Genomic DNA, 144179 nt, shown 5'->3' with positions numbered 1-144179 from the left:
TCTTCGTTTCCACTGTTCTTCCTGCATTAACATATGCCTCAGAGACCTGGGCCCTACACAAACAGGATGAGAACACTATTCGGGTTTCCCAAAGAGGAATCAAAAGAGCTATGCTTGGAGTATCACGCTTCACTCAAATGAGAGAAAGAATTCGGAGTTCTGACCTCTGTTGATGGTCAAGAATCACGGGTACTGTCTTTTTTGCCAAGGTGTCGAAAATCAGATGGGCTGGACACATAATGAGATTTGGAAACGATCTCTGGACTAGAGCCGTTACCAACTGGATTCCACGGGACGTCCAAAGATTGCGTGGCCACCCACCTACGAGATGATCAGACTTCTTTGTCAAGACCCTGAATAATCGGTTTGAGGCTCTTCATGTTCCTAGAAAGAGCAGACACCATTGGGCTACACTAGCACGCAGAGTGATGAATGGAGACATTACTGGCATCCGCTTGAGCAAATCGATGAGTAACGGGACATCAAGTGATCAAAAACTGCAAACGTCTTAGCAAACTGGGAATAAAGACTTTTTTTTTTAATCTAGTGGAGGGCAGCCATCTGCTCCGTGAGTGAACATCATATTCATTGGCAAAGTGCTGAGAAATGTTTTGTCTTTTAAAGAATCTCCCTTATGATTCTTGTTAAACTGGCTTCAAGGCAATGAATTCCCTACGTTTTGGCCTTCCGTGAATCTTTGAACTATTCCTTCAAATTTAAATGATAATCTAGGTGGATAGGCAATTCCTGGTAAGGTGTTCATTTCTCTTTAAATCTGTATCCCTTCATGCCCTTCCGGCTCTGAGTTTCTAATTTGATAGATCTGTGCACTTTATCGACTTTCCTTTGTATGTAAATTCCTGAGGGTGGCGTGGGGTATGACTGGACCATATCCTGTGCTCAGAGCTTAGTTCTGACTCTGCACTCAGGGATCCCTCCTGAAAGGGCCAAGTGAACCATATGTGTTGCCAAGGATCAAACCCAGCTTGGCTGCTTGCAAGCCAAGCACCTGACTGTCCTCTCTCTCTAGTCCTTGGAAATTCCTGTTTGGATCTTGTGGCTTTCAGTATTCTGTCTCCATCTTTGTTACTCTGATTATAATGTGTCTTCGAGTTTTTCTCTTTGGGCTTACTTTTGCCCTCAAGTCCCTGTATGTCGACTCTGAGAAATTTTTGTTTTGTTCTTGAGCCACTCCCAGCAGTGCACAGGGCTTACTCCCTCTCTGTGCTCAGGGCTCACTCCTTGGGGAGGCAGGGCAACCCTATGGGGTGCTGGGAATGGAACCCAGCTGCCAGGTTGACCACCTGCCAGACCACCTACCCACAGTATTATCGTTTGAGTCCCAATTCTGGGAAAGGCTTCTCTGTGATTTCAACTAGCTGTTCTTCGTCAAATGTGCCTTTCTGTTCTTCAGGAACTCCCATATTCTTACCTTGTTGCTCTTGAACTCATCCCCCGGTTCTCTGATATGCTGCTCATTTCCTTTCTACCTATTCTCCACCTTCTGTCATTTTCTAGAGGTTTCCTCCACCTCGTCTTAGAGCTCCTCATTATTTTTCTCAGCTGCGGTTGTTCTGCTGCTCAGATCTATGGAGGTTTTTATATCACACCATATTCTTCATATCTTTGCTTACAGTTTTCTCATTTCTGCTCCCCTAATTTCTTATGCCTTCCTGACTACCTGTGGCGCCATGTCTTTGAGTTCACTAACTCAAAGAGCTTTCTATGCTACTTGCAGTCACTGAGCTTGGTGGGCTTCTGTGTATCTTCCCCTTGTGTTTGCTGTGTCCTGCTAGGCTGAGGGTGAAGCCTTATACGTATTCCCCCTGGGAGTCTCTGAGGGATTAGGCTAGGTGCTCTTCTCCCTTCCTGTCTGTCTTCCCGCAGTGACGGGAAGTACAACTGTGAGCTGGTTTAGAAAATGTGGAGGTTGGGGTTGGAGCCACAGCACAGCGGGTAGGGCGTTTGCCTTTACACGGCTGACCCGGGTTTGATTCCCAGCATCCCATATGGTACCCCCAGCCCCCAGCACTGCCAGGAGTAATTCTTGAGTGCAGAGCCAGGAGTAAGCCCTGTGCATCGCTGGGTGTGACCAAAAAGCAAAAAAAAAAAAAGAAAGAAAGAAAAGAAAGAAAGAAAGAAAGAAAGAAAGAAAGAAAGAAAGAAAGAAAGAAAGAAAGAAAGAAAAAGTGGAGGTGGTCTGCCAAGAAGATAGTAGTGGAGGCTGCCAGGACCCAGCTAGAAGGGATGGGAATCTGCTTCCAGTCCCCAAAAGGCCCCTGGACATCAGACTGGAGGTTAATCTCACCTCAGGAGCTGGAGGAACAAGCAGAGGTCAGGCTATATGAGATCCTGCGGAAATGGGAGAGGGCAGGCATGAAGACTGATATTTTATTTTCTGAGTGTATTCTATGTATGAATTATAGGTCCTTCATCACTTTAAACATGAGGTATAAAAGATAAGATAACTGCCAGACTAAACCATATAGATGGGAAAAATCAACATTCTTTTATTGTCTCTGAAAAACATGGAGCATTTTGATAGTTTTTCCTGCTCTCAGATACATTACGGAATCAAATCTTTATTAAAAACATATTATAAATACACCAGGTTATAAACTACATTATAAAGCCTAAGCTATAAGAGACAAAATGTTCTCATTCATTAAAAATATCATACATTGGGGCTGGAGCGATAGCACAGCAGAAAGGGCGTTTGCCTTGAACGCAGCCGACCAGGGTTTGATCCTCAGCATCCCATATGATCTCCTGAGCACCGCCAGGACTAACCCCTGAGCATGGCCGGGTGTAACCCGAAAAGAAAAAAATATATATATCATACATCAACAAATATTATACATCATGGTTCTTTTTATTTTCTTTATCATAAATATGAAGGACTAGAGAATGATATTTTAATTGTATCAGTAGTAAGTACATCTTCTCCTTTTAAACATAATAGTCAGAATATGAAAGCTAGTCTCCCAGTCTGATAAGGTGAAATGTCATTAGATAACTCTTAAGCCCTGCTCATTCATTCAGTTCAGTTGATTGGTCAAACACAGAATGTAAAACCTGGATGTTATCACACATGTTAGTGACAGGAACTTTGGACTGAGTTGAAATATTTTCTGGCTTCTCCGGTAAGGATCTGTAAGATTTCGCTTTGATTTCTTCATCAGGAAACATAGGTTCAGAGAGCACAGGCTCAGAAAAGGCTTTTCTAGGCTTTTCACTCTCTCTGTTTTGCCTTATGGACTCTTCTTCTTGGAATATTTTCTTTACTTTCACCAGCACGGCGTTGACACAAACTGTCTAATAAAAAATATTTTTTTGGTAAAGTTTCTTCTTAAGCCACAAAATTTATAGATTAAAAAAGACCAACAGAATGTTTACCATTTCATCTATGGACTTCAGCATTTCCTAATGAAGCACTTCCTTTCAGGACTACCCAGCACATGACAGGTTATCAAGTGAGAGCTTTTGTATTCTAAATATATCACCATAATCTACAAAGAAATCTGGAGTCTAGCACGCTTCAGTAAAGATATGTGTTACATTTGTTCTGATGCCTTGTTTTACATCTTTTGATTTGATCGAAATATTTTCTTTATTCCCCTAATTTAGTCAAATGAAGCATTTTATGAATTTTTCCTGAAATAAGTTAATATAGTAAAGTAGGCTTTTTTGGTTTATACTCCTCCCAAATTTATTCATAGCTATGTGTAGAGCATATATGTCTTAGTAAAATTTGAGTACACTAATAGACGAACCTGATGATTCATGACAAACTGATGATTTCTAAGCAAACATGACTTTTTTTTTCAAGAATGCCATTAAGGGCCAGAGAGATAGGACTGCAGATAGGGTGCTTGCTTTGTATGCACCTGACTCAGGTTCAGTACCCAGTACCACATATGGTGGCCTGAGCACTGGTGTGCCACCGCTCCCTGTCTCAAAAAGAAAAAAAATGCTATCCAGTGTCCTAAGCAGTACTAAAACAAAACAGAGAAAAAATAATAGGAAATTTGAAAATCACTAAGAACTGTATACTTTAAAGTTATTCTGAAAGTTTACTAAATATGAACATGATTGTAATACCAAATTCTTAAGGCAAGCAACAAGAATAATCCATGAAATATGAGAACACTGAAACTAATTTATTTTTCCAAAGTAATATGGAAAAATTATTATTTTCTCAAGGAAATATGATAGACTTATATGGGGTGCTGGGGATGGAACCCTGGCCAGCGGCATGCAAAGCAAGCAACCTACCTGCTGTACTATTGCTCTAGGTCTAATGAACACTTTTGAATGACAGTACTTGTGCTTCAAAAAATGTATTTGTATTCTCCAAGCCATACACCTGAATTATGGGATACTGAATTAACCATGATACAATGATACAATGATTGGAACAAAAGGATAGCTTAACAAAAACTAAACTAAAATGTACTATCCAAAATCCTCAGGTTGTAATAAGCTTTATAAAAACAAAAATGACATTAGATAAGCAAAGTTGGCTTCGGTGTGTTGACTTGGCTTGTCCTCAGAAAAATACATTCTGAGATAAAATTATCTTGTGCAGTAAGAGCATAGCACCATGATTTGTGGATTTACAATACATCCTATTACTGTAGCACTGTAGCACTGTCCTCCCGTTGTTCATCAAATTGCTCGAGCAGGCCCAGTAACATCTCCATTGTGAGACTTGTTGTTACTGTGTTTGGCATATCGAATACGTCACAGGTAGCTTGCCAGGCTTTGCCCTGCGGGCAAGATACTCTCGGTAGCTTGCCGGCTCTTCGAGAGGGGCAGAGGAATCGAACTCCGGTCGGCCGGGTCGGCCACTTGCAAGGCAAACGCCCTACCCACTGTGCTATCACATCCTATTACATAAAATAAATATATTTATTTCTACATTTAAGTATTTTAGTACTTACCAAGTAAATTAGCACCGCATATGAAACACACATTATACTAGTTAAGGCCGTCTTTGCTGGAAAGGAGATTATTTCCAACAAAGAACCTTTTCTGACCTGAAAAAAAACAGAAAACAGTTTTCTTACAGAAAAGTTTTTTTCTGTCAAAACGTAAGATTTTATAATGCTGTAAAATGAAAAATATTTCTAAATAAAATTATCTACCTTAGATCTGTTTGTTTTTTAATCTGAAACATCTACAAACGCAAAAAGAAAATTTGCGTTTTCAAAATTTAAATTACATTTTTGCATTTCCAAGTGTCCTCAGTAGGGGGTGCTGCCGTGCACAGGAGAAAAACAAGCTTTGAATTCGTTCATTATTCTTTACAAAATTATTCACCTCCTTCAATTAAGCAAACAGTAATCAGAATCCTGAGCATTTCCTGGAGATTAATGACCTGCTTGGAAATATTAATCATGAGACTGCTTAAAGCCAGCATTACCCGTAGATAATCATTAAGCTTTGGGAAATGCTGTGTTCATAGCACGATTTTTCAAAAGCTAGAGTTTTACATGAATAATCTATCTTTCAGAGGGCTCTAATATTTCTGGTAATTGAGGGGTTCTGACCTCAAGCACATTAATAAAATGGATTCTGTTTAAGAGAATCTTCCTTTTTTTTTTTTTTAAGGTAACAAAGGAGGCCTGAAACAAACCACCTTTGTTGCCTTAAGCAGGAAAGGAAATGAGGGCATTAAGAAAAACATTCCCTTCTCTTCCAGCAGGGAAGAAGCCCTTAGCTATGCTGCTTGCAAGTGAGCACCCTGATGGCTTCAGAGAGCGCTCCAAAGGAAGACTGTAGCTAATAAAACCACGTCTATGCACAATTAGCATGCACAAAAACTACAGTGTGCTGTGTTCACTGAAGAGTTAAAACAAAGGAAACCAAATCAATGATCACAACGTGGGATAGTATTGCATAGTATGTTGCAGTGTCTTCTAAGGTGCTTCCGCAGAAAGTATGGTAACCTTTTATTGAACATTGATTGGCACTGTGTCACTGTCCTGCTGTATGTACTTGTAGGATACTGCATTGTTGGGTGCTGTCACTAGAAAGAACAAATCTGTTCATCATAATTTCCTTTTCTCAGGAGAATTCTGAAACCAAAAAATACTAATGTAGCCTAATAAAGAGGGCCTGGGAAATGGGGAAGTGCCTCCTTAGTCCTTACTTTTGAGGCCATACCAACTCCGACATACAGGGACATGTAGGTCCAGTTGTGCCTGATTCTCTTCATAACTTAGCCTGGAAAATTTCCCAGAGCCCTGGCTTCTGGAAAGAGTTTCCAGGAAATGAAGCAGCTGTTGCTTTTTCCCTCTTGCTAGAGGAACAAAAATGATAGTGTTTGATTGCAGTGAATCTTACGATTAGACGACAAGGCAACAAACACGCAGAACAGATGTTAGAAAAAAAAAAAAGCAGATACACTCCAACAAAACTTCTCCTGGCAGAATGGGGGATTCATGACTCTGGGGGTGTATGAATGCACACTGGGAGGTCCATATTGAGGAACTGGCAGCCACATCTGATAAAAATAAGCTACGTCTGCACGAATGCAGAATTACCCTCTTTCCTTACATCTTTCTTTTTCAGATTTTCCCTTTCATGTAAAAGTCACTATGACAGATTCATTTTGAAGTAAATTATGTATTTGATATACTGACTTCTAAAAATAATTTTATATGTTGCCTTATTAAGAAAACATTAATAAATCCCTACTATTCCTGTAGCAAAGCATCTCTGTAGAAAGCGTATTTCCCCCAACGTTTACGTGGCCACTGGCAAGTCACCGTTTTTCAATTTTATAACTCACTTGCAATGCATGTTTTTCACATTATAAGCCAGTTTGTTTAACTTCTGGCTTGCTATGAACAGAACTAGTGTATGGTTGAAAACTAAGGCATATAAACAGAAATTTGATAAATTAGAGGATTTATTTCAATTATTCCTCCGTCCCTCTCAGAGAGCCCTGCAAGCTACCGAGAGTATCCCGCCTGCATGGCCAAGCCTGACAAGCTTCCTGTGATGTATTGGATATGCCAAAAACAGTAACAACAAGTCTCACAATGGAGACGGTACTGGGCCTGCTCGAGCTAATCAATGAGAAATGGGAGCACAGTGCTACAGTGCTATTTTGGTGCATTTTAAAAAATTAGCTTAATTTATTGTTACATTAATTCTATTTTATTCATCTATTTAAATTTAAAGAATCCTGTATTCAATATTTGGCTCATTTATTTTTTTTTAAACTTTGGTATCATTAATATATAATGATATAACATGAAGGGCCTCAAACCGATCGTTCATGATCTTGACGAAGAAGTCTGACCATCTCATTTCCTCGCAGGAGGAAGAGAGCGGCTTGGAACGCCTTCAAGAACGTCGAAGAAATAGCTAAGAGGACGGAGAACCTCCGGCTCCGGGCACATCTCTTTGATTCCACTGTTCTTCCTGCATTAACATATGCCTCAGAGACCTGGGCCGTACGCAAACAGGATAAGAATGCTATTCAGGTCTCCCAAAGAAGAATAGAAAGAGCTATGCTTGGAATATCACGTTTCACTCAAATGAGAGAAAGAATCCGGAGTTCCGACATCCGTCGACGATCAAAAATCAGGGACGCTGTCTTGTTTGCCAAGGCGTCAAAAATCAGATTGACTGGTCACATAATGAGATTTAAAGACGACCGTTGGACTAGAGCTGTTACTGACTGGATTCCACGGGATGTCAAAAGACCGCGTGGCCGCCCACCTACCAGATGGTCAGACTTCTTCGTCAAGATCATGAACGATCGGTTTGAGGCCCTTCATGTTCCCAGAGCGAACAGATGCCATTGGGCTACACTAGCACGTGACAGGGACAAATGGAGACGTTACTGGCGCCCGATCGAGCAAATCGACGACTAACGGGAAGTTAAGTGATTTAAGTGATTAAGATATTTGGAAAGTAAAAGATATTTTAGTTTTTAAACTTCCACTTATTTTGACTGCCGCACCTCATTAAAATACCTTTTTATCTTATTTTCATTAATAATTCGTTCACCAAAAAGGCAAAGTCTAATGAGTTTAGAAAATCAAGACCCGCTGAGAGATGAGTAACTGCAGAGGAGATAGAAATCTGCGACTCCAGAAGGATGCAGAATCACCTGCTCAGCCTAGCTCACGTCACTCAAGGTCAAGTCACTGATGGAAACCAGGGAGGGACAGGGGAAGTAGTTTCTTTGAATAGACCCAGAAACTGTGTAGGTACAGGGCCATGTCCTGTGCTTGGCAACCCTCCATACTCACGAGCAAAGGAAAGAGTGTCCAGAGTCAAGAGAGCTATTTGGCTCTGTTTGTTCCAGTGATAAATCTTGTGGGACTTGTTCGTGAATAAGCTCTCTGTCACGTGGGCCTGGAAACGCTTAGGGGCCCCAGACTCTTGGCCAGCCTGGAGAAGTATGTCTTTAAGAGTCTGGTGGCTCAACTTTCTAGAAATTGTCCCTTTTCCCTAAGCTCTAAACTTAGACCACCCAAAATAGCCTCACAGCAGGCCTGACAAGGACCTGATATATTACTTCCTGGTATCTGTAAGGTTTCCTGTGCGAACCCCAAGCCGGAGTCCAGCTGGAAAACTTAGAGGGGTGGGAGGCAAGGAGAAAATTCGTTTCAGTCCCAGACCTTGATCCTGAAATAAGGAACACAAGTTTGCAGCGCTCTGCCTAATGGCACAGGCGTTTCAAAGGTGAATCTTTTCTTCATTCTTGCCCATGTTTTGCCTCTAGCACTCCAACAGTACACATATAAAGTACAAACAGTCCTCTCTCAGGCCATTATAAGGAGGATCCTGTCACAGAAGAACTCTAGGTCCCCTGCTCTGCCTGCCAAAGTCAACAACTCTGTCTGGGGCTTGATGCATCTTGGCTGAAGTCAGCACGAAGCTGATTATCTAGGTCACTGCCGCCCGCCCGGGGCAGCTTAGAGGCTCACCATTCTGTAAATCCTGCTGCTGGGGATGCTAGAATGCCCAGCACAAACGTTTTTCATTCCTCAGGCCCCTTGTTTATAAAGCTTGCAATATATCACTGTAGTCCCAGCAGTGCTGAACTAGAATATAAGCAGCACTAGACTTAGGATAGGTGCAAAGAAGGTCTCTCGTCCCACCCTCTCTCCCCCTCTCTCGTCTTCCTCTCTCCCACTTTCCCTCTCTCCTTCTTCCCCTCTCTCCCTTTCTTTCCCTCCCACTCTCTCACTCCCTCACTCTTGTCCTTTCTCCCTCTCAACTCCCCACCTCTAATTTTCACCACACCTTCCATGGTGCTTAAGGGCCATTTTTTGGTTCTGTTCTCTTGGATCACGCCTGGCAGTACTTAGGGGACCATAAGAGATTGCCGTGGATTCTAACTAGATCAGCTTTATGCACGTGCCTTTAACCCCTGTACTCACTCTCTTCAGCCCAAGGACGACTCTTTTAATAAGATGGCCAATTGGAAGGGCCTGAACCCAGATATCCCTGTTCACAGCAAAATCATTGAAATCTACTTAGGTCCCTTACATCAGTTGGGTCTTCAATATACTTGTGCTTGGCACAATATCTCAATGCGTTAAGATATACAGGACATGCACTACAGCTAGGCATCCAATCAGAAAGGCTGGCTAGAATGTTAACTCCTGTGTACATAGCACATTCCCTAACTCCCAAGAGAAGCCCATTCTTTTACGCTTCGTTCAGATCACGTCAGAGAACTGAAACTGCCATAGTCCAGTGTGTCTAATGAATCTGCTTCTATCTATGTTTTTGAAATGGGTGATCATAGATACAGAATAGCTGAAGAATCTTGCTAGAAATATGTAATCTCCTCATCAGCCACCCTCCAGAACTCACGGCTGCTTCTCCCGGAAGGGAGCATAAAACGAGGCCCCCATATCCATGCCACTGGACTCTGCACCAGGCTGTTTTCTCTCAGGGTGCCCCAGATGGGGGGAGGGAGAGAGCACTTCCCTCCCCAAGGGACCCAGCCCCGGCAGCTGACCTCCACTACCCAACCACTGCCCTGCCATGCTCCAGGCCGCTTTCCACACGCTCGGACCGAGACTCACATATGAGTGAACATATTCCTGGACACATCATAAGACACTCCCTACCCATTTTTCATAATTACTACACCATATTTGAATATTTGATGGGGTTCAGACAGTAGGCAACAAATCAGAGAGGGAAATATATATATATACATATATATATATATATATGTATACCTCTCAGAGAGCCCAGCAAGCTATCAAGAGTAGAGTATCCTGACCGCACTGCAGAGCCTGGCAAGCTACCCATGGCATATTCGATATGCCTAAAACAGTAACAATAATGAATCTCATTCCCCTGACCCTGAAAGACCCTCCAATACAGCAGCGTTGGGAAAGACGAGTACAGAGAGCCTGCTAAAATCTCAGGACTGGGATGAATGGAGATGTTACTGGCTTCTGCAGAAGTAAATCGATGAACAATGGAATGAGAATGATACAGTGATACAATAATATAAGGCTCTAGATAACGATGCCTCTTTCCATTCTTCATCATAATCAGAGCAGTGATGAAACACAGCACATGAAGATCTTCGACACTTGCCTTCCGATGACTAAGCAGGCCGCTCACTTTCCTAGGGCCAAGTCTCCCCAGTGATATCCTCCTGGCATCCATGGAGCACGTCCCTGACAGCTCCCCCCTTTCACATCTGCACATTGGCTGACAGGCAGCCTGATGATGTTGGATGAAGGCAGGCTGAATCCCACTCGGCAAAAGCATGTTGTCCGTTTGGAAAGGCGCAGTCCAGGAGCGCAGCTGCTCCATGCCGACAGATCTCAGCACTCTAGTACCATGCAACTCCCCTGTCTTCCGTCCCCACCCAACATCATACCTCGTACCCTGCTCTGTTCCTTTCATTGGCCAGGTCATTGCCTTCACTCATACTTCCATATTGGTTGCCACAGAGTCTGTGGGTATTAGACATTCTCTTTTTTTCCTCGCTGCAACTTAGTTTCTTCTACCTGGCAGTTTTTTTGGGGGGAGGGAGGGCACATTTAGGGGTGCTCAGAGCTTAGTCCTAGCTCTATACTCGGGGGTCACTCTTGGTGGGGTTTGAGCGACTGTAAGTTCACAAAGTAAATCACGACGGGTAGTGGAGGAGTTGCTGCTGCAACGTGTATGTGTGTTCGGTGGCCCAGAGCTGCCTCCCCACATCCCCAGGGCTCCCCAACAGAGAGACAGAGAGATGGGGAGACAGGGGACCACAGTCTGATGGTGAAAATAGCCCGTTCAATGCAGAGTCACTAGCATACTCATAGAACATCTGAAGGGGGGTTGAAGTAAGGACCTAGGTGTGATTGGTCATTTACATAGATAAACACTTGGCAGAGGAAATTCTGTTGGGGAGATCAACTCTAGAAGACACTGTGTCTCCCAGGGACATCTGCATAGCTTTTACCTTTCCCTCTAGTTGTATTAGTTACCAATCTTTGCAGTTGTTTAGATAAACACAGTAAGAGACAAAGACCCCAACACTTAGTTCTCTGGGCCGAGAGCAAGCAAGACCTTTGCCGTAAATCTCAGACTAAGCCTTCAGACCAGTTCAGCTTGTCCTTCCCATGGGGGTTCTGACTCTTAAGTTGTAACAGTTTGCATCAAGACCATGCATTTATGTTTTCTTTAATGTTCTATTTCGATGCCGGGTAGCTTTGCCACTCACCCTGGGGTCCATCCCAGTCCCACGGTGAGTCCTCCCTTTTGGGGTGTTAGGAACTACAGCAACTGAAACCTGAGTCAAGTAATTATAACCAAGTAATTATGCCCAGAGCAGATATATTTCAGAGTCAATCAACTCCCAAATATTAGGAGCATAGGATGAATGGTCTTTCTGTGTTTAATCAAAGAACATTGTTCTGTAGTAAGTAAAGGCCCTCCCATTGATCATCGATTTGCTCGAGCGGGCCCAGTAACGTCTCCATTGGAGGCTTTGTTGTTACTGTGTCTGGCATATCGAATACGTCACAGGGAGCTTGCCAGGCTCTGCCCTGCTGGCGAGATACTCTCGGTAGCTTGCCGGACTCTCCGAGAGGGGCGGAGGAATCGAACTCGGGTCAGCCATGTTGGCTGCGTGCAAGGCAAACGCCCTACCGCTGTGCTATCGCTCCAGCCCATTGCTCTGTAGTAAAATATAAAAAGGTTATAGGGGAAATAGAAAAGCGGGTACAAATATACAGCATTTCAAATACAAAGCAGTATAAATACAAATTCAGAATTACCAGAAAGTTTTGGCTTACAAGTAATCAAGACTGACTTGGGGAACTGTGACAATGAGAGGTAAAAGACAAGGGAAAGGTTAAAGATAAACTTTAACTAAGTTAGGGATGCTAGCAAGAGCCTGTCAAACTTCTCAGAGGGCTATTCACTGATGATGCCTAAAGCACTGAGGGTCAATATCCAACATAAAGGAAAGGTTGAAGATAGACTTTAACCAAATTAGGGATGTTAGCAAGGGCATGATAAGCTTCTCTAGGAGGAGGAAAGGGGTAATTCACTGGTGAAGGCTAAAACAGTTAGGGTTGATACCCAACACCTTAGGGACCATATATGGTACTGGAGATCAAACATGGGTTGGCTGCAAAAGAGGCAGGAACCCTACTGGCTGGACTATTGTTCCTGTCCTACTCGGCAATTCTGATTGGCCACTTGGTACTGTGCATTAGCTCTTGGTAGTTCTTGGTACTGGATATTAGCTTTTGAAGCCTGTTCTGAAACTGTTCCCACTAGTCTCATTCCAGCCACGTGGAGCGACAAATATTCCCTAAGTAAGAAAGGCTCTCTCTTGCCTCCACATCTCAGTAGACATTGTTCTGTTCCTGGTCTGAGATCTCCTGTTTCTTCATCTGAAAATTTCTTCCTCTTACTGTTCTGGGATTCAGTGTTGTCCCTCAAACTTATGCCAACACTCTGGAACCCCGTGTCCCTTTCTGATGCCTTCACATTGCCCCTACACACTTTGATCTTGTGCTTACTACACTCGACTGCCATTGTTCTCTTGCCAATCATTCTCCACAGTCCAAAAGGCAAGGGGAGAACACTTATGAATCACTTATAATTAAATGGTAGTTTTCTATGTCAGCTTTTCAATAAATATTCATTGAATGAATGAACAATTAAAATTATTCTTCACTTAAGGACTATGCGTTAATCCAGGCAATCATTTCTGCCCAGAGGGGAAAGGGTGTTGCTCCCTTCCGCCCTCCTCCCTCTGGAAAGAAAGATGGCGGCCACATGGGAGCTTGTGGACAGCAGGTATGAGCCGGGGGTGTGGGGGCGACTAAAACCTCATGGGAAGGGGGGCGTTCTGGTCCGTCCTTCACGCCCTACCGAGGTCACCAGTTGCCCCCCGCGAGCGGCTCTCCAGCACGGCCACGGCCCCAGAAGCACAAGGACTTAATGCAGAACCCAGCAGCTTGGAGCAGAAAAGTGAACGGACTATGCGTTGATCCAGCCCATCAAGTCTGCCGGAGGGGAAAGGGTGTTGCCCCATTCGCCCTCTCCTCTCTGGAAAGAAAGATGGCGGCCACATGGGAGCCTTGTGGACAGCAGGTATGAGCCGGGAGTGTGGGGGCGACTAAAACCTCATGGGAAGGGGGGCGTTTCGCTCCGCCCTTCACGCCCTACCGAGGCCACCGGTTGCCCCCCGCGAGCGGCTCTCCAGCACGGCCAGGACTCCAGAACACAGAAACCAATTTCTTAACTATCTGACTTTCAGTAGAAATACTTCCAGGGTCAATAGGTAAAAGAGCAGAAATCCAAAACCAACATTTAATTCTTGAACCCAGCCGTAGAAAGCAAATCACTTCACAATGCTTTTTCAACATGTCTGATTTGGGGGGGGGGGTAAACTCTAAATAATAGTGGTGAATCTTTTATTGAAACAATGAATCTAATCAAAGCAAATAGAGTGTTAACTAGAATTCATCTGCCTCACAGGGACGGGGAGGGGTGGGGGGTGGGGTTTTATTGGGGTTCTTCATGGTAAAAAATAAGTATTGGTAAAGGGAAATGTGTTTGATATTTGCATGACTGAGACATAAACCTGAAAGCTTTGTAACCTTTCCCACAGTGATTCAATAAATAAATAAAAAAAATTTATTCTTCACTTGCTTCCAAACATAGCCATACTATATTAAAAGTTATTAAGAAGTAAACAGGGCTGGAGCGATAGCACAGCCGGTAGGGCTTACACGCCAACCCGAGTTCGATTCCTCCGCCCCTCTCCGAGAGCCCGGCAAGCTACCGAGAGTATTCGATATGCCAGACACAGTAACAACAAAGTCTCCAATGGAGACGTTACTGGGCCCGCTCGAGCAAATCGACGATCAACGGGAGGGCCTTTACCTTTACCTTTACCTTAAGAAGTAAACTTGAACCATAGAGAGTGTGCTGGAGATAAGGCATTTGCCTTGCGTGCACCTGACACTGTTTTGATCACCAGCAATATACATGGTCCCCTGAGTCCCACCAGGAGTGATCCCTGAGCACAGAACCCTGAGCATCACTGGGTGTGATCCCCAAAAGATACAAAATGTAGTAAACTTGAGGGACATTTGGTATAGGATTAGGGCAGGGGAACTAGTGTTGAGTCTACTTACATACAAAACCCTAGAAATTTTATATAACATTAAGCTCCAAATTTAATCAGAGTGAATTTATACCAAATGAAGAATGAAGGAAGGGAGGAAGGAAGGGAGGAAGGGAGGGAGGGAGGGAGGGAGGAAGGAAGGAAGGAAGGAAGGAAGGAAGGAAGGAAGGAAGGAAGGAAGAGGGAGGGAGGGAGGGAGGGAGGGAGGGAGGAAGGAAGGAAGGAAGGAGTCCTCTGTTCTCCTAAGACTGAAAGGAGAGAAGGAAGGGAAGGAAGGAAGGAGGGAAGGGAGGGAGGGAGGGAGGGAGGGAAAGAAGGACGGCACACTGGGTCCAGTAAAAGGCAAGAAGTGAGTTTCACGTGGGACTGGAATTCCCTCTGGAGAAACCAAGCCCTACACTGGCACCACATAAAAGGGGCCTGGATTTTCCCTACAAGTGTAGTGCAGAAATATCCACGTTGAACAATGAACTAACATAAAGATGTTTATTTTTAAAAATCCCCCTTGAGTAGCAGCTTTCTGTTCAACCCTCCCCACCCAAATAAGAAAGGAAATGATCTACTAAAAACGAGACATTCTAGTTCAAAAGAGAAAGGTGGAATTCTATAAATATATTTAAAAATCACTTTCAAAAAAACTCTAAATATATGCGTTCAAAATGACTAAAGAGTTTGTCTTTCATTTTTAAAGAAACAAATCTGAAAAAATAAACCAACAAACGAAAAAAAAAAAACTCAAGCTTGGGGAACGTAGAAGTTGGGAGGAAGGGTGAGGGTGGGAGTGGGGGATGAAAAACACCAGAATGCAGAATGATAGACCCCTCTTAGGGATGTGTGTGTGGGGAGGGGGTGCACACCAAACTTTCCAGGAGTGGTAAATAGTTTGTCTGAAATTTTAAAATACGTAGAGTTCAGTAAAGAGCATATTATGTACAGATGGAAATAACTGGTTGATGAGAAAACAGATTGGAGAAAATGATTCACGATGCATCAGAAAGATTAAGGAAGGGTCTAGGGTTGGCTCAGTGCCAAACGCACCGACCACGGGAATCTGAGGTTGGAGTCTGATCTCTCTCTCTCTCTCTCTCTCTCTCTCTCTCTCTCTCTCTCTCTCTCTCTCTCTCTCCCTTCCCCTCCCCTCTCCCCTCTCTTTTTTTCTGGGCATTATGGTTTTTAATATTGTAATGAAAGGGTATCATGATTACTTTGTCCAGAGTGACCATTTCCAGGTCTCATTGATATAATGGTTCCTTCTCTGTCTTAACCACACTACCCTCTCCCCGCCACCCTCCCCCCGCCCCATTTGTGTGGCAAGCTTCCTACCATGGATTGGAATTTTGGGCCCTCATTTCTACTGTCTTTGGGTAGTACATCAAGGTATGTATAACAAGAAAACAGACTGGAAAAAAATAATAAAGAGGTGACACTTGAAGAAATAACAGGTAAGAATTTTCCATATTCAGGCAGCACAGTAATTCCCAAGAAAATGAAATTGTTCTGAGGAGTCTGACAAGAGCAAACAGAACTCCAGGTATGCATCTCTCATGGCCAGCAAGCCCTGGCCTTGATGTGTACTGGGAAATGTCTCAGGCACACAGAGAAATGTACAAGAGAGCTCACACATTTGAAAGAAAATAGTTCTTCTTTCCAGTCACAGATAAAATGCGAATTATTTTTTCTTATAATATAACACCACACAGAAGTTCAAATAACAAATCATAGCCTCATGTATCAATAATAATTGAATGAAAGGGGAAGTTTCATAAGGATAAGTACAGTATACTATCATATTATATGTTTAAAATGCACATGACTTAATAAAAGTAAACTTATAATGAAAATATAAAAGTATGCATGAAAATTCTGGCATTGGGACAGAGTATGTGGGGGGGGGGGGGGGCTGGGTGCTTGTCTTACATAGGGTTGAGCTGGGTTCAATTCCCAGAATCCCTTATGGTTGCCTGAACACCACCAGTAATGGTTCCTGAGCGTAGAGCCAGAAATAAGTGCTATGTACCACCAGGTGTGGACCAAAATAAAAAAAAAAAAAAAGGAAAATTCTGGCATCAAATTATGGCGAATGACCGCTGGAGGGAAGAAAAGGAAATGGATTAGGCCATGATTCCTTGTTCTTCTTTTGTTTGTTAGTTCTTGGACCCCACCTGGCCAAGCTAAGGGCTTACTCCTGACTCTGCTCAGGGATCATTCCTGGTGGGATTTGGGAGACCAGAAGAAATGCCACGGATCAAAACCTGGGTTGGCAGTGGACAAGCAAGCCCCCTTCCCACACTATGTCTCCGGCACCACCTGTCTTTCTTTTTAGAGAGGAGATACCTGAAGGTAATGTGACAAATATTACTACCATTATGACTCTGGGTACGGTTTCTGAAAACATTTTAAATGTTTAAATATCTCACTGGTAAGAGCTTTGAAAACTAAAGCCATTAGGAGAGCAAAGGAGAAGAGATTTCACGACTGCTTTTGTGTTGATGTCAGAAGCTAAGGCCAGTCAGCACCAGATCTTTTTTTTTTTTTTACTCTTCTCTATGTGTTTTTATTTTAACAATAGGGAGCACCAGGTCTTAATCCCCAACCTGTTTCTTCCATCCCAGATTCCTGGAATGAGTGATGACAAGTCAACTCAGTGCTTCCCAGCGAATCTTAATGTTATGGGAAGAAGGACAAACAGTGTATTTTATTCTCATTCCAAATCAAATGGAAAAATAGACTGCTTTTCTGCCACTGAATATTTTTTCCCCCTTTATTTTATTTTTTTTTACAGTTGTAGATTTACAATTTTTTGTGCTTGGGTTTCAATTATACAATGATCAGATACCCATCCCTCCACCAGTGCCCATTTTCCACCACCATGGATAATATCCCTCCCACCCCCATCCCCCCATCCCCCCTGTCTCTGTGGCAGGGCAATCCCCTGTGTTCTCTCTCTCCTTTTGGGTGTTGTGGTCTGCAAAAGAGGCATTGGCCACTGAATATTTTTGGAAGACAGTTCTCCATACACACAGGACTCTTATTTGCATATGGATTAATAAGCAAGAGGCATGGTGAGCATCCAGCACGGCTGGGGAGCTAGACAAGTGCCCCTCTAGACCCTCTAGAGATGGGCCTCAAATATGGCAGTGCATGAGGATGAAGTTCCCTCCTTCCCCCTTCAGAGACTCCGAGTCCAGTATTCCAGCGTAATAATGCTTCTCTCTCTGTTTCTCTGTTTCTCAAGGACTCTGTGTCTCTTTCTGTCTCTCCTGATCTTGTATCTCTTGGTTTCTATCTCTGTCTCTGTCTTTTATCTCTCTGTGTCTCTGTCTCTCTCAGCCTCTTTCATTCTGTTTTTTCTGTCACTCCAGTAAGCAAGTGCACCAGAAACCTTACAAAAAGCTGAGTCTCCAGATCCCAGTCAGGACACAGCCCGTCTGGCACATCACGGGACTCTATGGGACCTGAGGCACCAGCTACTGACACAGCAGTTGCTGTTTTTGTTGTGAATAACAAAGAGTGTGCTAGATTCAATGATCTTGTGCCATGTGTGAAAGAGAGAGAGAGAGAGCGAGAGAGAGAAAGAGAGAGAGAAAGCATAACTTTGGACAACTGGTTTTTAAATGCTACAAAAGTCTCATTTCCTTCCCAGATTTCAGAGGGGGAGCAAAAAGATTCTGAATAACAAAACAGACTAGTCTTTCAGTATGGTTTCATGAAAGATACAGAAATTGTCAGAGAGGGAAAATTTTTATATTAACTTCTATAAAATGTAAGGGCCTAATATACAGAGAATAAAAGTAGGCAAAATGCTAAGATCCAGAGAGATGTTTTAATGGGAACTTCAGATTATGCCATTCATCTATATATTTTTTTTCTTTTTTTGGTCACTCCCGGCGATGCTCAGAGGTTATTTCTGGCTCTGCACTCAGGAATCACTTCTGGCGGTGCTCAGAGGACCACATGGGATGCTGGGAATCGAACCCCGGTCGGCCTATCGCTCCAGCCCCTCATCTGTATTTCTGATTATTTAAAATATAAGAACAAGTTGAGAGAATATAGCATTCACAGATTAATCTAAAAATAGTCTCAGTCACCAGGTGTTATCAGGGAGAATTCATTGAATGATGTTCTCAGGCAACTAGAAATTGAAATAGCTTTCATTGGAGGTACAGGCTTGCTTCTGGCCTTCTGTACTCTGGCACAGAAAACAGAACTGAGCCTTGGAGTTTCAGACTAGTAGCAGCCAGACAGGTTCTGTGTCATCCTGCTCCACTAGGGACTATACAGAGGCAGAGATTGTGCAGCTGCTAAGGGTAGGACTAGGGGACTAGAGATGTCACTGAGACCAAGGACAGGCATGGATTTATCCCTCTGTCTGCCTGTGAACCCCATGGAGCAACTCTGGAATCAGTGCAGTTCCTGATCTCATTGTCATTGTCACCCCATCTGCTCCTAGCTACACCAAAGGAAAATTCCAACACTAAAGCCACAGAGCCACCTAAGGAATTTTTTAAAGAAGCTAACCCAGGTGCATAAGCACAAAAATTCTGCAAGCAAATGCTGTAGAAATTAATATGAAATTCTTTAAAGAAAACAGGTTTCCAGAGGGCAAACAAGGACACAGATTTGGAGGATGAATGAAGAAAAAGTAACATAACAAAACTTAATGAACGTAGAAAGTCTCAATGAATAAAGAACGTCTAAGATATCAGGAAATTGCTACACGAGCACAAGGACTACTTAACCAAGGACACTGAAAATATCTAAAAATTTCAAAATTTCTAAAGATTCTGAGTATGAAGAGTCAAAAGAAAATTTATTCTAATATGGAAAGCATAACAAGTAGTTAATGCAGAGAAATGTTAGAAATTAAATATAAAGTAGGGCGTTTGCCTTGCGCGCAGCCAGCCCAGCCAAGCCGGGTTCGATTCCTCTGCCCCTCTCAGAGAGTCGGGCAAGTTACTGAAAGTATCTTGCCCACACAGCAAAGCCTGGCAAGCTACCCGTGACGTATATTTGATACAAGACTTGTTGTTACAAGTCTCAAAATGGAGATGTTACTGGGCCCGCTCGAGCAAATTGAGTGTTTCATATAGAAGAATTAAGACTGAAGGAGGGAAATGGAAGTCTACAAAAAGCTTTATATACATTAGAAAGTTAAACATCAGGTTACAGAAGAGACAGAAGGTAGAGAGAAGAGGGTGGAAGTAATATTCAAAAAAATAATGGCTGGGAAGTTCCCAAACTTAAGGGTAGAACTAACCATAGATACTCAGGAACCTGAGAGAAAACTCAATATTTTCATCAGAAACAATCTACACCAAGATATACTGTCACTAAATTATAAGTCAATAATGAAGAAAACTTTACCTTTTACCTTAATGAAGAAAACATCAAAGACTTACAGAGAAAAAGAGAAAAAGTAACACGTACGGGCATCTATACCGAGTTTTCATCAGGCTTCTCAGGAAAATAAATCTACAGGTTTAAAGAGAGTCTGTTATACTACTGAAAATCAAAAACTTACCAGCCAGATAAAACTACTTTACTTGGGAAAGCTGTCCAGCTAAAACCAACAATCGACCTGCTCTATAGGGAATGTTGAAAGGAGTTCTACATAAAAATAAAAAACAAAACATGATAGAATCTTGAGTAAGAGAAGAAACAATAAAATAGAACAAACACCAAAACAATAATTGGAGACAACAATGAAAAGAAAAAAGGGGGAGGAGGAAAGGACAGAACTGTTACAGAAAAATGATAAGCTGATAGCAGAAAAAAATTCCCTTTTTAGATATAGATGTATGATATAACCCTGATCCCTAATGTTAACTACAAAACAGAAAATTCAAGCAAACACATTTATAAGGAAAAATAGGGGTTGGGGTAGAGAGGAATACCAAGATAAATCATTCACATTAAAAATAAATGGGGCCAGAGTGATAGTACAATGGGTAGGGCTCTTGCCTTGCACACAGCTGACCAGGTTTTGATCCTCCGCATCCCATATGGTCCTCTGAGTACTGCCAGGAGTAACTCCTGAATGCAGAGCTAGGAGTCACTCCCTGAGCATCGCCCAGTATAACCCAAAAAGAAAAAAAAATCACAGAGTAACTCCTGAATGCAGAGCTAGGAGTCACTCCCTGAGCATCGCCCAGTATAACCCAAAAAGAAAAAAAAATCACAAATACATGAGAAAAATAGAAAACAAAAATATAAACAAAACCAAAGATAAAATAATAAGTTAATGTGCACAATACGTCAATAAGCACTCGAAACACAAATAGTCTATACTCTATGATAAAAAGACACAGAATGATTAGGTGGATAAAAAGAGCAGGATCTGAGGCTGGGGAAATGGCTCAAAAAGGCTGAAGCCCACACTTTGCATAAGTGAGGCCCTGGATTAATCCCCACAGCACAGAGTCCCCTGAATAGCCAGGAGTGATCCCTAAGCATGGAGCTCAAGGGTTATTCCTTGAAAACATGAACTCCTCCTGCAAATTTCAGGATCCATCTACACCTATTTTATATTCTATGCCGATAATTATCTCACTAAAGCATAAGGTCTAATGCAAGCTAATAGTGAAAGGCTAGAGAAGGTGTTCATAGCCAGTAATGAGAAAAAAAAAAGATGGAAAAATTACTATTCTCATATATGGTAAAAAGACTAAAGAGACTTTCAACGTAAAATAGATATTAAGAGATAAAGATGGGTAGTGTATATTGATCAAAGGGTCAATCCAGCAATAAGATAAATTGTTCACCAATATATATGACCCAGGAGGCGGGCTCTCAAATTATTAACACTCTTCATGGGCTACACTGACAGTAACATGGTTATAAGGAATCTCAACACACACATATACCAACATCATCCAGACAAAAAAAATGTTAATAAAGAATTAATGGAATTAAGTGAAACTTCTAAAGAGATGGCTTATTACTTAGCAATTTCAATTTTAAAAGAAATGAAATCACCTCCTCAAGTGCTTATGTAATTTTCTCAAGGATAGACCACATGTTGGTTGGAACACAAAAAAAGCTTTAATAAATATGTGAATATTAAACTAATACCAAGCAACTTTCCTGAATGTTATTATATGAGAAATCAACAACAAAATCAAAAAGACTGTCATGTACTTCTGAATTAATTCTTGTATCAATGAGGAAAAAAATTAAAGGAGAAATTTTAAAATTACCTAAATAATAATGAAAACAGACTGGTGAGTTTTCTGTCTTTATGGCACACAGAAAAAGCAGTATTAAAATGACATAATTATATTATTGAAAATCTTTCATTCACCACATTACATCAAACAAGAAAATCTTATGTAAACAATTTAATTTTAAATATGAAGGAACTAGAAAAGGAGAATGAAGTCAAAAGTCAACAGAAAGAAAAACATAGTAGGAATAAAATAACTGTAAAACAAAATACAGTGCAAAAATCAATGAAACCAAGAGTTGGTTCTCTGAAGGGATAAATAAAATTGATAACCTCCTTGCTAGACCGCGTGTGTGTGTGTGTGTGTGTGTGTGTGTGAGAGAGAGAGAGAGAGACAGAGACAGAGACAGAGACAGAGACAGAGACAGAGACAGAGAGAGACAGAGAGAAAGCTAGAGAGAAAAGGGATAAAGTTATAACTGATATTATAGCTATATAAAGTATCATGAGACGACTATGAATAGTTACGTGAAACTGGACAACCTAGAAGAAATGAACACATTTTTTTTAGTAACAAAGCCTTCCCATACTGAGCCAGAAGAAATAAAAAACTTAAATAGACTATAAACAAGTACAGAAAAAAAATGTTTAAATATAGGGGCCGGAGCAATAGTACAGTGTGTGGGGCATTTGTCTTGTGTGCTGTCAGCCTGGGTTTAATCCCCAAACCCCATATGGTCCCCTTAGCACTTCCAGTAATAATCAATCCCTGAGTGCAGAGCCAAGAGTAACCCCTGGGCACTACTGGAGTGACCTCCAAATCAAAGAAAAAATTGTAACCAAAAGTCTCCCTAAGAACAAAGGGCTTTATCTGCAAGTTCCACAAGATTTTCAAAGAAAAATGACTAAACATCTGAACATCCTGATCATACTCTTCAATAAAATTGAAGAGGAGTTAACACTCTCAAACATATTTTATGAAGCAAATATCCAGACAAAAGTATACACAAAAAATAAAATTATAGACACAGGGATGAATGGAGACATTACTGGGCCCGCTCGAACAAATCAATGAACAACAGGGTGATAATGATAGTGATAGTGATTAACATAGCGCAAAGCCCTCAACAATATTTTGGTATATCAAATTAAACAATATGTCTAGAAAATAATTTGCCATGACCTTTTTAACTCTTAAGAATTTTACCTTTGTAAATTGGGGGGGGGGGTTGTTTTTTGGTTTTTTGGCCACACTTGGTTTTGCTCAGGGCTTACTCCCGGTTCTACACTAAAAATTTTTAAATATTTAGAGGAATTTATATCAGGAATGCAAGAATGGTTCAACATATGCAACTCAATTAATGTAATACGCCGCATCAATAAAAGGAAAGATACAAATGACATGACCATATCAATAAACGCTGAAAAAGCCCTTGACAATATTCAGCAACCATTCATGTTTCTCAGTAAATTGAGAGAGACCTTATGTTGGAACATACTTAAACAAAATAGCACCCATATATGGGGACTGGGCAGATAGCTCAAATACAGAGCCACTACTAGCATGTGTGGGCCCTAACACCATGGTGGCCCTTATTATTTGAAAAAAATAAAGTCTATATAAGTCAAATATTGTATTCAATGTTAAACATGGAAAATATTTACTTTAAGATCTAGAGTTAAACAAGGCTGTCTTTTCTCACCACTAGTCTTCAATATGGTTTTTAGAAGTCTTCGCCAGAGCAATTAGACCAAAAAATGATATGAAAGGAATACAAGCTGGAAAGAATTAAAACTATTTCCAGAAGATATGATAATATTATATAGAAAACCCTAAAGATTACACACACACACACAAAACCCTACAAGAAATATATAATGAATTCAGTAAAGTAGGAGATACTAAATCAATACATCAAAATATAATGCATTTCTATATGCAAATAATTAGTTGATAGAAAGGGAACTTAAGAATACAATCTCAATTTAAAAAAAGAATGTAACTGGGGTTACACCTGCATCAAATCAAAGATAAAATTCTGGAGTAAGATTAATAAAGGGAGTAAAAACTAAAATAAATAAGATTGAAAAATTAAAAGAATTTTGTGCTCATGGGTTGGAAAAATAAACATAATTCAAATGGTCATCTCACCTAAACAATATGTAAATTTAATTCAATCCCTATAAAAATATCAGTAGTTTTATTTTTCAAGACAATCTATTAAAAAACTCTAAAAATTATAATTAACCAAAAAAATAAAACCCAAATAATCCCCAAAAAACTCTGAGAATAAAGAGAAAAATAGAGGCATTACACTCTCTTGACTTCAAATTGTAATTAAAAATAATAGTGATATTGTTAGTATTATATATTATGTAATAGTAATTATTCCCCTGTCTGTGACTATTTTTGTTAGAGTTATATTTTATTTATATTATTATTTTGTATTATAGTCACGCAGATCAGTGGAATAAAAGAAAGTCCAGCAATAAACCGATACATATATGTATGTGTGTGTATATTTATATATATATATGTACATACACACACATACATATATATGTGCTGTAGCATATAACCAGTGGAATACTATTCTGCCATTACAAAGATCCAGTCATACCTTTGGGGACAAAATAGTGTTTGAAATAAGTGAAATAAAGACATCAAGGACAATTATATGGCTTCACTCATACGAAATATGAATTACTGAAGCAAATTAACTGACAGGAAACAACAAAACGAGTTCTTATATTTAGTGAAAACTATGGTGGTTACGTGAGAGAAAGAGAAGAGGAAATGGGTAGAAGAGGCAGAGGGGCAGAATGGTGGTGTCATTGGGGGTGGGAGTGGTGTCAGTAACACACATGAAGAGGTGTGAAGCTAAAATCCTGAATTCTGTAGTATCAATGATGAATCAATGGAAAAATTTTAAAAGCAACCAAAAAGTCAATATACTAAATATATGATAGTTAAATATACCTAATAATGTTTATATATAAACTGGGTTATAGCACTGTCCTCCCGTTGTTCATCAATTTGCTTGAGCGGGCACCAGTAACGTCTCCATTGTGAGACTTGTTACTGTTTTTGGCGTATCAAACACACCACGGGGAGCTTGCTTGCTCTGCTGTGCGGGCAGGATACTCTCGGTAGCTTGCCGGCTCTCCGAGAGGGACGGAGGAACCGAACCCTGGTCGGCTGCGTGCACTAGAAAAACTTAACAAGCCTTAAAAGTCAATGTTTTTCTCTCCCCCAAATCTTGTATGCAAGGCAATCTTTGTCAAATACACCTTTGTGTATTTAACACAAATACTGTAACACTGTCCTCCCATTGTTCATCAAGTTGCTCTAGCAGGCCCAGTAACATCTCCATTGTGAGACTTGTTGTTACTGTGTTTGTCATATGGAATATGTCAGGGGTAGTTGCCAGGCTTTGCTGTGCAGGTGAGATACTCTCGGTAGCTTGCCAGATATAGCCCTCTCCGAGGGGGATGGAGGAATCGAACCCGGGTTGCCCAGGTCAGCCACGTGCAAGGCAAACGCCTTACCACTATGCTATCCCGGCCTTTTAGCTACAATCAAGTGTAATAACACAAATACAATCTTTGTTAAATAAAAGGGACCAGAGTAATGATAGTACAGCAGGGAGGGCCTTTGCCTTGCATGCGGACAGCTGGATTCCAGCCCTGGCATCCCATAAGTTTCCCCCAGCACTGCCAGGAGTAATTTTTGAGTGCAGAGCCAGGAATAAGCCCTCAGCATCACCGGGTGTGACCCAAAAAGAAAAAAAAAAAACTTACTCAACTATTTTTATTCAGCACAGAGGATAAGCAAAGTGCTACATTTTCATATTTTAAATCTTGCAGTTTCAAAAATAGGGTTCATATTTTGTCTGAATGCAATATTCACTTACGTTGACATTATATAAGGGTTGTTTTGGTGCATTAACTTCCCTGAGCAGACGACGAGATAATTCCATTAACTCGGAAACTCTGCAGGCAAGTTGAGGCTTCAGAAGTTTGGCCACTGATTTGGAAGATCTGGATATGCTGCTCAACCCTTGAATTAAGGTTCCTCTGTTGATCTTGGCTAATACGACGGACATTTTTACATTTGGTGGTTGTTGGATGGTGTCTCTTCTCTGGAAAATAAATCTTTGAAAAGTGACTGATATATTGATTCTCCAGGGCACTATTGTTACTGCTCTTCAGAGTACCTTGTAACTGTCATGCCTGATTCCACACATATAATCAGTCAGTGCCCAATAATTTTTTTCCCACTGCACAGACACTTAAATATTTATATAAATATTTTATTTTTCCTGAGAACAAATATTCAGAATCTATAGTGCAATCTTAAGGAGATATATTTTTTCATTTTTACCCCTGGGTGGCTTTTTGGCATTTATTTTAAGGAGCTCTTTCCAAAGTAAACAATTCTTGTTCACAAATAATTTGTGTCAGTTGGGGATATAGCTCATTGTTAAGAGTATTTTCCTCACATGTATGAGGTCTTGGTATTTGATCCTTGGCATACACACACATACACAGACACACAAAATCCCATAAATATTATTTAATGTTAGATTTATCCAAACAGTAATTTTTAAAAATTATAGATATTGTTTTACCTCAAAAAATTAAATAATAAAACATAGAAGGCATGCATAATATATACAAAATGCATTGTACAATTAAAAAATATCAGAAGATTAGTTGACAAGTTTAAGCAATTATTAATCTAAAAACTTCAAAATTTCAAAGAAGGGGCCCAGAGTGACAGTACAGAGGGTACAGGACTTGCAATGCCTGGCAGCTCAGATAGTCCCAAGTAGGGCAGAAGTAATCCCTGACTACAGAGCCAGGAATAAGCCTGAGCACCACCTACTATGGCCTTAAAACCAAAAGCCAAAACCAAAACCCCCCTTAAATTTTAAAGAAGCATTTTGGTAGGAAAAAATCATAGCATTACCCAAACACACAGGAGTGATGAATTTCTTTCTCTGCTCTGTTATAAAGTGAACCCCAGGGAAATAAATCACTTGTAATGTGGTTGGACTAATTGCATTCCATGGAACAGAAAAGCACAGTTCCTGCTATTCATTTAAGTAATTTTAGGTAATATTTTACATTTTTAGTGTATAGCATAAGGGAAAATATTGGTTAAGAACACCAATAATCAGTTTTGAATCTCCAAATATTTCTTCATTGACTTCTTTTGGGATTCTGATGACTAACTCTTCCTTCCATCCCTTTTTTCCCCTCTATCCTTTGCTTTACAAATTACCTCTACTTTGATACTGAACCTTTAAACACTGAAATTAGAGGCAGGTTGATTTTATCCTATGCCTTCATATTACTACAGTCTCATATACTATTTGATCACTTGATACCCCGTTATTCATCGATTTACTTGAGCGGGTGCCAGTAACATCTCCATTCATCCCTGTTGCGTGCTAGCATAGCCCAATGGCATCTGCTTGTTCTAGGAATGTGCAGAGCCTCAAACTGATTATTCAGGGTCTTGACGAAGAAGTCTGAACATCTTGTAGGTGGGCGTCCACGCGATCTTTTGACGTCCTGTGGAATCCAGTCAGCAATGGCTCTAGTCCAGCGGTCATCTGTAAACCTTATTACGTGTCCAGCCCATCTGATTTTTGATGCCTTGGCAAATGAGACAGCATCCCTGATTCTTGAGCGTTGACGGAGATCGGAACTCCGGATTCTATCTCTCATTTGAGTGAAGCATGATACTCCAAGCATAGTTCTTTCGATTCCTCTTTGAGAGACCCGAATAGCGTTCTCATCCTGTTTTCATAAGATCCAGGTCTCTGAGGCATATGTTAATGCAGGAAGAACAGTGGAATCGAAGAGATGTGCTCGTAGCTGGAGGTTCTTTGTCCTCTTAGCTATTTCTTCAACACTCTTGAAGGCATTCCAATCCGCTCTCTTCCTTCTGCATAACTCAGGTGCCAGGTCATTCATCATGTTGATTTCTTGACCTAGGTATATATAACTGTTGCATTCGGAGATGGTGGTTCCGTTGAGAGTGAATGGAGCATCAGGAACAAGACTGTTTCTCATGAACATTGTCTTTTTGAGATTCAGATGTAGTCCGACCTTTCCACACTCACGGTCAAAGTCGGTCAGCATTTGTGCTGCTTGGTTGATGTTTGGTGTTATTAGAACGACGTCATCAGCAAAGCGGAGGTGGTGTAGTTGCCGAACATCTATCATCACTCCCATTCCTTCCCATTCCAGTTGTCGCATGATGTTCTCGAGGGTGGCACTGAAGAGTTTTGGTGAAATGGTATTACCCTGCCGAACCCCTCTCTTGACATGGATGATTACTTCTTTGTAGAATGGTGAGATCCTGGTAGTGAATCCGCAATACAGCTCACAGAGGATCCTGATGTATTGGGCTTGAACGCCCTGATTGGGTAGGGCTTTGATGACCGCTTCCGTCTCAACAGAATCAAAGGCCTTCTTTAAATCAATGAACGTTAGACAGAGCGGCATCTTGAACTCCTGAGAAACCTCAATGAGCTTAGTAATCGTGTGGATATTATCGATGGTACTGAATCCTTTTCGGAACCCGGCTTGTTCACATGGTTGTCCTTCATCTAGTGTTCTGCTAATCCTATTCAGGATGACTCAAGAGAACAGTTTGTAGATGACAGACAATAGGCAGATTGGGCGATAGTTGCCAATGTCGTGGTTGTCTCCCTTCTTGTATAGTAGTACAGTCTTGCTGGTTTTCCATTGGGATGGAACCTTGCATACCTTGCAGGTAGCGTGTGAAGAGCCGAGCCAGTGTATTGATGAGTATTGATGGTAAATTCTTCAGGTGTTCAGGTCTGACCTTGTCTGGGTCAGGTGCTCTTTGTTTTTTTACCGACAAGATGGCGTGTTGAATTTCGAAAGGGAGAACATTGGTAAGGACATATCCATCCTGCAGAATTTGGTATGTGGGCAAGTGGATGTGGCTATTAAAGAGATCCGAATAGAAGTCATGAATAATCTTCTCCATTGCCCTTCTGGAAGATGTGATAGATCCATCAGGATGTCGGAGGGCAGTCATCTTGGTCTTGTAGTTGGTGAAGGACAGGCGGGCATTACGAATGCTTTTCCCGGCTTCTGCTGCGTCTACCAGCACCGCTGCTCTCCTGTCTTTGAGGTCATCCTTGATCGCCTCTCTGCATTGTTTTGCCAGCTCGGACGTTCGCTTGCAGTTGTCTGAGGCATGTGCCAAGCCACGTTGGCGAATAAGTTCAAGAGTGTTTGAAGAAAGGCGTTTTTTTGTGGTTATCTCTCTCTCGGCATTCCTCGCACAATCATGGAGGTGCTGAATCATTCGATTGTATTCCTCATCATGCACTACAACTTTTTAATATATCTATATATTAGATATAGTATCTAGATATATAATAATAATAATAATTTAGATATATAGATATATAATACTGAAAGATATATAAATATATGAGTATATTTTTATATAAAATATATGCTCACATATATTTATATAATTATATCAATATTTAATTAAGAGATAATTTTATTAATAATTACTTTGTTTATAATCATAAAATATTTAAAAAAAAAAAAACTTCCCTCCCGTTGATCGTCGATTTGCTCGAGCGGGCCCAGTAACGTCTCCATTGGAGACTTTGTTGTTACTGTGTCCGGCATATCGAATACTCTCGGTAGCTTGCCGGGCTCTCCGAGAGGGGCAGAAACTATAGTTATATATATATAGCATTATACATATCTAGCACAAACTTCTCTTGGACTTCAAACCTCTTTATCAAATTTACAACTCAACACTATGGTTTTGAGAAAATGTGGCATACTCATGAAACTGTGGGAAATTAAAATTAATTATCTTCATCTCCAAATTACTTCATCTAATCTATCTCAGTTAATAGGATCACTATTCTTTCAGTTACCCAAGGAATCCAGTCTTTCTTAAGTCCTACTTAATTTTGCTTTCTTCTTTTTTTTGTAATCTGTTCATTATCCTCCCACTGTGCATCGATTTTGCTCGAGCGGGCCCAGTAACGTCTCCATTTTGAGACTTCTTGTTACTGTGTTTGGCATATCGAATACTCTCTGTAGCTTGCCGGGCTCTCCGAGAGGGGCGGAGGAATCGAACCCGGCTCGGCTGGGCTGGCTTGTGCAGGGCAATCACCCTACCACTGTGCTATCGCTCCAGCCCTAATTATTTATTATCCATAATTTTAAAAAAATTTTTATTTAAAAAATTTATTTATTGAATCACATTGACCTACAGTTACAAAGCTTTCATGTTTGAGTTTCAGTAATCGAACACTCATCCTTCCACCAGTGCACATTTTCCTCCACCAAAAACCCCCAAATAAGAAATCTGGCTTCAAAATATGCTAAATATCTTTTCTATCCAGCCCTTCCTTTCCATTCTCAATGTTGATATCCTTGTTCTTAACTGGTAGTTACCATAAAAATCTTACCAGGAGCTCAGTCCACATTCAGACTTCATTACCACTCTTCATTAAATACAAACTGAGCCAGGCACAAGCATGAGCACTGTCGGGTGGGGCCCCCAACTCCCCATACCCCAAAATTTAAAAAAAAAAATTAAATAAAAACAAACTGAACATTATTTCCATGTTAAAATCTTCCTGGTGACAAAAATCTAGCTTTGCTTGAAGGGTGGTTGGGAAAATTGGAGACAATGGTAGAGAGAAGCTGATAATGGTGCTGGGATTGGTGTTGGAAAATATTGCCTATAACAAATATTGCCTATAACAAAACTCAATAATGCCTATAACAAATCATCGTGAAAAGTTTGCAAACCACAGTGTTTACATAAAGTGTGGGGGGAAATTTACACAAGTAGGCCTTACCTAATATATGTAAACTCCAAAATATATTAGTACATAATTTCTTTAAAAGTTGGGGGCTGGAGCAATAGCACAGCAGGTAGGGCATTTGTCTTGCAGATAGCTGACCCGGGTTTAATTCCCAGCATCCCTTATGGTCCCCTGAGCACTGCCAGGAGTAATTCTTGAGTGCAGAGTGAAGAGTAACCCAAAAAGCAAAAGCAAAGTAAAAAACCCGTTTAATTAATATCAGGTAAGGCATGATTATTACCATAATGAGATCCAAATAGAAAATAAAATTTAATGAAATACAGTTTAGATTCCAGAGTTGAATGTAGCAATAATAAACATTCTATTATGTTGTATTGAAGGGTTTTATTTTTCTTATTTACATAGGTTAAAATCATATAGCAATCACAAATTGGCTCTTACTGATGTGTTTTCTGATCATTTTATTTGTCATTTCTTAAAGTTTTGTTGGAACAAGTAAAAGCAAAGTAAATTCGTTAAGTACCTAAAGGGACTTTGGTGGAGGGAAAGTCATACTTGTGGTGTTGGAACACCAAATGCCCCAAACAACTGTATAACGAACAACTTTGTAAGTCATGGTGTTTTTAATAAAAATACATTTTTTAAAATTTTACCTTGGGGGTGGGGGAAGGGGTGGGACAGGACCAGGGATCTTACCCAGGTCTCTTATACGTAAGGCATGTAATTTACCACTGAACGATATCAAATGAGCTATACAAAGATATCCATACTGTAACTTGTGCCTACATTTTCCAATCTTCAGTTAATTCCTGCCTCAACTCTTTCATGCTATTCATTCAAATTTACTTAATAGTCCGGGAACACACTCGGCTATTTAGTACTACTTTGGCCTGATACTCTTTCTCTTGGAATATTCGTTGCTGTTCCTATCAACTTGATTTATTTGTTCTTTTTTCATCTCGAAAACTACCATTCACCCTTTTAGACCCAAGTTAATCAACCTTCCATCATTCGTGAAGCCCTTTCTGATCATCCTAGGTAGAACCACTCATTCTTCAATATTGGATATAGCTCTGATCATATTCCAATGCAGTTACTGCTTACAACTCTGTTTTCATTGAGTGAGTGTTTAGACGAAAGGGATCCTGTTTGCTCCTCTCTGTATTCACTCTCTCCAGCACAGGGCAATAGGAAAGCACTGACGACGCCTCATATGACTAGATGTCTGAACACATCGTTAAGGGTAACTATAGACTTTGTGATTACTATGCTATGCAGAGTGCTTTTTTGTTTACCGACAGGTTTTAGTTCACATTTGGCATTGTCAGAAGTCTGTTTTCTGGGTAGTAGATTGTTACTCTTCTATGTAATTTTACAACCTCACAACACAACTCTTAGCTGTAGTCAAAAAGCCTGAAATGTTTTTTCATTAACAGCTGTATATTTCTTTTTTTTTCTTTTTTTTTTTATTAGTGAAACACCATGAGGTACAGTTGTAGATTTACAATTTTTTGTGCTTGGGTTTCAATTATACAATGATCAGATACCCATCCCTCCACCAGTGCCCATTTTTCACCACCATGGATAATGTCCCCCCCCACCCCCATCCCCCCATCCCCCCCGCCTCTGTGGCAGGGCAATCCCCTGTGTTCTCTCTCTCCTTTTGGGTGTTGTGGTCTGCAAAAGAGGCATTGAGTGGCAAACATGTTCAGTCCATAGTCCACTTTCAACATGCATCTCCCCTCCCTCCTGGGAGGGACCTCCAAACACCCTTTATTTGGTGTTCCCTTCTCTATCTGAGCTGCCCTTTCCTCTAGAATGCCCGACTGGCACTAAACTATGGAGTAATCCTCCTGGTGCTGATCTCAGCTATTCTTGGGTATTAATCTCCTATTTTGTTACTTTATATCCCCCAGATGAATGCAATCTTTCTATGTCTATCCCTCTCTTTCTGACTCATTTCGCTTAGCATGATACTTTCCATGTTGTACCACTTGTATATAAATTTCATGACTTCATCTTTTCTAAGAGCTACATAGTACTACATTGTGTAGATGTACCAAAGTTTCTTTAACCAGTCATCTGTTCTTGGGCACTCAGGTTTCTTCCAGTTTCTGGCTATGGTAAAGAGTACAGCTGTATATTTCTGAGTAAGATAGGTTCCATGACTGACACAACAAAGTCGTTATTTTTTTTCCTGGAAATATATTGTTTCAAAATTTTCTATCGATCCTCTCTTTAACCCTCAAGATTTTATCTGTCAAGCCCTTTTAGGATCTGAGTTTTAATATACATACATGTACACCGTGCTTAAGGTGATATCATTATTTCCTTCCACCAGTAAAACAGAGACCCATACACTTTTTATCTTTATACTTGTATAATTTACATCATTTATATTTTAGCACATACTTCAAATTATGCTTGTATGATTTTTCAGATTTAACATCATACAAACCTTAATATGCTATATAGTAATTATGCCCATAAAAGAGTTCCAGATTTCTAATGACATGGTGATTATCCTTAAAATTCATCTATCCATTCTCCTTCCTTGTCCATAATCTCTGCTTTTCATAGAGTCCTTCCCAATGAGTATTATTTGAAATTAGTCTGAGACGAAATGAATATTTTCCTAAGATTCAAATCCTGATCTCAAAATTTTAACATAGTTGGTATATTAAAAATATACTTGTGGCAATTATTTTCAAAGGTATGAAATCACTTCTTACCTTATTACTCTGCGATACTCTTAGAATGGTAGGGAATTCATCTTTAAACTCATCTATAAGGTCGATGATGACTCTCTGGATCCCTTTGACTAAAACAAACATAGAAGTTAGTAGGGGAGGGAAATGCTTAACTTAAAACATCCCTTCACCAAAATTCAGAAGATAGAACTCTAGGTCTGACATCTAGATTTTAGTCCGAGTAATCCCCCACAATAATATGCCCTTTAAAACAAGATGATGTATACTTCTTCCAGAAACGTTCATCAACACCTGCCCACATATCCACCCAATAGGCCTGGCTGACATGAAGAAATGATGCCTGGGTTCCTAGTGCTAGGCAAGCTTGCAATGCTTATCCTACTCTGCCATTAGTGAGAGATGAGAGCAGTCTTCCACCCAAGAAAGCAGACAAGCAGAGAACCTGCTGCTCCAGCTGGAATCCTTTGTTACTGCACAATGGGCCTCTGAGAACTTGTCACAGAATCTTCTGAAATCATTCCGGCAATGGCGACAAGAAGAGGAAGTGTGAGTTTAGGGGCATAGGAAAGGAAAAATATTTTTAAATGAATCACAATATGAAATTCTGCAATATAAACTGGATTATGTTGCATTTTCTGTAGTGATAAATTAATGGGCCACCTGAGAATAAAACTCCCCTTGCAATGGATTAGTATATGTTCTAATGCTTCTTCACATTGATGCCAAGTGAAAAAGAAACATGAGGTATTAGAAACTTATGAACAGACTGATTTTCCTTCATGAATCAGTAGTCAAACCCAGGCCAAAAATGTGCATTTTTTGGGGTCTTTTTCCATATTTTCTTAGTAGTACGGGAGATCAAGGCAGACACTACCACTGAACCTCATTGTGTGTGTGGGGGTGGGGGGGCGGAGGCTGGTGTATAAGCATTGTTTGTGATGTTGGCGATGAAACCTATGGTATTACTTCTTTGAATTTTGAGTTTTGGAGCCAGAGAAAGAGTACAGGGGTCTCGAGCTTGGCTTGCATGGTGCAAACCCAAGGTCAGTAGTTGGCACCACAGACAGCCCTAAGGCCCACCAGGAATGATCCCTGAGCACAGAGCCAGGATTAAAAGGCCTGAATATTGCTAGGTACTGCTCAAAGATTAAAAAAAAAATTAAAGAAATTAATGTTTTCCTGTTTTATCTTTCATTCCCTTCCCTTTCTCCAAGTACCCAGGTACTATTCGTCTTCAGATGACTATTATTTCCCCCTTAGGGAAGGGAAGAATTTCACAGACGTGATTCATTGCCTGGTTCTAGTCTAGTATGAATGAATTAAGCATTGACTTATGTAAAACTTTAATTTGAAACTTTTACATATAACTGTAGTTAGGTAATTTCTTCTTCTTTTTAAAATTTTGGCCCACACCTGAAGATGTTCCAGGGTTACTCCTGGCTCTATGCTCAGGAGTCACTTCCGGTGGTGCTCAGGGGACCATATGGAATGCCAGGGACTGAACCTGGGTCAGCCACATGCAAGGCAGGAGACTTACTCACTATCCCATCTCTCCAGCCCCGATATCATTTTCTTCAACAATCATAGAGTTCTATCCATGAACATTGTTTGGGAAAGAATTTGCTCGAACCTTTCACCTGAAGCCTATCTTAATTAGACATAGATGAACAGACAATCTATAAGATGGTGAAGTCTGTATCTCTCAATAAGTCACTAAGTTATTAGAATTATGCATTCTCAGGGGAAAAACTGATAATACAGTCTCTGTTGTTATTCTCTGTTCTCTCCCATTTTATTCCCTGATTCTTATTAACAAAATGCTCATCCCAGCATCTCAGTGTCCTAGTTCCCAATTGGTTTCACCCACTTTTCTTCTCTTTCATCACTCTTCTAACCCTTGTAGGCATCCTATGAAATGAACAGAGCTCTAAGAAGAATGTAACTAAGGCTAATATTTTCCACAATATTGCATAACCAACTTCATGTGTTATGCTTTGAAAAGTTATTTTTTCTTTCATCCTCATCCTAGAAAAAAATATTTCCCATTCAGACTTCATGAAAAACAGTAAGGAAGTCTCTCAAAAAATTAAAAACTGAGTTTCTGAGACTGAGTTTCCGAGATCTCCAAGCCTACTCGGATTGGAGTCGAGCATCCTCCACCCAGATCCTCCAAATTCCAGTAGGCGGGGGTCACACCCACCAACTGGCCCCCTGGCGCCGTGTAATCCCATCAGCGGCCAAGACTCTGAGACTATAAAAACCAGCTCCCGGAACCGCGCGGCCACATTCGCGGCCGTGCGACATCTTATTATGACACCTCATTCCTACTTTGACAAACTGGCAGGCTACCGAATGTAGCCTGCCCACATGGCAGAGTCTGGCAAACTCCCCGTGGCGTACCCAATATGCCAAATACCAGTAACAATGATGGGTCTCATTCTCCTAAAGAGCCTTGAATATAATCTCAGGGCTAGGATGAAGGAGACGTTACTGGGGCCTGCTCGAGGCAATCGACGAATAACAGGATGATCTGTGATCTGTGATCTGAGTTTCCATATGCACAGATTTCACTTCATGGGTCTATATAAGAGTCAAAAAATAATATGAAAAGCTAGTTGTACTCCATATTGACCAACATCACTGGAAGGGGCCCCCAGGTTCCTTAGTCCCAGCTGCAAGTCCTCCCCCTCACCCCACAAAAATAGATATTTTCACTCCTATGTTCAATGCAGCGCTATTGACAATAGCCAAGATAGAAACAACCCAGGTGTTCAAAAACCAGATAAGCATTAGAATTATATGCGATGTATATATGCACAGTGGAATACTAAGAAATAATATTAAGAATATTAAGGAAGGATGAAGTGCTACAGTTTTCTGCCATGTGGATAGAACTAGAAGTAATGGAATTAGAAGGCAAAATGAGCTTAAGAGAAAAAAAGAGAATGACAAATACTGAATGACCTCAGGTGGAAAATAAAGTTAGTGCGAGAACGTAAAAAATGCTAGTGAAAAATCATCATTAAAGGCTATTCCAGTAATAATAGAGAGAGGACATTTTCATATATTTAGCATTTATTGAGCTCTACTAGTTGTCACTGATTCCAGTCCTGAGGGTAAGTTGGTGAAGAAAACAGATACAACTTTTTGCTCTACAGGAACTTCCAGTGGAATATCCAGCAGGAGATAATCCAACTATTTGCTATTTTCTCTGAACCTAGAAGATCCATTTAAAAACCCATTTGCATTAGAAGCTGGTTAAGATTTTGAGGTGAATGTTTTATACCCATATTTTCCATAACACTAGAAAAAATAATTCTACATTTATAAACTTATCCTCTGATAAAAAGGTGTATGTTATTTTAGCAGTAGAAAGATGTATGGTTTATGAATGTTTTAAGATAAGAATTTTTTTTATCTCATTCATCACCTCTGTCATCACTGTATAATAAACACTTTAAGCACTGATAGATTTTTCTGATAGATTCCAACTTGAAAAGAGGTAATATATAATGGAAACATTTCCAAAAAAAGCAAGTAAATGCATGTTAAATGCATTTAAATATGTGTAGCCACTTCCCACCCCACCCCATATATGTGTATTTGGGATAAGGGGGCGGGGGGCCTCCTAAGTGGTTCTTAGGAGGTCCAGGGCCTCTAGGAGTGATTCTTGGCCAAACAGGCTGGAGCATCCATGGCATGCACCTTACCTGCTGTACTATCTAATGCTTCCAATCTCGATGTTTGGTTAAAAGTCTTGGATTTATCTACTTCTGCTATGATCTCTACATTCTTAGTATGATTGAAAATAGAGATTTTCTGGTTTTGGTCCCTTCACTCAACTTCATCGCCTCGACCGGTGGTCTCCAAAGTGGGCAATATCTGATGCCATATATGCTCACTAATGGCCATGATCCAAAGTCTCTGAAATAAATCAACAACAACATAGGACAATACACTGTAGAGATGCCTCTGGACCCAAGGTCACCATCCAGTTAAAAAACAAAAACAAAACCTAAATTAACAACAACAACAACAGAAAAGTGGGCAATATACAAAGTGGACAGTACATACCGTGAGCAGTATATACAGACAGTGGGCAATATAGAGGGCACAGGTGGCACAGGAGTAATCTGGGAGAGCGGTTGTGGTGTCTTGTATGGTTAGAGGTGGTTTCTATGTGTTTGTTTAAAGGAGGTAGATTTCTGGGGAGGGCCTTCTGACTTGTTTTTTCTGTTGTTGTTGTTGTTTTTGTTTTTTCTTCGAAAGAGGCGATAGGTCAGTTTGGAAACTCTGACCTAGATATTTAAGCAGATGTCCCTGGTCAGATCAATCATAATCAAATATAGTGTAAAAGAAAGTTGGTTAATCCTTGTGATCCCTCTTAATTATAAAAAATGAAATGTTTACTAAGCAGCACTAAAACCGAAAACATGAAAGGATTTTTGGTTTATTTTTGTTTTGTTATTGACCGCTCCTTTTTTTGACCTAACATGTTGAAAGTAAACTGATGAAACCTCACTTTCAAGTGGAACTTACTGGGGCTGAGGCAACAGGACAGTGGAGAGGTCGATTGTCTTGCCTGTGCTTGGCCCAGGTTTGATGCATAGCATATGGTCCTCTGAACCTGCCAGGAGTGATCTCTGAGAACAGAGCCAGAAGTAAGCCCTGTATACAACCAGGTGTGGCCCCAAAACCAAATAAATAAAGTGGAATTCATGAAGACACAATGCATCATGCACTAATCTATAAGGTGTGATTGTATTTCTTTTCAGGCAATAAAAACCTCCTCGGTACTTCTAAGTTACTTTGTATAAAAATAATTCTTAGATTGGAGCTAGAGAGACAGTACCGGAGCTAGGTCACTTGCCTTGCATGCGACTGACCCGTTATGGTCCACATCGCCAGGAGTAGTCCCAGAGCACAGAGATATGACTACATGCTCATGCTGTGTACCACTGGGTGTGGCCCAAGAAGGCATGAATAAGTCAATAATTCTTAAAGTAACAGTAATTTTTACATGATAAAAGTCTAATGAATTGCTTAGTCACAAATTGTCTTCAAGTAACTGTTCTATGTAATAAAACACTCATTTTAAGAAAATTATATTTTCCTGATCAACAGTTTGTTGGGGTTTAGTTTTCCTTCCTAGTACTATATGCCTTTCTTCTGAGATCAACTTGATTTATAACACTCAATTTTAGTACAGTTGCATGCCTCTTCAAATGTATCTGATCAACAATTTTAAATTGTAACTGCCTAATTTGGGTTTTTTCGTATTTTTCCAATACTGCAGACATCTTATAAGGGTTATCTAAGAGACTTGGGAAAGCAAAAGCTTGTTTTCCTTGAAAGGGGTGGTAGTAAAACCGTTCGTCTCATTTCCTCACCCTCTGTTCTATTTAAAGGCAGGAAGCCCTGGGGAGATAGTACAGTGGTTAAGGCACTTGCCTAGCAAGTGGCTGCTCCCTGGGCACTGGTTTGAATCCAACAACACATATAGCCCAGCCAGGTGTAGCTCTTGCATACAGAGCCAGATGTGGATCCCCCAAAGCATGTAAAACAACAGTTATGTTGGCCATACAGGTTAGTATCTCTAAGTATAAAAGAGGAACCAGGATCTGAGGGATTTAGAATGTGATTCTCCCCCAGCACTTATCCCAACCATCTGCCAGAACAAGGTCTCTTGTCTAGATGCTCTTTTCATAAACCTTTCAAAAAAAACATCTGATGACATCACTTTTGACAGCGATAGTGCAGGGTTAGGGTGCTTGCCTTGCCCAAGGCTGACTGGGGTCTGATCCCTGGCATCCCATATGGTCTCCTGAGCACCACCAAGAGCGGTCCCTGAGTGCAGAGCCAGGAGTAACCCCTGAGCATTGTCGGGTATGGCCCCCAAATCAAAAACTGAAAAATAAATAAATGAAAAGCCTCTCAAATCGCCTCTCGTGGTTGGTGTGAGTGGTTTTTAAGATCACATAGAAAAATGAAACAATAGGATACACACGATTTGAACTCCCCTAAAATTTTAGAATAAGATACAAATTAGCAGAAAAACTGCTATGACTCACCTTTACCCTTTTCATCAAAATCTGAATATACATTTTATGTCAAGCTTTGGGGAACAAAAATTAACAAAAATTTCTAGACCTAAATAAAGGTTCATAAGTCAGGATTACAGCCCATTGCAGTAAAAAAAAAATACAAGACATGCATAGGATGTCACCTAGGCAACCAAGAGAAGAAGTGCCAAGGTGGCAGAGGAGTGAGAAACAAAACCAGAACATGTCAGACACTGCAGGAGAAACTGCTTTCGTGGAACCTGCCTTAGACGGAGAGAGCAAATTAACGGGGTCATTCTATGCAATAGTCAATGCAATAATAGAACCGAAAAAGAACGATGCATGGATGCACCGGAGCAATAGTACAGCGGGTAAGGCGCTTGTCTTGAACACGGCCAACCCAGGATCAATTTCTGGCATCCCAGATGGTGCCCTGAGCCTTCCAGGAGTGGTTCCTGAGTGCAGTCAGGAGTAGGTCCTGAGCATCGAGGGGCACCTCATTGTTAGGACTCAGAGCACGATCAGTACATTCTTTTTTATTTTATTTTTTTAAAGCATCCTCTCCCGGCCATGCTCAGGGGTTCCTCCTGGCTCTGCACCCAGGGATCACTCCCTGCGGTCCTCCGGGAATCCTATGGGATGACGAGGATGGAACTCTGGTCTAGGGCATGCAAGGCAAGCATCCGGCCCGCTGTACTATCTCTCCAGCCCTCAATAAATTATAAAGCCAAATACGGTGTTTCCTGCATAGAATGGGTTTCAGGCTTGCAGTGCACTTTCACCCTAGCTCAAAATGTCAGATGCAGTCTCTTGCCCCAGTTTCAACATAAACAAAGACAAAATGTTTGAGTCCCTTTCTATTCAATAGACAGCTGTTAGGGTTAGGGCTAGGGATGTAGAGGGTTTGGGTGGAAAGTCAGGTGAATTTTCCAACATAAAATGGGAAGTGAAGCATTTTGCGATTGTTAGGTTGGGGCTGGTGGGTAGGACACTGTGCCTGTTCTAGGGTCGTTATGTTTAAAATATGGCAAGATTAGTGATGTGTCCCTCTCCTCTCGACCAGGCCCCACGCAGTGGGGCTCAGGTGAGGCTGCAGGCCTGCTGGCAGGTGCAGGAGCAAGTGGCAGGGCAAGGAGCCAGGGCACTGCGACGTGGTGACGTGGGCATCGCCTGGGGGCGGCAGGGAGGGGGGAGGGACAGGCCGGGGCTGACGCTGTCCCAGCCAGGGGAAGCACCAGAATTGCTGCAGCTGGACCGGGAGTTGGTCCTGGCTTGGGGGTCGGGGTGCTGTCCTGGTTTCTCGCCAACTCATCTTACCTACTTTAGATGCCTCTAGCCCTTGTCCTTGCATTTCGTTTCTTCGGGTTTTTGTTATTGTTACGGTTGTTTGTCTTTGGGGGGGCCACACCTGGCAGTACTCGGGACTCACTCCTGACAGTGCTCATTCCTGAGAGTGCTCACGGATCACTCTTGGTGGCCTCGCCTCTGTCCTTCAGCGCTGCCCAGGGAGCTGCTTTCCTGTCTGAGACCGGAGCCTGCCTGCTCACAGGCTTTGCCCATGAGCAGAAAGGTGCGGAAAGCGTTGGTTCACCGGGGCTGCAACAAGCCCTGCACCACTTTCAAGACTTTAGTAAAGGTTTTACAAGACACGCCCAGTGGTGCCAGAGCGCAGATTTAATTAGAAAAGTTGTACCTGTTTTCTCTTTTATTATTGGGAGGCTCACCCTGTGGTATACTGGGTTGACTCCTGGCTCTGTGCTCAGGGGTCATTTCTGGCAGGGAGCAGGGGACTATATGGGGTGACCGGGGTCAAGATCAGGTCAAGGCTATGCAAGGCAAACGTCCTACCCACTGCACTATCACTCTCGCCCATCTTCTGGTTCATTTTTTTTTTTTTTGCCAACCCAGTTTATCTTCTATGTTTCAGAGGTATCTTCAGCCCCAGCCCCAGAATTGTGTTTCTCCTACATCACACCACTGATAATTTGGGGAAATTACTTAACAGTTAAGTAATGGGGGACTGGGGGTGGGGGGAAGGTAGAAGGAAAAAGGAACCCTGGAGATCTTTTTTTTTAGTCCTTGGTTTGGCACTGAGATATCACTGCTAGAATTAACTACCAAATAAATTCCTTGGCTCAGTTTATTCATTAGTGAGGTGATGGAATTAAGAGATCCCTAAAAGTTTTTCTGACCTTAGCAACTGTCCTACATTACGGCAGATGGTCATTGCACATTTCTATCACTGCACCTTTCCCAGATCAGCTGCATGCTAGGCCAGTACCCTATCTTCTGCACATCTTTTCAGCCGCTATTATCCTGTACCTTGAATGGGTCTTACATTACTGATTTCCTATCATCATGCATAGTACAAGATCTCGGATTAGGCGGTTCTTCTCTGATATATTGCATTATATATCTGCCACCTCTTCCCTTCTCCCCCAACCTCCCAACCCCATCCTTTATTAGTATGATCATAAAAGGCCTTAAATTTTAATAAGCTGCTATATCTGTGCCTGGCTGTTCCTTGCCGTGGCCCCTTGGAGGGAGCGGGTTGAGCTTTCCTCCCCGCCTCGACCAGGTCTCCGGCAGCCGGAGACCTCCAGGACCAGCCACCACCATGCTGAGACCACTCTCCGCACACCTGAAGGTACTGGCAGAGGGACAAAGCCACGTGAGTTCCGGGGCCGAGATCTCCAAGCCTACTCGGGTTGGAGTCGAGCATCCTCCTCCCAGATCCTCCAAACTCCAGTAGGCGGGGGTCACACCCACCAACTGGCCCCCTGGCGCCGTGTAATCCCATCAGCGGCCAAGACTCAGAGACCATAAAAACCAGAGCCCGGAGGGAGAACAGTGCAGTCTCATTTTATTATGACATCTCATTCCTACTTTGACAATCTGGCAGGCTACCGAATGTAGCCTGCCCACACGGCAGAGTCTGGCAAACTCCCCGTGTCGTACCCAATATGCCAAATACCAGTAACAATGATGGGTCTCATTCTCCTAAAGAGCCTTGAATATAATCTCAGGGCTAGGATGAAGGACACGTTACTGGGGCCTGCTCGAGGCAATCGACGAATAACAGGATGATCTGTGATCTGTGATCTGTTATATCTGTTACTGCTTAACAAATTACCTCAAAGATAGCAACTTAAAACTAGACTTTATTATAATGCTCTGTAGGTCAGGAAGCCAGGAGAGGTTTAGCTGGGTCATTCTAGCTCAGTCTTTCAAGAGGCTGCAGTCAAGCGGTGGCCCTGGCTAGTCATCTTAAGGCTCAACTGAGAGAAAGAGGCCACAGTAACTTTATAAACCTAATCTGAATAGAACACTATTATTGCTACCAGTTTCTTTCTTATTCTTTCTTTCTTTCTTTCTTTCTTTCTTTCTTTCTTTCTTTCTTTCTTTCTTTCTTTCTTTTTATTTTTGGGTCACACCCAGCCATACACAGTGGTTACTCCTGGCTCTGCACTCAGGAATTACTCCTGGCTGTGCTCCAGGGACCATATTGGATGCTGGGGATTGAACCTGGGTTGGCTGAGTGCAAGGCAAACGCCCTACCCACTGTGCTATTGCTCCAGTCCCACTACCAATTTCTAATCACTTGAAATGGAACAGCTCATACTCAAGGGCCGGGGAACTAAGCCCCAGCTTTTAAGGAAACTTATGCCAAAGGATGTGAGCTCATCATATCTGTAAAACAGTCCAAGTGGTTAAGCTCATGATGCTGGATGAAAGTTATGCCAAACTCCGATTTCTTCTTTCAGGCTCAAATTTGTCACTGAAAATGAGAACTGTCAGTCATCTTTTTTGAAATGGCAGATTACTTCTTTCATTTTTGAAAAATTGTCTGCTAAACACTCAGCTCTGCTAAACTGTATTCTCTCTCTGGCAGTCATTTTCTCACATGTAAGTGCTATTCCTTGGAAAGAAGAAACTAATTTAAGCTCATAGCTCATACAAGGATACTGTTAATTTTTTTTTAGACAATCAAGTATTTCAGTATGTGGGAGAGGGCTCTTTGGCCATCTCCTAAGAAATCACAGAGGGGGTATGGTGCTGCCAGCAGGTAAATCTGTACCTTTGAGGTGAGTATATCAGCAGCCTGATGGTGCCTTCAGACTTTCAGATATCCCAAAATTGCTGCTGTGCCTCTGGCCAGACCCCAAAAACTTGGGGCAAAGTTTACCAAGAAAGTAAATGGCCAAAAGTTAGTTATGTGGGAGACACACCCACAACCACCTCTGGCTCAGCTATATAATTGGAGGCAAGGCCTCTCTTGTTCCCGATCAAACTACTTAACAGCCATGATCCCAGAGACCCAGAGACAAATCTTGGAACCCAGTGACTTTTGGCAGAGATGCGCCCGGTTCCCGCAATGGCACCAGTTACTGACACCAGACCACTCCAGGGAGAAAGGGTGTTGTCCCTCTGCCTGCTCCCCCTTGGTGGCTCGGTGGCCGCCATCTTCCAGAGGCCATTGGACAGTCAGGTTTGGGCCCGTGGTGATGAGACACGTGGGGCCTCACAGGATTGGGATGGAGCCAACCCTTTCCTCCCAGCTCCAATGAGACCCCCGAGTCACTGCCCATGAATGGCCTCTCTGGTTCCTGATCAACCTGCTTAACAGCCATGATCCCAGAGACTCAGAAATAAATCTTGGAACCCAGTGGCATTTGGCAGAAATGCGTCTGGACCCTGTAGTAGGTTACTGTCGCCCGGCCACCCCAGGGGGGAAAGGGTGCTGTCCCTCCACCTGCTCCCCTTTGGCAGCTCGGTGGACGCCATCCTTCAGAGGCCATTGGAGAGTCAGGTTTGGGCCCGCAGTGACAAGACACGCTGGTCCTCATGGGATGGGGGTTAAGCCGGCCCTTTCTTCCTCTCCCCAAGGAGACCCGGAGTTGCTGCTCACCAACGGCCTCTCTGGCTCCTGATCAAGCTGCTTAATGGCCATGATCTAAGAGACTCAGGAACAGATCTTGGAACCCAGCAGGGTTTGGCAGAAATCCCTCCAGATTTAAGTCTTAAAATTTCAGAATTCCAAAATCGCGCGGCCACTACTGCGGCTGCACACATCATATGTTATTTAAAACCAGAAATAGAAAACAAATTGTCTACTGTTACCTTTTCGGCAGATCTGCGTGTTGGGGTAAAAAATCTCAAATAATAATGGTGGATCTGATGTCAAAATATTGAATGTAATCAAAGTAGAGAGAGAGTAATGTGGAAATCATCTGCCCCACAGGTAGGGGGAGGGTGTGGGATGGGGGTATACTGGGGTTGTTTGGGGTGGAGAATGGGCACTGGTGAAGGTGTTTCATTGTATGACTGAGACTTAAACCCGAAAGTTTTGTAACTGCTCTCACGGTGATTCAATAAATAAAATTATAAAAAAGACAAAAAAAAGTAAGGTGGAGTTCATGCCCAATTCAATCCAGCCTAATCAATGGCTGAATAAATAGCAATACTCCTACATTTAAAAAAAAAAAGAAATCACATAGAACATGGCAAGCACCTTACCTGTTTTACGGAAATGTGAAGCATGACCTGCAGCCCTTTGAGCCTCTCCCCAGACCTATTTTATAACTATTTTATAAAGAGGCCACACGCAGCAGTGCTCTGGATCCACGTGCTGCCCAGCATCAAACACAGGGTCTTGTAGATGCTTCACCACTTGAGTTCTCTTTGTGAATATTTTTACAATAAATTCTAATCACTTACAGTTTATAAATAGTCATTTCAATAAAGCCATTTCATAGTAAATGTCTCTTTTAAAACACTGTTTTTAATAATTATAAATGCATATGAAGTTGCAAAAATAGTGAAGAGGCAACATTTACTTTGCCCAATTTCCCCCAATAACTACAGTTTACATAAGTAGAGGAGTAGAGAAAACCAACATATGAAAATCAGAACGTTGACATTGGTATAATCTACTGACTTTATCCTTATTTCACCAGTTTTCTAATTTTGTTTTGTTTCGTTTTTGGTTTTGTTTTGTTTGGGGGGGCTCAGAGTTTACTCCTGGCTTTGCATTCAGGAATCATTCCCGGTAGTGCTCGGGGTATCATATGGGGTGCTGGGGATTGAACTTAGGTTGGCCACATGCAAGGCAAACCCTACCCGATGTACTATTGCTCTGGTTCCTTACTAGTTTTATAGGCACTCATTCTTGTATATAATTCTAGCTATATACACGTGATTATTTAATCACATGGGTTAATATTATCTCTAATCCTTAACTTTTGTTTTAATTTTTCTGCATCATGTGAAGAAGCAATATCACAGATTTTTAAAGTCTTTTTCGGAGCTGGAGGGGGATAAATATATAAATAAATATATATATATGTATATATAAATATTATTAGGCCACTTGCCAAGAAAATTAGTAGTATGAATGGGATCCCATCACGACCAAAGATACATAATTTAATTCAATGAAAACAGTAAAAGTTTTTGTGCTTGGAAAAAGTGTTAGTAAAAATTTCTTGTAATATCACCATTTAAGTAAATATTTGAAGAATCCACGAAATGTAGACTTCATGTAATATTCACATTTCAGAGCTGGACAAACTTCCTATGTTCATATATTGAAAACAATACACACCAACATGTAAAGTTAGATTTCTAGCTTGGTAATGTTTTGTGGCGAAAGACTCAGAGACTATAAAAACCAGATCCTGGAGGGAGAACAGTGCAGTCTCCTGCCCCCGCGCCTGGCTGTTCCTCGCCGTGGCCCCTTGGAGGGAGCGGGTTGAGCTTTCCCCCCCACCCCGACCAGGTCTCCGGCAGCCGAAGACCTCCAGGACCAGCCACCACCATGCTGAGACCACTCTCCGCACACCTGAAGGTACCGGCAGAGGGACAAAGCCACGTGGTCTCCGGGGTCCGAGATCTCCAAGCCTACTTGGATTGGAGTCGAGCATCCTCCACCCAGATCCTCCAAATTCCAGTAGGCGGGGGTCACACCCACCACCTGGCCCCCTGGCGCCGTGTAATCCCATATGACATCTCATTCCTACTTTGACAAACTGGCAGGCTCCCGAATGTAACCTGCCCACACGGCAGAGTCTGGTAAACTTCCTGTGTCGTACCCAATATGCCAAATACCAGTAATATGATGGGTCTCATTCTCCTAAAGAGCCTTGAATATAATCTCAGGGCTAGGATGAAGGAGACGTTACTGGGGCCTGCTCAAGGCAATCGACGAATAACAGGATGATCTGTGATCTGTGATCTGTGATATATGTATACATGTATATGTATACATATATATGAAATACGTTGAATAGAACTTTGTTAATGTTAAGTGGAATATTTAAAATGTTAAATATGTTAAATAGAACTTAAAATAGAGCTTTACTCGTTCACCATTGTCTAATTTCTGTATCATTCACTGCTATCTAACTTCTGTGCCAGTAGAATATGATTTATGATTTCTAAAATTCGATTAATCTTGCACTGCTGTAATTCTAGAATTCATAGTCCTAAGTCACTTGTTCTTTCAATATTAAGCAGAAACTTGTAGTTACTGCCTTAGTTTTTTTGAGTCAGAGTCAGTCTCTTGCCTTGTCAAGCCAATAGGGTACAATTAATCACTGTCTTATCATAGTAAACAACACCCTGAAAGCTTGAAAGTTTTGACATAGCTTTCACAAGGGGCTGAGGCCTCAACAGGGCTTGTCCAGCTTATGTAATGGGAGAATAATAATTGTTCTAGCAAAACTTCTTTACTTTTAATGAAAAGATCTGTTATCTTAAATAACAGTGTAACTAAAACATTATAGTTATTTCTGTTCTAGCATCATACAGCATGTTAACATTGAACTTCAGTCCTCTTTAGTGAAATCAAAATTTGTGTAACTCTAACCTGAACTAGACAAGGAAGAAGCTTCTTTATACTTAGAGAGAAAATATTATTAGGCCACTTGCCAAGAAAATTAGTAGTATGAATGGGATCCCATCACGACCAAAGATACGTAATTTAATTCAATGAAAACAGTAAAAGTTTTTGTGCTTGGAAAAAGTGTTAGTAAAAATTTCTTGTAATATCACCATTTAAGTAAATATTTGAAGAATCCACGAAATGTAGACTTCACGTAATATTCACATTTCAGAGCTGGACAAACTTCCTATGTTCATATACTGAAAACAATACACACCAACATGTAAAGTTAGATTTCTAACTTGGTAATGCTTTGTGGGGAAAGTACATTTTGATGTCACTTTTACTGAACTAAAGTTTCTGGAATGTCTTTGAACCCTAAAGGACTGTTCAGTAGTTTATTTCAAACTGTACAAGTCGTTCCTTTTTCATGAATCAATGATTCTCTCAAGGGAAAACTTAAGAACACAATGCACTTGGTCTCAGTCCATAAACTTGATAGAGGAGGGAAAAAAAACATTCTAATCATTAGAAAACATAACATAATAATACCCAGGTGTTTAAAACTAATTATGCTTCAGTTGAGAGATAGTACTTGAGTTAAGACATTTACCTTACATGCTGTATACAGGTCCTGACAATTCAATGAATTAAATAAGTCAGAACTTAAGTACATTTTCCTGATTTTTTTCCGTTGAGTCAGTTAGAAAACAAAGAATAGTAGTTATAGATTAGAACATGTCAAAGAGCTGATAATAAAGAACAGTTGGGAGTTAAGTGCTGAAGTCATGGGAGAAGAAAGAGGAAATAGAATTCCTCCAAAATCAGAAGCAAAAGCACATGTAGAACTAACAAAGTGATCAGCCTTTCAAAAAGATTGCCTCGAGCAGGCCCCAGTAACATCTCCTTCATCCTAGCCCTGAGATTATATTCAAGGCTCTTTAGGAGAATGAGACCCATCATTGTTACTGGTATTTGGCATATTGGGTATGCCACAGGGAGTTTGCCAGACTCTGCCATGTGGGCAGGCTACATTCGGTAGCCTGCCAGTTTGTCCAAAGTAGGAATGAGATAATAAGATGTCATAATAAGATGTCGCACGGCCGCAAATGTGGCCGCGCAGTTCCGGGTTCAAAAAGATGAGGAATATTTATTTCCCTGCATGAAGGGATGCAGTGGGAAAGGCTGTATAAGACTGCATAAAAATGTGTCAGCTTGGTAGTGGGGCAAAAGGGGGAATTCCTATCTGATGCCTCCTTTTATTTTTTTATTTTATTTTTTTCTTTTTGAGTCATACCTGGCGATGCATAGAGGTTACTCCAGGCTCGTGCACTCAGGAATTACTCCTGGCGGTGCTTGGGGGACCATATGGGATGCCTGGGATCAGTCACGTGCAAGGCAAATGCCCTACCCGCTGTGCTATTGCTCCAGTCCCTGTCTCCTTTTAATTCTGTGACAGATACCAAGAGACTTGAGGAAGAAAAGCCAGCATCAGAGATGGAGGATAGTGACAGACTTGTTACACTTGGGAGAAAAACATTGGCTAAGTTTACCAGGCAGCCTCAAATGCCCAGTTGAAGGTAGAGACCATGAGTTTGTAGTGATTGTGATTTTCTGCCATAAAATGAGCAGGTTAGCCACAGGAATAGAAAAATCAGACACTGGGATTGATCCAAAATTGGGGTTTGGGGCTCAAGTGTTATAGCAGATAATGGTAACTCCAGGGTACTGGGGATCAAAGTATAAGAATAGCATGTCAACCACTGATGTCTCCAGAGTTACAGCACTTCGATTTTACAAATTTTTTTACGATTTTTTTGCATTTTATTTTCATAAAGTAGGTCACAGTATTTCATTACAAATAATATTCAAACACCCATCCAACCATCGATTATCTTCCCACCACAATAAGAGGGAAGTGTGTAAAGGCTGTTGTATTCCATTCTGGGGCCATTTAAGCCCGTATATAAGAGAATACAAGCAAGTATGTTAAAACCAAACACATGTGTGCTGCTTTAGGTACACCAGTGGGCTAGACTATCCTGCGTCAATTCCTTTGGGAGTTTTGCTTTATAGTCTCTGGATCTTGGCCATTGGTGGAATTTCATGGTGCCAGGGACAGTTTGTGGGTGTGACTGCCTAGCTACTGGAAAATGTGGATCTGGGTGGAGGAGGCCCAGTCTTGATCCGAGCAGGCTTGGAGAACTCAGCTACAGGTCCCACATACCTGGATTCCTCTGCCGGTTTCTTCATGCGTGAGACTCATCTGAACATGTGGAGAGTGGGCTTAAGCATAGCTGTGGCTGGGTTCTGAAGGTTTTTGGCTGCCAGGGTTCTGCCTGGGGTGGGGAGGAAAACTCAACCCGGCCCCTCTGAGGGGCCCGCATGAAGACAGCCTGGCGCCGGGGCAGGGAGTTCTACTGACTTTACAAATCTTAATTTTTTAAATTTAAGTTTATTTTGGGTTTCCGTCATACCCGGAAGTTCTCAGAGCTTAGTCCTGGTTCTGTGCTCAGGGATTACTCCTGGCAGTGCTCCACAGGCGACTCTGCAGTGCTGGCCATCAAAGTAGGAGCCATGTGCAAGAGAAGTACCTTATCAACTGTACTATTTCCATAGCTCCAAACATTTATTTTTGGCACAAGTATCTCTGCAGACTGAAGCAGCCCCATAAGGAAGAACCTGTACAACCAGGTCAGCAAACCAATTCTCATTTCACTTCTCTGCCTTGAGCTTTTCCACTCCCTGCTCTGCTGTTCTGCTGCTCACCTCTGGCTTTGGTTTCTGGTCACTGATGTTTGTTGGCCTGTGCTGTTGACTTCCTCTTCTCCACATCCCAGTTGTTCACCGATCTGTATTCTTACCTATCCACTCCCTATTTCTGCTATCTGATTGGTTAGACTCCATTGAAGCGAGAATGGAAACAACCAATTAGATCACCTTGATTATCTGGCCCTCCTTTCCTCTCTTCTTCCTTAAAAAAAAAAAAGGACCAAAAAAAGTAAGCGATATGGAATGAGACAAAAGAGGCATGAGGTACTCAGATAAAAATGCTTGTAGAGGGGTTGGAGTGATAGTACAGCAGATAGGGTGTTTGCCTTGCCAGCGGCCAACTTGGGTTTGATCCCGGCCATCCCATATGGTCCCCCAAGCACTACCAGGAGTGACTCCTGAGTACAGAGCTAGGAGTAACCCCTGAGCATAGCTGGGTGTGTCCGAAAAAGAAAAAAAATGCTTGTAGATAGAAAGAGAGTGGAAATTTGAATGTTCTACAGGTTGCATAAACATGCAGCAATGAAATGGTTGAAACAGAAGGACTGAAGCTTGTGCATAGAAACAGAAGGTATTTGAATGTCTGTTTCTGGTGTGAAGCATTGCAGGTAGTAATATGCCTTCAGTCTGTCTTGCCAAGAGAAAGGACAGATGAAGTGAATGGAGCGAAATGTTCTCAAAGAAGAGGCTAAATCACTGAAAGCGTAATTCAAATGGACATTGACATCATGGAGGACTGGTAAATATATGGAGGAAAGAGAAAATAAAACAATTTTTTGTGGCAAAGGGGGTAGAAATTGGGGGGCAGTGATTTAGAATGTCAGCAATAGGCAAGATAGAGGGCTTTAGAACAACTCTCTTTGTTGAATCAGAATATTTTTTTAAGACAGAGCAGTAGCAGTGATTTGGCTTTCCCTTAGAACCCAATTATAAGGTAATATAAAAAGGCAAAATAGGAAGCAAAACATGAATAAACCAAGATGACCCAAATGAGTTAAAACTGGATCCCTAATAAGTGTATCAATAATGGGTCATGTTAGGTTAGGCTGGCTATATATTTTCAAAAAGAATTCATCCTAGATATACCTACCATCAGCAGTGGGTCATATATCCCAGATTGGCATTGGATTACAAATTTTCCTGTCACTCCCTGATATAAGAATCTACAGGTAAAAGACATGTGCACCACACACTATTATTCGTATACCTTTTAGAGAACTATTATACTACTTTGAAGCTACAGGTTAAAAAAGTTCTGTTTAGAAGATGACTTTAAATGCAGAGCCCGGCAGCTTGCAGCAGAAAAGTGAATGGACTATGCGTTAATCCACACCACCATGCCTGCCCGGAGGGGAAAGGGTGTTGTTCCCTTCCGCCTTTTTCCCTCTGGAAAGAAAGATGGCAGCCACTTCGGAGCTTTATGGAAAGCCAGGTATGAGCCGGTCGTGATGGGGCGACTGAAACCTCATGGGAAGGGCGGCGTTCCCGGCTCGTCCTTCACACCCTACCTAGGTCAGGAGTTGCCCCCACGAGCAGCTCTCCGGCACGGCCATGGCTCCCGAGCACAGAAAGCAATCTCATAATTATCTGACTCTCAGCAGAAATACTTCCAGGCTTAATAAGTAAAATACCAGAAATCCAAAATTGTGCGGCCGCAATAGTGACTGCGTGACATCATTTGATTCTTGTGACCAGCTGTAGAAAACAAATTATTTCACAATTCCTTTTCAGCAGGTCTCATTTGGGGGTATAAACTCTAAATAATAGTGGTGCATCTTTTGTTGAAACAATGAATCTAATCAAAGTAGACAGAGTGTTAACTAGAATTCATCTGCCTCACAGGCATTGGGAGGGTTGGGAGGGGGGTTTATTGGGGTTCTTCGTGGTGAAAAATAAGTATTGATAAAGGGAAATGTGTTTGATATTTGCATGACTGAGACTTAAACCTGAAACCTTTGTAACTTTTCCCACAGTGATTCAATAAATAAATAAATTAATTTAAAAAAAAGAAGGTGGCTTTATAAGTGTGACCAAGAATAGTTGATCTTCAAAGATCATGTCATCATGCAAAGCTAAACTTACCAATCAGGAAACTTCAGAAAATCAGTCAAGGAATGAATTGGGTTAATGTAGTTTGTTCTGAAAAATATGTCTCTATGACAGTTCAACATTTTCATAGTTCCAATTAAAGTATCTGATATGCAAAAACATCCTTAGGATAAAAATTGCCTATACCTTAGGTGTTAATGAATGTTTGTTGAACTGAAAAGATAATAACAGGGTTTCTATGTATATTTTTCTACAGGGAAAAGAAGGTGTTAGCCACACTTCATAGGTCTCTGGTCCCTTTGATAGTTCCCCTTCTCATTATAAATGAGAAAATTGGTTTTCTGCTTTACACGCTGACCTCTATGCATTAGGTTCACAGGAGCAGAGTCATCCCCTGGGTGTAATCAGCTTGAGATACCCTGACAAAATTAAGATTCTGTACTTGCAAAACTGAGGAAGGAGCCCTGGAAAGATGACTTGACTGAGGCAATGTCATCCCGAGGCTAGATGAGCAACTCCACTGGCCTCTCCCTCAGGCCTGGCTAGCTGGGCTGTGTAGAGCCCTGGCTCTATTCCGAATCAATTTGACCTACAATAAAAATCTTTCAGGCCATGACAGTGTCATTAGCAAAACACTGTTGTAACCGTAGTTACTGCAAGAGGACTGAGTAATTTGATAGAAATCATAGTGTGTTAATAAAACACACGGGCTGAAAGTGCCTCCTAATTCTAGACTCTAGCATGAGGGGGTACTAATAGCATACAATTTGTGATGTTTATGAGCAACAATCTAGTAACAGGCAGTTCCATTTTTGAGCCATAGCTAGTGACTGCTAAAATGCTTATACTGAAATAAAACTGAGCCAAGGAAACTTGCTTGTGAGAGTAAGTTTTGTTTTGGTGCCAGTATTTTACACTCTACTGACTGCACATGATTCCTTTTGTTCCTAGACTTTTCCCGAATTCTGTTTTTGTTGTGTTTTGTTTTGTATTGTGGCCACACATGGTGGTGCCCGGGGCTTCCTCCTGACTCTGTTCAGGGATTGCTCCCAGAGGTCTCCAAAGACGATATGGGGTGCCAGGGATTGAACTGAGGCTGAACATAGCAAGGCAAGCTATTACTCCAACCTTCCGTTCTGAAGAGTTAAATAGAATGACCAATAAAAACAAGATGTCCCTACACATACAATTGGCAAACATTCTTGTAACAATTAGATTATTTTTGTGTGTGAGTTGATTCAACTCCAAAGAATCGTTTTGAGCTAACCGGTCCAACAAAGTGTTACTTCTTTCCAGATTTCTCTAAAAGAAAACAATTTTGTTATCCTTCAGGAATTCTTAAATTCTCCTTACGATTTGCCAGTTTCCATAGTAGTAAACCGAGATATGTGAGAGTAAAATCACAGCGTAAACATGTCACATCCTTTCATGTCTCCTTGGATCAAAAATATAATACTTTCTTTTAATAAACTATTTTACCATTTCTATAATTCCTATAAAATAATACTGTATTATTTAAAAATAAAATAAAGTACCCTGTTCATTCCATTCTAGGCCATGGGTCCCGATGTGAAGTTCTTCGGCTGATCTTCTGGATCCTATCTTGGCATTAAAATCACCCACGATGATCTTGTAGAAGGTGTGGTCTTCTTTATAGAACTTCTCCAGCTCCACGTAGAACTTCTCAATTTCTCCTTCATCATAGTTAGATGTTGGTGCATAGACAACGAAGATAGAAACTGCCGGCAGTGAGCCACGTCTATTCAAATGTAAACATCTGATTCGGGTTGTTAAGCATTCGAATGAATCAATGCTCATGGCCAAGTTTGTGTTGACAAGGACACGGACACCTCCGACACCTCTTATCGCATGTTCCGAGGAATAATTCTTCTCCAGTGTCGAAAACGGCATGGTGAGATTCGTCCCTTCTTGTCTCGGTCAGACCAATGATGTCGTACTTGATCATTCGCAGTTGTACCATCAGGTCCTCGATGGATGCATCTGATGCTAGCATACATGCATTGAAAGTACAGACGATCATTCCTCTAATAGCCCTTGTAGGTGTTACCATATTTGAACCCTATCAAATATGGTATGGCAATTCTGGAGGTCGGGTATTTAGTGTCTTATAATGTGTCGCGCGGCTGCTTTGTGGCCACGCGGATCCGGAAAGCATCCTGGAGTGTGGCGGCAGCTGGGTAGTGGAGGTAGTGGGGTAGTGGAGGTCTGCCAGTGAGGTATTTATCTGGTCCCCATAGGGGTAGGGTGGGTCTTCTGTGCGCAATCCAATCCCTGGGTCTCTGGTGGTTGGTGGAAGCAGACAGAGCAGGGTAGGGTGGGGCTCCTGATTTTAATCCCTTTGTCACCTGTGGTTGGTGGGAGCAAGCCGAGAATCTCTGTCCCTGGGTCCGTTGAGCCTGGAGTCCAAGGTCTCAGAATTTCACTTATCTTGTTCTGTGGGGCTTCAGTTGTGCGTGGGTCTTGGCTGGAGTGGCCGCGCGGGTCCGGAAAGTGTCCTGAAGTGTGGCGGCGGCTGGGTAGTGGAGGTAGTGGGGTAGTGGAGGTCTGCCAGTGAGGTATTTCTCTGGCATGTATTTAAAGTACATTTTACTTTAGTATTTGAATATTTTCATGTGAAATCAACAAGGATAGATGTACCTAAAGACAAGACTCAAGCAAAGCTGCAGCCAGGGCTCGCAACTGGCAATACACGTAGCAACAAGGGTAGGAGACAGAATTATCTGGAAGAGGGAGTGTTCAGATACATCTCTTTGCATATACTATTTCACTGGAAAGTTCAAGAAGCTGTTTGGCACTGGGATTTCCAGAGGCACTTTTGCTTTCCCTTCCCTAGCCTTTGCTTCACTGAGAAAGGCCCACATGCTTTGTAAGGTTGTGTGCATTGTCCAATGCACTAGCACTAAAACTGTAAGGAGCTTGTACACTAGAATATCCTGACAGAGAAAAATTGAACCCACCTCCTTCTTGAACAGAAAGAATATTAAGCAGCTGGAGAGAGATTTCAGAGGTCTGGAGTCCTTGAGGCTGGGGCTGAGTCCCAACAAATGCCTTGGACCTCAGAACTGCCAGTGTGGGCACAAACAGAAAAACACAATAAAACAGAAAAACAAGAACAATATTGTTACAGTTTGGAGGAATGCTTGGATCTGGCCAGAGCTGGGAAGGAAACTGGTAGTCTACCGAGAGATGGTAATAATTACACAATTTCAGATGTTTTGGTTTGATGAGGCAGAGGTGAGAATATCAACTGAAAATAATATTGTCATGCCAGATTAAAAATTCTTCATTTTAACGAGCTCTAAAAAGGAACATAAAGATCAGTGTCAGTAAGAATGTGTCCAAAGGGATCTCTTAAAGAAGGGAAGGAGGGAGAGAAAAGAAAGAGCAAAAAAAAATCCATAAAATAAGCTGAAAAAAATTTTAATGCTTCAACCAGCCAAAGTGGTTCTTCACTTTGAAGACTGAAATTGACAACTTAATACTCAACAGTACCAGCAGGCTTTCTGCATATATTTGCCAAAGAAAATTTTAATTGCCATTCACTAAAAAAATACATATATTTTAAACTGGGCAGGAATAGAGATTCAGAAGTGAAAATTTTAAAGAGAAGTGGAGAAAAATCAGGGTCAGAAGTATTGTGCGAGGGCAGAAAAAGTGGGAGGAAATCTTTCAAAGCGTGTTTGTGAAATGCTGCAGTTGGAACACTGCCCAGTAGCAAAGAAGCACAGATCCAAACATGGCAAGAAAGGAGCCCAGGAGTTGAGGAAGACATCAGAGGAATTTATCCTTGTAAATACCACAACGTTTGGTACTGATAAAACTGAAGTCAGACTACAGACTACATTATATCATTAGAAGAGCTCTGGTTTGGTTTTGTTTGCTTTTTTTTTTTTTTCCCTTTATTTTATTTTTTTTTTAAAGTTGTAGATTTACAATTTTTTGTGCTTTGGTTTCAATTATACAATGATCAGATACCCATCCCTCCACCAGTGCCCATTTTCCACCACCATGGATAATATCCCTCCCACCCCCATCCCCCCATCCCCCCTGTCTCTGTGGCAGGGCAATCCCCTGTGTTCTCTCTCTCCTTTTGGGTGTTGTGGTCAAATTTTTTTTTATTAGTGAAACACCATGAGGTACAGTTGTAGATTTACAATTTTTTGTGCTTGGGTTTGATTATACAATGATCAGATATGCTTTTTCTTTTTTAAGGAAGAAGAATAAATACAGGATGGACTCAGTCATCTGTGATATATATACATATATGTAAATAAATAAATAAGCATATAAAAAGATCTATGCTCACACAGACACATACACACACATATATGCTACGCTATCAAATAATAATAAATCTTAGAAACTAGAATACAGATCTAACAATGACAGCATTTCTTTTTCCAGTTGGGGTGGGAGGCAGAGATAAAGGGAATGAATTGGTTAACTGGTTAACTGTGCTTGATAATTACATATGTGCATCCATTTAGCTCATCAAATAGCAGAGCAGGCATATTAAAAGTTCCAGCCACCAGATTTCTTTGAAGTTCTCTCCTTTGAAAATGCTGGAAGTAGGCAATTCTAGTTCAAAGGAACATATGTTCGTGTATTTTTAAGTAACATTTAAACTGGAAAACAGCAGTTGTTGGAAAAACACAATCAGGCACAATGAGGGAGGAGGTGTAGATAATATAAAGGCAAACAAGCTCGTGTAAAATGGTGCTAATTTTGAATTTTATGCTTTTGGAGTCAATTTGCAAGTTTTATCTTTCATTAGATTAGTTAATACAATACAAATATGGTTTTGTACCCGGCCGGTTTCCAAGCAGGGAAGGCTGCTGCTTATCTATGTTACTGTGGCCTATCTCCCTGGAACTTCCTGTCTCACAGCCTCCTTGCTGCACAACAGCAAGTCCAAAGGCCCAACTCAGCTCTCTGCGGGGTCCAGAATGCCACTGAGTCCTTTCAAACTCATTCTCAGACCACAGCCTGAGGCACCAGAGTGGAAGTCACAAAAACAAATCAGTTTTGGCTGCACACCCTTATCAAGAACAATGTTGGCCTACCCACAAAACAGTTGATATACTCTGAACACAATAAAACGGAAATAGAAAATATGCAACCATATTTTAAATGATTGAAATGTATTCATTATAATATTAGAAAGTACATCTTTTTTTCTCTAAAATGTTATTGTTCATAAAGCTTCCTATGGAGAACAGTAATTGAACATGCCTCATTAATTTCTTTTTTCATTTTGTTGTGTGACTCAGGAGCTGGTCTTCAGTAGGAAGCATACCAAAGGACAGTGGGGGCTGGGGGAAATTGGATATGGGGACAACAGTGAAGAGAAGCAGCCGATCTCGTGGAAGGTGTGTTGCTAGAATGATTTATGTAAGAAATCCGATCATTAATATTATTGAAAACCATGCTGCCTGAAATAAAATAAAATAAAACAAGAGAGGTCCTAGTAGCTTTGCTCATGACAGGTTTAAAACTAGAAACAACCCATACGGTGGTACATTATATATCCAAAGTACATACTCAACATTTCAAACATGTGACGTAAGCTGCAACCACTGAACTTATAATGAGTCTGTCAAGGTGGAAGGTGAGGGGATGGTGAGTTGGGGTAGGGATGGAGTATGGGAATAGTGGTGGAGGGAAGTTGATTCTGGTGGTGGTATTGGTGTTGAAATATTATATGTATAAAAACTCAACTATCAATAACTTTGTATATCATAGTTCTTAAAAAAAAGTTATCACCCCCCCGTATATTCATTTACAATGAAATGGTAAGAAGATGGTCATCAGAATTTTCACTGAATGCTGAAGAATGAAAGAATCAAGACAAAAGAGCAATGCCATGTGATACCTCTTACCAAAAAGTTCAAGAAGAGACAGAACTGGGGCCGGAGAGTACAGTAGAAAGGGCACTTGTCTTGCATGCGGTCACCCAGGTTTGATTCCCGGCATCCCATATAGTCTCCTGATCCCCCAGGAACAACCACTGAACAGAGTCAGGAGTAAACCCCTGAGCATCGCCGGGTGTGGCTCCCAACCAAAACAAAAACCAAAACCAAAAGACATGACCAACTTTTTTAGGAATACGCAGATGGTGAAGTCTAAGGGAAACTAAAGCAATACCCATCACAAGAGTCAAGCTTGTGGTTATCTTTGGAGAAAAGAAGACTGTCATGGATGAGAGACACGTGTGTAATGGGGTTTGGCTGTGTGCACACCTTTGCAAGAGCATGGATAATGCTTTCTGACCCAGGGGATGTTTAGGAATTCTTATTTTATGGTCATTTATTCCTATAGGTATTGAGGGTTCATGCACATTTCTGTATATCAGGTTTCACAATAAAGGAAAATTTAACCTGCTGTAGTACTCTTGTCATCACAAAACTGACAACACTCGTAACACAGGTAGGGTTCTAGACCAGAGTAACTGTCTGTAGAATAGACTGTAACTGACTTCCTCTGGCTGTCTCACTGTAATCCCTGATTGAAAACCTTTCTTTCTTTGTAAAATACCTTTTTTTAAAAAGTCAAAAAAGTCAATTCATCAGGGGTTATGTATACACATTTTGTATAAAGCATGGTTTTTATTTTTTTTAAAGGCAAGGAATTTTAGCATATACCTGAGGTAGAGAGGAGAGAAAGAATTCCTTCTCTACCAAGGCCAGGAAAATGGTATGGAGACTAGGGTGCTTGCTTTGCATATGGTATGCCAGGGGGTTGATCCCCAGAACCCCATGTGGTCCGCCAAGCCCTCCAGGAGTGATTCCTGAACACAGAGCCAGGAGTAAGTCCTGATCACTGCCAGGTGTGATCCTAAACCAAAAACACAAGACAAAAAAAAGAAGAATTTGTTCATTCTTTTCTACCAGAGTTCTCCTTTAGTGGCTCATATGTGCACATAAGTCACTCAAAATATATTTTCATTATTGAATCATTCTGGTAAATATCATACTGAAGCAGACCTTATCAAACAAAAGAATGTGAAGCCTATTAAAAACATTTGTGCTTTCAGTCTAACCTTACAGTAAGCTTCCCACACTGTGTGACTTGTTCCAATACTTGGCTTTTTAGTGATGTTTTATATGCATATCTCAAAGGTATCAGCTGTCAAAAGAATGTAGCTGCTTTTTACATTTTTTTCATTTGTGTTCATGTATTATTTAGACATTTTTATCTTGGCAAGAAGAATCTCTTCTCAGGGATATGGTTTTTTTTTTTTTTACTTTTACTTTCAAGAATGTCTGGAAGAAGCTTTTTAGCATTTATAATCAGTTTTCCTTAGAGTGTTGGTTTAAATAATACATTATTTAAGAATTCTGGAAATATCACTGAGTTTTGCCTTCATGTTTGGATATCTGGCTTTAAATGGCTAATTGTGATCAGTTCAGTGCCCATTAGCTACAATATGCAATTAAGGTGAAGCCATTGTTAGGAGAAATAGATGTAAATTCATACTTAGAACAGTGTTGTTTATCATGTCAATTATACTGGTCAACTTCTGTAAGCTCTGACCAGTCACTGCTCTTGATCTTTACTGGCTCCCTCCCAAAGGATGCCAGAAACGTTTGCTCAGCCATTGTATTTGCCTATTGTTGCTCTGACACTGACTCCATTGGTGTGAACTAACAGCTAGTTTATTTAAATATTAACCACAGAGGCACTGAGTCGGATACAGAAGCAGCAACTTGTGGTCGAATGCTGGGAGTAAAGGAAGGAGAGAGCCCTTCCCTGCCCCTGCCTGCATGAGTCTGACCCCTGCCCTTTCCCCTTCACACTGAGGCCAATCTGCACATTAAATATTGGTAAAAATATTTTTAAAAAAATATTTTTAAAATGATTTTAAAATATTTTTTAAAATTCTAGTGTTATCAGTTTATGATGTCACATAGGTTTTATGAGTATAGTCTTTTAAATCAACATCTGTGCACACAACTTTATGTACTTCAGGGTGGGTGGAAATGGAGGTCTAGATCGTCTAGTTACAGTTGCTTACTTTCTCAGGGTGGGATGGGTGGGCTACATCTGGCATGCTCAGAGATAACTCCTGGTGGTGCCCAGTGGACCATATACAGTACCAGGCTGGGGATCAAACCAGGGTCGACTGCATGCCATGCAGCACCTTGCCCTCCTGTACTGCATCTCCAGCCCCTGGTCATTTTCAGTTGGTTATTATCAATTTTGCCCCTGTGAACCATAGTCAGCAAGATAGATAACAGACATGACAAGGGGTCAGCAATACAACCATATAAAAGGGATCCAGGGGACAGGATGCTGCTTTGCATCTAAGGCACCCATACAGTTCCCTGAGGACCACCAGGAGGATTCCTCAGTCAACGCCTAAGAATCACCAGGTGTTACCCTAAAACCAAACCAAACCGAAGAGGGAGGGAGCCCAAGTCAGGAAACTCTTTGAAGGCATAAGACAGCCCTGTACCTGGGCAGGCCATAGGGAAAGCAGCTGTTTTCACTCTGGTGGCCTGAAAACAAAGGAAAGGGGGGGTCAAAAAGCAGCAGGTATAGTTCTTAAGCAGTAGTCATGGAGCCCAGGACAGCCTTGAGAGCAGGAGAAATGGCAGGACGCAGGACATGGGGGAACAGTGGGGCACTGACTGAGTGACATCCTGCCCTGGAAAGGTCAGTGAGGGGACAGGAAAAGTGGGATCGTTCACTGGAAAAGAGAGGGCAGCAAGAACAGATGACTGGTTAAAGAAACTTTGGTACATCTACACAATGGAGTACTATGTAGCTCTTAGAAAAGATGAAGTCATGAAATTTACATACAAGTGGTACAATATGGAAAGTATCATGCTAAGCGAAATGAGTCAGAAAGAGAGGGATAGACATAGAAAGATTGCATTCATCTGGGGGATATAAAGTAACAAAGTATGAGATTAATACCCAAGAATAGCTGAGATCAGCACCAGGAGGATTACTCCATAACTTAGAGGCCAGCCGGGTATCCTAGAGGAAAGGGCTATTCAGATAGAGAAGGGAGCACCAAATAAAGGATGTTTGGAGGATCCTCCCAGGAGGGGAGATGCATGTCGAAAGTAGACTATGGACTGAACATGTTTGCCACTCAATGCCTCTTTTGCAGACCACAACACCCAAAAGGAGAGAGAGAACACAGGGGATTGCCCTGCCACAGAGACGGGGGGATGGGGGGGATGGGGGTGGGAGGGATATTATCCATGGTGGTGGAAAATGGGCACTGGTGGAGGGATGGGTATCTGATCATTGTATAATTGAAACCAAAGCACAAAAAATTGTAAATCTACAACTTTAAAAAAAATAAAATAAAATAAAGGGGAAAAAAAAAAAAAAGAAAAAAAAAAAAAAAAAAGAGAGGGCAGATGGAGCACTGTCTGAGTTATGCCATGCACAGGAAGCAGAGAGCGAGGCCTGGATGCTGAAAGTCAGCTAGACCATCAAGAAACTTAATAGTTCCCTCTGAGCGCTCATTTCATGGGCAGAATTCAAGGGCTCACACTCAGGGGACCGCTCAAGTTCCCAAGTGTCACCAAACGTTAAACCTGACTTACCTCCACCCCGTTCCCCTTCCTTCTTTGTAACCACTATTTTGTACTTACAGTCCAAAAGTGTCACCTAGATCATTCATTTGTTTGGTTTCCTTGAATACATATTTGAGTTCTCCCCACCACACACACAGACACACAGACACACACACACACACACAGAAACACACGCACATTTTTCTTTAAAATTTTATCAAGACCATGATTTACAAAGTTGTTCTTATAGAGTTGTTTCAGGCGTACAAAGTTCTAACACCAGTCCCACCTCCAGTGTCTCTTTCTTTCCACCAATATTCCCAGGTTCCTTCTCACTTCCCAGCCTGACCCCCTTGGCAGGAATATGACATATTTTTGTGCTGGTTTTTTTTTTTGGGGGGGGGGGCACACCAGTGATGCTTAGGGGTTAGTCCTAGCTCTGCACTCAGGAATCACTCCTAGCGGTGCTTGGGAAACCATATGGAATGCCGGGGATCGAACTCGGGTCAGCCGTGTGCAAGCCCTACCCGCTGTATGAACGCTCCAGTCCCAGGCATATGACATTTGTTTTGTATTAACTTGCTCCCAAAATGGAATTATCAGAAAGGGAATCAATAAAAGCCAATCTGTGATGACTGATTGCTAAGTGATTTTAACCAATATGAATGAGACATTAATTCATTATTGAAACTAGTTAAAAATCCCTTAGCAAGCGAGGAATAAATAACCCTTGTGATTTTAAGGTAAAGGTAAAGGTAAAGGCCCTCCCGTTGATCGTCGATTTGCTCGAGCGGGCCCAGTAACGTCTCCATTGGAGACTTTGTTGTTACTGTGTCTGGCATATCGAATACTCTCGGTAGCTTGCCAGGCTCTCCGAGAGGGGCGGAGGAATTGAACTCGGGTCGGCCATGTTGGCCGCTTGTAAGGCGAACGCCCTACCCGCTGTGCTATTGCTCCAACCCTTGTGATTTTAACCAATATAAATAAGACATTAATTCATTGTTGAAAATGTATAAAATCCCCTCGCAAGCTAGGAGCGAATATACATTTCTTAACCTAGTAGGGGACAGCTGAAGACCTCCAGAACCAACCAGAGTCATGCTTAAGACCACTCTCCACACCTTCGGAAGAGCCTCATGCATGAAGGAACTGGCAGAGAACCTAGGTGTGCGGGACCCAGGGCTGAGATCTCCAAGCCTGCTCAGATCGGGACTGGGCCTCCTCCACCCAGATCCCCCGTCTTTCAGTAGCTAGGAGTTACACTCACCAACTGCCTCTGGAGTCGTGTTATCCCATCAACAGTCAAGACCCCAGGACTATAAAACCCAGCTCCCGGAAGCATGCGGCTGCATTTGCGGCCACACAACCTCTTATTGTCTAGTTCTCACTCTTGGAGAACCCGACAGGCTACTAAGTGTATCCTGCCCACACAGCAGAGTCTGGCAAGCTCCCCGTGGTGTATTTGATATGCCAAAACCCAGTAACAATGATGGGTCTCATTCCTCTGACCTTGAAGGAGCCTCCAATGTGGCACTTGCTAAAATCTCAGGGCTAGGATGAATGGAGACATTACTGGTGCCTGCTCGAGGAAATCGATGAACAACGGGATAACAGTGATACAGTGATACAGTAGGGGACAACTATATGCACTGTTAGCTGTGTCCAGATCCTAGGCCACAGTTCTGGGAAAGTTTTCCTGTCTTCTGGAGAAGCTCTTTCCTTTCCCCTTTAGTGAAAAACAAACAAGCTAACAAATGTGTGTGAGGGAGCAGGGGAAATAACCCACAGAGGTGGTGGACCCCCCCCCAACACCCTGATAAGGCCCCGGTGCCCCATACTCTCAGGTCTACCCAGCCCAGATGATAGGCCTGTGAGTGGTGCCCAGCTTCCTGAGGGGCACTGTTAGAGAAGATCCCCACCGTCCCAAACCAACAAAAGACGTGGTCTTAAACTGAAGTTCAAGTTTAGATTCTGAAATTTCATGATTTGTCAGCCCACTTTGGAGCCCCTTGGTCTAGATAAAGTCTTCCATTTTGGGGTTTTGATTTGGAGACCACACCCAAAAGTGTTCTGGAGGTATTCCTTGCTCTGTGCTCAGGAGATCACATACAGCTCTGGGGACTTGAAAACAGGGGTTGGTCATAAGCAAGGCAACTGGCCCTAAATATCCCCCCCCCACTTTTTTTTAAATGAAAATGGACCTGAAACTCTACAAGTAACAACAGCCACATGCACTGGCAGGGCTATGCTTGACCTTGAGAGAGAGGGAGCAGGAGGTACCGGAGCAGGAGGTGCTAGGCTCCACACTGTCTTGGGTATGGCCTTGACATCTCCAGACTCACGGAAACACAGATAGAAAATAATCTTGTGCCCATTTTGCCTCTAACTGGCTTCCTGTGTGGTCCTTCAGGAACAACATGTTTTCCAGCATCTCCTGTGTTGGTATTTAAGAACTGGGAGTCTGTTATTCTTCCCCGAGATACCACCAAAGGACCCCACATTCATGATTGGCTACATTTTTTATCAGAGGATAGGATTATCTCTCAGAAGGAGGACAAAGCCTGTTGTTTGCACTGGAGTAGGTCCTCTGAAGCCTGGCTGAGAGGGTGGAGGGATCATCCAATTTGTTACATCTGGTTAAAATAATTTTTTTTAAATTTTTGGGTCACACCCGGTGATGCTCAGAGCTGACTCCTGGTTCCGCACTCAGGAAACACTCCTGGCGGTGCTCGGGTAACCATATGGGATGCTGGGAATCGAACCTGGGTCAGCCGCGTGCAAAGCAAACAAATGCCCTACCCACTGTACTATCACTCCAGCCCCCCCGCCCAAATGATTTTTGAAGATAACTCTGGCGAGAGAAACTACAAAGACACTAACCAATTTGAAAAAAAAGAGAGAGAAAAATAGGGCTGGAGCAATAGCACAGCAGGTAGGGCATTTGCCTCGCACGTGGCCAACCCAGGTTTGATTCCCAGAATCCCATATGGTCCCCTGAGCACCGCCAGGAGTAATTCCTGAGTGCAGAGCCAGGAGTCAACCCTGAGCATCGCTGGGTGTGACCCAAAAAGAAAGCAAAAAAAAAAAAAAAAAGAGAGAGAAAGAAAGATGTATAAAGAAGCATCAAGTTCATGGTGAAAAGAAATTTTAAGATATTAGAAAATGGCCCTCTACGAGATTGTATAAAATAAGTAACATTAGCTGCTGCAATAAATGGCTTCCAAATATTTGGCTTAGCTCAATGAAGGGTTATTTTCTACTCACAGTACAATGAATGCATGCCGTGAAGTGTCCCCTGTTCTACTCAATTATTCGGGGACCCAGATTTCTTCCATGCCACAGACTGTCACTGTCATTGTCCTCCCGTTGTTCATCGATTTGCTCGAGCGGGCCCAGTAATGTCTCCATTGTGACAATTGTTACTGTGTTTGGCATATCGAACACGTCACGGGGAGCTTGCCAGGCTCTGCCGTGCGGGCGAGATACTCTCGGTAGCTTGCTGGGCTCTCTGAGAGGAGCAGAGGAATCGAACTTGGGTCGGCCATGTTGGACGCTTGCAAAGTAAACGCCCTGCCCCCTGTGCTATAGCTCCAGCCCATGCCACAGACATATTTTAAAAAATATTAAAAATATGTTCCCGGACACAGCTGGCTGTGCTCAGAGCTTTCTACTGATTCTGTGCTCAGGGATCACCACTGGAGAGACCAACCATAAGTGGTTGGTCTCGTGCCAGACAAGTGCCCTACACATTGTACTATCTCTCTGGCCCCAACAGACCAATACATTTTAACAGACCAGCAAGACTAACCTAGTTTTACCCAGTTGGTAGCTGGAAGGAGAAGAGTAAAGAAGGCACATTTTCTCCTAACTGCTCAGCAGGCATTATATTCCACTGGGGAGAAACTAATCATGTAGCCCTAAAATGTGCAGAAACATTTGACATAGTTTTGACGTGCTTTCTGTAGTTTCGCTATGAGTCCTGGAAAAGAAAACCAGTTTGGTGTGCTTTCTTAGCTGTGGGTATGTTTACCCTACTTGGGATATGTGTTTCACTCTCTCCATCTGAAGAAGTCCATGTTCTCTTGAGCACATGTCTTTCTTTCTTTGTTTTTTTCTTTCTTTCTTTCTTTCTTTCTTTCTTTCTTTCTTTCTTTCTTTCTTTCTGTTTCCTTCTTTCCCAAATAAATTTGTTTTACTTCACTATTTATGTTCCTTCCTGAAATTCTTTCTTGTGAGAAAAGGAGATGAACCTGGAAAATTTGGGTAGAATTTAGGAAAACAATAATTTCGCCACCAACCTGGGTTCCGCTGTTCCCTGAGAAATCAGACGGCAGAACGGCATCCCACGGTGCACAGGACAAGTGGAACCAGGGGCAGTTAGACAACTGCCTAGTAGGGCTGGTGAGACGTGGGACTGTATCGTGTAGGGATTAATCACAGATTCTCTTCAGTCCTGGGTGTCCCAGGGGATAAAGTGGGCAGAGGGGGAAGCAGTAGATGCTCTTCTCCACTCTGCCACCTCTCTCCTCCCCATTTCACAGAAGTCACTGGGGACCTGCTCCTCTCCCACCCACAACAGCCCTCCTCGTCTTTTAAGACTTAAGATAGAGACCCACGACAGTGCTTATACCCTTGATGCATTTCTATAGGGTACAGAGGACATGCTGCAATTTTTATTTAATTTCAGTCTTTTTTATTGATAGAGGCTCTGTGATTTACAATGCTGTCAATGATGGTTTCCCATGCACGTAATTCCAAACTACACCCCTCCCCAGTGTGCCTACCTGCCTCCCTCAAGGGCCATAATGCCCTTCCCTTTCAAGACCCTCCACACTCCAATTCAGTTGTGTGGATCAGTTGCTCCATTGTGTTGCCTCTGGCCTTTTTCTACACTTTTGTTTACATAAACATCTTTGCTACCTTACTGTGTATCTCTAAGTTCCATATATGATAGACATCATTCTTTATCTATCTCTTTCCTTCTGTTAGATTTCACTCATCATGATATCCTCTAGTTCCATCCCTGTTGTGGCAAATTGCATGGTTTTGTTCTTTCTCAGAGCTGCATCATCTTCCATTATGTGTGTAAACTGCAACTTCTTGATCTATTCATTCACAGTTGGGCATTTGGGTTGTTTCCATGTCTTGGCTATTGTGCTAAGTACTGTGATGAACACAAGTGTGCACATATCCTCCTGTATTAATGTTTTTGTATTTTGGGGATAGATGCCAAGACAGAGCACTTTTGTAATGTTGACAAAACTTTATTTTTGTACAAAAATAAAAATGCTATATACACAAGCATTTAATTATTTAAGGAACCAGAATATTTTGAGAACAGCCAGGTGCTTAATTAATTATAATATAATGACCATTAATAATAAAGTCAGCTTCTAAGAGTAAGACTGAGTCTCTATCTTCATATCTTCCATGACAACTGGGCACAGCACTGACTCACAAGTGCAATAACTAGGGAAAAACAATGAATGCCAACTCCCCTCCCGGTCTCTCAGATATTTTTTTAATGTGTATGTAGTTTAAAACAATAGCAATAAAAATAACATCTTCATCCTTTTTTTAAAAAAATGTGCATCACAGCACTGTTAACTCTATGCATTCTGGAAGCGTTCTGTAGAACTTTTTCCTCCTGCAAAACTAAAAACTGTAATGTTGTCGAACTCCCACCCCTTGCCTCTGATAAGAACCATTCTACTCTTTGTTTCTAGGAGTTTGAAGATTTGAGATACCTCCGAAAGTGGGATAACATGACACTGGTCTTTTTGCAACTCGTTCATTTTACTCAGCACAGTCTGTTGCTGCAAGTGGCTCACGTGAAATGGGGAGGAAGGGAGGCACCTGCCATTTCCCTCTCTGCCACCTCAGTCACCCAGGAGGACATGACTAGAAAATCTAGGACTGATGAGAGTCCGCAGATGAGCCCCTGCATGGAACACACTCAGAGTCTCACCAGCCTCGTCATCCAATAGCACCTGCTTCTACTTGTCTCCTGGCATGGGGAATGGGCCTGGCACCTGGATTGTCAGGGAGCTGTGGGGACCCAGGCCGGGCCCAGACTTAGCCTTTGCAAGTCTGTCTTCTTTCCACCACAGCAGACGATTCCAGGAGGAGACAAATATTGAAGTAAAACAGTCGTATCTAGATATTCCGAGGAAGGAGCTAGAGGATGGGCAGCTCAGGTATAGAAATAACTGGTCACCCGGGGATGGGGAACTGCCCTGCTTGCCTCTGGCCCTATGTGGGGCTTGCTACGTCAAGGGGAAGAGGTTGGAACTTTGGGTGTTCGCCTTTATGTCCTTATACAACCCTTTGTTCTTGCTGGAGTCGCTCTTGGGATGGGGGTCCTGCTTTCTCTGGGGCTGCACTGGGGTCAATTCAGGTCATATCAGTTCTGTGTCCCCAGAGTGGGTCTACCATGATGCTTCTTGGTTACTTTGGAGCTGGTGACTAAGTAACTTCTTTAAATCCCATCTGGGTCCTTCCTGAGAACTCACTGCCAGCCCTGCCCTATCTACCTGCCTCTTCACTGTCCTCAGTTGTACCTTCGCTGGTAATGGGGTCAGACATTCCTTCTATCTTAAGGCTGGAACAATATTTCATCATGGGTCTACGCCACATTTCTATACCTTTCATCATTCCTGGGTCTGTTTCTCACTTGTGGTTACTGTTAGTGAGTGACTTATGGGAAAATATTATTTGCTCCTGCCCCAAGAGAAAAATGGTGATTCCCTCCTCTTAAACATCGGGAATAGTGTTAGATTTTAAAGATTAAAAGGAAAACCAGAGAGTGTACAAAGAAATTAGATTTTAAAACATCAAGGATTATAAAAATCATGCCTCCTATTGTCTACCCACTGTGAGCATAAGAGATATCACCCGACTTTCAACTATGCCATGAGGGTCCCTGGTCAATATCTCTCCACAGCCCAGAGGCCTCTCCCCTCTCTCAGCAGCCTTTCACCCACCTCCTGAGCGTCCCCTGTTCCTTAGCCTCAAAATGGCTCTGCTGAAAAAAGAAGCAGTGAATTCTTAAAGCACGGCTAAACAAACCGACCGCCCAAGAAATAAAGGAATAAAACAAGAACTCTTGCACAGAACCCTTGCAAAGTCCCAGAGTAACCTCTGACCCTTCTGGGTGCTGCTGGTTCCAGGCGTTCATGTGCACTGCAGTCGCGGGAGGTCCTTCAGGGATCGGCATAACCTTTGCTTCAGTGCCTTCTCATGAAAGAATCTCAAATATCCTTGCATTATTAGCAAGTTCCTTACTTTTTCAGTCCGGCCTGCGGAGCTGTTACTCAAAACTGAAAAAAAACCTCCAAATGAACGAGCCGAGTATCCTGCGTGTACACATTAGACACCCGCACATAATTTTCTAAAAAAAAAATAAATAAATAAAAATAAAAAATCAAAGGAACACCAACCAGCTTTAAATGTAAACGCCCAGCAGAATTCATTTTTTTGCAAAATGCATTTTTTGCAAAATGCGCCCAATAGAGTTTGAAATAGCAAATAATCCCCCCCCCCACCCCGGGTGATATTAGCAAATTAATTGGTGCGCGAACAAAGGAGCCTTTCTGCAGAGGCAAGAATGTTGCCTTTCAGAAAACAGCTGTCGTGCATGTGGGCAAATGACAAAGCGGCGGCAGACGTGGTGGTGAACCGCGCGGGCCGGGCCGGCAGGAGGGAAAGGAGCGCGCGGCCGGCGGGCGGCGTCCGGCCTCCCGAGCTCCCCGGCGGGGGCCCCGCGCCCCATCCCCCGTCCCCGGCTCGGGTTTCCGCCCTCCCGGTCCAACCGACTCGCGGCCGGAGCGCCCCGGCCCGGGAGCTCGCGGCGCGGGCGCGGGCGTGGCCGCGGCCCGGCCGACTCCGCGGCGCCCCCCGCGGGCCCCCGACCCCCGCGGCCCGCACGTGCTGCGCCCGGCCCACGCGGGGGCGGAGGCGCCGGCGGCGGCCCGGGACCCGCCTCCCTCCCTCCCTCCCTCCCGGCCGGAGGAGGAGCGGCGGCGGCACCGCTGCGGCGCGGGCGGCCCGGGTGTCCCCGGGCACTTCCTGAGCGGCTCGCGGCGGTCCCCGCGCCGGCTCGGGCGCTCACGCTCGGCCCCGGACCCTGCGCGCGCCCCGACGACCCCCTCCGCGCGGCCCCGACGACCTCCCGCGCGTCCCCGGTCCCCGAGCGCGCCCCGGCCCCTGCGCGCCCCTGGCCCCGCGCGCCCCGGCCCCCGAGCGCGCTCCGGCCCGCGCGCCCCCGACCCAGCGCGCACCGCTCCCCCGAGCGTGGTCCCGGCCCCGCGCGCCCCTGGCCCAGCGCGCACCGCTCCCCCGAGCGCGGTCCCGGCCCCCGAGCGCGCTCCGGCCCGCGCGCCCCCGGCCCAGCGCGCACCGCTCCCCGGAGCGCAGTCCCGGCCCCGCGCGCCCCCGGCCCCGCGCGCGCCCCGGCCGGGCTCGCCCGCTCTGCGGTGGAGGCGCGCGAGGGGCCGCGGCCCGCGATGAGCTGACTGCGGCCAGAGACGCCGCCGCCGCCGCCGCGGGGCCCCGGGAGGCCGCGAGCCGCCGCGCTCCTCGGAATCGCCGCCCGGCCCGGCCCTGGCTTCGGAGATCATGTACGTAGGCGCCGCCGCGCTGCCTTTGTCTGGGCTGCGGCGCGGGGCGCGGGGACCCTGGGGGGCTGCAGGTGCCGCCCGCGCTGCTGACCGCGCGCCCCTGTCTCCCCGCGCCCGCCCTCCCCACCCCCTCGGCCGTGCAGGTCCATCCACATCGTGGCGCTGGGGAACGAGGGGGACGCGTTCCACCAGGACCACCGGCCGTCGGGGCTCATCCGCACCTACCTGGGGCGCAGCCCGCTGGTGTCCGGCGACGAGAGCAGCTTGTTGCTGAACGCCACCAGCACGGTCGCGCGCCCCGTGTTCACCGAGTACCAGGCCAGCGCCTTCGGGAATGTCAAGCTGGTGGTGCACGACTGTCCCGTCTGGGTAAGGGGTGGCCGCGGCTCCGGCCCGGGCTTTTCCTTTCTTCCTCCTCCCCCGGCCCTCCCTCCGGACCCCGCTCCGGGTCGTGCAGCGCGCAGGGCTCCCGGGCAGAGTTTTTGCGAAGATCGTGCGGGGGGTGGTACAACGTGGGTCCTTTGTTCGCTGGGGCCGCGGACACTAGGAAGGCGCAGCGCTGCCCACTGCACGATCCGGAGGTTTGTCCCCTGCCAGACAGCTGACGGACGGACGTGCCAGCCCCGCGGGACCGGGACCGGGTCAGAGACTTTCCCCAGCCCACGATGGGCGATGCCGTGCCGGGCCACCCCGTGCGCGACGGTGTCACGTTAGTGCGCAAAAGATCAAGTCAAGTCCGACCGAGCTGCAGTTCTCAGCAGTTCAGAAACGGGACCCTTGCAAAGGACGGTGGGAGGTGGGGGCTGGGAACGCACTTCAGACGGCTCCTCTGTGGCACCGTCCGCGTTTGGAAATGTTGAGTTGGTGGGTTTTTTAATCAAGATCCAGTGGACATCTACTAGACCAGTTGCCGGTATAGAGCATAAGGGACTGAGTCTTAGGTACAGATTGCAAAAGGATCGCATTGTAAGTCCACTTCATTAGTTAGTATTTTGAGTTTTCCAGATTATTTGGTAGGTAGGTGTGCGCGCGCGTGTGTGTGTGTGTGTGTGTGTGTGTGTACGTACACGTGTAGAATTCGTGAGTCAGAAATCAGATCGCTCGTGTGGCTTGGAGTTTTCAAAAAGTCTTAAAATTCTGTGACAATGGGAAGAAATAGGAGTGAAGTTGTTAAGTTTGAGTTGAGTTGTTGGGCGTTTAATAAGAGGAGGAAGGGATCTACTCCTTGACACGTTTCCTGTTCTCATTAACAGTACGTTTTGAATATTTCATTTTTTTCTTATGTGTGATTTTTCTGTTTCTTTACTGGTAGTGGAATTATTTTGCGACGAAAGAGTAGCTTTTTGTACCCGAAGAAAGTGGAAAAAGTAAAAGTGCCACTGATTATCCTGTGAGATTTTGCATTTAATGAGCTGGTTAAAAAAAAAAAAAAACGAAATTAGGGACTGTAAGGAACTTAGCTATAAAGCACACATAAAAAAATTTCTTTTGAGGATTGCTGCATATTATGTAAAGTCTCAAAGATCACTCGACCATGTAAATTGTCAGTTGTAGGAAATTCACGATAATAGGCTAAAATATAAAAAGCAGGCCTTTTCCGTAACAGGGATGAGAAGAATTCGACTGCGAATGGACAGTGATGCTGCTGTGGTAAGAGCCTTGATAAGAGAATTTATTGGCTGGAGGCCATCAAGCAAATGGAGCATTTCCTTTTGGTCATTTCTTTGTGAAAGAGATCTTACAGTCTAAAATATTTTGGTTCTGCTAGCAGTTGGAACGTGTTGTGTACATTGGGTAATTAAATGTAGGGAGAATAAGTTGAATTAGGATGGTTAGGGTTACCTTACTTTCTTCTTTTCTTTTTCTTTTCTTTTCTTTTCTTTCTTTCTTTTTTTTTGAGCCGTAACTCTTTTCTGTTTGTTAATTTAACAAAAAGCAGTGCTTGTGAACCTATGTGTGGTAGTCAATAAGGTCTTTCAAACGGGTTAAAATAAGCCTACATGGTTTGGATTTTTGCCATATACTGATTGTTGTGCTTTGTTTTGCTAATCACCTTTCATTAGGCTATGGCCCTCTTTAAACCAGGTGTAGTTTTCTAGATTATAATGGTTTTCTGACATGGTGGAGCTATTCTTTATAAGGTACTTTTCTTGGTGATAAGTCAAAGCCTGCCAGATAGAAAAGTTGATTGCATTTATCAGCTGGTATTTACATAGACTCTGAGTCAGAATATTCCATATACCACCTGAGCAGATAGAGCACAGGACTTGGATACGAAAGCCCTGCTTTGTTTGGTAGTGACTGTTTTCCTTGATAAGTCACTTTATGTTCACTTGATCTGATTTTCCCTTTCTGTAAAAATTGCAGCATAGGAGATGGAGAGAGAGAGAAAGAGAGAGGGGGGAGGGGAAGAAACAGGGGGGAGAGAGAGAGAGAGAGAGAGAGAGAGAGAGAGAGAGAGAGAGAGAGAGAGAGAATAGGGGTTTATAACTTGCCTTGCAGGGAGTGGAACCATGAGCCATGCCAGGGGAGGACCCTGAGCACCTACAGGGTAGGGTCCAAATCATCCGCCCCCAAATTTCAGCATAATCCCTGCCTCCTCTGCTGAAAAGTAAGTGAGAGAATGCAAGGACCGTTCTTCCTACCAAGGCTGGCATAGTGAAGGTACTCAATAATGAAGTTACTATAATCATCATTAAGTATTTATTTCCACTTTAGAATAGCCACAAATCAGTTAGGCTCGGTGAAAGTCAAGCTTTCTCACGTTGTTCAAGCTTTACCCACTAGTTGGGCAGCAGTGTTAATACGTAGTAGGTGGTAACTTTGCAGCCCCACAACCAAGAAGAACAAGACTGTTGTTTGCCGTGAAAATTCAGAAGCGTGAACGATGACTTCAGTTCTCCAAATGTGGCTCCCAGCCCTGTGTTGCATAACCTCTGGAGGAAACCCTGGAACTGATTTTCAAGGGGTGGGAGAATTTGATTTCCTTCATAATTCTAGAAACCAGTGGAACATTTTCTTTTGAGCCTAGTTTGAGAAGAAATGTGGTAGTGTTTCCTTAGAGTTGAAAAGAGAGTTTTGTATTTCTTCCTAGATTTCTTCCCATTGATTTGTAGCTTTCTCTGGGTCATTCCTGGTACTTTTTAGATGAACGTGTTCCAAACATGGTATATTTACTGATTAATCAGTATGTTTTGGGTATAGTTACATTGTGATGCCACTCCTAGAACTTTTTCTGTTTACCAAAATTTTCCATAAAAAAACGGTGATGTAACATAGACACACTTTTCTTGTGCAAGGCTTGAAGCTCTAATTTGTCTTAGTAAACTTATTTATACTTAAATATTCCTAATATCTCTGTATTAAGTATGCCCAAGCCCGATTTTTCAGGGCGTTTTCCATAGCTGGTCTCTTTTCCCCCTGTACACTTTCTAGGAAGCCTTGAATTTCAAACTCTTTAGAATGCTTTGTAAAGCAGTTATTCTGATTCTTCTTACAGAGTTTAATGGCTGCTTGATTTTAGCTTTACTTATATTTACTTTTTAAAAAATTTTCATTCATCTGACTGCTTCTTTGTTCTCTCTCCTGTTTCACTTGTATACTTTGTATTTGAAGATGATAGCAGATACAGTTTGGAGCAGAATGATTTTTGTGGTTTGGGATTGGGAAATTAGAGTAGTGCTCTGATGGAAGCCTGCTTTCATTTTCAAAATCTGTGTTCCACTCCCTGCTCTTGGCATCCTTTGCGGAGTCAAGACTTTGCCTTTGGTGTTTATGTTCAGTAGTTTGAGGGTTGGGGATGCCTTTCTTCTTCCAATAGGGTATTCTGATCTAAAAGTTCTTCAGTTCTTTGACTACCAGTGTTCTTGTAGGAATAGGTTGGTAGTAGGGGGACGTGTTCCAAATGGAGAGAGTACATGCTAGGTGAGAGGCATCATGTGTGACTCTCTAGAATTTGCCATCACAAGATGTTAAGTTTTGACACATGGGTCTTGATTGATTGATGCAAACCTCATTAATCCTGTTTGACTTTAGATGTCAAAGTGCAGACTTTCATCTGCAAAAAGATAGCCTAGCTCTCTTTGGATCTTTTCATAGAGAAACAGCCTATGGTCTTTGTCTAACTTTGTCACTTCCTAGAAATAGATGAAGGACACAGGAAAAGGCAGATAATGAACAGTTAAATGGGTGGGAGAAAGCTACTTGCTCCCAGTTAGCAGTGATACTAAGATGCAAATGTATTTTCTTTAAACCATTCTTCACACCAGACTCAGCAACCTTCTTGTAAAAATGTCAAAGCACTGCATTTCAAGGGAAAGGGTCCAGAATAAATTACTTTGGGCCCTGAGCCCAAATACAAATATTAGTAGTTGTAGTCCAGAAGCAAATATTTCAAAACTGGAAAGACATGCTGAATTTTTTAATTTATGTGAACAAAAAATAAATGTAAATTTCTTACCATGTTAGCACCTTATGTGTTATGCACCTTATTTTTGTGTGATAGCATGTACTTCGTACACATTATAGATAGACTGTCAAAAGATGGATAAAATTAAAATTTTATATGAAAGCTTAGAAAATATACGAACCCATTCTGTTCACACTGTATTATAGCTGAAAGCAATGCTGCTGTCTTAACTGGGTCACAGAAAATCCTTGGAAGCTTCTTTCCATATTGATACTCTTGCAAGAATGCGTAGTGTTACATTTGCTGGGTTGTAGGGTGACCAAAATAAGGCATGATTTTAAAATGTGCTTAGTTTTAGGTGCATATATTTAAAGAGACTGCTCTTCACTAGACTTTTCAGAATTGTTTACATTTTCTGTTATGCCCCTACATAGCTGCCAAGACTAAATAAATAAGTAAAAAATTACTTAAATTAGTAGACTTCAAATATTTTTATTTCACGTAGTTATTGTTTGATTTCGTTTCTTGGGCCACGCCTGGCTGTGCTCAGGGCTTATTCCTTTATTCCTTGATGTGCACTCAGGGATCATTCTAGCTTTGCTTGGCAGACCTTGTGAGTTGCCAGGGATAGAACCTGGTTTGGCCCTGTGCAAGCCAAGAACCCTGTCTGCTGTACTATTGCCCTGACCCTTTCACCTAGTTACTTTCTAAGAAATAAAAATTTTAAGCCGATTCCAATAATAAAAAAAGTATAAGATTGGGTTCTATAGCAAGTTTTAGAGGCTTGAAAGTAGGGTGTTTTTGAATTGTTCCTTGAATAAATTTTACTCAGTTCACAGGGACTGAGATCTCCAGGCCTGCTTGGATCGAGGCTGGGCATCCTCCACTCATCCTCCATCTTCCAGTAGGCGGGGGCCACACCCACCAATTCCCCCCTGGTGCCATGTAATCCCATCAACGGCCAAGACTCAGAGACTATAAAACCCAGCTCCTGGAAGCGTGCGGCCACATTTGCGGCCACGTGACATCTTATTATCTCATTCTTGCTTTGGACAACGGCAGAGTCTGGCAAACTTCCCGTGGTGTACCCAACATGCCAAACACCAGTAACAATGATGGGTCTCATTCTCCTAACCCTAAAGAGCCTTGAATGTGGCACTTTTGAGAATCTCAGGGCTAGGACGAAGGAGACGTTACTGGTGCCTGCTCGAGGCAATCTATGAACAACAGGATGATGGTGATTGTGATTGTGTGACCAATAATGAAAAAATAGTAGAAAATGTAGGGGCCAGAGCAATAGTATAGTGGGTGGGACATTTGCCTTGCATGTGGCTGACCCAGGTTCGATTGCCGGCATCCCATATCGTCCCCCAAGCACTGGCAAGAGTAGTTCCTGAGTGCAGAGCCAAGAGCAACCCCTGAGCATTGCTGGATGTAAGCCAAAAAGTGAAAAAAAAAAAAGTAGCCTAGCATGTTTTAGTTGATTTCATTTTCAAATGAAGAGGACAAGTAGACTACAGATTGTGAATTTGGTTTAGGACTTTTACTTATTTATCACAGTTTATGATATTCTGGGGTCTCAGGGCCTTAGTTCTATCCCTGTGAGCACTCTAAGGACCAGTGCTCCCCTCCCACCTCCAGAGACTCCTCTCCACGCTTCTGCCACCACCCAGCCTTTCCTTCCATAACCACCACACCTGCAGGAGTTCACTGCTGTTTTGAGTTGATGTGCATCAGTCACTGTGCTCCACATCTGAGTGAAACCTTGGGTCATTGTCTTTCCCTTTGGTCTAGGACATTTTTGACAGTGACTGGTACACCTCTCGGAATCTGATTGGGGGCGCTGACATCATTGTGATCAAATACAACGTAAATGACAAGTTTTCATTCCACGAAGTGAAGGATAATTATATTCCAGTGATAAAGAGAGCACTAAATTCAGTGCCAGTGATCATTGCCGCAGTTGGTACGAGACAAAATGGTGAGTATTGAATTTTCTCTTTTTTCTAAAGTGAGTGCAGCGACCCTACTCCTTCCACAGAGTTAAGTTTATTAATGATTAATGGTAAACTTCGAACAAGCCAGAATGACTTGGGTTCAAATGCCAGCTCTTATCTCATCATCTTTGGATATGATAATGAGACATCAAAGGGAAGTATTGGGACGTTTTGCTGTGATTTCCATGGCTTTGAGACTGTTTTTAGTAATGGTGCTCTTTTGGTAGAGAAGAGGAATTGGGCCGATGTGTGAGTCTGGAAGACTGACAATCTGGAGGTCAATCCGGTGGGAAGGAAAACTTATCCGTACAAGGATGTGGGCTTCAGAACAAGATCTCTAGGGTGAACATGTGACTTTTTATGAGACTTTTTTTAGTCTTAGAGTGCAACTTTGTGCCCTTTTTTGGGGGAGATGGGGAGTGTAGCACACCTTGGACTTCTAAAAGCTTACTCCTGGTTCTGTGCTCAGGGATTACTTCCGGTAGGCTCAGGAGGCCATATGGGGTGCTGGGGATTGAACTTGACCAGCTGCATCAAGGCAAGTGCCTTCCGCACCCTGGCTCCACTTTGTGCATATGTGCAGTGACCCACACCACCAGCACACGGATCACAGTAGAGAACTTTGATGATGGGAGGCTCTCAGGTATCTTCCAATTAATAACACCCTGCCTCAGGGGTAACCTCTCTCTGGCTCCAATATCCTCATAAATATGGAGTTGTATAAGGGTTGGGAGAGAGAGCAGGTAGGGCACTTGCCTTGCATCCAAGCCGACCCATCACTCCATATAGTCCCCCACGTCTCACCAGGAGTGATTCCTGAGTCCTGAGCCAGGAATAAGCTGGGTGGGTCCCCCAAACAAAAATTAAAACAACGGCATGGAATTGTATAGTAGTAAGTATGTGTTGTATTAGGTCCGACTCATTTCACTTAGCATGGTGAATTTGAGATTCTTCCACGTTGTGCTCTATTCTTTCTGTTGCTGCATATTATTCTAGTGCATAGCTGTACCTCTTTGGTTCACTGTTATTCTCTAGATCGTGCATAAATTGTCTGATGTAGGATTGGCGGGTCAAGGTAGACGTGTGTACATGAACAGCATTAGGAGATAACACCCAATAGGCTTGACCCTTGTCTCTATCTCTCCTCCTTTCCTGTCTGTCTTTATTTTGCCAACCTTGATTTTTGTCATCCATACTTCTGAGCTACTTCCTGATGTCTTATCTTTCTCCAGTAAATTACAGTTTGACTGGAGATTTACACAGTGATGCTGGGTTTGTTCTCATACAGCATTGGCAGCTAAGTGCTTGTCACCAAATGTAATACATATTGATAAGAATTCTCCTTGAAATGATTCAAACACAACTTTTGCTTCTCTTTATAAAGCAATCCTTTTCCTCCTGGTTGTTCAAGCTCTTATTTTACTGATTCCCTGCCTTCCTTCCACAAATCCCTGACTCCCAACACTTCCGGTAATTGTTTCTTGGGGTCCCATTGGTTTCACTTCCATTGGTTTCACTGAACCTGATAACCTGTTGACCTGACTTCCCCTCTGTCTCTATTGGTGACGACTGACTTTGTTCCTGGAGCTCTGGTTTCTCTCTGGACCTATATATCGCTGCTCCTTCCCTTCTCCTAAATTCTTTATCGTGGTGTGACTGACTCCCAATGTATCCATTCACCCAAACTACAATCATCCAACCCAACTTCCTCTTCCGTTCCCGATGATCAGTTGGCCACGAAGGTCTTTTAATGTTATTTTTGTTTGGGGGGCCACACCTTGCTGTGCTCAGGGCTTACACCTGGCTCTGTGCTCAGGGATTACTCCTGGCGGGGCTCAGGGCAACGATACCTGTGATCAGACCTGGGCTGGCTGCATGTAAGGCAAGTGCCCTTTGCCTTGGCCCCCAAGAAAATCTTTCAGCTCTACATTGTAAGTCTCAAACGCTGTACTTTCTCTTCAGAGTTTCAGATCCTAATCACTCAATTGTCTGTCAAGTGTATCCCCTTTCTGGTCTCCTTAAAGGGGCAGTTCCAGAATTTGTAGGATCCGAAACAATTTTAAGTGTCCTTTTGTAAAGAAAAAACTTTCAAAATTATAGGCAATTACATGAACAGAGTGGATATTTATATTGAAAACACACACACACACAATTTGCAGATTCTAAAAATGCTTCTCAAATATGACACACATTTAAAAATGTTTGTTATTAAACAGATTGAGACTTTTTAAATTTTTCTGGTATATCTTGGGCTGCACATTCTTCGATCACTTCATGTAATAACTTCTCTTTGATAAAATTCCTATGTTAGGAAGAGAATGCCAGCTGATGTTTTTTTTCAGCCTGTGTTTTCACTGTCTACCCCCTTTTCATTGTGGGCACCGTGGTGTGTTTTGTGTTCTTTCAATTCTGCATATTTGTATTGTGACACATTACAGAATGTTCATAGTAAGCAGCGGAAGAACGTTTAGGCCCTTTCTTGTTCCAGGGCAGCGCTCAAGCACTTGAACTGGACAAGGAAGTGACTACAGACCGCAGATCATAAACCACTAAACCCAGATCTAAAACCCTCCAGTGCACCTGGTTACTTCAGAGCTATTTTTTACAAGATGAATTGAGTTAGGGGGCTGGCGAGGTGGTACAGGAGGTAACTTGCTTGCTTTGCAGGTGACCTGGTTCAAATCCCCGGCACCACGTATGATCCCTGAAGCACCACCAAAAGTCACTTTCAACACTTGGATGTGACCCTAAACCTTCCAAAAATGAAAACACACACACACACACACACACACACACACACACACACACACAAACCATGATTAAATGAGTTGAAAGAGTGAAGATTGATTATTACCAAATGTAGTTCAAGTATCTCTGCCAATTTTACAAAAGCTCGTGTCCATGTGAAAGAATGCTTTGCTCTGGTGCCCTCTAGGACTTTAAGATAAGAATCACGGAAAAGGACATGGAAACTTCAGCTTTATCAGTTTCATGGCGAATTAGACTCTAGTCTTCTTTTCCTGCTTTCTTCCTTTCTGCAATAAAATCCTCTCTGAGTAATAATCTTAAAATATAAGTCAGGTCAGGGCATATACAATGCTTTAAATTCTTTAGAAATTTTTGTCCCCCACCCCCAATTTTATGTGCAAAATTCAGACTTCAGAAAATAAACAAGAATAAGGTCTCAAATGCCAGAAATTATAATACAGAAAAAAAATTTTATTTGAACCATTTTAGAGTAAATTATAAATATTATGGGATTTTATACATTTCCTAATTAAGTGCATATCGTTTAAGAACAAAACTGTTCTCCGTTAACTGTAATAAAATCTTTGCTCAAAAAATGTAAAATACTGTTTATCTATTATATTATTAAAGTGTAACCTATATTCACATTTCTGTTTTTGTTCTGAAGCTGTATTTTGGATCCAGAATGAAATTAAGGACTGTACATGGCATTTAGTGGTCATACCTTTTTAGTTTTCTTTTAATTCACACCAGTTCCCTGAGTTTGGGTGGAAAGAGGGAGGAGGACATCGTTAATGAAATTACCATCCTTAAAGAATCCAGGACTATTATTTTGGACAATTCTTTCTGTTTTAGTAACTGTGGTTGCAAGATAATGATTTTCTATCATCCCTTCTCTGCTTAGCGGTTGGTGTTGTTCTGTAAATAGGCCTTTCTCTTCTCTCCGTTTCCACATTTTCTTTCAGCACCATTGTGATTCATAGGTTTGTCCCCTAAGGTCAATATTTCACGATATCTGTTCTTCTCAGCATATTTTTCTGATTCTCAAATTGTCCCCAGTTTTCCTGGAGTGAGTTGCTTCAAGCTAGCTCCAGTAAATCTCGAGCACTTCTTTAATTTCTAACACAGGTTCTAGGCTCACGTTCCTGTGTGCCTGTTCCAGGCCTGCAAGCCAGAATTCTGTTTCTTATGGGTGAGTAATGATATTTAGAAGCCAAAGCCTGGGTTCTCGGGGGTGCTCACTCTGTAGCTGTCGTTGCTTCTTGGCTGTTTCACTGGATAGGATCACATTTTTTAAAAATATGAGTTTCCAATGATACGATATTTCTGTACAATACTTACATCTTGCTGCAGTCCTTTTTTTTTTTTTAAATTGTGAAGTCTTTCCTAAGAAAAAAGAGTTTCATGATGCAGCCCCTGACTGAGTACACCCAGAACTCCATAGGGCTCAGCCCACTAACTGATTGAAGGAACTTAACGTCTTTCTCTACAATGGGGACAGTTTTGGCCTTCTGTTCTCTGCTGCTATGTCTTTCTTTGCCTTTCTGTTTTCTTCTTTTGGACTCTTTTTAGGTGTTGGGCTCTCTGGGCCTCTCCATTTCTCTTACCTTTCTTTTTTCTTCTTCTTCTTTTTTTTTTCTTTTTTGTCCATTCTAGCAATGCTCAGGGGTTATTCCTGACTCTGCACTCAAGAATTACTTCGGTCGGTGCTTGGGGAAACCATATGGGATGCCAGGGATTGAACCCGGGTCAGTCGCATGCAAGCAGATGTCCTCCCTGCTGTACTATCACTCCAGCCCCTTACCTTTCTTTTATTGCGCTCATCCTTTTATTTCTCTGTGTTACGTTATAGAAAAACTCCTTGAGCTGTGTTTGCCAGGGCACACTTTAATCCTGCTGGGTTCATGTCATGCTTTGGCAGTGGGATTTGTTTGCTCTATTTTTGTATGTTTGCAGTGCCGGGAATCAAACCCCGGGTCTCACAGATGTATGACAAAGTCCCTAGAGCCGAGCCATATCCCTGATCCCCTTGGTGACTTATTAACTCGGTGTTTTTTTTTTATTTTTTTTTTATTTCAACAGTGTTTCATGGAAGATGTTTAATTGATTCTCTCTTATAATTTCTTGTATCTGTTTTAAGGTTGCAAAATTTTCTGTTTGTTTGGTTTAGGGCCACACCTGGCAGTGCTCAGGGCTGATTCCTGGCTCTGTGCTCAGGGATCACTCCTGGCAGGGTTCTGGGAATCATTGGAGGTGCCAGGGATTGAACCCAAGTCAGACACGTGCAAGACAGCACTTTACCCCTGTACGAGAATATACTTAGATAAGCCTGCTAAGCGTGTATCATAGGAAAGCCGTGAGACTGAGTACACTAGAGGGCCAGAGAGAAAGTACCATGGGTAGGGTGCTGGCAGACAGCCACCCCATGGTACATTTTTGAGTGATGATTTTTATTATAGATAATGTACAACAGGGTTTTTTTTTTAAATTTTTTTAATGAACCACAGTGAGATACACAGTTACAAAGTTGTTCATGATTGGGCTTCAGTCATATAATGTTCCAACACCCATCCCTTTACCAATGTACACTTCCCACCACCAATGCCCTCAGTTTCCCTCTCATCCCTCCATCCCTCCTCCTCCCCCCACATCCCCTCACTGGCAGGCACTTTTCTTCTCTTTTTCTCTCTTTCTTTCTCTTGCTCTCCATAGGACAGTTTTTGTTAAATTTAAATCGACAAGTTTTCTCCAGCTCCAGGATGCAGAACTAAAAATAAAAAAAAAAAAATAAAAGCATCAGTCATTTTTACTTATTTGAAAATTCTATATGGATTTATGTCTTTCTCGGAAAGAATTGTAAGTTTTTCCATTGGACAATTTTATTTATTTATTTATTTTTATGGTACAGATGCTTCTCAGAGAGCTCACAATTCTTAATTCGCCTGATTTTGCCATTGGATTATGGGTGGGGTCTTACCTTTCTCCTCCTCTGCTCGTCTCTTCTCTCTGGGGAGGAGGGAGCAGGAGGCGTTCACTCTGCACCCCCAGGTTTCATCTACCCCTGGGGTTCTCCAGCTCATCTCCCCCAGTTTTCCTTGGTCTCCTCCTTGCCTGCTCCCCGTCAGCGGGTCAGGAACTTGGTCCCTGCTGCCGTCCAGTGCGGTCTCCCCAGCACCCGCCCTGATTTTCACCTTTGCTCCTGGCCCATGCACCTTGAACCCAGGTCAGTCGCATGCAAGCAAATGTCCTCTCTGCTGTACTATCGCAAGCTCTGCAAGCTCAAGTTTCTGGCCCCAAGACGGCCTGTGGTTCTTCGCTGTGGCTCTGCACACACATCTCTCCTCCTCCTCTCCCCTCCCTCCACCCGTTCCCCTCATGGATTGAATCATTTCTGCCCTAGGGAGAAGAGAACACAGTGTGGGCTTTGCTTGAAACTGGAAGCAAATGTGTTCCTCTTTGGTCTCTCGTCAGGGGTCTCTGTGTTTGTCGCTTTCTCCACCGTGAGAGCCCAACTGGCTGCAGAGAAGCCAGCCCACTTCTCCTCGCGACTCTGTGTCTTGTCTGTAGCCTAGGCAGAGTGAACTTCCCCCGCCCCCTGTTCCCCTGGCGATGTCGTGCACCTTTATCTCCATGCTTTTTCTAGCACAACATCAGGGGCTTGTAGTTGGCACACTTTTGGTCCCTCCGATTGTGAGATTCCTTCCTCTGTGGGACGTTACAGACCTAGTGTTTGATAGGTGCTCAATAAACATTGAAGGAACAAATGCATGGTCTTATGAGGGATAGAGCTAAGTGAAAAATCAATTGTACTAACAAGGTAAAATTAATTTACCCCATTAGGTCTGATCACAGAGTAATTTCTAGGCTGAATCGGGCCTGTCCCTCTTGTCCTCCTCCCTCCCAGATCCTTGTGCCAAGCCCTGCTGCCTGCCCCTGGGAATTGCTCTGGAATAGTCCTTCTTTCCCTTTGGATTTTGGGCCACACCTGGTGGTGCTCCAGGCATGCTCCTAGCTCTGCACCCAGGGATCACTCTGGGGATGGCTTAGGAGACTGGGTGGGGGGGTGAAAGCCATAGGGGCACTCTGCTGGGGATCAAACCTGGATCGGCTGCCTGGAGGCGCCTTGCCCTTGATACTCTGTCTCTGGGCCCCTTCAGCCCACACTCAGTTCCATCACTTTCCTCTGTGTTACATGCTTGGCAGGATTAACTGTGTATATGTCTTCATCAGACTTAACTTTACAAATATCTGGTTTTTGCTGAATATTGAATCATGTTTTTATCAAGACATCATAATGTACAATAGGGTTTGGATGCTTTACGATACCACTGTCCCATACTCACCACCAGATTTCAGCGTCTGGGCTCCTTCTTCCCCCATAACAGACTCAGTCCTACAAGCAGACTCCCAGGGTCTGTTTTGTTTGAATCTCTCTTAAAAGTAGATATTGAGGGAGTGAAGAAATAGTGTAGGAATTAAGCTCCATGCTTTGCATGTGGCTCACCTCAGTTCAGTCCCTGGCGCACGGCAAGGTTGCCCAAGCATCCCTGGGTACAGCCCTGGATGTCCCCAAGTACCACTGGGCTGGTCCAGGTGATCTCTGGCACTGCAGGGCCCCAGCAGCTTTGCCTCATCAACCCTCTCATTGGATCCCTAAGCACAGAACCAGGGAAAGCCCTGAGCCAGATGGGTGTGACACCCCCCAACAGCAGCAAAAAAAAAAAAAAGGTTATTTTATGTAATTTTCACATAATTTTGATGTAAAACATTACTGAAGGCTTAATTTTTGTCCAGAACCCCAGTCAGCTTTGTGCATGGCAGGGCCCCACCCTCCAGCCCCTCCTTCAGTTTTAAATGTTTCTGATTTTGAAGGGAAAGAAAACAGTGATTGAATTTAGTCTTTATAATGACATGTTTCAGGATCTAAGAAATGAGTTGGTTTGGTTAAAAATATGCTTTATGGGCATACAGTACAGTAGGAAGACACTGGCCTTGAATGTAACTCACCCGGGTTCGATTCCCAGAACTGCACAAGGTTCTCTAAGCACCAGCAGGAATGATCCTTGAACACAGAGCCAGGCAGGAGTAAGCCCTGAGCTCTGTTGGGTTGAGCACCTTCCCCGGTTGGTGCTCAGGGTTTACTCCTGGCTCTGCACTCAGAATTTGTTCTTGGTGGGCCCAGGAACCATTTAGATTGTTGGATACTGAATCCGAGTCAGATGCACACAAGGCAAGTGCCTTTACTGTCTCTCTGTTCCCTAGAGTTTATTTTTCAAAAGAGCCAATCCATGAGCCAGAGAGGGTGTAGGGGTGATGGTTCTGGCCTTGCAGGCAGCTGAATTGATCCCCATATTCCCTATATTCCCCAGAGAGTGATCCCTGAGCACAGAGTCAAGAGGGCCCTTGAGCACCACCATGTGTGGCCCAAACAAAACGCAACATCCAGGAGGAAAAACCATTCAGGCAGACAGAAACCCTGTTCTCCATGGGTTCTAGAGGAAACAGGTTGTTAAATTTGTATTGAAGGATGGATTCGAGGTTGTGTGAGAGGAAGCGGGCACACCGTTACTTGCTGATGGACCCAGTCCTCCGACTAGCCCTTCTCCTGTTTTCCCATTCCTCCGGTTTCCAAGGATTGTTACTCTTCTTGTGATTAAGCTCGCAGATTTCAGGGCCCTCTCTGCTCTCATTTTCCACTCAAGAGTTCAGAAGGCGGTAAATCTGTTACATAGCCTTGAACTGTGGGTTCTGGTATGAGCTCATTTGTTGTCTCACGTTCAGATGTTCTCCGTGCCTTTTTTCACTGCCTCATGTCAAAGCTCCTTCCTACTTCCGTTCCTTTTTCTCAGAAGAATTACCTTGCACGTGTCCACTCTGCACCTCGGACCGAGGCAGCTGTGTCAGTACCACGGAGGGCATCCAGCTGGCCAAGGAGCTGGGAGCGACCTATCTGGAGCTGCACAGCCTCGATGACTTCTACATAGGAAAGTATTTCGGAGGAGTGGTAAGTGGAAATTCCTGTTCCCTAAAGTCACTTGGCGGGTTGGCCCTTTCACTGTGTTTTTCAGAACATCAATAAGAAATTCAGTTCCTGAGCATGACCAGGTTTTTAACCTTGAGAAACAAAATGTGACTGAAGTGTCAGAGGGTTGCTGAGACTCAAGCTGTATTTTCTCTCCCAGTGAAACAATTTCTGTTGACTCACATGATTTTTTTTCCCATTTGGTGATTTGCTTATATTGATCTGTGAGGTACACCTCAAAGGCATGTCACCATACACAAAGTGGTGACGTTCAGCTTAGTATTAATCTTTCTTTGTGTAGCTCAGTGAGTCTGGCAACCTGGAAATTCTTCATTCCTGTCTAATTTGAAAAGAATAATTTTCTTTTTTTTTTTTTTGAGGTGGGGGGGAAGGCTACACCTGAAGGTGCTCAGGGCTTACTCCTGGCTCTTTGCTCGGGGATCACTCCTGGTGGGCTTGGGGGACCTGATGGGTCTGGAGTAGTGCTGGAGATTGAACCTTGGTGCGTGCAAAACGAGGTTCACCTTACCCACTGTACTATTGCTCTGATCCTGAAAAGAATAATTTCCATCTTCTCTGTGCTTTGACGGAATTTTATAAACTTCAGGTCACAGTATCCCAAAGAGTCCCAGCCCCGATAACTTGGTGGGAAAGTGGAGAGACAGGGCTGACTTGCTTAGTTTCCAGGGACATTTATTGAATCCTGTTGGCTTTTAAGGCCCAGAGGTCTGAGCATAACCATGCCAGCCCTGTCTGGTTCTTGGAGGGTGCTGTGGGATTGTGTCATTTAAGTATTTGAGACTTGACTTTGGACTTTTCTCTCCAGTCCTCTAAGGAGTCACTCCTTAGAAGACAAGTCTGATAACAATGAGGAGGGGTTTAAAGCAAAGTAGACCCTCGGTTACAAAGAAATATGTTGGACTTACCCAAGATTCATTATGTAGAAGTTGCAATATTGTGATTTCTGGAGAAGACTGTAGAAGCCATTTGTATTGGAAATGCAGAGACAATAGAAATGGTAATATACAACATTAAAAATTCAGCATTGGGACCAGAGAAAGAGAGAGAGTACAGAGGTGAGGTGTAGGCCTTGCATGGGGCTGCCCTCAGTTGGGTCTTCGATACCACCTGGTTCCCTGAGCATCACTGCATGTAGCCCTGGATCCAGGATGCCTCCAACAGCACCACAGTGCCAGCACAGCCCTGGCATTGAGCTAATTGGCTAAGCATGAACAAGAGCGGTCCCCCAGGACCCTGAGCACTGTCTGGGCGCCCCTCCCCCATCACATCATTAAGGAAGATCTAGTCAGAATACCTATTATTATCATTGATCGAAAACCTTTTATCTTATTTTTAGTGATGATAGAAAGGTAGAAAAGGACGGAAATCATTTTTCTTACCAAGCATATTACACTGTAGTGGTTTAAAACTTAATTTGGTCTAAGCATCTTGCATTTCTCTGAAATACAGATGCAGTCAGGAGAAAAAGATAACTTAGTTCCGTTTGTTGGAAAGGATGAGGCGAGTGCTCCAAGCCCAGATTTTTGTTGTTGTTCATGTTGTTCCTCATTGCAGGTTCTTGAACCTTGGCCTTATTCTCAGGTCCCCACTTTCCGTTTCCTATCTTCCAATTTCTCCCTCTCTCCCCTTGCTTCGCCTCGTACAAATATTGGAGCATGATTATATTAGTAGCATGGTCAAGGTGGGGAGAAAACATGGTGGTTCCTGTGTCCTTAGATCAAGATCTGATGATGGGCTGGAGAGATGGGACAACCAGTCGGGCACTTGCCTGGCACACACTGGACCCCAGGTCCATCCTTGTCACCACCTCTGGCCCCTGAGTAGCACCAGGAGTTATCCCTGAGCACAGAGCTAGGAGTAAACCCTGAGCACAGACAGACGTGGCCTGAGCACAAGAAAGGGAAGATGATGAGAGCAGGGAAATGAAATGAGAATAACCACTTTATTTTTCATTCAGTCACTGTGAATTACCAAGTTACAAGGTTATTCATGGTTGAGTTTTAGGCATACGGTGTTCCAATACCAATCACTTCACTCCTCCAATACCCCCAGTTTCCCTCCCGACCATAGAGGCGCTTTTTGGCCTTTCTTGCTTCCTTTAGGCACTGTGGTTTAGACTGTTGCTTATGAGTATCGGGATATCACTTTAGCTTCTTCAGTCCTCCTCCAGAGTGCCACTTCCCTTCACCGTTGTCATACTGTTCCCTTCCCCTCCGCCTCTCCCACTCCCTCCGTTTCTCCCCTATTATGTTTGTTTATACCTTGCAGATGCGAGAGGTCATTCTGTGTTTGTCCCTCTCCCTCTGACTAGCCTGGCTCAGCGAGACATTCTCCAGATCCATCCACATAGTAGCACATTGCGTGCCTTTCTCTTTTCTCGTGGCCTTACCGCCGGTAGTATTCCACTCTGTGTATATGCCATAGTTTCTTTATCCAGCCATCTGTTCTTGGGCACTTGGGTTGCTTCCAGATTTGGGCTGTTGTGAATCGTGCAGCAATGAACCTAGGAGGGCAGATGTCTTCTCCGCATCGTAGAATAAACCTCTTGTCTGACTCTTGAGTCGTAAAGTGCGAATGAGATCATGAATTTAAGAAATACTGGCATTTTCAAGAACAGGGGTGGAGCTGATCTGTCAGATTGCAGGAAACATCTAAAATATCTTGAGGAGCGGGTGAAGAGCTATGCAGTGTTTGCTGCAGCCCCATGCCAGGGGGACCCGCATTCAGCCTCCATAGAGCTCCTGTCTGGCCCTTCCCCAGTGTGCCCTTCCCCGCACGGCACCCATCCAGGGAACATGCCTGCGGCATCTCATGGACCCCTTTGAGACCTTCAGCGTCCAGAATGGCAGCCTCAGCCACAGGTGGCCGTGTGACACTCCTGCCACATTTCAGGCATTCAGTAGCAGCACACGGCTAGAAGCCACTCTTTTGACTGATGCCAGAATTGTAGAACATTTTTACCACACGGAAGTCTAAGTTCCATTGAACAATGCTGTGACCCTTCTCCCAAGATCTCAGAATTGTCTGATCAACCAGCAATGTTTCCTGCTTTGTGTGGGCTCTCCTGGGCCAGGCTCCTGAAGGCGGGGGACTGCATTGCTGGTTTACACACCCCTAGGCCTGAAAGTGCACACGGGTGGTTGCACTTGAGAAACGGTGGAGGAGAGTGGATGTGGGTGCCCAGGCATGGGATTGAGAAGGGGTATTGTTGGGGCCCAGAAATGAGAGACTCAGAAACAGTTAAGAGTCTATATGAATAGAAGCTGGAGCAGTAGCACAGCGAGTCGGGAGTTTGCCTTGCACGTGGCCAAGCCAGGTTCGATTCCCAGCATCCCATATGGTCCCCTGAGTACCACCAGGAGTAATTCCTGAGCGCAGATCCAGGAGTAACCCCTGTGCATTGCCGGATGTGACCCCCCCCAAAAAAAAGAGTCTATATGAATATACATGTGAAATTCTCCTTTTAGGTGGATTTTAGGCTGGGGGTCTGGGGGAATTTCGATTCTGAGTGGTGCTCAGGAGTTTCAGCAATTCATCAGCAATTCTTGGCCAGTGATTCAATACAAGGACCGAGAATACAGTACCCCATAGGCCTTGCCAGAGATGACCTGGGTCACCCCAGAGGTGCTGGGGCCACTGAGTTCTTACAATAATGTGTTTATTCAGTCTCTTTCCCAGTTTCCAACACTTAGGTATATGTTTGTGAACGTTTGCATGTACTCTTCCCCAAGGCTCGCAATGTAAGATTTTTGGGTTTATGAAGGGAAGCAAGTGTTTTCCAATCATTGATTCATGAAAGAAGGTGGTATGCATGTGAACTCTCCTGGGAGAGAGGAAATAGTCCTAAATCTTTTCCTGCCCAGAATTCTGCTCATATGAACATCTGTGGGTGCCTGTGAGGTAATTATTGATGGTCACTTGACTTTCTTTTTTTTCTTTTTTTTTTTCTTTTCTTTTTGGGTCACACCCGGTGATGCTCAAGGGATTACTCCTGGCTTTGCACTCAGGAATTACTTCTGGCGGTGCTTAGGGGACCATATGGGATGCTGGGAATCGAACCCAGGTCGACTGCATGCAAGGCCCTGCCTGCTGTGCTGTCACTTCAGCCCCGGTCACTTGACTTTCTTGCTTATCCAAAAGAATAACCATGTCCTTCTTGAGCAAATAGTTTTTTTTTTTAAATTTACTCCAGGATCAATCTGTTTCATTTGATACATTATTTTTAATTGAAAACATTTTTGTTGTTGTTGTTGCTGTTTTGTTTTTTTAAAGTAATTGCTAATATATGCAGAATACTGGCCTTAGAAATATTTGGCAAAAGTGATTTGGGAAGTAAATAAACATGACATTATTTTGTTGGAACTTTAAACGTTGATTTGTGTTTTAGTTGGAGTATTTTATGATTCAAGCCTTAAATCAGAAGACAAGTGAAAAAATGAAGAAAAGGAAAATGAACAGCTCATTCCACGGCCTTAGGCCCCCCCAGCTTGGACAGCCAGGTACATTTATTAGCAAATAGATGTTTGTTCAATATTTTTTACAGATAATTTTTACAAGCCTTAGAGTAAGTGTTCAAGGCACATCTGATATTCTGATTCACTCTGTGATCTGGAATCTTCTTTTAAAATAACTTTCTTATTTTGACGCGAGTGGTGCTTGGACCGTATTTTTATGTCTTAAAAACTTGAATCTGGGGACTGGGAAGATTGTACAGCGATCAAGGCACTTACCTTACAGACGGCCAGTCCAGTTTCATCCTGTATGGCTGTATGCCCCCCCGTCCCCTCCCCCCGTGCCCAACCAGGAGTGATCCTCAAGCTTATAGCCAGGAGTATGCCCTGAGCACTGTCTGTTATGGCCCCCAAACCAAAAACAAATTATAATAAAAAAAAAAACTAACCAAACAAAAAATACATGAGCCTACAAATTCTTAATAATATATATTTGAAGACCTATTCTAGATTAAAGTCTAATAGAAAATAACAAATTAGTGCATGTACCTTGATTAATTCCTGCTAGAGCGATAGCACAGCGGGTAGGGCGTTCGCCTTACACGCGGCCAACATGGCCGACCCGAGTTCGATTCCTCCGCCCCTCTCGGAGAGCCCGGCAAGCTACCGAGAGTATTCGATATGCCAGACACAGTAACAACAAAGTCTCCAATGGAGACGTTACTGGGCCCGCTCGAGCAAATCGACGATCAACGGGAGGGCCTTTACCTTTACCTTACCTTACCTTGATTAATTCCTAGTCCATAAAAAACACCTAAATGTCACTTTTAGGACCTTTTGGTGAAATTTTAATATAGACTGGAAGTTAGAGAGTGTTATGGAATTTTGTTCTTATGTGTGATAATGGCATATGGCTAATGGATGTTACAATATTTAGCTGATATTCTTTTGTGATGGTTGCAGCTTTCCAATGGCTCAGAATTATGAGTGTGTTTATCTAGAGATAAGGTAGCACTGCAGCACTGTCCTCCCGTTGTTCATTGATTTGCTGGAGCAGGCACCAGTAACGTTGCCATTGTGAAACTTGTTGTTGCTGTTTTTGGCATATTGAATACACCACGGGAAGCTTGCCAGGCTCTGGTGTGTGGGCAGGTGCTGGAGTGATAGCACAGCGGGTAGGGCGTTTGCCTTGTATGCGGCGGACCTGGGTTCGATTCCTCTGCCCCTCTCAGAGAGCCCAGCAAGCTACCGAGATAAAGTAGAATAGTAAAAAATCTTAATTGCTAAATTTAAGTGAAGGATATGTTTATGCTTCTTTAAAAAAATATTTAAACTTCATTTAAACACTGTGATTTATGAAGTACACAATACAGTTGTTTCAGGTATTCAATATACCAACACCAGTCGCATTTCCAATGTGCCCTTATCTCCACCAATGTCCCGAGTTTCCCACTCCCTACCCCCCAAGCCTGGTCCCTTAGCAGGCACTGATTATTTAACTTAATTTATGTCACTTGTTACAACATATGTCTTGTAATGGTGATGCTAAAGCAATGGCCCGAGGATTTACTGAGCTGTTAGGTGCAGCCGGGCCATCTGTGTTACTGTTTTCACTCATTGAACTTAGAGGGCTTCTGCTCAATTTTCCAGTCTGATTTTCTTGTTCCTCCTGGACTCTTGGCTTGGTGAAGCTGGGAAGTGTTGCAGGGCCGCATATGTGGCTGTGTGCCTCAGGGACTTTGGAGCAGGGACAATCGGCTGCAGGGGTCTCTGCCATCTCTCTGAGATCAGTCCTGAAGCCGGGCCATTTCTTTGGCCATGGCGGGAGCCAGGTGTAGTTGGAAGGAGTGCTGGACCTTTGGCAGGGCCTGGACTTTGTCTGCACCCATCCTGCCCTGGGTCCAGAGATCTTGGCCTGGTGGTGGCTGGGTCTGCCTGGATAGCTCAGCTGCTGGCGTCTCTGAGCGCAGTCTGTATGTGCTTCTTGATCATTCTTTCACCCTTTTTTACTGTTTGAAAACAATCATATTGCAAATTTAGAGAAAGTAGCACTGTCTGTAGCACTGTCCTCCCGTTGTTCTTTGATTTGCTCAAGCAGGCACCAATAAGTCTCCATTGTGAGACTTGTTGTTACTATTTTTTTGGCATATTGAATATACCACGGGTAGCTTGCCAGGCTCTGCCCTGCGGGCAGTGTACTCTTGGTAGCTAGCCAGGCTCTCCGAGAGGGACGGAGGAATCAGACCTGGGTCAGCTGCACGCAAGGCAAACGCTCTACCCACCGTGCTAGAGAAAGTAACTAAAAATAAATCTTCATAAAATGTTTCAAACTTTTTTGGGGGGACCATACCCTGTAATGCTCAGGGGTTGCTTCTGATTCTGTGCTTAGGGATTACTCTTGGTGGTAATCGGGCAACCATATGGGGTACTGAGGATTGAACCCAGGTTGACTGCATACCAGGCAAATGCTCTGCCCACTGTACGATTGTTCCAGGCTCTCTGGCATTTTTTGGGTTTTATTTTTGTTTGTTTGTTTGTTTTGCTTTTTGGGTCACACCCAGAAATGCTCAGGGGTTATTCCTGGCTCTGAACTCAGGAATTATTCCTGATGGTGCTTGGGGGACCATATGGGATGCTGGGGATCGAACCCAGGTCTGCCGCGTGCAAGGCAAATGCTCTACCTGCTGTGCTATCGCTCCAGCCCTCTCTGGCATTTTTTTTTTTATTAGTGAAACATCATGAGGTACAGTTGCAGACTTACAAATTTTTGTGTTTGGGTTTCAATTATACAATGATCAAATACCCATCCCTCCATCTCTGGCATTTTTTAACTTAATTTTGTGATGGAAGTAGACTGGTTCTCCATCCAGATCAATTTGATCCATATATAGAAACTGGAAATGATGTATGACTTGACTGTGAACTTCCTGGGGTGACATAGCCTCATGTAGGAAACACTGGAGCCTTAAATACTTTCTGGATAAGAAGACAGACAGGTAGAGAAAAGTCAGGCAGACAGTAGAAACAAATAAAAAAAAGAGACGGAGTGATAGTACAGCATGTAGCAGCATGCCTGGCATGTGGCTGACCCAGGTCCATTCAATCCCTGGTAGGCCATACGGTCCCTGAGCACTGTCGGGAGTGATCCCTGAGCACAGAGCCAGCAGAAAGCCCTGAACATTGCTGCATGTGCCCCCACCCCCCCCCCCCCCCCGACCAAAAGGTGAAAAAATAGAAGCATTTGCAAGAAAAAGCAAAGCAGTCCATGTCATTCAGTGCTGAGAGAAATGCCGTGTGTGACTGTACAGAGCCGGGTACTAGGTGGGAGAAGGAGGTGAGGCCTTTGGGAGGGATCAGCAGAAGCATCGACTCTCAAAGTTCTGACCCATGCACCTTCGGACCCTTTTCATTAGAATTGCTGTGGGGGTCCTGGGCATCACTGGCCCACCTACATAGGAGACCTGGTGCTGGCTTGTAGGAAGGGCAGCCCCGCAAGATCTGGGGCTTTCAAACTGTTCTCAGCCTCCCAGATCCCATGCAAGTGGCTCACGCAGTGAAGAGGGGGAGTGACCTACCAGGCAGAATGTTCCTAACCCCAGAACCTGGCCCCAAATAGACTAGGTTTTGCTTTTATTGTATTTTTTTGTTTATTTAATTAATTTATTTTTGCTTTTTTGGGCCACACCCAGCGGTGTTCAGGGGTTACTTCTGACTTTGCACTCAGGAATTACTTCTGGCGGTACTTGGGGGACCATATGGCATGCTGGGAATCAAACTTGGGTCAGCTGTGTGAAAGGCAAATGCTCCGCCTACTGTGCTATTGCTCCAGCCTCCTGGGTTTTGCTTTTAAATCAGGAACTTTGATAGCTTAAGAAGTTTGGTTTAGGTGATCGAATATCCTTCAAGAAACCCTTCACCATTAACACCATCCCTTGGGTCAGCTTTGGAAGGAAGTTTGGTAGCAAACATTTCACAGTTTGGGTCCCTGTCTGATGAGGGCTCCAATACAGTTCTTGGCGCTGCTGTTCTGAATGGGTTGAGGGTCGATCGTTTTGCTCAGACTTTGAATAAGGATCTTATATCTTCTTATATAAATTAGCAGCCTCACCCACACTTTTGCTGAGGTGTACTGGGTGGGGAGGAAACTGATTCTGGAGGAGTAAATTGCTTCACCAGGAGGAAGAAAAATAATTTTAGGATCAAAATTGAATGGTTGAAAGGCTTTCAGACTATAGAATCCAAGACTTGGAGATGTTGCAGGTTTAACAATGTAATCCTCTGGGGCTGAAGAAATAGCACAGCATGAAAGGCACTTGCTTTGCATGTCGCCTGCTTGGGTTCAAACCCTGGCATCTCAAATGTTCCCCTAAGTACCACCAGGAGTGATCCCGGAGCTCAGAGCCAAGAATAAGCCCTGAGCACAGCTAGGTATGGCGACAAAACAAAACAAAACAAAACAAAAGAAAACAAAACAAAATAGAACAATGTCCTCTCTTCCACTTTCAGTGCCAGGAATAAAAATATTTCAGGTGTGAGACTGGATTTTTTTATAACTTATTCAAACTTGGTTTGAATGTTTATCAAGTGAAAAATGTTTATTCAAGAGAATATCAACATACTGAAATTCAGATTTTGGAGGAATGTTTTATTTCAGAGCATACAAATATTGAGAAATACTGTTTTATTGTTCTTTGTAGGATTTACAGAGTCAAGTATTCAGCACTGTAGAAAGTAGATATGTAGTATTTCTGTGTGTCTGTGTTAAGAAGGACTGCAATCCCAAGCTTATATGTGTCTGTAAGATGTTTAGATGAGTTTTCGAGGTAAAAAAAAATTTTCCAAATACTGGCGATTCAGTCATGCTGTAGCACTGTTGTCCTCCCGTTGTTCATCAGTTTGTTCAAGCGGGTGTCAGTAATGTCTCCACTGTGAGAGTTGTTACTGTTTTTGGCATACAAATACGTTGTAGTAGCTTGCCAGGCTTTGCCATGTGGGCAGGATGCTCTGGGTAGCTTGCCGGGCTCTCCAAGAGGGACAGAGGAATCAAACCTGGGTCAGCCTGGGTTGGCTTCATGCAAGGCAAACACCCTACCCACTGTGTTATCGCTCTAGCCAGGTGAGGGACGGACATTCCTCACTACCTAATAATATTTTAAAATATTATTTTGCTGTATCTAAAATAAAAACCAACACGATCGTGTCCGTAGACCTGTGGACTAACTTGTTATCTTCCTGTTCTTTTTTTCGGAAACAGAGAAAATGCCGGTCTTAAAGGCTGAAGCCTCCCATTATAACTCTGATTTAAACAACTTGCTCTTCTGCTGTCAGTGTGTGGATGTGGTCTTTTATAACCCAGAGCTGAAGGATGTCATCGAGGCCCACAAGATCGTCCTGTGCGCCGTCAGCCACGTGTTCATGCTGCTTTTCAATGTGAAGAGTCCTGCTGACATCCAGGACTCCAGCATCATCCGGACCACCCAGGACCTCTTTGCTGTGAACAGAGATGCTGCGTTTCCTGGTGCTAGGCCGGCGGCTCCCGGCAACCCGCCCTTACGAGTCATCGTAAAAGATGTCACCTTCTGTTCCTGTTTGTCTGACATTCTGCGCTTCATTTATTCAGGTATCTCATTGTGTGGTTCCGGCGCCCTTGTATGCTGTGAGTGTGTATTTTCCTACCATCATAGGTGAAGAGCGTGCTTGGGATAATATCTGCTGTAGGGCCAGGAATTGGTCCAAGTAACAATCATTCTTACAAGTTTATGAGTCTCGGTTTTAAATCTGCTCATTAAAAAAAAAAATCGGGCTGGAGCAGTAGCACAGAGAGTAGGGCGTTTGCCTTGCACGTGGCCAACCCGGGTTCGATTCCCAGCATCCCATATGGTCCCCTGAGCACCGCCAGGAGTGATTTCTGAGTGCAGAGCCAGGAATAACCCCTGTGCATCGCTGGGTGTGACCTAAAAAAAAAAAAGCAAAAAAAAAAAATCAGTGGTAAAAACAATATTTTCCCCCCTCCCCAGTGAGCGTGTTTATTAGTATTTTCTTTTAAAATAACCCCAAATGTGAAAATGCAAGGATCTTTTACCCAGTTTAAGGAAATAAAATTTTTCAAGCATATATAAATATGGATCTTGATCTTCACCTCTTGTTATGACTTTGCTGTTTGACTCTTGATTTTGGAAGGAATTTAGGGGGTGAAAAAGCTTGAGGGGATAAATGAGCAGGGTCATTGCATTCAGTTTGAGAACAGGAAACAGTCTCTAAAGTTAGTTCAGGCTGAAATATAATCAGCTTTGACTAGGACTATTTTAGATTTGATTTTTTTCTTAATGTGTCCTTATCTTCCAAGAGTCAACTTATTCGATGCTTTTATTTCACCTTTTTACAAATTCAGTATCAATCACATGCTCAAGAATAGAAGTTTAATCTGAGTCATTTTGCCAATGCAGGTGTCACCTCTAAATGTTCTGGGTGAGAATGGGAAGGGATGGGCCCAACCCCCAGGGCTCCAAGGGCTGGAGTGCGTGTGCTGGGCTCCCCTGGGCCACCCAGCCCCATCCCTGCCCTGAGCTGGTCGTAACCCCTGAGCACCACCAGATGTAGCCCAAAATACACAATGAAAACTAAAGTTTAAGAGGCCAGATAGTACAGAGTGCAGGGCACTTGGCCTTGCGCATGTCTGACCTGGGTTTGATCCCTGACCCTGTGTAGTCTCCTGAGCCCCACCAGGAGTGATCACTGAGCACAGAACCAGGAGAAAGTGCAAAACGTAGCTAGCTGTGCTCCTATACCCCCTACCTTCAACCCCCTCCCCCAAACAAAACAAAACCTCTAAAATTTAAAATGGGAAGGAACACATAGGGACTGGGACAGGAACAATGTCCAGCAGATAGGGTGCTTGCCTAGCATGCAGCCTGCCTGGGTTCAATTCCTGGCATCTTGCATGGTCCCCTGAGCCCAACTGTTTTCACAGGAGTGATCTGCCAAAAATAAATAAATAAATAAATAAGGTAAAGGTAAAAGGTAAAGGCCCTCCCGTTCATCGATTTGCTCGAGCGGGCCCAGTAACGTCTCCATTGGAGACTTTGTTGTTACTGTGTCTGGCATATCGAATACTCTCGGTAGCTTGCCGGGCTCTCCGAGAGGGGCTGAGGAATCGAACTCGGGTCGGCCATGTTGGCTGCGTGCAAGGCAAACGCCCTCCCGCTGTGCTATCGCTCCAGCCCAAATAAATAAATAAATAATCAAAATCAAAACAAAAAAGGAACAAATAGACTCAGAGAATCAAGCATCCAACATCTTCTGGGAATTCCCTCCCCCCACTTTATTTAAACACCAGGTTTTATAAAGTTGTTTATGATAATTTGTCACACACACATTCAGTATTCCAACCCAGTCCCGTCACCACTGTCAGCTTCTCTCTGTCATTGTTTTCATTTTCCCAGCCACCCATCAAGCCGGCCCCCATCGCTGGCCCACAGTATTTTGTGTCATATGGCTTGTTACCACTAAATGGCTGATGTAACGAGCAAAAAAATATACCTGTGGGAGAAAATTTGTGAAAATTATTGTATCTCACCATGGGGACATTAAGTCCTTGTCTGAGGGTTTACTAAGCTGTTGTTACAAGTGAAGCCTTTTGTGTAAATGTTTTGGTTAGTCCAGATTGGTTGGCTTCTACATTGCATTCCTATCCAAACTCAGATTTCAGTATTGTAGAGTTTGGAAATGCTGCTCCAGAAAATCCAGAGTATTTAACTGGGTAGAATGTAACTGGGTGTGGCTGCCTGGGCTTCCAGAAGTATGGGGAGGTAGGGGGAGGTCACGCATCCCAACTCTTAGAAGGCCTGGAGTTCGCAGCCAAAAAATCCTGTGTACCATCTCTGTCGGTCTCAGTCCTGAGGTGCTGGTGTCTGCGGAGGCCTGGTGGTGGCTTTGGGGCATGAGTGTGGTTGCTGGAACATAGGGTAGGAGGTGAGGGATGGAAGGAGCTGAGGCTGTCATAGCTGTTGTCGACCTGAAGGTAATCAGGCAGAGCATAGGAAGTCTGTGGTGATGATGGGAGGATGGAATAGAGTTGTCCAGATAGGACTCCATCTAGGAGCCCTCTGGCGCTCAGACTCAGGAAAGCCAGCATCCTGTTGACAGGTGGGCCTAGGGAGAACTTGTCCTTCCGCCAGTCCAGTGGTTTGCACACCACTACGCCACCTGGGTTCTCGTGAGTGTGCAGGTTCTCCTTGGGTAGACCCTAACCAGAGCTTGGCATTTTTTTTTTTTGGGTCACACCCGGCGATGCTCAGGGGTTATTCCTGGCTCATGCACTCAGAAATTGCTCCTGGCGGTGCTCAGGGGACCATATGGGGTGCTAGGAATTGAACCTGTGTCAGCCGTGTTGGCTGCGTGCAAGGCAAACACCCTACCCGCTGTGCTATCGCTACAGCCCCAGAGCTTGGCATTTTGACATCAGCCATCCTACAGGTGGCTTACAGGTGTGGACCGTAGACAGCAGCAAACCTGTGCTTAAAAGAACCAGTGAGCAGCCACAGCTGAAGGAATACGCCCTAGGCTTCAACCCCGAGGCTGGGAGAGTGACCCAGTTATCAGTCTTCGAGTGCAAGGTCGGCAGCAAGGGGCGCTGAGTAGAGGTTTCCAGACCTGGGCTTGGGGCAGCTGAAGGCCAACGCATTGGAAGCTGGGAAGTTCCAAGTTCCAAGTTCCAAGCTGGGAAGCTGCAAGTTCCTGGGCACAGACATCTACTCAGACACAGGACTAGTCGATGCCTTTCTGCTCTGCTTTCTCTGTACATGACAGTCCAGGCAGGGAGTCGGAGCAGGCCACAGGCCGAAGGTCTGGGCTGCCGGGTCTACCCTGCTGGCTGCTCAGGCAGAACGCAGGAAGGAAGGCCTCAGCGGCACACCCACACAGTGCCAAGGTCCCCTGCACTCTGCACTCCTTCCTCTCAGCACTACTCTGTCAGTCTGACCTTACACAGTATAATCTCCGTCTCAAGCAGAAATCGGATTGTTTAAAAGTATTCAAGGTACGTGCGGTGGGGCCGAGCCTGTGGGTGCCAGCACGCGTTGTGGCATTTCCTCCCAGCTGGCGCGCTGCAGGGGGATGCCAAAGCCTGAGGCCCGGAGGGCGGCAGTGCACAGCCGTGGCAGGGAGACTGAAGATGCCCCCTGGATGCTAGTCTGTGATGGGTAGTGTCACGGCATGGTATTTCTGTTATGGGTGCCTCTTCACGTCGGCCACCTGGACGGACAGTCGTGCTGTTCATTTATTTCAACTTCAGCCGCTCAAGAATGTCCCCGTCAAGGGGGCTGGGCCCCACGGACCCTTCTCCAGAAAGTTCTATCCGCCATTCACTCGGGGTCCGAGTCGAGTGTTGGAGCCAGAGTTTCGAGCACACGAGCTGCACAGGAACGGAGTTGATGACCCAGAGAAGGACGGCCTGAGGCTCATCTCCAAGCTGGGTTTGATCTTTAACAAGCGAGGTCAGGAGCTGAGAGACCTGGGCTATCAGAAACACGCCTTCAACCTGCTCATCAGCAACTGCCTGGGGCTACCACAGGCCCCTGCCAGACAAGTCGTACCCTGTGGAGCTGCCTGTGCCTAGTGTGGTCATTTATTTCTACAACGAAGTGCTGTCTGCCCTGCTCCAGATGGTTCACAGTGTCCTGGACCGCACGTCTCCGCAGCTCCTGCACGAGGTCATCCTGGTGGATGATGACAGTGACCTTGACGACCTGAAGGGAGAGCTGGACGAGTTCGTCTGGAAGTACCTCCCCAGGAAGGTGTGAGACGTCCGCCACGCACAGCGGGAGGGACTAATCCGAGGGCGGATGATCGGAGCAGTGCACACCACAGGGGAGGTGCTGGTGTTCCTGGACAGTCACTGTGAGGTGAACACCGTGTGGCTGCAGCCGCTGCTGGCCGCCATCCATGAGGACCAGCGTGCTGTGGTGTGCCCCGTCATCGACATCATCAGTGCTGACACCCTGGGGTGTCCCCTGGGGTGCGTGGTGGCTTCAACTGGGGGCTTCACTTCAAGTAGGACTTGGTCCCCGCTCAGAGCTGGGTGGCCCGGGGGGCGGCACCGCCGCCATCAGGTTGCCCACTGTGACTGGGGAGATATTTGCCATGAACCGACGCTACTTCAATGAGCTGGGGCGGTACGACGGCAGCATGGACATCTGGGGAGGAGAGAACCTGGAAATCTCATTCTGGATCTGGATGTGCGGTGGGCGGCTCTTCATCATGCCCTGCTCCCGGGTGGGGCACATCTTCTAGAAGTGGCATCCCTACGGCTCCCCCGAGGGCCAGGACACGATGGCCCACAACTCACTGCGGCTGACCCACATCCGACTGGACGAGTACAAGGAGCAGTGTTTTTTCTTATGGCCTTATCTACGAACCAAAAGCGATGGGATCATCAGTGAGCCTGGGGAACTGAGGAAGAGGTTGGGTTGCAAATCTTTTAAGTGGTACTTGGATAACGTCCACCCAGAGATGCAGATCGCAGGACCCAATGCCAAGTCACAGCAACCCCTTTTCATAACAGAGGAGCCTAGCGCCCCAAAGCCCTTCAGCGCGGATGGCTCTGTCACCTGCAGACCAGCCTGTGTCTTGTGGCCCAGAGCCAGCCGAGCCAGAAGGGAGGCCTCGTGGCGCTCAAGGGCTGTGACTACACCGACCCCAGCCAGGTCTGGGTCTACAGTGAGGAGCACAAGTCACTGCTAAACAACCTCCTGTGCGTGGACATGCCTGAAACCCACTCGTCGGACCCACCACGGCTCATGAAGTGCCCTGGGACTGGCGGGTCTCAGCAGTGGACTTTTGGGAAGAACCACTGGCCGTACTAGGTTTCCTTTGGGCAGTGCCTGACAGGGCTGGGCCCGCAGGGCTGCAAGGGCTCTGTCGCCATCGCCATTTGCGATGGCAGCTCCCTGCAGCAGTGGCACCTGGAAGGCTGAGTGTGGCCAGAGGGGAACGCGCGTGGGGAGGCTTCACCACCCGGGACAGACGCCCAGAACTGCCTTGCTCACAGCCTGTTCGGGTCTCAGTCGTCCTGAGAAGGCGTTGGTTCTGCTCCCGCGGGCGCCAAACAGACCGTTTTAAATGAAATGAATCCTTGGTACTTTTAACCTCAGAAGCATCAGTTATATGATATTTAAGAGTCAGTTAACTATTATAAATTATTTTGATGAACTCTGGTGCTGTCTACATTAAAAATAAAGGATCCTTTTGATTACTTAAAAAAATAAAAATAAAAGTATTCTAGCTGGTTTTTTGTTTATAATCAACAAAAATTCTAAAAACAGGGACTGGAGTGATGGCACAGCAGGTAGGGCGTTTGCCTTGCACATGGCCGACCAGGGTTCTGATTCCCAGCATCCCATATGGTCCCCTGAGCACTGCCAGGAGTAATTCCTGAGTGCATGAACCAGGAATAACCCCTGAGCATCGCCGGGTGTGACCCAAAAAGAAAACAAAAATTCTAAAAAAATAAAACAGCATGGGGACGGGGAGTTTAATACAAGGAGGAAGGCATTGTCATTGTGAGGGCTGACCCTGGTTCAATGCCTGGCACCACATAGGGTCCCCTGAGCACCACCGAGTGAGTGTAGCCACAGAATAAAACATGTAAAGAGAGGGGGTGAAAAATCAGATTTTCTCTCTCAAGTGTCTAAATGTTTATTGATTTTATTTATTTATTTATTTATTTTATGTTTTTGCTTTACTGTAGTTTTTGTGGCTAGGTAGCTGGTTTTTTATTTTTAAGGATTTGTTTAACAAGTAAAAGTTTCAAGCCTGCATGTTTTTTTTTTTCCCCCCTCCCTCAGACTTCAGTAAAGGGACTGGCCTTGTGTGGTTTTATTTTGCCTTTATTCTCGTTAAACACTCTAAAACTTTGAACAGCATTTTAAGACCCGTTGCGCAATGGTTTCCTCCCCCAGAGTCCCAGGCTTGTGGGTTCCTCTGGGATCCGGGAACCCGGCGGCCTGGCGGGGGCTGCTGGGGGCTGCAGAGCCGCGTTCCCATCACGCGCAGGACTGTTTGCCCTGAGCAAACACGGGCTACAAAACACTTCAGCCCTGTCTCCTGCCTGGGAACGGGAAATCAAAGAGGAGCCAGGGTGCAAGAAACACTCTAGCCCTTTTTATTTTTTTATTTTTTAATTTTATTTTTATGAGGTTGTCCACAATAATTTATTACATTCAGTCTTCCAACACCAATGCCACCACCATTACACATTCCCACCACCATTATTTTGAATTTTCCCAACCACCACCCACGCCTGCCCCAACAGCAGGCCATCATTCATTTATTTTGTATTGCTTGTTATGAATAGTTCCCTAAAAATGACCAAAAAAGGTTTCTGTAGAAAAAAGGTGTGTGAAGATTGCTGTATCTCACCCTGGAGCCATTGAACCCTGGTATTAGTAACATGTTGTTCTAGGTTAAGCCTTGTGTGTTAATATTTTTTCCCCAATGTGTGTTACTGCTGGTAAAGTAGTGAAGCAGTCAAGTGGCAAGGCGTTCTAGCTCTTCTGAAATTATGTGCTTTCCCAAATAAGGACTCAGTGCTTTGTGTCAGTTGTGTCACCGTGGACATTGGGCCCTACACTTGGGACAGGCTCTCTGGTCTCTGGGTCAGTCCTTTCACCCTGACGGAAAAGGCTTCCGGGTTATTTATTTTGGGGGTTTGGGCTCAGTCCTGGCTCTGTGATCAGGGATTATTCTTGGACGTGCTCAGGGGACCAGATGGGATGCGGCGATGAAACCCGGCTGGGCTGTGTGCCAGGCCAGTGCCCTACCAGCTGTTTATCTCTCAGACACAGGCACATTTCCGACCCTCAACACTGACGGGCCTGAAAAGTTTATGCTCGCGTCCTGCTGGAAAGTCTCAGACATTGTCCAAGTGTAAACATGCAGGGACTCACACTGTGTCATGGGATCTGGAAGCCAGCGACACAGGTTCTGAGTCTCATGGAATGGCTCTTCCATGGCCTCCAGTTGTTCTTCCCTATGAGGTAGGACCTTGATGCCTGCACATTCCTGAGTCACGTGGTCTCATGGTTAGGAATTGAAAACTTTGTCAGAGCCTCAAGAATGCAGCTTCCAGGGCCAGAGAGCTAGCACAGCAGGTGGAGCGCTCGACTCGAATGCAGATAACCCTGGTGCAGTCCCTGGTACTGCGTGGCGTCACCTGAACCCCACCAGGAGTGATCCCTGAGCTCAGAGCCAAAGTAAGCGCTGAGTACCATTGGGCTAGCCCCAAAATTTAAAAAAAAAAAAAAAAAATTCAGCTTCCAGTTCTTCCTGCCCGGGTTGGTCCTTCGAATGCCCGATCACTTACTGAAATGCCAGAGCAAATGAATGCAGCTTGTTTCTTCAGTCTGCACAAAATACTGCAGCTCTGGGAGTTATGGCATGCTTTTCCGCATGCTTAAAAATGCTTCCTGGACATAGCTCATAGGCCTGAGACCCCGGGATCATGCTCCAACATCCCCATTCTGGAAAGCAAGCCTTCTCACTGTAGGGGGTTACTGTAGGAGTGGGCTGGTGAGTGAACAAGGAGACCCCTTGAGGGCTGGAGCACATTCCTGAGTTTGAGCACAGCATTGCAGACCTCTCGGGTACCAACGCTGGAGCCTTGGGTCTCCGGCACACTTGGGAGGCTCAAAACAAAAGTTAAAAAGATAGATTGACCCGGCAAGGGCTGTGACTCAGCCACAGAGACCCTGGGTTCAACCCTCAATCCTCAGCTTAGGCAAAATAAAGGTGTGTGTGTGTGTGTGTGTGTGTGTGTGTGTGATAATACACACACCCTGCATCCCACAGCCACCACCATGTAAACAGTGAACCAGCTTCATGACTACTTTCAGAAGCGATGCCAAGCCAAGCTGCTAAAACTAGCACTGTATACCAGTCTTCAGGATAAAAACTCCAGGGTGTTCTCGGGAGAGAGGTGGGCTGAGAATCACCCCAGTTCTACAGATCCCAGAGCAAAATCTCCAAGTTCTTCAATACTGACAACCCCTTTGGAGCACAGCGATTTAGATGGGAAAGTAGCATAGAAACCAACTACGTTCAATAAATAAAACCATTAACATAGAAGGTACAACTAGCAACAGACAGCTCAGTAAACCCTCAGACAATGACTTAGTGACCCTATGGGGAGATAGAACAATTTTCACAAATCTTCTTTCGCTAGACTGTTTTTTGATAATTCTATTTGCCACGTTGTTGTAGCAGGCAATATAAAATAAACTAATGTGTATCTGTCAAGGGAACAGGCTTGGGGGGGGGGGGCACGGTGGGGAACTGGGGACAGTCTTGAAGGGGAACCAACATTGGTGATGGGATTAGCGTTGGGCCATTGAATGCCGAGACAGCTGTATTATGAACAACTTTGTAAAAACACAGTGTTAAGTTAATACGTATATATTCGGCTGGAGCAATAGCACAGTAGGTAGGACGTTTGCCTTGCATTTGGCCAACCTGGCCGACCTGAGTTCGATTCCTCTGCCCCTCTCAGAGGGTCCCGCAAGCTATCGAGAGTATCTCGCCTGCACAGCAAAGCCTGACAAGCTACCCGTGACGTATTCGGTATGCCAAACATAGTAACAAGTCTCACCATGTTACTGGGCCCGCTCGAGCAAATCGATGAACAGCGGGAGGACAGTGATAATGACAGTGGCAGTGATGTATATATTAATTGATAATGAAATTGAGGGAAAATTACTGTTTGGTAGTTGAGTATATCCTGCTCACAGAGAGCAGGCTAAGGATTCTCGCTTTACTAGGGCCTCTGTGTGTGAAAGATGAAGTGATTAGGAGAATCAGCTCAATATTGATTTTTTAATTTAGGCAGGTGACTTACAAAGGTGACCATTGTAGGCACACAGTGTCCCAACACCAGTCCCTCCATCAGTGTCCCCAGGCTTCCTTCCACCTCCAGCCCCCTTGTCAGACACATTTTCCAGTTGGGTTGTGGTTTGGGTCTTCGGCTTTCAGTGTTGTTGGCTCTGTGGTTCAGAGATAAAGATCTGCCTCACCTCTACCCACCAACGAGCCTGAAGCTCCTGGCTGCACCCCCGTGAAATTGGGGGCGGGGGGGAGGTTAAGATGAGGCATGGAAAGTGAAAACCCAGTATGTAGAGTGCCCTGATGAACTCACCTGACTTCTGTTCTCAGGCATGTTTCTGTGACTGGTAAACAGATTTGGGATTTACAAATTTACCTGTGACTTACAAACTTGTGACATATGGTTTACCTGCTACTGGTCCCATATGTTTCGATTTGATGCTTGGTTTCAGATCTTCTGAATTGAGTTTCCGTGCAGATGTTTTTAGTTCATTTAATTTGACATGTACGAAAACGGTATCTGTGCTGTCCTTTAGTATGCCTCAGTCTAGAGGGTCACAAATACAGAAACACTGCAGGGCACTGTCCCTGGCTTGGATAATGTGGAAAATGTTAATGCATGGCCCAGAGCCGGGGCCGGGTGGGGGTTGGGGGCTGGAACCAGGTCACAGTAATGGTTGCAGCTGCAATTCAGTTGCCTTGAAGAAGCTAGATTTGGTGGGGGGTTGGGTGTGTGTGTGTGTGTGGAGGGGGGGGGGGATTCTGAGTATTTCTTTGATTCAGGTTACACCAATAATGAATAGAATCAGCATGTGGATCTCCCACCTGTGCCTGGCATACCGTACCTCTCGAATCACTTTTTCAGGAGTTAGACTTTCTGTAGGATGGATGGGGATAATATCAGAGTTGTAACTGTGCCTTGAGAAACCTACTAGCATGGAGTAATGCCATAGGTGAGTGGGGGAGAAAAGCCCGGGAAGGAGCAGGGAGGCATGGGCAGCTGTGGGCAGCTGAGGGGAGGCAAAAGTGAACTTCTGTTGGGACTGGAGCAATAGTACAGTGGGTAGGGCGTTTGCCTTGCACACAGCTGACCTGCGTTCGATTCCCAGCATCCCATATGGTCCCCTGAGCACTGCCAGGGATAATTCCTTCATACAGAGCCAGGAGTAACCCCTGTGCATCGCTGGGTGTGACCCAAAAAGAAAAAACAAGTGAATTTCTGTTGACCATCGACGAGGGAGACTTTGTTAAGTCCCAGCAGAAAGTTGGGCTTGACACTAGATAAGACAGTTGAAATGAGCCTTGGAAGAGATGGCGTGGAAGTGGTAGGCGTGAAGTCTAGGGAGGGAGGGAATGGATGGGACACTTTCATTCCAGTACCTTCATCAGGGGTCAGTCTGGCTGCTATCTTCAGGTATGTTCTTTTGAGGTGGTGATTGGGCGTCTCAGTCAGATAAGACATAAGGCCTTTCTGAATGTTTTTGGTTCCTGCTGCATATTCTTCTAATAGAAGTCACTATGTGTGGTCAGTACAACTTAATTCATGCATGGAAAAGACCAGATCTGACTCCCTGCTCAAGGCAAGTCATTTGGGTATTGGACTGCGTTGCAATGTACTTGTGATTGTACTTGTGTTCTGGTCATTGCTATTAGCACTGACACTTATGGCAGAGAAGGAACAACTGTCCAGGGAGGAAGTCTCCAGGGCTTGAGAAGTGCCTTAGTGGGAGGAAAAATTGTTGTTGGGGGCCAGAGGGACTGGGGCACACCTAGTGGTGCTCAGAGCTTACTCCTGGCTCTGTGCTCAGGGATGACTTTTGGCAGTGCTTGGGAGACCATGCAGTTCTGGTAATGAAACTGGGTCAGTCAGCTGCATGCAATGCAAGTGCCTTAACCCCTGTACTCTCTCTTTGGCTCCAGAAAACCATAGGCGCAATTTAAATGTTTTAGAGTAATTATAAGGATGTATATTTGGCATGAACTAGGACTTGAGAAGGTGATAGTTGGAGGGAATATTCCCAATAGCTAAAATAATAGAAATAACTTAAGTGCCCCTAAGTGCCGATCAGCAAAGGGTTGGAAAAAGAAGACGCGATACATTTACAACGTGGAATATTTTCAGTTTTAAAAATGATGAAATTGTGCCATTTACAGCAAAATAGAAGGAGTTTGAAGGGATTGTGTGGAATGAAATAATTCAAAAGAAAATGGACACCAATAATTTTATCTGAGTGAACGGTATAAGGATATGAAATTGGTGAAGAAAGCAAAACAAAATCAGTTAAAGATAAAATAGAACAAAGGTTATTGAGAAGGGGCAGGTGGGAGGAGATTAGGTGGATGGGAAATAGAAACTAAAAAATAAATTATTGATGGAGGAAGAAAAGAAAAATATTAAAGAAATAACATTTGAGGGGGCTGGAGCAGTAGTACAGCAGGTCCGGCACTTGCCTTGCAGGCAACTGACCTGGATTGGATCCCGGGCTCCCATGTGGTCCCCTGAGCACTACCTGAGTGCAGAGCCAGGAGTAACCCATGAGCATTGCCAGTTGTGGCCCCAAAACAAACAAAAGGAACATTAATATCTCATCAAAGATTTTTCTTCCTAATTAACAGAATAGTCTAACATATATTCATGTATTTACAGGTGCTTTTCAGTGGGAAGAATTGGAAGAAGATATCAGGAAGAAGTTGAAAGATTCTGGGGATGTCTCAAATGTCATTGAAAAAGTGAAATGCATTTTAAAAACACCAGGAAAGGTAAATTGGTTTATTATGATTAGCTTACTTTGACTCTCTCTGAATTATAATGAATAGACTCTGATGCATATAAAATTTTGAGTCAATATGTAAATGTTTTAAGTAAAACATTTGCCATTTAAATATAAACGTATACTTTCTATCACTATCTAAGCTTTTAATCATACAAACATTGAAATAGATGAGTCATGCCTTTTGAATGTTAATTTTTGAATTTCATCCTTTGAAATGTCCCCCAGGAACCCCAGGAATTTGCAGCCTATGTCAGGAATGAAGGCTGGTAAATTTGTTTCATTCCAGTTACACTTTCTTGGAGAGGAGGCTTTCTCAGTCCTCAAATTTTATGTTTAAAATTGCATTCAGGAGCAAACAGTTTCTTTTTGTGCCTTTTTCAAGAGTTCTATGAGATCTGTATGATCTCATGAGCAGTAAGGATTCACTTCTCATCTAGTATAACTTCAAAGTTACACATTTAGGTTCAAAGATGATCAGAATACAGACTGTATATACGTAATCTTAGATATATTGAACCTAGTAACATACTGTATAAACATTCTGGAAGAACTTTAAAATTATAGTTGTTGGGGGCTGGAGAGATACTACAACAGATCGGACACTTGCCTTGCATGTGGCTGACCTGGGTTCAATCGCCAGCACCCCATATAGTCCCCTGAGTACCACTAGGAGTGATCCCTGAGTGCAGAGCCACGAATAAGCCCTGAGCACTGTGAGGTGTGCCTCTCTCTTTCTCTGCCCTGGCCCCATAAGAAGAAATAAATAGCACAGAATTAAGGAGCAAGGCCTTTCTTCTGTGTGAGTAACAGAATGACACAGGTCTACAGCTTTTATAAGTGTTTTATAAGTGGATGGCACGGTGGTAACCCTCTTGCAGTCAAGATTTAGCTAGATGATGCTTTTGTAGGAATATGCCCCAAACTTACATCTTGATTTTCAAAAGTTCTCTAGATGAACTTGTGTATGTTCTAGTTGCTTAGGTGAATATGTCCCCTGGTACATTTTTTATTCTCAGCAAACTTGTGCCTTCCCTTGGCATTGATTCGGAGCTGTCATTCCCTTGAGCACTGGGTATAAAATGGATTCTTGGAGAGGTGTGGCTGGGGCTAGACACTTCCTGGTCTGGAAGTTCACTCCCTCCGTGACCCCGGAAGAAAGAAGAGGCCTGTTGTCCGGGATTGGGATCACCCCCTGCCCTGGCTGCCACACAGGGAAGAATTGGGAGGCAGGAAGTGCTCCGGGGATGCAGCTTCTGCCAGGAATCATCTCTGTGGCTATTCCAGACTTTTTACGAATGGAGGCATAAGCTGCTTTGTTTCTAAAGTCACTGCTGCTCTCAAATTCTGGGATGCTTCTGGACAGGAGGGCGCCACCTCAGTGCTCGGGGGCCCAGGGGTGCCCCTAGTGAGGGTTTTTGCAGCAATGTGGACCTGAGACCCAACAAGCATGATGACCGGCTAGGGGTATCTCTGGTGATGCCTGTGTTCCAGCCCCTGTGTATGTACCCTGGATCTTTTCCGGTCCCTGCAAGTGTCCTTCAGGGGAGGTACTGGACAGAGTCTGAGAAGGTACCTGGTGCCAGGACTGCCAGAATCCTGTCTGGTGCATGAGTGTCTGGCAGTGTGTGTTCCTCTACATTATGAAGAAGGACAGTATTTTTCCTCTTCTCAGCAAATGTCTGACTTCCTGCCATAACTGATTTATCCAAAGTGGGGAGTAAGGGGCTGGAGTGATAGTCCAGCAGGGAGGGTGTTTGCCTTGCATGCAGCTGAACTGGGTTTGATCCCTGGCGTCCCATATGGTCCCCCCAGCACTGCCAGGATTGATTCCTGAGTGCAGAGCCAGGAGTAACCCCTGAGCATTGCCAGGTGTGACCCAAAAAGAAACCAAAGTGGGGAGTGATGCCCCTGGATCTTTTGTTGTTGTTGCTAGTGTGATATATCATGGTACGTCAGAGGATCGAAGTCACCGAGGTCTGGTCACGGGGCTGCTGCCCAGCGCTGTGCTTTGGGTCTGCCGCTGCTGCTAAGGCTTGGTACTACCGTGTAGACTTGCCTCGAGGGAAGAACTGAGCTGGTTGTCCGTGGAAGAGATTGGGCCTGTGGTTGCAGAGCAGCCCTGGGACCCCGGGCCCTGCATGCAGCTCCCCAGCATGGAGTTTTCCTCCAGCGAGTTTGCTCCCAGCTGCGTATGCTGAAGAGCTCGCAATTGCTCTGTGACGGATGGTGCGTGTGGCTCTGAGGGGACGCTCCCCTGGAAATCATGGCTAGAGGAACTGAGTCATTATTTTAGTAGACATTGAGCACCATTTTCCGGATTCTCCCACTCGTCCATACATATTCTCAGAATTCATTGTGCAACATTTCTCCTTCTGTTCTTGGTTTTTTCTCCCCTTCCAGATTAATTGCCTAAGAAATTGCAAAACCTATCAAGCCAGAAAACCTCTGTGGTTTTATAACACCTCCCTCAAGTTCTTCCTTAATAAGCCGATGCTTGCTGATGTTGTCTTCGAAATACAAGGTATGGTTCAGTCTTCGCACTGTGAAAGTGAGCACTTTGTATTTTCCTGCTGTATCTACTTTAAGTGTTTGGGTGAAAGGGTTAGGGTTCTCTGCAGCAGAACATAGATTAATGTGGTCTGAATTTCAACCAAATCTTCCAGGGAAAATGAACTATGCTATTAAAATGGGAAAAGAAGACTTGCCCTCACAAGCCGTGTCCTCCCCTGAACACTTATCTCTCTGGCTTGTCTCAGTGTCTCTCAGATCGCTTATTTCCACTCTGGGGAAGTCTGTGTTCCTCTCCTCTCCCCTCCCATCCCCTTCCTTCTCCTCCTCAGTCCTCCCCTCCCCTCCCTCATCTCCTCTTTTGGTTTTTTGGCCACACCCAGTGTTGCTCAGGGCTTACTCCCAGTTCTGCCTTCAGGGATTGCTACTGAAGGGCTCAGGGACCCATGTGGGGTTCCAGAGATTGAACCCAAATCAGTGACATGCCAGGCAAATGCCCTCCCTGCTGGACTATGGCTCCAGCCCCTTGAGTTTTCTCTTGAACACACACTTCCTCTCTTTCTCTCCCCTGCGCTTCCCTTTTTATTTGTTTTTTGGGTCACACCATATAGTGTTCAGGGGTCACTCCTGTTTCTGCACTCAAGAGTCACTTGAGTAGGCTCAAGGGGACCATCTGGGGTACCAGGATCAAACCTATTCACTGTACTATCTCTCACGGCCCCACCTCTCTCACCTTTCTAAGTAAGTCTAATTCAATAAAAATGTTATTGCTTCACTGTTTTGCCTCCTGAAATTCTTTTCTATGAAGGAAAGGACACAGACACACACACAGACACACACACAGACACACACACACACACACACACACACATCTGTGCTGAGGGGAGACTGAGTCCTTCCTACTGAGAGCAATTTCTTGCTCCAGCGTGAGTCCATGGCTTCCTGAGAAATCGGGTACCAGGGATCACCTTCCACCTTGGGCAGAACTAGTGGACTGTAGGCACAGCTTGACAGCTGCTTCATGAGGTTAGTGGGATGGAAGGAGTGTCTGTGCACCAGTCCTCAGCCACAGCAGGCCCCTTCTGAGCAGGTGGCCAAGGTGGGTCAAACAGAGAAGTCGACATCTACCTCCTTGACTCTCCATTTAACCAAACTGCTGGCAACAAAACCATCATTAGCAATATTGTAGGGGCTGGAGCTATAGCACAGCAGGTAGGGCATTTGCCTTGCATGTGGCCGACTTGGGTTTGATTCCCAGCATCCCATATGGTCCTCCGAGCACTGCCACCCATATGGTCCCCCCAGGAGTTACCCCTGTGCATTGCCGGGTGTGACCCAGAAAGCAAAAACAAAGGGTAACCCCAGAGCACCAGGAGTAATTTCTGAGTGCAAAAGCCAGGAATAACCCCTGTATAACGGCTGTGCATCACCGGGTGTGACACAAAAAGAAAAAAAAATATTAATCATCAGAGTCCTGAAGAACATGAAGGCAAACGTGATGAGGAAACAATTAAAGAAATCATCGACAAGAATTTCCCACAGTTGAAGGTTTTCCCAAAGCTGACTGCTCTGAGATCCAAGAGGGCTGAAGGGTCCCCACAAAAATAGACCATATTAGGAAAACTCCAAGGCACACTGTACTCAAAATGATGGCTAGAGACAGAATATTGAAAGCAGCAGGATCAAAAAAGGAACTTACATAAAAAGATAACATAAGATGTGAAGATGATTTATCAAATGAGACTCTGTGAGTCAGAAGAGTATGGGAGGATATAGAAAAATAACTTGAGGAAATCAGCACCTGATCAAGAATACTCTACCCGGTTAGATTATCATGTAGATCCGAAGGACTAACAGAGAGCTTCACCAACAGGCAACAGCCTTGAAACTAGTTTTTTAAGAAGCATTAAAAGGGTAACCCCGGGGCTTGGAGCAATAGCACAGCGGGTAGGGCGTTTGCCTTGCAAGCAGCCGACCCGGGTTCGATACCAAGCATCCCATATGATCTCCTGAGCACCGCCAGGCAGGGGTAACTCCTGAGGATAGAGCCAGGAGTTACCCCTGTGCATTGCCAGGTGTGACCCAAAAAGAAGAAAAAAAGGGTAACCCCAGAGCACCACCAATTTTTGTGGTGGCCCAAAAACAAAAAGCCAAAAAGAGCAACAGCAAACAAACTCCTTTAAAGGACAGGAGGAACGTGTGGCATTGAGTTTGGCCCTCGCCATTGGTGCATATACTATGCTAAGAAAGCTTAAAGACATAGCACCAGATCATCACAAATTAACTTATCTTGATTTATTTTTAGATAATGCCATTTGCTATTCCTTTAAGTTTTGTTGAGCAAGAACTGTGAAATGAATTTGTCATATGCCTGCCAAGGGAGGTAGTCTGGTGAGAGGAAGGGAACCTGGAGGCATTGATGGTGGGACTGGTATTGGAACACTGTATGTCTGAATCAACTCTGTTATGAACAACTTTATAAACTGGGGCATCTTAATTTTTTTTTTCTTAATGGCGAGATAGTCCAGTCGGTAGGGAGTTTGCTTTGAATGTGGCCAACCGGAGTTGAATCCCTGGCATCCCATATGTTCCCAGTCACTGCTAGGAATAATTCCTGAGTACAGAGCCAGGAATAAACACTGAGCATTGCCAGGTGTCACCCACAAAACAAAAGTAAATAAAATTTTTAAAAAATGAAATGAAGATAGGAAAATAAATTTTACATATATATTTTTCCTCAACCATATACTTCATTATTTTTCAGGGATGATTATAGGTGGGGATTATATACGTACAGATTTTATATATATATATATACATATATATACGTATATATATATAAAGCTTAGTTTTTTAATGCCCTGAAACAAGCCTCCTTAATATTTTATTACCTCTGGCTTATTAAACTCCCTTTCATTCTGTTTGAACAAAAAAAAAATACTAGTGGGTTGGAGGTTATGTCTGGCTTACATCAAGCATCTGTAGCTACTGCTACACTAATTTCTTTTTTTTTTTATCATACTCTGAGAATTAATCACCAGAGCAATTGAGGCTGCTTTTTACTCTCTGTAGGAAAGCAGTGCTGCCTAATGTTGATAAAGATAAGCAGTTTTAGGGCCCATTATCGATGATTTGCTTGGATAACTTTGTTAATTTATTAGGCTGAAAACATCATCTTAAAATGAATTGTCAGATGCCTTCAGCTATGCAGGAATTGTTCCAGCTGAAGTAGAACGTCAGGTGGACTATTAATAGCAGGAAGATATAATTCTAATTTTATAGTAGGAATATATAGCAGCTATCAGTCATTTAATTTCTGAAGGTTTTTTTCCCCAGAACAGTTCATTTTACTTTGAAGCTTGGTGGCTTGCCAGTCTCCACAGGGAGACAGAGACGTGCTGAGATAAAATGCCTTCCCGTCTGTCTCCGGCTGTGTGAGCCTGGGTCACTGCGAATGGGACAGGAAGACTAACCTTGAAATGCACTTTTAAAAAGGACTTGGGAAAAAGAAAACTAACAAGGACCACATTTACTTCTTACTTTCATAAACCCCATTAATATCTGCTTGCGTGATCAAATAGTTGAGCAAATCTGGACCACACCAATAGTTTTGACATCTGTTTGCTATCACTGTAATAGTCTCTACACATATATTTATGTAGGTCAGTAGTCTCCAGCTGCCAATAAATTGCCTGCAGGTGTCAGAAGGTTGAGAACCACTGATTCACCATTTTGGTTTTAACTTCCTGTCTGGACTGGTCTCAGGTGGAAAAGGATTGAAGGACATTAATGTATATTTATTACAGCTACTCCTAATGGCTTTTTTAGAGCAGCTATAAAAAAAAAGGGGGACGTATTGGGGGTAGGTGTGTCTGTGTGTGTGTGCCTCTGCACGTCCGTGTTTACGTCTATATTTCTTTGTGTGTTTGTGGATGCCCCTCACTGAACCACAATCCAGACCATATGTTAGCTGCTCTAAAACTAATCTTGGTAAATATTTAGACCTTATATGGTTCTTTTCCTTTTCTTGGCAATCTCAGGAATTGAGCCCTGGATCTCACACACGCAAGGCATGTGCTCTACCCCTGAGCCATCTCCCTAGCACTAGCCCTAAGCCTAATATAGAAAGATAAGGGTTTCCTTTCCACATTTGGATCTGTGTCTCATGAAAAAATGCTTTAGCGGCATGGAATTTCCCAGGGGCTAGAGTGATAATACAGCTGGTAAGGCGCTCGCCCTGCACAAAGCCAACCTGGGTATGATCCTGGCACCCCATATGGTCCCCTAAGATTCACCAGGAGTGATCCCTGAGCACAGAGCCAGCAGTAAGCCCTGAGCACTGCCAGATATGGTCCTCTCTTTGCTTTATGGTGATATATATATGTATATATACACACACACACACATATATATATATGAAAGACCCATAGCTTAATTGCCTTTATTATGTCTCCAGCCACACTTGATAATTTCTTAACTGGAGATAAAATTGTTTTCCAAATTAAAGCTTAAAATGGGCATTAAAAATGCCTTTAAGGTCTCAGGGTTTATGGGGGGGGGGTGTTTTTGTTTGGGGGCCACACCTGGCTGTGTTCAGGGTTTACTCTGGTCTCTGTGCTCAGCGATCTCTCCTCGTGGTGCTTGTGGGACTGACCAAATGTAGTGTCACAGATCCAACCCTGGGTTGCCACGTGCAAGGCAAGCACCCTCCCCACTGTACTCTCTCCAGCCCACAGGCCTGAGTTTTTTTTTTTTTTGTCGGTTTTGTAATTGTTGAGCATATTATCTGTAAAAATTTCTGCTCAAATTCTGAGGTTTGGTGAGGAGGTGGCTCAGTGGTCCAGTGCATGCCCTCCCTGTGTGAGGCTCTTGGGTTAAATTCTTGGCACTGCAAAAAAAAAAAACTATGAACCACGCCAATTAATAAAAGAAATATAGAGAACACCAAATGGCCAAAGTCATTGGAACTGGAAGTTTAGTCTACAGAATTGATCTAAACATACCACAGGGGTCAGTTGGGAGGGGCCCTTGGGACACCAGTGGAGAGAAGGGTGCTCTCTGGTGATGGGTATAGTGTTAGAATGATATATGCACGAAAAATATAATTATCGGTGTCACAAATTCCAGTGTCTCTATAAAAATGGTAAAACAGGCAACAAAGAAATTTAAGGTGCCCGAGCCCCTTATACAACTAGAGAGAGGAATTCCTGAGTAATAACCCCTGAGCATTGCTGCCTGTGACCCCAAAAGAAAAAAAAAAGCTTAAGTCAATAAGATAAAATCCCTGCATACCAAACTCCTCCCACGTCTACTACCTGTTTACTATTTTGGGCCATTCTTAAATTCTTCTTAACCCAGATGAGAAGTCATCTGACTTGTTGACTTGCTTCCAGTTTTCCTTTTCTAAATTTCAGGTTGCTTCCTGGGAGGTTTTCAGGCCTCAAAATTACAAGTCAAGTTGTGTTACCTGTTTGCAGTCAGTGCTAATTGCTGTGTCCGAGTCTAGCCAACATCGGTCACCCCGCCCCCTTCAGAGGACACGGTCACTTTGAGGGCAGGTGGCTTAAAGGCAGGTGGGCAGGCAGGAAGGGCACTGGCCAAGGAGGCGGGCTTGGGCTCGGAGTGCCAGTGGAGTGTGGGCACACCGCCCTCTGCCCCGATGCCCGGCTGGGCCGTGAGAGCTGCTCCAGAAGATGTTTGATTTGAACTTAGAGCCGGGGAAGGGTCATCGCCAACATCTGCTCCCACGTAGAAGGCAGCAGAGAACCAGCTCTGGCCATAGTGGGACATTCTAGTAGGGGCCAGTTTTGTCACTCTCAAAACTCTTTGGTGTCTTCTGACAAAGTTTGACATGTTTGACAGCTCGGAAGCCAGGGCACTTTGTTTTTCTCATCTTTGCATCTTTAGCACCAGGCGGGTTGATTGGCACCATGGTCTAATCATTTGCCCTAGCCCTCCTGCAGGCTGGCTGGAGATTCAGGGGTCCTGGGTGGGTAGGTTGTAAAACTGGCTTCACCCCCACCTTAGCCCCAGTCTCCAGCTAGTGCTGTGGGGATAGCAGCCTAGCGCTTACAAGCTGTCTCCTGTCCTTTCAGCCAAGACCTTGAACTTGGGAATGTTCCTCTCTGGGTGCTTCCCTGGGGAGGGACCTGCTGGGAAGAGTTGGGGCAAGGTCAGTGCCTTGCAGTTTTTCTGGACAAGCTTCCCTCTTCTTTCCCTCCATGATTCTTTGAATAGCTTGAAGAAACGGTTTCCTTCTGCTTCCTCTTTCTGATCAGGGTGAGCTGATCCAACTGTTCTGTGTACTTGGCCAAGAAAAGAAAGGTTTCTGAAGCATAGCATACAGGTTGTGGTGGGTGGTGGGATTTGAAGCCAGCTGGAAAGGATCGGCGTTGTGTTATAAAACCAGGCAGTAAAACATTTTGTCTCAACATTTCTGTCTTCAGGAAATAGCATGGAAGCAACAGATAGTTGCCCGACTTGACAAATGATGGCTTCAGCATCACCTCTTAATTTTTTACAAACATTTTTATTCTAACACTGTGAGTTAACTAGTTGTTTACGGTTGTTTCAGGCATTCAGTGTTCCAACACAAATCCCACCACCAGAATAACCTCTGCACCAATGCCCACCCACGACCCCAATCTGTCTTATCAGACAGATTGTCTTCATACTGTTTGTTACAACACAAGGACAAATGGAATTGTCAAAACTTAGATCAGTATAAGGGATTTTCTGGTAGTTGTTGCATCTCACAAGGGTGTTACGAAAGTCATTGAGGATTTCTGCATTGAGGGCGTCTGCAGGGACCACCTGGACTGGACGGTGCTCGCTGTGCTGTCTCTGTTAGTGCTGTAGCTCATTGGACTTGGTGGGCGTCTGTAACTTTCTCATTAGCTCAGCAACACTTGGTCTTTTATTTTTTAATTTACTTATTTTTTATTGGCGAAACACCATGAGGTACAGTTGTAGGCTTACAAACTTCCGTGCTTGGGTTTTAGTTCTACAATGAGCCCTCCACCAGTGCCCATTCTCCATCACCGATGATCCCAGTAGCCCTCCCATCCCCCCACCCCACCCCGCCTCTGTGGCAGGGCATTCCCTTTTGCTCTCTCCTTTAGGGTGTTGTAGTTTGCAGTAAAGTATTGCATAGCCGTCATGTTCGGTCTGCAGCCTACTTTCAGCACTCATCTCGCCTCCCGAGCGAGTCCTCCAAACTTCCTTTACTTGGTGTTCCCTTCTCTAAGCAGCACTTTGTCTTAGCTGCCTTGCATGTAAGTGCAGTGTCTTAGCTGCCTTGCATGTAAGTGCAGTGCTCTGGGTGCTGACTCCTACCCAGCTTCTGTCTGCCGCTAAGCCCGTTACAGCCCTGCAGGAAGGGATGGCACTTCCTGACCTGACAGAGCTGTTTCCCTCTCAAACCTTCTAGGTTCCACAGTGCCAGCCCACAGGGCCATCCTGGTGGCCCGCTGTGAAGTGATGGCGGCCATGTTCAACGGGAATTACATGGAGTCCAAGAGTGTACTGATTCCCGTCTATGGCGTTTCCAAAGAGACCTTCCTGTCATTCTTGGAGTACCTCTACACCGATTCCTGCTGCCCAGGTGAGCAAGGCGCACGTCAGACTGTAGCTCACAGCCCTGCTGCCCACACATCCTGGTCAGTGGACTCTGAGATTTACCACTTTTGGTGTTATCGCCGTTGGCATCGAGGACATGGTGGTGTGGAGATCATGCACAACTGTTGTTCAGGGGCAGCGTGGTGGTCCCTGCAGATACCCTGGACGGAGGTGTCTCTCGGTACCCAGTGGTCTCTCGATCTCAGAGCTCCAGGGGTGCAGTTCTGTGGCAGAAGAGCCTTGGGAAACTGCCTTTGTGGCTCGCGGTTCTGATTGAGGGGTTCAGTTTTCTGACACTTCCGTGGCCATCACTTTGGTCAGAAAATGGGGGTTTCTATTTATTTATCCCAAGCAGTGCTCAGTGGAACACTCAGCAGTACTAGGCAGGACCGTGTGAGTACTACCAGTACTACCCCTGGCAGTACTCCGGCATCTGGGAGGTTCCTGTTTGTGTAAGATATGTACCCCTAACCCGGGCTGTCGCCACAGCCCCAGCATGTGGGGCTTTATTATTTTATTTCATTTTTTAAAGTTCATTACTTAAAATTTTTTTTTCTGGCTTGTTATTCTGTGGTCTTTTATGGACACAATATCAAGTCATGGGTTTTGGGTATATTTGTTTGTTTGGGGTTGAGGGGGAGGGCACATCTGGTGATGCTTAGGGCTTACTCTTGACTCAGTGCTCATGAATCACTCCTGGAGGGGTCGGGGTACCATATGGGATGCCAGGGATCAACCCCAGGTAGGCCGTGTGCAAAGCAAGTGCCCTACCTGCTATACTCTTGTTCCAGCAAGACCCCAAGATGTGGGGTGTTAAGGCCATCTTCTGATGTGGCCTAAAGTTAGTCTCCTAAAGCTGACTTGTCACAAGTGTTGTCTGCAGTTCGGAATGTACAGTGTATTATTAGATTCACACACGGAGGACTCACATTGTTGGCCTGGAGCCGGCTGTCCCGGGCGTCCTGGCCGGGAACAGATCTTTCTGGGTCGCTTCCTCCGCCTAGAGGCAGAAGGGCCTGGCTGCAGGCACAGGTGTCCCCTTGATTTGCCCTCTTGCTCTGGCCACCAGATGGCTCCCACCCCAAGCACAATTAGCAGAGGAGTCAGAGACCCAGGATGCAGGGCTTGGCCCGGAACCCCAGCAGCTATGGCAGGAAACCCACGTTTCACACGTTCTTTTCAGATTCTCCACTTCCCGTTCTACACCTGTTTCCGGAATGTCTTGTTTTCAGTGGGTCAAGTGCCCTCTAGTGAAAGGCCGTAGAAGTTCTCCAAAACATTCCTTGTACCATTTAATTTATTCTGTTCTGGATCTAGCTTTAAGCACTGTTTTGACTGTGATTGCAGCATGTGACCCAGACTATAATGATCAAATAAAAGTTTGCCAGGGACACTGAACACTGGTGGAATTGGAATATTATATGCCAGAAACTATTGTAAATGATGATGCCTAAGTTAAAGATTTTTTTTTTTTTGAAAGAACTCTGTTGGAACCAGTTAGGTTATCTTTGTAGTATTAAAGATTTTCTTGGGGCTGGAGCGATAGCACAGCGGGTAGGGCGTTTACCTTTCACGCGGCTGGCCAGGGTTCGATTCCCAGCATCCCATATGGTCCCCCAGCCAGGAGTTATTCATGAGTGTGTGAGCCAGGAGTAACCCCTCTGCATTGCCAGGTGTGACACACACACACACACAGACACACAGACACACACACACACACAAAAGATTTTCTTACCATTTTTCTTTGATTCTTTGGTTCTTATCAGAATAAGAGTTGCTAATTTTGTTATTTCAATAGTGGGAAATTTGTGTACTAAACAGAAATTTTCACTAGATTCAAATTTGTCTGTCATCTTCTCCCTAGAGTAATTGAACTTCTAAGTTTGCATCTTATCTTGCCAATTCGAGAAATGTTCAAAAAATGTATGTGGTGAGAAAATGTTCTAAAGTGAATAATCAAAATATTGGGAATGTAGACCCTATGGGAACACCAAAAACAAAACAAATAAAATTAAACAGTAGATTCTCCATTGCTTTATTTGCCTTGAAAAGGTTACGGAAAGAAAATCTGTTCATGAATTTGGAGTGATGAGACAGTAGGTAGGGCTCTTGCCTTGCACACGGCTGACCAGGTTTTGATCATGGTACCCCATAAAGTCCTTTGAACCCTGCCAGGAGTGATCCCTGAGCACAGAGTCAGGAATAAGCCCCAAACATAGTTGGATGGGACCCCAAAATGAAACAAAAAACAGTTAACTAAAAAAAATTGTTTTAAGGGCCAGAGCCAAAGTACAGCAGCGAGGGTGTTTGTTTGCCTTGCATGCAGCCAACCCGGGTTCAATCCTGGGCATCCCATATGGTTCCCCAAGCACCGCCAGGAGTAATTCCTGAGTGCAGAGCCAAGAGTAACCCCTGAGCATCGCTGGATGTGACCCCCCAAAATCAAACAAAAATTCAAAAGAACTTTTAAAAATATAGTAATTAGTTTAAATAGGCATCATTCACATTTTCCTGCTATCCTATTTACAAAGGAATGTAAGGAATTTGAGGAGGGGAGGGAAGAGTTCATAAACACTTACAGGGAAGTGAAAATACCCGGGTGTCAGCCAGGCGCTGGGAGGATTGGGAAGTAGTACTCCATGGCTGCAGAGTTTTAGTGGGGGACCGAAAGTAATAAAGTTCTGGGGGCGGATGATGGTGGTACTCACAGAGCAGAGTCGATGCCACCACTGAACACTCAGAAATAGTAGCAAATTCTCTTGTGTTAATTTTACCATAATAAATACATGAGGCAGGAACCTGGAGCCTAAAGCCAGGGAAGGAAGATGTGCAAAGGTTGCGTATGTTTAGGAAGCAGGAAAGAAAGATAGAGTTGAGAGTGGAAAAGTAATTGAAGAATCTCCTCTGGAGAGGGAGGAAGGGAGGGAGGGAGGGAGGAAGGAAGGAAGGAAGGAAGGAAGGAAGGAAGGAAGGAAGGAAGGAGGGAGGGAGGGAGAAAAGGAAAGAAAGAAGGTAGGAAGGAAGGAAGGAAGGAAGGAAGGAAGGAAGGAAGGAAGGAAGGGAAAAAAGGAAAGAAAGAAAGAAAGAAAGAAAGAAAGAAAGAAAGAAAGAAAGAAAAGAACCCTCAATGCATAGATTCACATCTGCATGTGCAGACCGATATGGACTCTTCAAGTTGGAGTAAGAGTTTAGAATGTGGGGTCTAAGGCCATAGCACAGCGGGTAGGGCATTTGCCTTTCACGCGGCCAACCCGGGTTTGATTCCCAGCATCCCATATGGTCCCCCCAAGCACTGCCAGGAGTAATTCTGAGAGTATGAACCAGGAGTAACCCCTGAGCATCGCTGGGTGTGACCCCACCAAGAAAAAAAAAAGTGAAATAAAAGAGTTTAGAATGTGGATTCTCTTCTTTAAGCTTTTCCCCCAACGTTCTATTTATTCTATGTGGGGCAGCAAGATCACCCCCCCCTTTTTTTTTTAATTTTTATTATTGAAACACCATGAGGTACAGTTGTGGACTTACAAGTTTTTGTGCTTGGGTTTCAGTTATAAAATGATTGAGTCCCTCCAGCAGTGCCCATTCTCCACCACCAATGATCCCAGTATCCCTCCCACCTCTCCATCCCCGCATCCCACCCTGCCTCTGTGGCAGGGCATTCCCTTTTGTTCTCTCTCTCCTTTTGGGTGCTGTGGTTTGCAAAAGAGGCATTGAGTGGCAATCATGTTCCGTCTATAGTCTACTTTCAGAATGCATCTCCCATCCTGGGAGGATCCTCCTAACACCCTTTATTTGGTGCTCCCTTCTCTTTCTGAGCTGCATTTTCCCCTTCACTTGTGCAGCTGGCCTCCAAGCCATGGAGTAAACCTCCTGGTAGTTATCTGGCTATTCTTGGGTGCTAGTCTCCTGTTTTGTTACTTTATGTTCCCCAGATGAGTGCAGTCTTTCTATGTCTGTCCCTCTCTTTCTGACTCATTTCACTTAGCATGATACTTTCCATGTAGTACCACTTGTATGTGAATTTCACGACTTCAAGATCGCCCATTTATTATTGCTCTGTGGCTCTCTGTAGCTTTGCTTTGGCTCAGACCCATAAAGGTCTCACGTTCCCTTTGCTCTCGTTTCCTTTCTCGTGCAGCCGGCATTTTCCAGGCCATGTGTCTCCTGATCTGTGCAGAGATGTACCAGGTGTCCCGGCTGCAGCACATCTGCGAGCTGTTCATCATCACCCAGCTGCAGAGCATGCCCAGTCGGGAGCTGGCGGCCATGAACCTCGACATCGTGGACCTGCTCAAGAAAGCCAAGGTGATCTGCCTTACAGAGCTAGTGATCTGATTTTGTTTTTTCCTGTCTGAATCTTCTCAGACTTGCAGTTGTGGTGATATTTTGCAGGGATGGGGATTAAACCCAGGGTATTGTGTGTGTGTGTACACACACACACACACACACACATTCACAGCAAGGGCTTAGCTGTTGAGCCATCCCTCCAGCCCTCTTGTAAGATGTATTGACCATATTTTCATTTCTTTTGTTGCTTCCTAAGCAGGGCTCAGGAGGTTCAGGGGCCGCACCAGCAATTCTTGACCAACGGGGCCGTCCCCAGGATGCTGGGCTGCTGGTTCCTGCAGTGATGGGCACCTCCAGGAACGTATTAAGGGTGCTCAGGGGACTGTGTGCTGCCGGGAATTGAACCCATCCCTGCCAGGACATTGTGCTTGGATTTCAGTTATACAATGATCGAGTTTACCCGTGCTGTCTCCCAGTCCCTACCTGCTGCTTCTTACGCAGTGTACTAGTCTTAGTGGGGGAGTTGGGTTGGATGCAGTCAGCATGCCCCTTCAGCAATCTCTGAGGCCCGAGACTTGGGAAAGGGGACGTGTGACCACTCCTTTCAAGGCTTGGGAAGGGGGGGTAATCACATTTGACAGGGGAGAAGTTTTTTGTGTTGTTGTTTGTTTTTGTTCTTTTTTTTTGCTTTTTTGGGTTACACCCGGCGATGCACAGGGGTTACTCCTGGCTCATGCACTCAGGAATGACTCCTGGCGGTGTTTGGCGAACCATATGGGATGCTGGGAACCAAACCTGGGTTGGCTACGTGCAAGGCAAACACCCTACCCGCTGTGCTATTGCTCCAGCCCACAAGGGAAAATCACCCCCCCCTTACTTGAGTTACTTGAGTATGGTGCTATGCTTGTTGTATCAGCATTATAACAAGTAGAATTCACATGCTGTTTGCCCCAAATTATCATCCCCTCGGCTTCTCTAGGGAAAATGCAGAATTGGTCCTTGCATATTTATAGAGATCACTGGGTTCCGACTCATTTGTTCTCTAATTTACTCCCGTAGTGACATGTTGAGAAGTGTACACTTCATTGTTCCTTTCACCGGGTCTCACTGTGCTGTGCTTATAAAACTCATTTGGGGACCAGAGATATAGTACAGATAAGGCATTTGCCTTGCTCTGCGGGTTTGCTCCCTGGCACCCCATGTGGTCCCCCAGGACCCCCAGGAGTAAGCCTTAGCACTGCTGGGTGTGACCCAAAAACCAAAAAAAAAAAAAAAAAAAAGAATTCTTTTTTAGAGATAATAGAGCTGTGGGGATAGCCCATAGGAGCACAACAAGCTTTGCATTCTGGCGGCCCAGGTTCAGTCTCAGGCACTGCACTGGTCCCCCAGGAGCAAGCACTGATCTGGGAGTAGCCATTGAGCACTGCTGGTTGTGTGATAAGGTACAGAATGGAGATGAGAAGCCTGTCTTTAAATTAGCATGTTTGAGCTGAAGAGGTAGCTCTGAGCATGGTGACTGCAGTCCCCCCTGGTTTCGTTCCCAGCACCACAGATGGTCCCCTGAGCATCACTGAGTGTGGCCCAGAAACAGTGGCCCAAAACAGCAAAAATGAAAATAGACTGGAATTTTTTTTTTAAATTGATTGATTATTTTGAATGCCCTTAAAAGAACTGTACTAAAAGCCGGAGAGATAATGCGGCAAGTAAGGCACTTGTCTTGCAGAGGGCCAACCTGGGTTTGATCCCCAGCACCCCATATGGTCCCCCATATGGTCCCCCAGGAGTGACCCCTGAGTGCAGAGCCAGGAGTAAGCCCTGAGCACTGTTGGGTGTGGCCCAGCCCCCATATCCAAAAGAACTGTACTTACCCTAAAAGTGGAAATAGCTTTTCATCGATAACTGAATGAACTGGGAGGAAGCACCGGCATCCATTGGGATATTTTTCAACTTTAAAAGGGAATAAAATGTTGATAGATGCTTCCTTGAGATATTTTGCTACGTAGAGTAAAACACAGGAAAAAGGACAAATGAATAATTCCGCCTAATAATAGTACCTAGAATTCACCAAGACAGAAAACAACAGTGGCTGCACCAAGTGGGGTAAGGAGAGAGCTAACTCAGTGGGTGCAGAGTTTGGGGTGACATAGTCGTGGATGTGAATGCTGCTGCTGGTGGCACAGTACTCTGAGGCTGCCTCATGCCCCTAGACTCAAAGTGGTCAAAATGGGGCCTGGAGTGATCGTGCAGTGGGTGTTTTCCTTCTACAGCCCAACCCGAGTTCAGTCCCTGGCATCCCGTATAATCTCCTGAGCACCACCAGGAGTAATTCCCGAATCCAGAGCCAGGAGTAACTTCTGAGCATCTCTGAGGTGTGGGTCCTCCCCGCAAATGGCCAAAATGGGACCTGGAGCAGTAGTACTGCCTTGCATGCAGCTGACCTGGGTTTGATCCCTGGCACCACCTGTGATCCCCTCAAGCCCTGCAAGAAGTGATGCCTAATCACAGAACCCGGAATAAGCCCTGAGCACAGCTAGATGGGGCCCGAATTAAGGAAGGGAGGGTGAGAGGGTGGGAAGTCCCATTTTACCTTGTGTGCATGTATCCACAGTAACCGGAACTGTTGACTATTGTCATAGTTGAGAGGTTCAGTTCACGGGTGGCCAGCACAGGATGGACACCAGGGTCCTGATGCCCTGACCATCAGGTGCTCCTGGTTTCCGTGGCATCAGCATGTGGGACTGACAGTGATAAACCCTCAGGGATATCCTGCCTGGGGCGACTGTCCCTCCAGCCCGAGCCGCTGTAAAGGAGGCCCTTCCTTATAGGAATGGCCACTCACTGAAACCGGACTCCAGATGGGCCACGCATTCCTTGTTAACTTGTTTAGACACGGTTCATCATAGTCTTACCCCGGTTGCACGGATCCTCTGCGTGGTGTGGAGCTGAGCTGACACGGAATTCTCCAGAACTCAGAGTAGTGTTTGTCAGTGACACTCAAGGCCCACGGCTAACTAACTTGCTCCTTTCGTATTTTCATTGTCGAACTACGTGGTATTTTATGTTAAAATGATGCTGCTTTGCCCCCTCTATCACAGTATCCTGAAGGCTGCGACACGAGTAGACACCCAAAGTTGAACTCGGGAGTCCCCAGGCTCTCACTGGCCCTTCTTTCCACCGCACGCTGCTCTGACGCCCAGTGGCCAGTCTTGTCTCACGTTCTCTTTCTCTTGCAGTTCCACCACTCCGATTGCCTTTCAACCTGGCTACTGCATTTCATTGCCACTAACTACCTCATCTTCAGCCAGAAGCCTGAATTTCAAGATCTTTCAGGTAGATTGCCAGTTTCTCTTTCTAAAAAAGAAAACTTGATTTTCTTTGCTCTCCTATCTGAGACATCATTTTAGGAATCGTAGAAAAATGAGTGAAAAGGGGGTTGAAGTGATACTGCCGAGTGCACAATTTTTGTCTTGCATGCAACTGACCTGGTTTTGATCCCTGGCATCCTGTATGATCTCCTGAGCCCGCCAGGAGTGATTCCTGGGTGCAGAGCAAGGAGTAAATCCTGAGCACATCCAAAAACAAAACGAACAAACAAAAAAAAAAGTGAAAAACACTCCTTTGCTCTACGGTATGATCCTTGAGGACACAGAAATGCATTGCCACTTTAGTTCTCATGGTTATGTTACAGCAATCATCTATTTTTACAAGCTTTTTTTTTTTGTTTTTTCCTGTAGTACATAAGGTGGCCTCAATTGCATTTTTTTTTAATCTAGAGGTATTGCTAATTATTCAGCCATTGTCAGTTGCATTTTTGTTATAGTAAACGGTATTGGTTTTAACCACCCAAGTTAGAAGAAAAATTTAAAGGACAGGTTAATATTTTTTCTAAAGGAGTTTTAGCAAGTATTTATTTATTTCTAATATTGTGTTGAATATCTGTTAATTTTAATATATCTAGAAGTTCATTATATGACAGGAATAGTTTTTAAATCTTTTTTTATTCATTAAAGAGCATTTCAAAAATTACTGAGCAGAGTTTACAGAACGTGATTTTCCCCCTCTGTTTTATTTAAACACCATGGTTTATAAATTTGTCCATGATGCGTTTTTTACAAACAATATTCCAACCTCAGTCCCATCTCCACTGTCACCTTCCCTCCACCGTTGACCCCATTTTCCCAAGCATCCCCCAAGTCTACCCTGTACCAGGCCCAAAATAATTTATTTTATATTTTAAATGTCTACTAGAAATATCAAATAATACTTCAGCAAAAGATACAACAGTTGTGGAAATTATTGTATCTTACCACAGGGACATGAAGTCCTTACTTGAGGGTTAACTGAGCTGTTGTTGCTAGTTGAGCCTTCTGTGTTAATGTTGTGAGTCAAGCTTAGCTGACTTCTGTGTTACATTTCCCATCCAATCTGGTTTACTGCTGTTGGGATGTCTTTGATATTATGCTCCAAAAGCTTCAGAAAATGTAACTGGGCAGTGAGCTTACATGGCAGGCAATGGTGGGATGTGGGCATGTCTTCCAGGGTTTCTGGAAGTCCAGGGGTGAGGGGTGGAGGGGAATGGGGAGGTCGCCCACACTGACTCCAAGAAGGCCTGGAGTTTTCAGCATACCTGAAATTTTGGGCAGTTTGGCATCTTTGTGGAACTCATTGTGAGGCTGTAGAGTGCGGCCATAGGCATGGAGGCGGCTGTTGGGATGTGAGTGTGGCTGTCAGGGCTTTGGGCAGGGACTTGGCCCGTCTCACTCCCCCGGGGTACCTGGGCAGTCTCAGCCAGGGACTGAAGTATCCAAGAAATTTTGGCAGCTAGGTTTAATTGTGAGTCTCTGAAGCTGGGCCAGTAGATGAGCTTACGTGGTGTCAGTGGTGGAATGTCCAGAATACGATTTTTTAAAGTAAATTACAAAAATTAAAACCAAAAGGTGAGGGACCAGAGTGATAGCACAGTGGGTAGGGTGTTTTCCTTGCATGCGGCTGACCAGGTTTGATTCCCAGCATCCCATAGGATCCCCCGAGCACCGCCAGGAGTAATTCCTGAGTGCATGAGCCAGGAGTAACTCCTGTGCATTGCCAGGTGTGACCCAAAAAGGAAAAAAAAAAAGGTGAGCTGCTGATTTCTCGGGAAAAGAAAGGAAATGAAAATAGGATGTTCCTGAACAGACAGGTTCATTGCTTTTTCATGGTGCTCCATTGAAGAGACAAAAAGGAAAGGAAAGATGAGATCCCTGGGTCAAAACTGTTCAACTCAGATAGAAACACTTTGGAAGTGCTTAAAGGTTTCCTAAGAGGTGTGGTGAGACAATCCAGCAGGTAGGGCACTTGCCTTGCATGAGGCTGACTCAGGTTCAAACCCCAGCACCTCAGAAGTTCCCCCCAGCACCACCAGGTATGATCCCTAAGCACAGGGTCAGGAGTGATTTCCTGAGCATTGAACACCCACCAGTAAAAGGTCTTCCAGGGTAAGGACAAAGGGTATGAAGAGGGGAAGAGAGTGTAGAGATGGACAAGGAGCTAAAATTCACGTTTCCGTGGCCTTCCCTCTCACCTCGGGCAGAGTCGCTCTCTTTTCATTTAGGGCTCCCTGAGCCATGCGGTTGGGGGCCTGGCTCCCCTTGGCAGTGCTGGGTCCAGGGGTACAGTGTTCTGGGGCCATTGAGGGATCAACTCAGCGTCTCCCACACGCCAAGCATGTGCTTCTCCTTGCACTATCCCCTGGCCTCAGTCATTCTGTTTTTTTTTTAATTGCTATAGAAATTAGCAAAATATATTGAAATATATCTCTTTTTTTAAATTTTTTATTAGTGAAACGTCATGAGGCACAGTTGTATATTTACAGATTTTTGTGCTTGGGTTTCAGTTATACAATGATCAAACACCCATCCCTCCACCAGTGCCCATTTTCCACCACCACGGGTCCCAGTTTTGCTTTTATCTGTTTCATGTGTTGGAATTTCAGAGACTTACTTGGGATGAGGAATTTGCCCTTAAAGATGTGAACACTACCCGGGAGACGGCTCAAGGGCCAGGATCTGGGGCTCTGCGTGGTGGCGTCTAGCATTGATTCCCAGCACAGCACACTCCCTTGAGTACTGAGGTCATTGCCTCTGAACACCACCGGGTGGGCCCCAAAGGAAGAGACATGAGGGGGCTGGAGCAATAGCACAGTGGATAGGGCATTTGCCTTGCATGTGGCCGACCCGGGTTAAATTCCCAGCATCCCATATGGTCCCCTGAGCACTGCCAGGAGTAATTCCTGAATGCATGAGCCAGGAGTAACCAAAAAAAAAAAAAAAAGAAAGAAAGGAGACATGAAACGTTCGTTGCTTCCCTCTGTTTGTCTTGGTTCGGTTAAAGAAACCAGGAGCCACACACACAGCCCGGCTTTGGCTGGCCGTCCAGCCAGCCTATCCTGTGTGCCCGTTGAGAGCCTTCCTGCCCTTGCCCAATGTGTCAATGGCATCATTCTCGCAGAGAATGGGCTAAGAACCCCTGCTCTCTGGAAGAGGAGGCAGTCCATCCCTCAGCCAGGAAGGGAGCAAGGACATTCAGGTTCTCAGGCTTTGGACTTCCAGGTCACACCTGGCAGTGCTCAGGGCTTATTCCTGGCTCTGCGCTCAGGGATCACTCCTGGTGGGGCTGGAGGGAAACCGTCTGGGGTGTTGGGAATCCAGGTCTGCCACATGTGAGGAAGTACCTTACCCACAATACTATCTCTCTAACCCCAGTAAGGATATTCCTAGAGATATTCAAGGAGTCCATTAAAAATAAGACAAACGGCATCTTGATCTTAGATCAACCTTTATTTTGTCACCTTGGTTCATCTTCATTTGTGAAAGACAAATCCATTCTTTTTCACTTGCTCTCATCCAGATGTACAGTGCACCTGGAGTGCTGTTAGAGGCAGCGATAAGGCGGGGGTGGGGTGGGAGGAATAAATCCTTTGCAAAAAATATATGGTTTTAATTTTGTTGTATTACATCTGTAATTGCTTATAAGGTCAGTTATGGCCCGCTGACAGGGTGGAAAGCCGGGCCCTGGGGTGTAACTGAGAAGGCTGTAGAAAGGAGGCTGTGATTAGGCCGTGATTATCTCTTGTGCCTTTGGTAGGGATTGAAAGCCTCTCCGGAGGCTGCTGGCTCCAAAGAATTGGCCATGACGCACAGGAGGAAAATGCCCCCTGTATTAGAGAGCATGTTATGGTCTAAATCAGCTGCTTCCTCCAGTCGGTCTGGTGGGTTGAGTGTCACCTGCCAAGGGGTCTTATTTGGAACCTGTGTCGCAGCATTTGAAGATTGCTGACAACCGGTTCAACCCCCAGCACTGCCTGGCACCCCCAGATGCTTCCAGGGATCACCCCTAGCACAGCCAGTGGGAGACCTTGAGTACCATCAGGTGTAGCCCAAACTTCTACCCGCAAACAGATACCAGTTATAAAGTGTCACCTCGAACCAGTTCGAATTTCTTTTTGCTTTTTGGGTCACATCTGGCGATGCTCAGGGGTTACACCTGGCTCATAGACTTAGGAATTACTCCTGGCAGTGCTCAGGGTACCATATGGGGTGCTGGGAATCGAACCCAGGTCGGTCGCGTGCAAGGCAAATGCCCTACCTGCTCTGCGCTATCGCTACAGCCCCACCAATTTGAATTTCTACTGCGGTCGGCACGCTGGCCGATGTGGCCACTGCAGGCCCCTCCCTGGCAGAGCCTCCACCTGTGCTGGCCCCTGTTGGCTGTAGCGGTCACTCATCCCTCCCTGCTGCTTTCCCATGGCCACCTGGTCTGCTTACAGGAGGGTGAAATCTTGGATTCTCGTCATGATTCCTGTAACTTCCTGTAGATTGAGAAATTGTCCCGCTGGTATTGGGATTCTGTGCCTGGTGTTCTCCTGGGACTGTTTCTTCTGCAGCCGTGTTTAGAAGTGAGATGGTGAGAGCAGGGAAGATCTCACATCGTGGCTGGCCTGAAAGCACGAAGCAGGTGGTTGAAAATGCATCATATTGAGCTAGTCGGATCTCATGCAGACACACAGCGCAGGAGTGCAGGGTACCCGTGGCATTTATAGACTCATTAATCTCACACTTGAGTTCAGCTCAGTATTGTATTATGTCTCGAGGCAGGTGTGTTCAGTTTGTTTGTGTTTGTGGCTCACTCGCCAGAGATCAGCCGTGGAAGCTTTCCTTCTTGGGGCTTCTTATGGATGCATATCCAGAGGTGTGGGAGTGGGAGAGGGCCAGTCCAGACAGTCAGTGCTCCAGGTTTGCTGCTTCTGCTCTTTTTTATGGTAGTGAAAGGGAGTAGGTGCAGGTCACCTTTTCCCCCTAAGGAAACCTGGAATTAATTTCCCTCAGAAACGAGGTGTTTTCTTCCTGTCCGTGTCCCACAGCCTGAGTCCAGACCTCATTTGCCTGAATGATAATAGGTGAGGTCAGAGAGTAGACAGAGAATGAAATAAACCTCCTAGAGAAAACCTGATGCCCACAGGAAGGACGGCTGATTGGCATCGGGCCGATTCAGCCAGCAGAGGCCCAGAAAGCCTTAGAAACTCAAAGGATCCGGTATTTCAGAAAACAGAAGCAACTTCACAGACCAAACATAGAATTAGGCGAGTTTGTGAGACGCTTTTGTGAAAAATCCATCCCACTGCAGAAAGCAGCTACTTCTCACTGTCCTCAGAGGGGATGGCAGGCTTATTCCAGGGAAACATGCCCCACGTGTCCGGATGGGTAGCGGTAGGCATGGCCGGAAGGGGCATTAGAGCCAGGCAGAGTGCGGCCTCCTGCCCACATCTCAGTTCCAGACGACTGCCCAGCAGCCCAGCACCTGCCACCGCAACCACCGCTCTGCTCAGGAAGTGACAGGTTCGTTCTCTGGCTTCCAAGAAAAAGCACACGAGACGATCACACGGGATCGTTTATCTACGCAGTACTAAGTATGGCTTCCGGGCAGTGGACCTGTTGCCCAGAGTGTGGTCCAGCAGCTGTTCGGTGTCTCCAAAATATCTAGAGTTTGGATGAAGAGATAGCACAGCAGAGAGGGCTTACATGCGGCCAACCTGGGTTTGATCTCTGGCATACCATGTTGTCCTTCAAACACATATAGGAGTAATTCCTGAGTTCCTGAGCACCACCGAGTGTGTCCCCTAAAACACCAAACCAAAAAAAAAAAAAAAAAAAAAGAGAGAGGCAGCTGAGGATCAACAGATATTGGCAGCAGTGACCACCATATAGATGGGTGCCAAAGGTAAATTAATAAAAACTGATAAGAAGAAACTTAAGAGGAACAGGGAGAAAATTTGATTTAAAAACTGATTCTAAAATGAATATCTTCCCCCATATAAGATACTGGTATTGATAGAAACAGGCATAGAATCTTTCTTTCCTTCTTTCTTTCTTTCTTTCTTTCTTTCTTTCTTTCTTTCTTTCTTTCTTTCTTGGGTTGAGGACCACACCCAGTGGTGCTCAGGGGCTACTCCTGACTCTGAACTCAGGAGTTATGCCTGGAGGTGCTCAGTGGACCAAAGGAAATGCCAGGGATTGAACCCAGGTTAGTTGCACACAAGGCAAAGGACCTACCACTGTGCTGTCTTTCCAGCCCCAGAATGTTCTGTTTTTAAAAAGAAGCGGTATTGGCGTGTGTGCCCGGGGTTCCTGCAGTCCCCTCCTGAGGTGTGGATTTTCACACTGTCAGATATTAGTGTTGGGTTATTGCTGGCTCTGTTTGTTCTAGAGAAGCCCATGTTCTGTTGTAAGAATGTGTCTTAACCAACCTCTCTCCATAGCTCCCTTTAGTCCTGTAACTAAGTCTTCAAAGAAAGAAGCAGCAGATTTGTAGAGTCCAGAGGTAAAGTGGTTGAGGCCAGATCCCAAGGAACAGGAAACAAGGATGTTGTTTAATGGGTCTAGAGTTTCAGGGGTTTTATTGTTGTTGTTGTTGGTTTGGTTTGGTTTTTAGGGTCACACCCAGAAGCTCAGGGATCACTCCTGGCTCACATCAGCTGTGTGCAGGACAAACACCCTACCTCTTTTATTATTGCTTTGGTCCTAAAATTCTAGTTTTTCAAGATGAAAAGAGTACTGGAGTTTGGTAGCCCAATACCATGAGTGTGCTTATTTATGTAACTTAAAAATGGTTAAGATGGTACCTTTGCTATATGTATATATATAATTATTATTATTTTCACTTGTGGTATATTTACCACAACTAAAAATAATAAAAAAAACAGGAAGTTATTCTTGGATATTAAGTGTGATAGCAAACAAACAAAAAAACCCACAAAACTTTCCCCACCCAAAAATAAAAAACTAAAACTAAAGAGTTGAAAGACAAAGTTAAGAAAATCTTTAAGTTAAGAAAATCTTTAAGTTAAGAAAATCTTTAAGTTAAGATGTTTGGAGGATCCTCCCAGGAGGAGAGATGCATGTCGAAAGTAGACTATGGACTGAACATGTTTGCCACTCAATGCCTCTTTTGCAGACCACAACACCCAAAAGGAGAGAGAGAACACAGGGGATTGCCCTGCCACAGAGACAGGGGGGATGGGGGGATGGGGGTGGGAGGGATATTGTCCATGGTGGTGGAAAATGGGCACTGGTGGAGGGATGGGTATCTGATCATTGTATAATTGAAACCAAAGCACAAAAAATTGTAAATCTACAACTTAAAAAAAAATAAAATAAAATAAAGGGGAAAAAAAATTTTCGAAGTAAGACAAAAAACTAAGGAGGAGGAAAGTTTCCTCCCTTTTTAAGTAAAAATTCAATATAAGAGGTGAAGTGCCTGAGTAATATTAATACAGAGAAAAATTGGGGGACAGGGCAATGGCGCAAAGGTCTAATTCTCACACACTGGAACGCTGGTCCCCTCTGAGTTTGATCCCTGCCTGCTGAGTTCAGAAATGACCCGGAGCAAGCCACCAGGTCTGGCCCCCAAATTAAATATTTTTAAATAAAAGAGGGAAGAAAATGATCAGAAATAATAAAAAGACATGCTCTAAGTGCTGAAGTTGAGAGAGTAAGAGAAACTGCTAAGCTCTTGGCCCAGTGACAACAGCAGTTGTATCAGGTCATATGAGAACAGTGACTCTAGAAAGAAAGACCTAAAGGAATTACCCACACACACACACTCTCTCTCTCTCTCTCTCTCTCTCTCTCTCTCTCTCTCTCTCTCTCTCTCTCTCATACACACACACACTATCATACAGACACACACACACACACTCACACACACACACACACACACACACACACCAGGAAGCAAGAAAGCCACGTGACACGCTTCAATATTCTAGGGGCAATTTTTCAGCCTAGAATTATATCCTTAGTCAAAGATAGAATGGTCACAAAGAGGTGTCCAGATGCCTGTTTGTTACTTGTTTGTTTGGGGACCACACCAAACAAACTGCTGCGCTTATGGATCACTCCTAAAGGAGACTGAATGGGGTCCCAGGGATCAAACCCAAGTTGGCCACTTACAAGGCAAACGTGCTCCCCCCTGTACTATCGCTCTGTCCCCCATGGTACCTTATCAGGAAGCATCACCCAGGCTAGCAAACAATCCAGGTGAATTGCAGGAGTGAAGGACTCACACAAAAGCAAGAAGCAGGCTCAGAAAACTCAGTGCGGGCAGGACTCTGAAGGGGGTACTCGCCACTGTGGCTATGTCTTCAGTGGAATTGAGAACTCTAGCAGGTGAAGAGGATGGAGAGAACCCGAAAGGGTTGGGGTTGGGTTATCTCCGAAGGAAACAAATAAAATGGAGACAGGAGTTTTTAATCCTCTCCAGGAAAATAAGAAAAGGAAACTAAAAGGAACCTACGTAGAAAACAACCTATCTTGTTCACTGTTTCAGTCTGCTTGATGAAGTAGTGCACAAGACATGTACAATTGTATGTCTCATCGTAACATAAATCCTAAAACTGTGTTCACTGATTTTGGAAAACTTGAGGGAAGCGTAGGGGTTATGGAACAACAGAAAATCCAGTAGTCAATAGGAAATCTGCAGTCATTACCCAAATGTAGCCTCAAATGAAGTCTATCCCATTAACACTCGTTTTCTGAAATTTTCAGTGGAAGAACGCAGTTTTGTGGAGAAGCACAGATGGCCATCGAATATGTACTTGAAGCAGCTTGCAGAATACAGGAAGTATATTCACTCTCGGAAGTGTCGCTGCGCAGTGATGTAACTAGAGCTTTTATAAATACCACTTTTGGTAGTGGTGATGGTGGTGATGATGATGTTGAACTGTGGGATGCTTTGGGGTACCAAAAAAGTTCTTGTGATCTAAACCAATAAGGGCACTGGAGGAAAAAATCACTAACAGCTTAATGTGTTGGTCAGTTCTATTTGAAAAAAGCCTACTATTGTGATTCTTAAAGGGAACAAAATATACCATAAACTAAAACTAAGGCTTCATCCAACTATATAAAGCTGTAATACAGCTACTTTTGACATTTAAAATGCTCTATTGCTTTAGTGATGTTAACTCCCCTCCCACTTAATAAATGCTTGAACTTAAAAATCATATAGGATTAACACTTACCATGTCTGATCAATTGCTCTATTAAGGTGCACTTAATGAGCCACTATGACTATTTCTATCATGAGCAATCTAGGAGAAATACTGATAGTCTGAACTTTTTAAATAGAGTTGTCCCTTGGATTTTGAATTTGCAGTGTTACTTGATTCCAAGTCAGTGACCATATTTGAACCCTCATGAACCAAAGGTTGTTTTTCATCTGAATGGCCCATCTGAGCCACCTTATCTTGGCCCTGCCCTGCGATTCCTTTCAGGCAGAAAACCTAACCAGGGCTTGTTTGGGCCATGAAGCCTGTGTAGACCCATTTAGCCCACACTGAGAAAGGCTCATGTTTGGTTCGATGCCGGTACACCCTGAAAATCCCTTTTTTTTTGTTATTGTTAATTTTATGATGGCACCTGGGATCAAATCCAGGTCCCATGCATGCAAGGCATGCACTTTACCACTGAGCCACATCCCAGCCCTTGAAATTCTCATGTGATAAAAGGGCTCACATTTCTGTTTTGTACACCCCAAAGTCATGTATGTCCCCTTGAAGGATCTGGACTGTTTTTCTTGCTCTAATATCATTTCTCTGAACGTGGAAGAGGCAGGGTAGTCAAAAGAAGAGGAAGGAGGAGGCTGCTGAGGAAGTGATGAGGGGTTCCCATCTTTCGGGTCTCTACCGCTGTCATCTCGACTGTCAAGTGAGACATGGTCATGTTGTCTTAGCTTTAAAACACAACACTGGCTCTGATGCAGACCTACTGGCACTTTCTCGCTCATTCTGTTAAAACAGGATGTTGATGAAAGTATAACTGATCAATGTGACTTTCAGATGCATTTATCAAGATGCACATATAGAATATGGTGCTTTGGAGAGAATCTGCTGTCAAAGGCTTAAGACTCGATCTAGCACATTTACCAAAGTTAGGATGTCCATAGCATGATCATTTTCATTTTTTCTGAGGAACTCAAGGATATTTAACCAAGAGTAGCAGGAGTCTTGTCTTTTAAGATTACCCCGTGAGTTAAAGAACGGTTATAAATCAGACTGGTTATGTGTAAAAAATGTGGCATTAAGGTGGAAGACAGAACTATAGTTTCTTTAGCAGTTTATGGTGACAAAATTATCAAAAACTCACAAGCTACAAGGTAGAAAACCATACACTATTTATTGTTGGTTATACTTAATTTTGTAATTTCAGTGTTATTCATCAAAAGTTTGGCTAATGTACTGTACCATTGCAGTGAAATATAATCCATTATTGGATGTCAAGAGTTAAACAAAAAGGGCTAGAGTGATAGTATAGTAGATTAGGTGCTTGCCTTGCATGCAGCTGACACAGGTTTAATCCCTGGCATCCCATAAGGTCCCCTGAGCCCAGCCAGGAGTGATTCCTGAGTGCAGAGCCAGGACTAACCCCTGAGGATACTAAGGTGTGGTCCTAAAACCAAAAATAAGTAAAGCAGGAAACATATCCTATGTAGATCTTCTGAGAAACTTAATTTTCATTGGATTTTGTTGAAGAAAATCCTGGAATACACTTTGTTTCTCATATTTTAATTACTTGGGTTAACTTCCTACAGATCTCGTTTGACAAGGACTAGAGCTGTAAAAATAGATACTGTAGATTTCTAGAATGCATTCACATAGAAGACTGACAGTGATAGCCTTTTGTTCTCCATAAACATTCTTATCCTCATGTGAATCATAGCATTTGAAATTCTAACTCCTTAACTTTTAATCTAGGGAGTTAAAAAATCTAAGTCCTACAGGAATAGAAAATATTTTCTTGAAGAAACTAACACTTAAATAGACCTTAGTCTTTTTTTTTAGGTTGCCATAATATTGTATTGAGTGGATGTTGAGTTTGGAGTTTGGTGCTCTGTTGGTGTGGAGTATATAGCATTTATGATGAACAGGTGTTACCACACTCGAAGACACACATGTTCTAAAACCCCAGAGATAGAACAATTACCAAATTAGTTTGCAATCCTAGACTCAGTAGCTTTAATTTACTCAATTTAAAATGACAAGAAACTAAAAATTGCTTACAAACTATGGTGAAGAAAAATGAGTGTTCTTTTTTTCTGAGTGTCTTTTTTAATGGAAAGATGATTTCTAGAGGGATGTATGCTTTGTGCCGATTTCTGCTTCAGTGTATTACCCATAGTTTTAATTAGCAAGGGTAATGTAGGGTAGGATTAGGGCCTTTTCTTTCCCGGCCATGTTTTCACCTTCTATAGGCCTTTGTACACTTCCAGCGACTCTGTGTTGATATTCTAGGAGACTAGTCTTGTGACATACAAGTTTCCGTAGCTCAATGAAACACATATGTGGTGGCTTCATTCACACCGAGCAGTAGCAGAAAATGCAAGAATTGGATAAATTTGACTTCCAAGTCAGTGAACTTTTTCAACTCTAATTTTTAAAACTACACTACAACAATACAGTACAGTAGACAAACATGTCCTCAAGGGTACTTTATTTCTCTACAGTGTTTAATTCAACCTTTAATAATTTTGCAAAGAAGGGTATGTGTGTATTTTAATATAGCCTGACCTGATTTATATGTTTTTAGCTTTAGTATTTAACATTTTGTAACAAATAAACATTTTTTTTTAAAACAAGTCTATCAAGTGTGCTGTGGTTGCTTGACCTTGGATGTCCAAATATGGCATTGAATCTGGGATTGGAGCCTTGTGTTTCTCAAGGATAATTATGCTTCACAGATCATTTCCATTATGTGTAAAATATTTTGAATGTGGCTTATAAATGACTCGTTTATGATGACATAAATTCATGCTACATTTAACATCATTACATGCAGCCTTTAACATGAGTTCCTGCTGCCTTTACTATAATTTCTAACAAAAGAAATGCCTTTGGACTAGAAAGATAGTGGAAGGGATAAGGGTTTTGTCTTGTGTGCAGCTGACCCCAGTTCAGTTCCTGTACCTCATGGCCAGGGATCATTCCTGAGCACAGAGTCAGAAGTAGGCCCAGAGAGCACTGAACACAGCCTGGGGTACTCTCCCCTCAGGGAAAGTGCATATTTAGACACTGTAGTACTATCCTGTAGCACTGTCCTCGCCCATTGTTCATTGATCTGCTCGAGCGGGCACTAGTAACATCTCCATTGTGAGATTTGTTGTTACTGTTTTTGGCATATCGAATACATCACGGGTAGCTTGCCAGGCTTTGCCGTGTGGGCAAGATATTCTTGGTAACTTGCCGGGTACTCCAAGAGGGGCGGAGGAATCGAACTCAGGTCGGTAGCGTGCAAGGCAAATGCCCTACCCATTGTGCTATCGCTCCAGCCCATTTAGACACTTTTTGCATATATATGTACTGGAGCACAGCGGGTAGGGCGTTTGCCTTACAAGCGGCCAACATGGCCGACCCGAGTTCGATTCCTCCGCCCCTCTCGGAGAGCCCGGCAAGCTACCGAGAGTATTCGATATGCCAGACACAGTAACAACAAAGTCTCCAATGGAGACGTTACTGGGCCCGCTCGAGCAAATCGACGATCAACGGGAGGGCCTTTTTATATATGTACATACAAAAAGTATATATATAGATATATAGATACACATTTATATACACAAATATATATACATATATATATATGCTTTGATAATTAGCATAGAGGTAAACTCGGATATGAGCTGGGGAGAAGCTGTTCTGCATAATATGGATTAAGGAATCCAGTACTTCAGAGATTGTACTGCTCGAGATGGCTAAGTAGTAAGCACATGCCTTGCATGTGGGAGGCCTTGAGTTCCTTGGCATCACATGATCACCACCCTCCCCACCCCTCCGCACCCCCCAGAGTGGGTGGCCCTGGGGAGGCCAGCACCACTTCACACCATGGGGTCTGAAGCCTCCGAGGGCCTCCACAGTTCCCCCACACTCTGTCCCCAACAAGACACACTTGGCAGTAGCCTTCTAGAAGACCCTTTCCTCCTCAAGGCTCCAGCTTGAACCGCCCCCTCCTTTGCCCCTTGTCGCCCTCCAGGGATAATGGCCTCCTACTTCTGCACATGGCTTTCCTTGCTTGTTCATTCTGTTTCTGCATGTATTTTTCCGTATTCTTCGTTCATTCCTTACAGCCTTTACTGCATTTTTGGGACTTAGTATTAGTGGCCTCACGTGGCCATCATTGAGGACAAGAACAATGTACTGACTTAACTCTGAGACCTACCAACTGCCTAGCTGCCCTCAGGCACAGGAACTGACGTCAACTTTGCATCATCAGTGACATCAGTGACTTGAGGAGAGCAGACTACCCAGGCTGGAGCACTAAGGAGACTTCGCAGGTGGAGCTGTGAAGCTGCTGATCCGGAGTGGCCATTGCCATCCAGCGGGACACCTGGTGGTCAGTGACCTGGGAATGAATAAAAAGTAGAGAATGGAAGTGACAGTGGGGGAACCACTGAGGAGTTGTAGCTCACTTAGAAAGTGCTCCTGGAGGACGCCTCTCTCTGGAGGTGGAACACACAAGCACACAAGGTGGGAGACAAGAATGAAAGGGAAAAGGGGGCAAGGACATGGCTCACTGGGCAAGCACGGGTCTTGCATGTGAGGCCCAGGTAGGATCTCTGTACTTCTTAAATGAAGGGGAAACAGCATCCACTGTTAATGGAATGTTTGTCTGCAAACACGTCTATTTTTTATTTATTTTTCTATTTTTTTGCTTTTTGGGTCACACCCAGAAATGCACAGGGCTTACTCCTGGCTTTGCACCGAGGAATAACTCCTAGCGGTGCTCAGGGGACCATATGGGATGCTGGGAATCGAACCTGGGTCTGTCGCATGCAAAGCAAACACCCTACCCGCTGTACTATTGCTACAGACCTTGCGAACACTTCTGGCTCCAAGTAAATGGTTTCCCTGGCATGCTATGGGCTCTACACCTCTGTATAGCTCGCTGTTCATGGAGGAACATGTCTCAGATTCAGAGCAAAGAACTATATTTGCTCCCATTTAAGAACACAGAATTCTCAGTGAACCTATATAAGTGGAAAGGAGAATGGAATTTCAGTTTCTTTCCTTGGTTGGAATCTTGGAATCCTAAGGTCCATAGTAGAGTTCTTTTAACTCAATACCAAACGACCAGAAAAGTTAAAGACTGAGGTTTTTTAAATTTATTTATTTTGGTTTGGAAGCCACACCCAAGGGTACTCAGGAGTTATTTCTGGCTCTGTGCTCAGGAATTAACTCCTAGCAGAGTTAGGAGGACCATAATGGGGTGATGGGGATGAACCCTGGTCTGCCCCATGCAGGCAACCCTACACACTATACTATTTCTCCGGCTCCTAAAGACTGAATTTAGGCCCTCATTGATGACTTAGTGCTTATCGTGCTAAAGTCACCACAAGTAAGATGGGCATCTTTGTATCCTGGTGTTTCTTCCTTCAGGAACTCTGTTGTCATGAAAATGCTTTTCTCTCGGTATTTATAATTCCTCTGAGTCCAGAGTTCTCACAAGTTCAATCTCTGACATGCCATGTTCAAACAGAGCAGTTCAACATATTTTGAAGTTTTTCATTTTATAAGGTTGATATTTTGTAATAGTTAATACATTTGCCAGACTCAGAGCTCACAGCAGTAGAGAATAATCTGTTTGCTTTGGGAAGAGTCCTCAATTGCCCTCATCCCTTTTCTCACATTCCATGTAATTACTTCATTTCTTATGCACCATTAGCAAACAAAGGTGCACGCTCCTATTGTCCAGTGCTAGACAGAATAATGGCTCCCCAAAGATGTCCTCATCCTAATCCCCAAAATTCGAGGGTGTTGCCTTTCACCACTAAAGAGATTTTGTATTAATTGAAGGATTAGAGATGAGAAGATTATCCTGAGCACATGCATTGTTGGTTTAAGGGTCCTTTTGAGAGAGAGAATAGTGTAGGGATTAAGGCGCTTGCCTTGCAGGTGACCAACCCTAGGTTCCGTCTCCAATGCTGTGTAAGATCCTCCTTGCATCCCCAGGGTGGATCCATGAACGCAGAACCAGGGATTGCCCCTGAGCACTGCTGGATGTGGCCTGGGAACAAAAGCAGGAAATGAATGCGCCCTGTGTTTGAGACAGAGCCTGGCTGATTCACAGCTCTGTTCCCTTGCATGTGAGGGGAAGCTGCAGACCCTCCCTTGCACAAGCAGCTCACAGAGCAGCGTTGGAATCTCCAGCTGAACTTTCCAAAGGCCTTGTTGCACCCCGGCTGGCACGAGAATTCTGATCTTGTGCATTTGGTTTGCAGGCTGAGAATCTACCTTCAGAACAGCTTTCTGGACCGCGCTGGTGCTGCGGGTCTGGAGACGACCTTTGAGAATCCACTGAAGGTGGCTGGATTGGTGGCCCACACCTTCCTCAGCAGCCACCAGCCCCTCCAGCCCAGTCTGTCCCTGCGTGTCCTTGATGCTCTTTCTGGCTCCACAGATCCTCCTCAATGTGCTCATTCTACACCACAAGAGTTAACCCACAGCTCAGAGATCCTCCCGCGGCATGCAGGTGTGGAGTCTGTGGGCCGAGCAAAGGCTCCGGAGATGAGTTTTTTTAATTTGGGGGCCAGTGGAGTTCAGGAGGTGGGGAAGAAGCACAGACCCTCTCAGGATCTCATACTAAGCTTCCGCAGACCTGGGTTTTACTGTGACAGAACTTTCACACTTGTCCAAGAGATCCCTTCAGATATACGAATTGTCAACGAGTCATTATAAAATCGAATTCTGGTGGGTTTCTGTTTATTCATAAATTTTGAATTTTAATAATATCACAAAAATTTTTTTTTTACTTTAGAGATGTCATATGAATGCCTTAAATTTTCAATTGTCTCTTTGGATTCCACCGAACTTTATTTAATTAGGTTTATTTATTTATTTTTGGTTTTGACGAGCTGGAGCGATAGCACAGCGGTAGGGCACTTGCCTTACGTGCAGCCAGCCCGGCCAAGCCGGGTTCGATTCCTCCGCCCCTCTCTCAGAGAGCCTGGCAAGCTACCGAGAGTATCTCGCCCATGCGACAAAGCCTGGCAAGCTCCCCATGACATATTCGATATGCCAAACACAGTAACAACAAGTCTCAAAATGGAGACGTTACTGGGCCCGCTCGAGCAAATCAGTGAACAATGGGAGGACAGTGTGTGTTGTGGTTTTGACACCCAGCTGTGCTCAGGACTCACTCGTGGTTCTGTGCTCAGAGATAACCCCTGATGGGCTCAGGGGACCATGTGTGAGACTGGGGATCAAACCCAGGTCAGCCATGTGCAAGGCAAACACCTTTGATGCTGTGCTATCTCTCTACTGTCTGCTGAATATTAGAGATCTTTAAAATCTTTTAAATCTCATTACGTGACCACGTAATGAGATTTAAAGACAACCGTTGGACTAGAGCTGTTACTGATTGGATTCCACGAGATGTCAAGAGACCGCGTGGCCGCCCACCTACCAGATGGTCAGACTTCTTCGTCAAGATCATGAACGATCGGTTTGAGGCCCTTCATGTTCCCGGAGCGAACAGATGCCATTGGGCTACACTAGCACGCGACAGGGACAAATGGAGACGTTACTGGCCCGCTCGAGCAAATCGACGACTAATGGGAAGTTAAGTGATTAAGTGATTAAAATCTTTTGGGCATGTTTTTGTTCATGTTTCCAAACTTCCTACCTTTTTTTCAAATATTATTTATGATTTCCTAATTGAGGTAACATTGGTTTATGACATTATATAGGTTCAGGGGTTCATAATTATCCACCAAGACCCAATTTCATTCTTCACCAGATCTTACCCCTTCTCTCTGATTTACCCAGCCAACCCTCAGTATTTGTTGTTGGGCCACATCCAGCTGTGCTCAGGGCTGACTCCTGGCTCTGCCTTCAGGGACCACGCCTGCTTGTGCTCTTGGGGGCACTGTGGAGTGCCAGGGACTAGAACCGGGTCAACCACATGCAAAGTACCCACTGTACTATGTCTCCAGCCCCAACCCCAATTATTTTTAATGGATATAATGTGAAGAATGATCTTGCATGGGACCTTAAGATTGTTAGAAATTAAGAGTTTCTGAACTGCTCTAGGGAACCAAGCTGCATGCCAATTGCTTGTGTCTTCCTCCATTTTCAGAAACCTTTGTAGTACTGTTCCTTGAGAGACACCCATGGAGTGTTGGGCCTGGTTGATGGAGTGTTCAGCACAGTTACTGGATGCTCCAAGTCATCACACAGACTGTCAGGCCCTAGTGCCCATTTCTGCTTAGGGACTAGCGAACCAAACGTTACCAGACCATTGAGGCCCTGGTTGTTGTTGTTGTTGTTGGGGCAAGGGGTGGTCACAGCAGAGGACAGTCACAGCAGAAGCAAGGGGAAGCGCCACCCTCCAGGGACCTGTGTGGAAGGTTGAGAACCATGGGAGGCCCCCAAGAATGACTCAGCCAGACTCTTGACACCTGTATCCTGCAAGGAGACGTGCCCTGGAATGAAATGTCTGTTATTACCTTTTGTATGAAATTTACAGACTGCTGAGTCCTGAAGAAATGGGCTTAGTATTTCAACATTTGCTTAGTATTTCAACATTCCAACATTTCCAAGTACTGCACTTTTACTGAGTGCCAGTCAGGAAAAGCAAATTGCACATGCTATTTTCTCTTGAGCAGAGCGGAATGGTCTAGTGGTCTAGTGGCTCACCAGGAGAGTGCCATGGGATTACTCCGGCCTTTGCAGCTCCCAGGTCCATCTAAGAAGTTTGCCTTTGGACAGAAGTCACTTCTCCCTGGACTTTTGGCTCCTTTATAAAATGAACCCGATGGGTGTAGCAACTTTTCTATGTTATTGCGAGAAGGAAAGGTAAAATGTAAAAGGTTAAAAGTAAAAGGTAAAAATCCACGTAAAATGTTGAAACTGATGCCTGGCACAGTGTTAGCACCCCGGAACGATCGGTGTCATGGCGAGTGACATGATCATTGCATTGTCCCAGTGATCCTTAGAGCCTGGTGCTCATAGTATCTCCATTCTAAACTAGTGCAGTCAGAAACTCATGCCTATGGCTACGGAGTTAATCAGTGGTAGAACTGGAGAAAACCAGACCTGACTTGAATGCACCCATGATCTACCATCTCGTCTCCATAAACGTTGCAAAAAAAAACTGCAAAACAGGACTGGAGCGCTAGCACAGTGGGTAGGGCATTTGCCTTGCACGTGGCCAACCCGGGTTCAAGTCCCAGCATCCCATATGGTCCCCCGAGCACCACCAGGAGTAATTCCTGAGTGAAGAGCCAGGAGTAACCCTTGTGCATGGCCGAGTGTGACTCAGAAAGCAGAAACAAAAAACAAACAAACAAACAAAAAACCCTGCAAAGCAATGCTGCTAAACACTGCAATTTGTGCTCTCCCTCCAAGGTGCAGTAACACTGCTGACTGTGCAAAATGGAAACACAAGTTGGGGAACTAGAGATGTCTCCACATCAGGGATAGGAGACCCCCTTCCCCAGATAAGCATCCTTGCTAGACTAACTCTCATTAGGTCACCGCCCCTCTCCACCACCAATTCCATCCTCACCTCCTCCCAGGATACTGTTACCAGGACGAATCTGATCATGGTTCTTCTACTGTTAACAGTCTGCCCTTGTGGTTAATATTTGAAGGAAGTAACTCAAGACTG

At 44.1% G+C, this 144179-nt stretch overlaps 2 protein-coding genes and 1 pseudogene across 2 annotated transcripts; 2 read left to right on the top strand and 1 right to left on the bottom strand.

The window, feature by feature from the left end:
- Window positions 1–2939: 2939 nt before the first annotated feature.
- Window positions 2940–33681, bottom strand: SPATA9 (spermatogenesis associated 9). The gene is made up of 5 exons (XM_056112555.1): window positions 33621–33681; window positions 33376–33464; window positions 25706–25933; window positions 4944–5039; window positions 2940–3315 (listed from the first exon to the last, which is right to left on the bottom strand). Exons 1-5 carry the CDS (start codon window positions 33679–33681, stop codon window positions 3031–3033), a joined length of 759 nt encoding a protein of 252 aa, XP_055968530.1. The 3' UTR covers window positions 2940–3030.
- A 36506-nt stretch (window positions 33682–70187) lies between these two features.
- Window positions 70188–137151, top strand: RHOBTB3 (Rho related BTB domain containing 3). The gene is made up of 12 exons (XM_056112553.1): window positions 70188–70291; window positions 70435–70660; window positions 76494–76680; window positions 85294–85448; window positions 89875–89986; window positions 95193–95558; window positions 107457–107569; window positions 109984–110104; window positions 117521–117694; window positions 121844–122010; window positions 125226–125322; window positions 134073–137151. Coding segments are annotated over exons 1-12 (1836 nt in total). The 5' UTR covers window positions 70188–70289; the 3' UTR covers window positions 134189–137151.
- Window positions 99135–100911, top strand: LOC130021754 (polypeptide N-acetylgalactosaminyltransferase 11-like; annotated as a pseudogene).
- Window positions 137152–144179: the final 7028 nt, after the last annotated feature.

This window comes from Sorex fumeus, unplaced genomic scaffold, assembly GCF_029834395.1.
Source record: "Sorex fumeus unplaced genomic scaffold, SorFum_2.1 ptg000018l, whole genome shotgun sequence".
NCBI classification, from domain to species: Eukaryota; Metazoa; Chordata; class Mammalia; order Eulipotyphla; family Soricidae; genus Sorex; species Sorex fumeus.
The sequence above is the reverse complement of the archived record's forward strand: the minus strand, read 5'-3'. Positions and strand labels throughout refer to the sequence as shown.

What these genes read in the sequence shown, in the direction of transcription:
- RHOBTB3 (XM_056112553.1), top strand. An exon ending in TGTTGTCTTCGAAATACAAG is followed by an intron (nt 110,105 to 117,520) that starts GTATGGTTCAGT and finishes CAAACCTTCTAG; the next exon opens with GTTCCACAGTGCCAGCCCAC. An exon ending in CACCGATTCCTGCTGCCCAG is followed by an intron (nt 117,695 to 121,843) that starts GTGAGCAAGGCG and finishes TTTCTCGTGCAG; the next exon opens with CCGGCATTTTCCAGGCCATG.
- SPATA9 (XM_056112555.1), bottom strand. Translation starts at nt 33,681, where the DNA reads ATGTCAGCCAGGCCTATTGGGTGGATATGTGGGCAGGTGTTGATGAAC. An exon ending in GAGTATCGCAGAGTAATAAG is followed by an intron (nt 25,934 to 33,375) that starts GTAAGAAGTGAT and finishes TTTATTTTCCAG; the next exon opens with AGAAGAGACACCATCCAACA. An exon ending in ATGCGGTGCTAATTTACTTG is followed by an intron (nt 3,316 to 4,943) that starts GTAAGTACTAAA and finishes ATTTTTTATTAG; the next exon opens with ACAGTTTGTGTCAACGCCGT.